At 41.4% G+C, this 144,179-nt stretch overlaps 1 protein-coding gene across 2 annotated transcripts; it reads left to right on the plus strand.

Moving 5' to 3' along the window:
* The first annotated feature begins 1,749 nt into the window (after positions 1-1,749).
* Positions 1,750-101,329, plus strand: dntt (deoxynucleotidyltransferase, terminal). Of its 2 annotated transcripts, none has more exons than XM_085800545.1 (11): positions 1,750-2,036; positions 7,916-8,090; positions 10,752-10,850; positions 23,794-23,964; positions 27,422-27,493; positions 27,697-27,820; positions 32,036-32,168; positions 42,882-42,984; positions 54,976-55,224; positions 55,682-55,762; positions 101,005-101,321. In XM_085800545.1, exons 1-11 carry the CDS (start codon positions 1,843-1,845, stop codon positions 101,089-101,091), a joined length of 1,488 nt encoding a protein of 495 aa, XP_085656671.1. In that variant the 5' UTR covers positions 1,750-1,842; the 3' UTR covers positions 101,092-101,321. The 2 variants fall into 2 exon arrangements, with proteins under 2 accessions (XP_085656671.1, XP_085656670.1); XM_085800544.1 differs by having other exon boundaries at positions 1,756-2,036; positions 55,679-55,762; positions 101,005-101,329.
* The last annotated feature ends 42,850 nt before the right edge of the window (positions 101,330-144,179 follow it).

Raw genomic sequence — 144,179 nt, forward strand, 5'->3', positions numbered from 1 at the left:
GTGCTATCTAGCGTTCAGATTCTAGATCGCAGCGCTGGATTTTACGTTCGGGCTGCTGTAGCCTACAAACATGGCGGCGCAAGATGGTGACACTCTGCAAGACCCTTGCTATATGTGTATATGAAAGAATAATTATAAGGCTACGAAAACCAAACAAATTTTTTTATAGCGATTATACACAAATACATTCATGGGTAGTATATTCAGATTTTGCCAATAAACCTTGCCAATTTTTACACACTGGACCTTTAACTGTTAACAGAAATTTTCACCAGGGGTGCCCACATTTTTGCATGCCACTGTCGTTTTTGCCACTGTACTTTACATATGAACATAGAGTTGACAAATTACAACCATTGGACAACTAAAGCATGATTTTCTACACATTTCTTCACCTGTCATATTAAATATCTCCACTGGAATTTCCAGGAAGATAAAGTCCAGTGGTTCTGACCGAGAACAAAGTTCGGCTCACAGTCTCCCTGACTATCACATTATCCTTTCTCATCAATCTGAATAATATCATAATCATAATTATGAGGCAATTTTATCCTGCACCCATAGAGCCACTGTATAGATGAGAGATTGGGATGTTGCTCTCGCAGTGATTCCTGCTGGCAGTGTAGGAGCCATTTGTCTCAGTTGATGTTGGGATTTCATCGCTCTCTGTCTGGATGGGGGCCAGCCTCCTCATATACAGCTGAGTGATCGGGGGGCTAAACCCTCAAACAATTAGTGGCGCCTGCCCTGTGACACCCGTTAACCCCCGGAACTCCGTGCTAATGAGAAGCGTGTAATAATTTTTGTGAAGCAGACAGAAGCAAGGTGCGCTTATTAAAGCGGAGAAATGAACAGAGAGGTAATTAGATGTAGAATCAAGGCCTGTAATGATGTTTTTTTCCCCCTTCATCTAAATCAACAAATCTTTCTATTTGGTCTAGTGAAGCAGATGCATCATGTTGTAATTACCTCTTTGGAAACAAAAGGAATAGATGAGTTCAACAGATTAAATCCGTTTTCTGTCTGCGTTCCTGACCACTGCATATTCCCTGGATAAATGTTCCTGATTATCAGTGGTTTGCATATACAGTACCTGTGCGTGTGTGTGTGTGTGTGCAAAGGCAGTGCATGAGCTTTTGGGATCTCACGGGAATTGCCCACAAAGGCTCTCATTTTTAGGCAGGCAGCTAATTAAAACGGCAGAGCAGATGGCGCAGACTTGGTCCGGACATAATGAGACAGTGAGTGGCGAGACGAACTGGACACGGCAGGACAGCTGTGAGAGGTTTGCGAGGTGACCAGGATGCAGGCATCTCCCAGGAGTGAGACTTCACTCCAGCCAAGAGAGTAGAGTTGCAACTGCAGGAAGAAGAAAAAAAAAAACACAACAACAAAAAAAGTTGAGTTGCTTTTTAAGAAGAGACTGAATGAGGCAGTCAGTGTTTACTTTCCTCCAAACGAATGTGTTTGCAGAACAACTTTGACTGGAAGTGAATAATGCCATGCCAACGGGGTGTTTTTATCTTTTTTCTCACATCCTCTATCATTCGATCTTGGCAGGTGGTTTTTGGTAAACACCAAATCCTCAACACCTGTTGCCAGACGCTTTTTCCTGTCTACCAACTTTCACCAACCCTGCTCCAACTGACACTGTCCCACTATATCAGGCGAGAGAAAAAAAAAAAAGGAAAGCTACAACTGTCAAATAAACAACCCGTGGCCTTATCAAAGTGGGTGTTTTTCCTAGGTGGAAGTTAAGTGGCATGTAACGCCAACAAAAGCTCACTTGGGCAGAAATTCCTAGAGGCTGAGAAATACTTTGGACAGCTCATCTGAACAGAGATGTTCCACACTCCCATCCCGCCTCGCGTGAGGAAAAGGTCGCGACCGGTGGAAGCCGGCGTCCCCGGGCGTGAAGCGGTGAAGTTTGAGGATGTCAGGCTGTACCTGGTGGAGAGGAAAATGGGCTGCAGCAGGAGAAGCTTTCTGACCCAACTGGCCAGGTCAAAGGGCTTTATTGTGGAAGACATCCTCAGGTTGTAAAAAGCTTGCTATTTTGTTGTTCACTGACTGAGCAGGGGTTGGCGCTTAAAAGCTTTTCTGATTGTGGAGCTCAGGAGAATGCATTACTCTACAGCTTAGAGAGAGGCAGGAAGCAGGTTTGACTGTTTTTTGTGCTTGTGTGTGTGTGTGTGTGTGTGTTTTATTTGCTCAGGTAGCAGGCAGAACAGTTTGACCTGGGCTTTCAGGGCCTTTATTTTAACCCTAGTGAAACGGCAGGTCACGATAACCACTTAGAGGCCTGTCTGAGTGCGGCTGTGCCTTTTGCTTCCAGGCTGGTAGATGCAAAATCAATTCACTGCTTAAATAAACGTTCATTTCTGGGCTGCAGAAGCAGAAATGATGCGAGTAATGTAATATCTATCTGTACACAGCCATCGCCGCTAAACCTGCAGCCCGGATATTCATAGAAACGACAGATCAGGCTGTTAGAGTGTTCCTCGAAGAAAACGAAAAAGTCAGGGCATAATTAAAGAGACCGGTCCTCCACTGAGATATTCATTATTACTTTGTGGCATTTTCTTTACAACTTCTCTCTTTTTTTTTTTAAAGAAGTTAAGGTTCAATTAGCTGGTTAGTGAGCCACTATTGACTCATGAATACTTAATTAAAGAAAGGCCAGGGCATCCATCCTGCCTCTTCTACACCTTAGTGGATTTTCCCCCTCTGAGCCATAACTCAGCTACTACATAAATACGTTTAGGAAGGGAAGAGAAGGTCTAATGCAGCCGCAGCCTGTTGGCAGTGAGAGGACTTTAAAAGAAAACACCGGAGGAAAAGGTATCGGTGCCCACACAAACTTTATTTTAATGAGTTTGGTGAAAGTTTTCTGTTAAGTTGCACTTGAGGAGGGATTCTCGGTGAGCTCGCTCCCAGTGATGATGGATCCTCCATTGTGAAGTAATTATGGAAGCAGCGGGCCTTCTCTGTTTCCCCTCCATCTCCAGTTGAAAGGATCTTTTCAGTCCCACACTGTGAACACAGCAGAGGTCCTCGGCTTGACGTCCACAACAGAGGTTTCTTTCAGACTTGTCATACAGTTGATGCCACCTCCCATTTTTATAAGTTGACATTTTGTTATTGTGGGACTTTAAACTCAGGCGCTGATGAGCAGGTGTGTGTGTGTGTGTGTGTGTGTGTGTGTTTGTATGTTTGTGTGTGTTCCTCTGTTTCATTTTTAAGAACTAATATGACTTTAAGACGTTCACAGCGAGGGCTGTTTTCTCCAAATTAAAGTTACCTTAAGGATGAAATTAGCATATGATTTATATGTAGTCAAGGAAGTGTCCTCATGAGTTTAGTATAACCAGCAGGTGTGTGTTTGTGTGTTTGTGTGAGTGTTTAAATGCATGTCTAAGTGTGCCTGCCAGCCGTGCGCCAGCTTGGCCATGGCAGCATTCCCAGAAACACAGCTTGAGCGCTCCTACGGTTACACTTGGCTTGATACAATTGTTTGAAACCAACGACAGGAAGTGGAGCGTGCCTGCTTCAAACTGACATGAATTCTGCAAGTCGACAAAACTGATATCAGCTGCAGTTTGATAGCAACACCTCCCGTTATCTACACTTACACAAGTTATAGGCACGCTGCCTCCGGCATATGGTCTGATACACTGTGTGCATTCCTCTGCCCATGAATACATGTGCTGTCTCTCTCTCTCTCTCTCTCTCACACACACACACACACACACACACACACACACACACACACACACACACACACTGTCCTAATTTCAAGTCTGATGCACTTGAACTTGGATCCAAATATCGACAAGTTTGTCCTGGCAGATTGATGAGCTGCAATAAATGCTCTTTCATGAACGGCAACACACACACACACACACACACACACACACACACACACATATAACCATCACTCTAAACTTTAAGCTCTGCTGTAGTTTCTGCTGTCAAGTGTTTGGTACAGTATGAATGTTAGTGTGATCAAGGACATATGCACCACTCTAAATTTTTCAAAACAAAGTTGCCAAAGAAGACAAAGATTTCAGGCAGTGAAAGACAAAGGCAGACTTCTCATTTCTAGGTAGCGACACTTTATTTTGTTCAATGGCAATACAGCTGTTGCTAGCAGATTTAGCAGCTGTAGCTAGCTGCCTTCAACTAACTTTTTAAGGAGGAACTATGCTAGATTTTTACCTTGACTAAGCTACATTTTTACCATAATCAGTAATTGCAATGGTTAAATAAATTACTTGTAACTTGTTTTGAGGGAGATTAAGGCTTTCTGCGTTCAACCTCCCTATAGTCTTTCTGGTGTTGGACCAAACTAATAGTGGTGCCGCTCTCTCACAGTTGTGCAGTGATTGTTTAAATTATTGTTATGTTAAAGAGGAACTATGCAAGATTTTTACCTTTATTAAATTAAAATTATTAATTTATTAAACAGCTTCAGAGTAATTGTGATGGTTAAATGACTTGTTATGGGGAGGATGGACGAAAACCAATCTTGCTGGTGTCCCAGCTCTCAATCTCAGCGGCGCGGCGACACAAACCTGCCCCGTAACACGTAATCTCTTGTTTATGACAGATAAGACTGCACAAATATACACATCGTAACACGTATATGATAAATAACTTTATCCACTGCTCCATGGATTGTTTTGTTGTGGGTTTCGTTGTAAACAAATGCACATGACCGGGAGGAGGGTTAGCAAAACAGCGTAAAAGTGATCAGACTTGCATAGTTCCCCGAGAACACTGAAAAGGGTCTAAACTATCACATGGTGCCTATGCACATGCCGTTCTAAGCAAACGGGTCAGAAAGGACATCAAATTAAAGAAAGGGGAGTGTTATAAGTATGATAAAATCAGGTTACTCCGTTGTAACCTTGTTTTACATATTACACACTGAAAGCACTGGCTTGATGTCATTAAATTTACATTATTATTGATTTAGTTTATCTACCGTCCTCCATCTGAGTGAAGATGGCTCACAGGAGCAGCTGTGAAAGGCAAACAGATAAAACTCACTCTCGTGTATAAATCTTGTGTGGACACACTCGATCTCAGATCTTCCTGTTGTTTTTCACTTTCTGAAGGGATGGGAGGGTGGCCGCCGCCGCCGAACAGGACAGAGAGACGACTCCAGAGAGTTCTCCATATCAAAGCCCATTGACTTTAGCTCGTCCTTGTGTCTGGGCTCAGAGTCCCACTGATTCGGGGAAGCACAATCTGCTTCTGGGCTTGCATTTTAGCTCATTTGCATGCCAATCTGCCGTTTTACATTCCGCACAGCTACGTGTTAAGATAAGGATCCAAATTCAGCGGCTGGATTATATCTTGGTAAACATGGCAAAAGGATTGAGTGTGTTTTTTTTTCTTTATGATCCTCAATTTTGTTCCAACATAGCAACTCAACCTCGGAGGGAAATCAACCTGAGAGCCAAAACTCTATTACTGTGGTTAGACAAGTGTTCACAGCGAGGGAGTTTAAGCCTTTTTGCCCCTTAGATATCTCAAATGTGTATGTGTTGGAGGCTCTTTGTCCATGTCTTTGCACAGGGAAGGATTTTTATTTTTTAAACATGGACCATCAGCGTCTGGACTGGTATGCCAAACGGCTAGAGGATTAGTTTCGCCAGTGATTTGGTCAATTAGGCCTGAGCCTGAGCTCTGCTGGGACCTCCCTTAAGGAGTCTTTCCAGCAATTTACCCACGTCAGAAGAGAGGAAGAGGAGGAGTGTGGCGAGGGTAATTATGCACGGCTGGGTGCTCTGATTGGGTATGGTAGTTAGACTCTGTTGCAGCAAGCAGAGGGGAGGAGACCATGATAAAAAGTCTGCTGAAAGTCTCGGCGGAGCTGTAGAAGGCACTGGTTGAATGAGTTCAGCGATCAAACAGTGGAGGGAGGCACTGAGGGTCTGTGCTGATTGTTGTTCACCCAGTGTTGATCCCCAAACAGCACGGATAAGACCATGATGCCGAGATCTGAGCTGCATTTCAAAAGCAGCACTTGAACTGTTTTGCTTTCTGAAGGCTATTGAGACCAAGACAGGAAAGTTTTATTTTGTTAAATCCAACAGTACAGAGGAAGTCTTCTTGTTCCTGTGAAACATACTAATTAGTAGATGTGGAGTTCATCCTTTTTTTTCTTCTTCTTAGATTTTGCAGAAAGAGAAACATAATTACTTAAATCAGTGACTATAAATTACTATTAGCAATTTATTTGAACTCACTTTTTTATATTAGAGATTTCTGTATTTGTCCTTTCTTATCTGAACTCAGTGGTTTGGTTTAGGGCGGGCCCTTTGGTAAATTAGTCATGTTTCTGTACCATAATCAGAATTTAGCAACTTTTTTTTTTTCCAAAATCAGTGGTTGAGCTACTGTGAGTCAAACCTGATAAAACCAGTTACACATTTGTCAGTGTTAAGTTTGAATCATTTGTCATAATGGATGATTAAATAGTCCTGCAGGGATGACTTCTTTTTCTAGGCCAACCTGAAAGTTTAGTTTGATGATATATAAGTCATAAGCTGATGTTTGGCCATGACATAGACATGAAAAAGATTCCTGCCCCTTCTTCAAAAGCCCTGTATCACACAAACTTAGTAATAGTTTGCACAAGTGTGAAGTTTACATAACTAAGAGGGTTAGGGTTAACTTTTCAGATTTAGTGATGACATTTAAAGGAGAACTCCGGTCATTTTCTAAGAAATGCTCTACAGCTCTAGGTTCCTGAGTGCGATCATAGGAAAAAATCAGAGAAGAATATGTGCAGACCGGACCTAGCTCTCCTCCTGCTAGCTGCGCTACACTGCAGTGAAGTGGGGGCAGTTCTTCCAGTGTTTTCCTCTAGGATTAACTTTAACTTAAAACATATAATGCTCAAAATATCACTACAAATGCTTTGCAACATCCACCAGTTCCTTACCACACAACACTGACTGTGCATAACTCCGTTAATATGAGAGAGCAGTGTTAACTGTGTGTTTTATCACGTAGCTCTGTTCATGCTGGCTTCCTTGGTAGATCTTACTAATCGATTGTCGATTGACCACTGGCAGTGTTGTCTGGTAAGGAACTGGTGGATGTTGCAAAGCATTTGTAGTGATATTTTGAGCATTATATACAGGCCAAAGTCGCGGTTAAAAAAACTGAAGTAATCACTGTTTAACTGCAGTGTAGTGCAGCTAGCAGGAGGAGAGCTAGGTCGGGGCTGCACATATTTTTCTCAGATTTTTTCCTATGGTCGCACTCGGGGACCTAGAGCTGTAGAGCGTTACTTAGAAAACGACCGGAATTCTCCTTTAATGACCCTGACAACCTGTGCTGCCTCTGTCCTTTTTGGAACCCATGTAACAGAAAGATACGGAGAGCTTAAGAAAATCCCAACGGTGGTATTTAATGTTATATTTTATATTGTAGAATAAAATGTGAAAATGTCCTGAGCTTGTGTTAACCACAGACCGGTGTGTCATCTAACTAGGGCACCAGAAACTCATTTTAAGGTTTTCAAACTTATTACTGCAGAACTCAAGTTTTAGTGTTGTTCTTCTTTTGTTTTGTTTTTTGGACCCTCTAAAAACTCACTGTACACTATCTGCCTAGCTTTGAGTGTCAGAGAGTTAGAGATTAGCTGGTTAACACTTACATATTTAGAAGCTAAAGATCTACAGTAGATGTGGCTGTCAGATGTTGGTGAAAACCAAAACACAGCTCAATTTGCAAGATGCCCTGAACCCTGTCTCCAGAAAATTGCAAATTTGTGTGAATAGGCAACAGTTTGCTATTAAGTCAGACATATGAACTTAAAAATCAATTTTATATCCGTCTAATGTTCACATTATTTAATGTATATATATTAAAAAAATCTTCTCTTCCCCTGTTACAGCGATGTGGTCACTCACATTGTGTCAGAGAACAGCCAGGCTGCATCGCTGTGGACGTGGCTTAAAGGTCTGGAGCTGAAGAATCTACCCAGCGTGCACGTGTTGGACATCAGCTGGTTCACTGACAGCATGAGAGAGGGGAGACCTGTTGCTGTGGAGACCGGACATCTCATTCAGGTTCGTGTGTGTGTCGGCAGCTAACAGAGGAAATACACAGGCAGATGTAGAGGAAGCACTAGGTGGCACTAGGAGCCAAACAGGAAGTTGTTTATGTAGCACGCCAGGGAAGGCACTCAGTGCTTGATGCTTTGGGGAAACACAATATTTTATTACTTTTTATGCAGGAAATGAACATTGTGGTATTTCTATATATATTCCACATCTACATACATATATGTAATAAACTTCCTCTCTTCTCCCTCCACATCTCTGAAGTCTGCCTCCTGACAGCGAGTACAAATCTCACTTCCCTCTGTCTCTGCTCGCAGTTCCATATTTCACCTCACTTATAGCAACAGAAACCTCTCACATATTGCACAATAAACCCATCAGCTGGATGTCAGGGCTCTGAGGAACGCCTCTATGGGAAACGCATACACACACACACACACACACACACACACACACACACACACACACACACACACACATTCACACACGTGTTGTTCCCTTATGGATGGAACTCTGCGGGCTTGGCGACATATGGATCCAAAATAAAGAAACATGTGGTCTCTATTTCCCCCCACAGTGGAGAGAAGAGAAAAAAAAGAGTCAACTTGCGGAGTTTGCCAGGTTCCATCTATGTTTCCTCCTAACAGCCTGTGACGGCGTTAATGGTCACACTGACATTCTCTGTGCCCCCTCCTTTCCTCTGGCTCCAGCGTTGTCTCCACGTAGCCACGTCAGTGCGGCACATCAGCGGCGGCATGCTTTTAGTGGGCTGCATCATTAAGTGACAAGGCTAATGATGCCATGCTGGCATTTATTGACCCATCTCCCCAGGTAACCACGAGCCAACCTCTCTGCTTGCATTTCGCGGTTCCTCTCTCCACTTTTCGAAGCCAACGAGGTAATGCGCGGAGGCATTTATCTGCGTGGCGCTGGGAGATTGTTTTTTATGAGAGATAAATCCATTTAAGGGGTCTACCAGGAGATAGAATATTCCCCAAACAGGCTACTTCTCAGGCACATTTGCCTGCAGCTTGTCGGGAAACGCTATGTGTTCCACAATCATAAATATTCTAAAGCAAGTTGCGGAAGAATTTCAAGCATTAAACCCATTGAAATGTAACGTTTTCCATTACTTCTTGCTTCGCAGAGAGGCTGCTCGGCCTGTTTAAGTGGAGAGGTGGTGAGATGTAAGAGTATGCTGCTTAAAAGGAAGAAAAATGGAAATGATTGCCAGGGGTTTAAGGGTTTCATCTGGCTCGTCGTGAGCATGTGTCTGCCTTCACTCTGTGGTTAGCAGACAGGTGGGCTGGGCGTCTGAGGAGGCTGTGTGTGGGTAAGTGCGTGGGTGGCGAAGCCAAGCAGACTCCCTTAAGAGGTGGACCCTCTGTGACCTTTGACCCACGCTCATCAGCCTGAGAGAATTTCATTTACCCACCTGAGCGCTCCTCCTCAACCTGGTGTGACAAGGCAATCGCCAAGGAGGGAAAGAAAGAAGCCTGAGGTGTAGAGGAGGGTGCGGGAGCGGTCCCACAACCTTTTCATCTCAGCAGATGGTACGTGGAGAAACGAAGCTGCGGAGTGTAGGCTGCACACGTTGGTTTAGTTACATCTAAGCTAAACAGCAAAAGGTGGAGGGGGACACAGGAGAGAAGGCCATGTGGGGATAACGCTGCCGCTGAGATCAGTCTGAGAGCTTTAGCTGCCACAGAGTTATAGGCCTGTAAAATATCCACGCCCAGATGGGGAGAACCTGCCTCTGCATGCTGATGCACAGGCATTCGTCTCCATGGACCCACAATACCATATTGGATTAAACAAACTGCAGCTGAGGTGGAAAAGTGAAGGAGAACCTCCTGTTGTATTTAGAAGGAGCTCAGTAAGGGAGTTTTTAAGGTAGCTTTACTTTTGATTGGCAGAAAAATTGTGCTGTGAAATATATTCAAAGTTATTCTTTTTTTTTTTTTCCGGGAGAACAGGAAGGCTCCTGGCAGAGAATAAATGATGAACATTTTTTGAATCCCATACTGATTGATTCAGCCCAGCAGTGTGAGAGGAACCAGGTCTTTTCATTATCTTTCTGAAACATCCCTGTTCCCTCTGCAGCATCGATCCCATTCAACACGGTGCAGCGACAGTGTCTCCATCTTCCTCTTTCTCCTCTTCCTCCCCACCCTACTCTGTATCATTCTCCTACCCATTCCATGGGTAATTTTATGGACACAATGTTCCCTTTTGTGATGTCTAATTGTCTGCAAGAATATTAATATTACATTGGTAATCCTTTTGACACATATATTACAAATGGGGGAACCATTTCTTCATAGAATGAAAAGGCAATTTACAGGAGGCAAATTGGATGATGGCAAGCAGATTTGTAATGCCACGGGATAGGTAGTGTAATGGATTTGGATGCCACCAGACTGTGAGATGAGTGTCATTAGCCTGTTGCCCTGGAGACACACAGTCATAAAAATAACTTCTCCTAGGCAAATGGCTACATTTTTATGTAATTCAATTTGAACGCTTGGCTCCGCGCTAGTCAGGAATAACCTAACACTCATTTACACATTTAGCCTGTCAACAGTTTGCAAAGGCTCCGAAATTTGAGATGATATATGACATGGCACGTGTGTGTTTGTGAGTCTCTGCTTGTTTCGTTCTACACAGGACGCCCCGCCAACATCTCCAGGAGGGTCTACACCCCGGGTGTCTCAGTACTCCTGCCAGAGGAGGACAACCACAGAAAACAATAACAAGATTTTCACAGTAAGAAAGTGTTTTCTCACCTCGCTCTGCACACAACTGCACTTTCTCATTTTGGCCCACCAGAGGTTGTACAATGCAAAAAAAAAAAAGCTCCCTAATCTGTTCTGCTCCACCTGGATGGATGACTCGCTTGGCTCACCGGCGCTCTGACACAGCTCTCCACAAAATACATTAACCTGCAAATGAGCAGCATCTGCAGCTGCGGCACGTCTGAGGTGCAACAGCTGACATGCCCACGATCCCTGGCACGGAGGGGTGGGGGAGGATAGGTGGGGGCTGGCAACGGACACGCCCCGAGGCGCCATGCGCTACGCCAAGATGGCCGATGGACGTGACACTCCTCACAAGTAATCGTGGATCTGTCCCTCTGCCATCTGGTCGGGCAGGAGCGGGTGAGGGAGGGGCGGCGGAGGAAGGGACACTCCAGCTCCTGCACACTGTGGGGAAGCAGCTAATTGGCTGATTGGTGGAGGTGTTGATGAGCGTGAAAATAAGAGGGAAACAATGTCACACCCGGATACTGGCCACATGAACAAGTGAACGGTGAGAAACCAGGAATTGAGAACAAGCCGCAAATGTGTCAACCGAACAAACAATAAGACAGAAGTGTGAAGATTGGGTGAGACCTGCATTTTTGATAAGTGATTTATCAATACGAGCATTTATTAGACAACAGTGCCACACAGTTTCCAGCTTCATCAATATGAAGCTTTGCTGCTTTTTTTGTGTCATAGTCAATGGCCTGACTGGGCTTTTGGAGCAGTTTGACGTCCCTTTGGGAAATCCTGACAGACGTGATATTTTCTGAATTTTTTTTTATAGCCTGAACAATTAATCTAGAAAATGATTAGTCATGAAATAATTGAAAGATTAAGCTATAATTAAAACGGTAATCACTTGTAAGTTTAACAGCACGGCTGAGACCTCTCGCAGCATTCACTGTCTCTGAAAGAAGAAAAAAAGAGAACATACTGAGAAATGCATCGAAATTGGTTTTCTCTTTGCAATTCATTCATTTCCATTTTGCTTGTTTTGATGCTATTTTTGGCTCGGAATATGAAACCGAGGGTCTGACATGTGCAATTCCACTGAGAAGTGACTGGCAAACCTATGTGTGTGTGTGTGTGTGTGTGTGTGTGTGTGGGAGTGTGGAGACCTGCTGATGAGCTTCTGTAAGACCTATTAAGCACAGCTTACTGAGGGCTTGTTTGGCATCTGTTCCATAATGACTTTCTACTTCCCACTGACGTTAAACATACATAATAGATGCACATGCATTTACAGATATTCACCCACGTGTCTTCGCACACATGTGTTGAAACTCTCACACGCTCACGCACACATGCACAGCCATGTTTGTTCATGTGGGCATGGAGATACTGTATGTGCGCACCCACACTGGTCTCACCTGGGGGAGGGCTGCTGTTCAATGTCTTATCTTCTCTTTCTTTCCACATTAACTTCATAATTAGCAATCCCCCCTCAATTTCCCTTCTCCATGATCAAGTAATTATCTCCACGTAAAGCCACATCAAAGACGACGCTCTGATGAGAAACAAAGCTCGCACTACAGTAGATGTGGTCTTGAGGAAGGCAAAGGGAACACACTCACACGGTAGACAAAATCAATTACTAGTAGCATCTAACTTGAACTGAAACAGAACATGTAGTTGCCTTCTACTCAGATCATATGACGTAGTTTACTGTGGCAGCGATAATGAGCGGTGAGCAACGGCTCCACAGCAGTGATCAACAATGTTGTAATCACCGTGAATACATGTCTGATGAAAAAAACCTCTGAAGTCGCACAGGTACTTTAAATGCCTGTAAATGTGTGAATGTCTCTATTGATTGCATGCGTGTACTGTCTGTAGGACAAATCATTACTCATATGAACAAATGATGTCATTCTTTAACAAAGAGCTTGTTAGTTCTTGTTCTTCTTCAGGTTCAGAGAATGAAAATATTAGAGAGAGAGAGAGGTGTGTCCGAATGTTCACTGGTACTGTGCAACAACTACGTGGGTGGGAATACACATGCACAAACAAGTGAGGTCACAGTTAGGATACTTGTGACCGTTACCAGTAAACACAATTCTTTCACTTTTTGATATATTATCATAATAAGAACTTTGATTATTGCTTATTGGCTAAAATACCAGAATCCCTAATAGAAAGTGCTCCCATAAATATTAATCTAATTATAGATAGATAGATGGATGGATGGATGGATGGATGGATGGATGGATAGATAGATGGATGGATAGATGGATAGATAGATAGATAGATAGATAGATAGATAGATAGATAGATAGATAGATAGATAGATAGATAGATGGATGGATGGATAGATGGATAGATAGATAAGTCTTTATTGTCATTTCATAATAATACCAAGTACAACAATACAACGAAATTAGACCACAGTCCCCCCTCTATGCAGAACAATGCCAACAATTGTATCATAAACCCCCAGATCAAGTTGAAAGAGAAGTCTGAGCTACAGAAGCTTGTAGAACAAACAGAAGTTGGTCCCGGGACTTTGGCTCTGTTGTAACTTTAAACAAACACATCTGCAGCATTTTGGGAAACACACTTGTTCACTTTCTTGGCAAGAATTACATGAAAAAAAGATCCTGCTCTCGTATCTGCACTTTAATTATGAAGCCTAAGCTAAACAACAACAATTTCAAATTGAACCATGGCTTGTTTTGGTCGTCTTACCCAAGGACAAACAATAAACCTGTACAATTTTCGCCACTATCAAAAACCAATTTATTTAATCAACCAGACCAATTTATTTTTTTTACAAAGATACAACGTTATTAAGGCAAATACATAAAACCCAGGGGCTTGTAATGATGTGCGTGCGGTCATGTACTGTGTATGTGATCGTGCACTGCCGTGTCTGTGTATGCCGTTTGTGCTTACCACTGTACGTGTGGAGTGATTCATTAGACAGTCGGAGGAGGAAGTAACCTGCAATGATTTTTTTAGGATGGAGGGATGTGGGGGGAGAGAGATCCGGGGGCCAGCGGGGGATGCAGGGGGAGGAGGAAGTAGGTGTTGCGGAGAGGTGTCAGGATCAGGAAGAGAGGATGAGCATCATCTCAGCAACAGCACCCCAGTGAGGTGTCAATCACACACTGGCAGCAAGAAGCCCTTCATTCCACAGCCGTGCACTATTGATTTATTCATCCCTGCTCCCTCTTTATCCCTCACCATCTCCGCCTGGCGCTCTCTCTCTCCCCCCTGTACCACTTCTTCCTTGCCTTTTGTTTGTGTCTAACACCACTCCGTCATCCCCCGTACCCCATTCTCTCTCACTCTGGTTACCTCTTGCTGTCTTACTCTCTCCATGACTGGGAAAAAACCACAACTCTTTATGCAAGTGAACACAAACAAGTCAAACTGACACCTTCCCTTGTCGTCATTCTGCTTCCCTCCTCTCTAGTCCTCTGGCGTCTAATGGTGCTCGATGACACAGAAATTGACATTTGTGTCTTGGTTGATTGACATGCAGCAGTGAATGTCTTTTCTCTAATGGCGAACGCATACTCCCGTAGAAACACAGACACTATGACAGATTAAATGAAGAGAGGCAAAGGAAAAGTTTATTGGGAAAGAAGTACAGAAAGAAAAGGCTAAACATGGGGGAATGTGTTTCCCTGCAGCACAAGGCCTCCAATGCACTGATAGCAGACATGCCACGGATGAGGAGCTGGGCGGACGGGGGTATGGGTGCACTGAACCTTAAACACATCAAATTGATTCCTTCCATCCCCCAGCGGAGTTAGCATTCACAACTTAAAGAGCCAACAAACAAAAAGCTATAAGGATCAGAAATGGGTCACGCGCCGCTGCTTCGTCAGTACTTGTTTGGTTTGTTTTGGAAAGATGTATGGAGGTTTGCTTTTGCCTCGACTAAATCTTGTTAAAATTCACATTAAAACGCCTTGAACTTTCCTTTGAAGGTCTTCATAGAAAACAATTTAGATACCCACGCTTTTCATCATTTGAGGTAAATCTTAAAATTATATGGGAAAAAATCCAGAATTATGCCGTATACTCATTCATTAGATATGAGATAGATTAAAATCCATCTCCGAGCTGTTAATCGTGTTAAAACTCTTCTCAGTGGGTAATTCTGACCTCCTTTCATGGTTTCTCTTTGCTCATGCAGGGAGATGGGCTGCTGTGCGAACATGACTCGCAGGCATGTCCGTGATATCCGATGGCGGGGGGTAAATCGGCGTGCTATATCAACGTCCCTGCGCACCAAGTCCCCCCCACCAGCTTTAACTCCTGATTAATTAGATAAATGCATATGCAGGGTGGGCTTTTCAGGCCTGCAGTGCTGATTTCATGCAGTTGCTACAACAACATGACAGTTGACAGATTTGCTTGCTGCTTGTGCACCAGTTCTTAAAATCCTGTTTTTCTATGGTTGAGAGAATTAGGTGGAATAACACCTTTTAACCAATGTGTTTCAGTCATTTCATCCACTTAATTGCAACATAGATGAACAAAACGCAACATCAAGTCACACCCGTTATCACAAGTTTGCTTCCATGACATTAAACCTGAAATATAAAATATAATATATATTTTTTGGGCCACTTGGGGGCAGCACAACAAACTGTAAGCGCAACACTGAGATAGTTCACATTGTAGGTTGATTGTGTTAGCAACATTTTTCCTATTTGCACAATCAAGTGGCACAAACAAGATTGTTTGGAATACAAACATCAGTTTCTTTAGCTGCTAAGTGTCCACTCACTCACTAACTGCTTCCCTTCTGGGCCTTTGTTTTGGTTTGGCTTTGAGCAGGTACAGTAGGCCCTACTGGACTGAACTGTAGAGATTTATATTTCTCTGTTGGTTTCTCTCAAGGCTGCCAGTGTTTAATATGAAGAAACACACTACTGTGAATTGATTTCTGTACAAATATTACCTCAGGATCATTTGTAGCCTATTGTAAGCTTGGCTAAACGCTATCTTTAGCTTAGCTTAGTTTTGCTATATTAGCAAGACTAGAAAACAGTCACACATTTGTTAGAGTGAATAATGTATTTCACCTATATTTAATAGGTGTTTGTTGAGATTAATAATAATAATACCTCTGTTATTTTAATTCCTCTTTTATCAGGGAGGAAACAAGGAAATGGATGCTAATCTGACTGTCAGCATTATGGTTTATTGCTCCTCAGAGAAACTTGTGTTCATGTTATTATGTATTTCTACAGAGTGTCTGTTTTTGATGATGCACAGTTTACCCTGTGGTCATTATCAGTCAGTAGAAAGAAAACCCAAACCAGACATTTCCAGACCATCTTCCTGTTACACACCCTGCACACTAAACACTGCTACAACAGAAGCGTGCCCTATCACCTATCCAATTATGAGCCGGCTTCTCCTATTTGTCGCCTGCTGTGAGAAGAACCCAACTGTGCGTGTGTGCCTGTATGCTGTTCTATGTGTGTACTGGGATGTAAAGGGTCGTTTGCTTTCCATGTGCTGCAGTAAACGGGTCATTGCGTCTCCTGGGTGAGCTGGACTAGAGTCTGCTGCTCACTGACCTGAGGCTGCGCGTCTGCACAGAACTGCTGCTGGCGCACTGACCTCAGACTGGAGGAGAGGAGACAACGGCATGAATATGGCCGAGTTTGTCCCGAGGTTTGGTCACACATGGGCTGCATACCGGTCCTGGTCCTGGATCTAGAAATCCTCAGTGTGTAGTGGTGCTCAGTGTTTGTCCTTCAGGCTTTGTGTCATATCAGCTGGTTTATCATCTGTATGGTATTTCACTCATGAATTTCTGGTGTCATTATTCTTACTTTTAAACATAACTAATTCATGCATTACATAAAGGGCAGAGCAGTATGCTGTTGACCCAAATGTCATAAGTGATTACAGACTCATTTCTAAGCTCCTTGTGCTATTTAAGGCTTTGGAGAAGATGCTTCAAGAACACACAACAATGATTTTATCCTTGAGTGAAATGAGTCTGTTGATTTGTTGTCTGTCCTTAGAGCTATAGATAGATAGATAGATAGATAGATAGATAGATAGATAGATAGATAGATAGATAGATATAACTTTATTCATCCCGATGGAATTTTTCTGCCAGGATGCTCCAAACGTATTAAACAAATTTGTGATAAACTCGTAGCATGATTCTCGCAGGAATCATACATAGTCTCATTTGCACAGCGAATCAGCAACACCTGAAATCCTCTATCACTTTCTATTTCCTAAGGTCAGGGTTAATACCACACTGTTGTGACTTACAGGGACACTTGAACAGAACCGGGCAGCTGTCAGTGTTATTAGTACCGTAGTAGCACCTGTGGATTTCACTCTATGACAAGTTAAAATGTTAGCAGTGAGAACCGACTACAGTACAATGGCTGCCAAGCCTGAAAAGGTGGTCAGAGTAGGTAAAAGGCTCTAAGTGAATCAAGCGTTGAAGGACAGTTTTACATAGGCGCATGGTTGGATGTCCAGATGGCCGGGCATTAAAACATTTCCAGGTGACTACTCTCCAACTGTTTCAAGTCATGTCACCATCACTTTCTTATAACCTTCTAACCTTATGACGACAACCTTTTACTGCATTAAGGATTTTAGTCACTGGACGTCTGGCTCTTAAGTTCCTCTCCCAGCCTTTCCCTGATGTCCTGTGTTCACCTTAGAGCATCAGAGAATGAGTGATCAGAGATTTTTAATATCAAACTGCTTTATTTAGAGTTTTTCCCAGTTTTTACGACCTGGTCTGTTATTTTGGAGAGGAGGAGACTTGTGTAGATAATTTGGCTCCTGGTAATAATTTCATGAACAATGAACACAGAGGAACCCTAACCTCAAAATAAAATAGCAGCGAGTTGTTTAACAATGAACACAACTCCCATGATCCCATGCTAATTCAAGACATCATCACTCTCATGTCTTTTGTTATTGTTTCAATGGAGAGATCCCAGTAGAAAAGTGCATTGCCCTTGCTGTTCATTACCATCTCCTTTAAATAAATTAAAACCTCATCTTCAAAGCATGATACACAACTGTAGCTCACGTGGACGGGCAGCAGCGGCCGCCTCCACCCGAGGCCCCTGGGGACTATGTTCACCCAGCAGGACATTATTAGTGCAAAACCCTCTTAGAGTTTTAATTTTTCAGGAGTTGGTTAAACAAAATCACTCAAATAGCAAGCTGAACTAGTGCAGCACTGGTTGAAGTTACGAGAGGTGTAGCGGTGTGGGTGTAATTAACAACATTATTAAGTACGACACTGTTAATGCTAAACTGCTGGACTATTCTTTTATAGTTCTCCACCAGAAGTTCTTGTTGAACAGTCTGAGACCTCCTCTCCTCACACCTTTTCAACATTGTCAGATTCACCCCTCCCTCATTTACAGTTTTAATTAGTTCTGACACCAAACATTCACACATTTCTGTACAGAAACACTACAAATGCCCTCTAGTATAGACTGAAGGTGTGATCTCCATATTTATCTATTTATTGGATATTCTCATTCATCCACATCATTGTTCTTTTCTGGGCAAATTGAATCGTAGGCAACTGGACTTGTATTTGTCTGGGAAGACGTTTCGCCTCTTATCCAAGGGGCTTCATCAGTTCATCAAGTCTCAGTAGTCCGCACTAGCTAGACAAAGACAGTGGACCCAGGTATTTAACCTCTGTGGGAGTAGTCACCAGAGATATTATTTACTGTTAATTATTACATGATACCTACGTCTATGATAGGAAATTTGATTTTATCTATTTGGAAACACTTCTAACGCGGACGGACGACACATGATACTTCCTAGTTGTATTCAAGCCTAACCTGGCCGTAGAGTCTGTAGGATATTCATTAAAAAACAAAATATAGACTTATACAAAAGAAATCCCGCTTAATAATCACCTATGGGCTTCTACTCATGTAGAACAACGTTTCTGGACAGGGAGTCAGTGTGTTTGTACCAATGACAGAGTGCAGGTGAAGTTGGGAGTGTGGTGCCGTGGGCTTGTATAACAACTACCACCAACAGAGCGACAGAACACCTTCAGGCTGAGAGAAATGGTGGATACACACTTAACAAAGGAAAGGAATTACAGTCTGGGTGAGGCGCTGGAGCATCGGGCCCATACCAGGCCATCGCTGGCAACGGAAACCTTGAAGGCTGCGCTGCGACAAGTACAGTAGGAGGGCTGCTGCCATGAGCACCGAAGTCTACAGTAGGTTGCGGCCGAGCCCTGGGCGCCCTAGCTCTCCACCCAGGTTGAGCTGCTGAGCCACCTGGACAGAGCAACCAACAACAGCCAGCCAGCAACAGCCGAGTATGGTCCCACTGCTCCAGCACTTCACTCAGGCTGTATTTCTTTTTCTTCGCTGCAAAGTGTGTATTGGCAATTTCTCCCGGCTTGACGGCATCCAGTCGCTATCTTGGTAGTAGTAGCAAATATTTAAAAGAGAACACTGAAGGACGAAGTGGCGAAGGATTCAATGTGAACAGCAGTAGAACATGGTTCAGTCCTGACAACAGGAGGAGGAGCCCAAATTGGATGTTGTGTTTACAAACTGCCATGAACAAACCGACAGACTCTACCTTTAAATTTAAATTCACGGAATACTGGAAAATTAGACTTCTCTTTCTTGTGTTTTAATTTACTACAGTACTATATGCAGCAGTAGCAAGTTCCTTCATTTCTCTACTTATTTTCAGCAACATACATTGAAATTCCAGTAATTATGACGTGTTCACAGCCGGACAGTTTTTTTTAGTGCATGTATTAATAATTTGCAAAAACATTAGCTGCACTCAGCTGTATGGTCGGTATAAGGTTACTTTGAACTTACAGTATTTAAGTAAGCATATAGTTGAACTCAAAATAACATCACTAACATCATTGCCGTTTTGTCAGAAGTCTCTTTCATGCAGGTTTGACTCTTTTAAAGTGCACCACTTCATTCAGCTCTTTGGGTTTGACCCTTTGTAGTGAGAACAGGTGGCTTTGCTTATGAGCTTTCTTTGTTGCACAAAAACTTCATTTTATCTAAAAAGCAGCTTTGCACAGGTTCAGAGCTCCTTCATCATTATTGTTGATGCATGGAAATGGACTGATTTTAGATACAGAATTTGAATTTAAATAATGATGGAAGTAGTTTTTTTTTTCTTGTTCTTTTTTTAAACCATGCTGGGTTTGTATTAATAATACAAATGGCAAGAAGGGAGCTTCTGCTTTAAGGTTAATAATAACGCTTGTGGGTTGGGCCAATTTTTTTTGTAGGAGGCGTGCAGAGTACCAAATTAAAAGGACATAGTGAGATGGCACATCAACTCGAAATTCAATTATCACATTTCTCTCATTTAGAGAAGCACATAACACTAAATGCTTAGGGGTGTTGGCAAGAATACGTTTTCATGCAGTGACACATTAGCATTTGGAGTTATGTGCGTTTATGAGTGAAATGTGATAATTGTACAAAGTCACTTTTGAAATTGTAGATGTACTGTAGGTTCTTTTTTTCTTTTTAATCAGGTTGAGTAAATATTCACACACTGTTCTGTTGTCATATTATTTGCTATTTGTTGTAATACATCAGCTTGGTAAAACAAACATATCACCTCATAGTAAGATTTTTATTTTCTTGTTCCAATAAGATGCAGCTTGTTTCTTTCAGGAAAGTCCTAGTGGAAATGATGTTTTCATGTTGCAGAGACAAAACAGAAAAACAGACATTCGGACAGAAACCTCATTTAAAACACTTTGTAGTAACCCACATAAACATATTACCTGTTTATCTAATGAGCGGCTACACTGATCATCCAGCTCTTCTGTGGTGACATGTTTTCCCTCCTTTGGTTCTGCAACAGTAGCTCATCACTGAAGCAGCAGCAGCAGCAGCAGCAAACCATGAAGTGGTCCAGCTGAACATGGAGCCACATGTTCAGCTGCCTGCCAATATTAGTATTAGCGTGACAGTGAAGTCGTCTCAAGTGGTGTTTTTCCTTTTTCTGCAGTGACAATCATGTGCTTAAACTTTCAGTGCACAGGATGTAGAATGGCCTTCAACAGACACAGAAACATTATTCTGCTTCTCCAGCTTATACCACATGATCTCTATGCAACCAAACCCCTTATAGAGGAAATACAATAATAACCTGCGTATCAAGTAAAATTGGGATTCATTAAGACTAGCACCAACATATGGTCATTTATTAAGCACTCAGTGAGGTTTTATTAATAACAATTATTTATATATATATATAAATATTATACACTGAACAAAAATATAAACGCCATTTTTCACAAGCTTAACTCAAAGATCTGAAATGTTTTCTATGTACACAAAAGGTCTATGTCTCTCTCATATTGTTCACAAATGTGTCTAAATGTGTGTTAGTGAGCGCTAATCCATCCACCTCACAGGTGTGGCAGATCAAGATGCTGATTAGACAGCATGATTATTGCACAGGTGTGCATTACTGTAGGCTGGCCACAATAAAAGGCCTCTAAAAATGTGCAGTTTTATCACACAGCACAATACCACAGATGTCAAAAGTTTTGAGGGAGCGTGCAATTTGCAGGAATGTCCACCAGAGCTGTTGCCTGTGAACTGAATGTTCATTTCTCTACCATGAGCTGTCTCCAAAGTAGGGATGTCACGATTATAAATTTTCTTGGATTATTGTCAGAGAAATAATCATGGCATTAAAGCAGAAGTAAGCGATCCGGTGGTTTTGGCTAATGCTGCGTTCCAGGTAGGCTTTTGAAACCGTAAATTACAGCTTCAAGTCACAACTTACGACTTTGTAGCGTTCCAGGCAACCCACTCGTGTTTTTCCGACCTGTTTTACCGGTGAAAGTCACTATAACGGCCACTCGTAACTTCTGACCCGTGAACTCGTACCAGATTGAACTGGTACCACTTCACAGGTCGGAAAAATACGAGTTTCCTTGAACGCACCATAACAGTCCTCGTCCCTACGTCACCACATTCACGGCGTCCCTTGGCTGCACACACAGCCCTGCATGCCGTTCTCTCTCCTCATTGGATAAAAACTGTAGGATACGATAAATGTTTTCTCCTCGGCTCAGAGCAGAGCAGAGTGACTGACAGACCCGTGTTTCAGACCAAACACTCTATGTAAGTGATTGCTGTCGGAAGATATAACTATTTAAGACTTATATTAACACAAATATATCACTTACTTCTGCTTTAAGATTATCATGATTATTATGCATTAATTGATTCCACCACACTATGAATGTGTAAAATCAAATATAGTCAAAATATAATTACATTACTCATTGTTTACACAAAATATTTTAAGTATCTATTAATGTATGACCAATTTTTAATCCCCCAGGGGGGAAATGTTTTAAATAGTCACGTCATAAATTGTCATCTATACCAAATGTTTATGTTTATGTTAATCGTTTTCTCTTTTGTTTTGTTTTTATTAATGACATGCTAACATTTAAATTCAATTCAACGTTACGTTATTAAATGGACTAGTATCTGCATATACTGTACCTTTATTTTGGCGCACATCTGCCAATATGGTTCCAACATCACCGTTTTTGGAAAGTAATGGTATATAGGAATCTTTATGATTAATTAATTGTGGTGTTCAATACCATGATTAATTGTGAAAACAAGTAATCATGACATCCCTACTCCAAAGGCGTCTCAGAGAATTTGGCAGTACATCCAACCGGCCTCACAACCACAGACCACGTGTAACCACACCAGCCCAGGAAGGACCTCCACATCCAGCGTGTTCACCTCCATGATCGTCTGAGACCAGCCACCCCTGCTGCAACAGAAAAACCAGTCAGTATCTGGTGTGATCATCATTTGCCTCACACAGTGCAACACATCTCCTTCGCATAGAGTTGATCAGGTTGTTGATTGAGGCCTGTGGAGTGTTGGTCCACTCCTCTTCAATGGCTGTGCGAAGTTGCTGGATATTGGCAGGAACTGGAACACGCAGAGCATCCCAAACATGCTCAATGGGTGACGTGTCCGGCCATGCAAATCTGGGATGTTTTCAGCTTCCAGGAATTGTGTACAGATCCTTGCAGTATGGGGCCGTGCATTATCATACTGCAACATGAGGTGATGGTTGTGGATGAATGGCACAACAATGGGCCTCAGGATCTTGTGAAAGGCATCTCTGTGCATTCAAAATTCCATCAATAAAATGCACCTGTGTTCATTGTATGCCTGCCCAAACCAAAACCCCCCCACCACCACCATGGGCCACTCGATCCACAACGTTGAGCTCACCCACATGACGCTGTCAGCCATCTGCCCTGAACAGTGAAAACCAAGAGAACACCTCTCCAAAGTGTGTCTATAACTGCACTTTCACATACGTACTGTCCATACATACATTGATCCATTGTTATATAAACATTGAGCACAGCTTCTTTAAAAAAAAAAAGATTTTGTGGCCTCAACAGAGTTGTGTGCTGTTCTGTACAGTGGATTCATTCATTCAGTATTGGAGTATTTGTAGAATGAAAGTCAGAGACTGTCCCTCTGGGCAGCCTGTTGTGAGCAAGTGGAAAATGACAGATTCCAATCTGCTGTTCACCAGCCTCTAATGTCTCTGTCCGGTCATCCAGAAGAAACCAACATGCAGCCGGTCCTGCTGTACAGTGACAGCAACAGGGACAGTGAGTGCTGACAGAGGAGGGAGTTCACTGCTCTGTCTGGTTTCCTGTCCAGTTCAGTGCGTCTCACATTTGAATGCAAACCTGACACATTTTCAATTGGTCTCTTATTCCCTTGATTTTCTCTTTCTTTGTGTAAATACAGTAATCCCGCATTATATTCCTTTAGTGGAAATGTTTATTTTGCCATCTTAGTTATACTGCTACATCACTGTTCTACCTCCTCTCACCTCTCCTTGCCTCCCTCTCGCCACAGGATGCTTTTGAAGTTCTGGCAGAGAGCTATGAATTCAACGAGATCGAGGGTCCTTGCCTGGCCTTCAGGAGAGTCGCATCTGTCCTGAAGAGTCTGCCCTTTGTGGTGCAGCGTCTGAGGGATGCTGAGGATCTGCCCTGCCTGGGGGAACACACAAAGGCAGTCATAGAGGTAAAGCCTAGAGTGCAGCTGACAGCTAGTCCATCTGTATTATGTTGAAATGTTGCTGTGAAACAGTACTGTTCAGTTTGTGTGGGCGTACCAAATGGACGGCTAACATTTGTCTTTTGGGTTTAATTCTCCAACAGAGGCTTGTCATTAAAGATTTCAGATCCAGTTCCTGCTTGCAAACAATAAGTTATGCGATGTTTAATGTGATGGATTACCTCCATCGTTGCAGGACTTTCAGCCCTCTTAAACATGGATTTCCATGCTGCTGTGAAATGATCTAAAATCAGTGCCTGCCCAGAGGGCCTCAAGCCAGTCTAAACATTTTGGAAATTGTATTGTAGAATTGCCTGGAGCAAAGCTAAATACAGGAGATGTGACTGATGAACTGAAACTGTGAAGATTAATGCTGCAGTAAAACATGACCTTTATGGATTTTTATTACTGATTTCTATGAAGTGCAGCAACAATGAGAGAAGTTACTAAGTCTGTGGTAAATTACCATATACAAACATTTAATATTTGGAACTTGGCTTCCTCAGATCAACACTCTTCACTAGGTAGTGAGGTTATAGTACTGGTGGTGGCTTGTGTTGCCACCTTTTACAGAGTGTAGGGCTCATTCCTGCTGCTCATGTTTGATATCACCATGTACTGTACAGTTGAGAATAAGATAAACAGAATAATCCCATAACTCACCTTTGATCCACAGTACTGGTCAAAAGGTTGGACACATTCCCACTCTTTTTCTTAGTTTGACTATTGATTGAAGACATCTATGGGAAACACACACAAAAGTGTAAAAAAAAAGTTGACAAAAGTCGACGCTTCCCTTGATGCCAGCTGTCTTGACCAAGCTTTATATGGCAGTCACCTGGAATGCCTTCAATCAACAGGTGTGTCTTATCAAAAGTTGGTGGAGTTTGGTGGAATTTGACCAACACATTCAGAGGCAAACCAAGAAATGAACTACTTTGTTCTTGAACTTCACTGTCAGGGGAACCAGAGCAGAGTTATGTGCTGGGAATGGACATTGTCACAAAATATGTCTGCAATTTTAATAAAGTAAAGTTGTAACCAAATCAAACAGGTCTGCAGCACTCCGATTTGCCTATCGCGGCAAACTAATGTGACGATTACCACACTCTAAAACACATGCAGGATGGTAAGGCTAATACTCAAGATTCTCTAAATAAGGCAGATAAAAACAAACAGAAAGAATAAGAAATGGCCCATAAATTAATTAATATAAAAGCAGTAGGCCTAAACCTGCAATGAAAACCACTTTATTTCTTATATTACATTATCACAGAAGTACTTTTTTGGTTGTTCAAATTTACTTTTTAAAGTAATCTCTTTAAATAAAACATCCAACAAAAGCCAGCCTCCCTCCCTCTCTCAGGTGAGCCTCCCACCCCCTTTTATAAACTCTGCCCCTCTTTCTGTCAGATTTGCTGTTTTTCTTTTTCCCACATATTGTGTCAAGAGCTGCTGAAGTAAGTAAAGAGAAACGACAGTTCATCATTACTTTAAGGCATGAAGGTCAGTCAATCTGGAAAATTGAAAGAGCTTTGAATGCATCTTCAAAAAACCGTCAAACCCTGTGATATTGAGTTTTGATTCTTTTTTTTGACACATTTCTTCTCCAGACAGAGAGAGCGGCTCGAGCCTGCATGGCTTTAAAACACACATACATACACACACACACACACACAAAGGTATGTGGCGGAGAATTCTTGCAAATTTCCCTCTGATTGTTTTGCTGCGCTGTCAAGGAGAATGGAGCTGAATCTTTCTTCTTCTAACATTAACAATCCGAGCAAATATGCTTCGTGGACACTGAAGTGGAACTTCATCTTGCAGAACACATTTACTGTGAGGTATTGAGGTTTTTGGAAAAAAAAAAATTCAATCTTTCAACAAGATATCAAAAATGGTTTTTGAAGCCTGGAATCCTAGAGAAAACTTGCCACATAGATGCTCACACATGAGTGCACACGCTGACAGGCATCACACAAATTTACCTTGTCTTTTAAGAAAAAAGACAGAAAGAAAGAAAGAAAGAAAAAGTCTTATTGGATCACTTGGCAATCATCCCATCACCTACAGTCGTGCTCGGGGCAGGAATCGTGGCAGGTTGTCAACGGATGTGTCGAAAAATGTTTGCTTGGAGAGAACGCTGAATCCCTGTAGGTGAGCTCTGCAGTCCAACCCACTGACACGTTAAACCTTACGTACACACAGCCACTTTCAAGACCTGTCAAAGCGCTAAGCACCGACTGTGATTCATTAAACTAAATAACATAAAGTGTTCCACAGAGGCCGCATTAGCCCGCCTGCGTCTGACCTCTCCCTGTTGTTATTCTTACATGATTCAGACGTGCGCCCAGCGGTGGGTTTCTTCTGTTTTTTTCCACTAGGTTGTCTCTTGGAAACAGATCGCGGCTCAAAACAAGAAAATGACATGACACGAAAAACAAAGTGAAACCAAACAGAGTAAAAACAAAACACTTGATGTGCCTTTGAACATCGGAGTGACACTCTGTCAGCAGCGACTGAACCGCTCGCTGCTGGCTGAACATCCAAAGTGGGGGAAAAGATATAAACCTACTGACATGAAAGTCTGGGAGCACTGAGGCAGGGTCGGGGATGAATAGTCAGTATGTGTTTTCTGTGTGTGTGTGTGTGTGTGTGTGTGAGAGAGAGAGAGAGAGAGAGGCGCTATGCATGTGCCGAAGTGTGTCTTCCCCCGAGCAGGGAGTGTGTTGAAGCATTATCCTTGTGTTTGAGGTTGGACTTAGCTGGGGGGTTGAAAAGCAGAGGTGGACGGGTGGATGCATCATTGAGCAGTGAAGGCTGCTTTAAACTGCACTGTACTCACATTCTGGATCAGGTTCACTGGCTCATTGAAGCTGGATGTCATCCCGTCATGCACAGGTTTAAAAAAAAAAAAAAAAAAAGCACACGGATACTGCTTGTAAAAACACCAACACACAGGGGCTCATTTTCAACACTAACAACTTTTACAATTTCCCTCTGGAAGATTGTCGATAATAACCGGATAACTGCTATCTGATTTTACATCCTCGCATAATGAAGAAGACTGTTAAAATGTGACCAGCAAATTACTGTTGCTCTGCTGAGAACAGGCAAGACAATTAAATGCAGAGCAAAGTTGTTTCAGAGCAAACAATGGAAGTGGGGGGAAAATATTACCCTGGGCCTTTTATGGATGCCATAAAATCGATGGTAATCCCAGGTTTCACAACAACAAAGTCATTATTTCTTGAAAAGAAATTAAATGAGGACACCTGATTTAAGTGGAAACTGTTTGCAAATATGCAGCAATTTGTGGCCATTTGTTAATAGCTGATGGAACATAAACTGCATGGAAAAACACGCCTCTGCTGACACCAGTGGTGTTTTCCCCGATAATAGCATCTACTTTTATGTCTTGCAGGAGATCCTTCAACATGGCCGCTCGTTTGATGTCGAGAAAATACTCTCCGATGAAAGGTATCAAACACTAAAGGTCAGTAGGATTAAAAAAAAGGAAAACAACTCCCCCGTCGTTTGTGTGCTGCTGCGAGATAGCTGTGAAAACGATTTTGCATTCCGCCGTCTCTTAAGGACGTGTCGCTCTTGAAAGCCCTGTGAATGCTAACCCCTTCTGAGAAGAGCCTGTCATTTCAGAGCATGTCTTCTTGATTACGTCCTTACCTCGTTTCCTGCCAGCTGTTCACAAGTGTGTTTGGGGTTGGACCTAAGACGGCGGAGAAGTGGTACCGCGGAGGGCTGCGCTCATTCAGCGACGTCCTCACCGAGCCCGCCATTCAGCTTAACCGGATGCAACAAACTGGTACATCAACATCTCATCGTCTCCACTCTGCCATTCAAATTATCGACTGAAAAATACAACTCGAGCTTGCTTCCAAAAAAAAAAAAAAACCACTCAAAGGCCTAATCGTTAAATTTCTCCAGAGGGGGCCCGCATATCATTTGAGGCTTTCTTTTTGGTCCTTTTTTTTGTTCCGCAGGAGGTTTCCTTATAGCTGTAATGTGTTTTCTCTAAAGCGAGATGAGATGTGACCAGCAGGGAGTTTACAGTGAAAACACAATGCAAAAGGCAGCGGGGGTATTTTTAATAAAAATCAATGAGTAGTCACTGTGAAGGGGAATGCTTGCTGTGGAACAAGCGCTCATCAATCAGCTGGTCAGAGAGGGCTGTGAATTCAAAGACCATGCCAGGCTGCTGTGCTGACACACACACAGGAAAAGTTAGGATTTATTTGGCATGTTGGTGGGATTTTTTAAGGAAAAACAAGTCAAACATCATTCATTTTACCTTTGTGTCATTATTTAGTTGTAGCTGCGGACTGAGTTTGGCTGTTTGGATGAAGGTTTCAGAGCTGCTGTCATCTGCAGCAGCTGCAGCGCTCAACTACAGAGAGAGAGAGAGAAAAAAAGAACTGTTATACTGTACAGGTAGAAACTGAGATCTCAAACTTGTCTTTGATATTTTGCAGTTTTTGATCTTTTGGTTGCAATAAATACAACAACTGTCCAGAGGGTAGTGTTAGAATCAAAGCCTCTGGTAATCGTATAACTGAGGGGTCAAGTGTTGTACACGGCGTTATTATGGAGTGTATGTGATGATGTGTATAGAAAGGTCATCATGTCAGTCACAGAGGTTCAGTGAGATGATTTCTAGATCTGCATGAGCACAAGGAGCTATGGGGGTGTGAGAAATACACAGGGTTCCTACGCAAGTATGGGAAATTACAGAATTTGATTTGGAAAATGGAAACTATGGTATGGAAATATATTTATCGTAATACTTATCTGGGTTTGGTCTTATCTTAAGTTATTCGCGTTAATTATTTTGTATGCACGGGGCGTCGCGTTTATTTTGTATGCACTATTGTACCTAGCTAATATTTGATGACATAATGACATACAAATTCAGAATAATGAAAATTAATAAATAAAATTAAAATTACATTTACATGAAACACATTTAATTACTCAAATGTCACAAATGCCGAGAAGTCTGGAAATTAGGGTCTGGAAAAAGTATGGAATTTTGAAATTTCAAATGTGTAGGACCCCTGAATACAGCACCATCTCTATTTTCTTTATTCTGACCCTTGGGATGCTGATGTCAGGCCTTCAGTTGACAACTTTGTCCCATTCTGAAATATCTCAACAACTTAGTGAATGGATTGCAGTGACATTTTGTGCAGACATTTATGGATCCCCAGAGGATGGAGCTCATTGACTTTGATCGTCCCCTGACTTTCCCTGCTGCCCCACTGGAAGGTCAAAATTGTTTTTTTCCCAGATAAATATCTAAGCTAGGGCTGCACGATTATGGCCAAAATGATAATCACGATTATTTTTGTCGATATTGAAATCACGATTATTAATCACGATTATACATTATGTTAGATAAAACATGTTTTTATTGCACTTTCTATTTGAAACAAACAATAGGCTATGTGAACAAGGCTTTCAGTTCAAAATAAAACGTAAAATAAAAATAAATAATAGCCTAAAATAAAATTTACCCAAGACAAAGGGCTAGCGAAAAATAAATGCCATTGCAGAGTGCAGAGGTGTCATTCTGTACAGTAGCATACAGATACTTGTGTAAAAAACAAAAAATAAAAAATAAATCTGGTAGAAGTAGCTGCTGATTCAACTCCTTTACTCAAATAAAAGTAAGAAAGTACAGGCTCTGAAATGTAATTTCAAAGTAGGCTATAGGTAAAACTTAATTTTTGCCATCAATGATACACAGAGATGTGTGGGCAAGAGTCTGTCTAGCATGGACCAAAGCACAGCACGGGTGGTTCAGCAGCAATTTGGAACGAATTAAAAACATTTAATGAACAGACCAAGTGTTTTCACACAGGCAGCGTCCAGCAGGTCGGCCTGGCTCAACTGTGCTGCCACCAAAACGGCCATAGATCGCCGTTACCGGCCGTTATGATCACGGTCGGAACGTTTTATTTACACGACGTATGTAATTAACACCAAAACGGCCGCGTGGGGTGACGGGGTCTCGGTCCAGCTTCGAGACCACCCCACAGCCCGACCTCGATCCGATCCAGAGCGAGACGGCGACAGTAGACAGCCTGAGGTGCTGACTGACCAGACACAGACACACGTCATGTCTGTACTGTCACCGTCTGCTGCCGACATCGTCTCACTCTCACTGCAGAGTGAGATCCATACAGTCTATGAGTGAGACGTAACACCGGGCGCAGAAGGTGACAGCTACAGCAGCATCTGAAGGTGCAGACTGACCGGCCGGGACATACACTCTGGACTGTAAACAACATGTAAAGGGAGGATGCGCTCGCTTGTTAGTTAGGCAGCTTCATGGAGCCCTGACCTCTCGTTCGCCCCCTGGTGGTTGGCGGACTATTGGTTGAGAAAGCGCTTGATTTGATATGCAGCACAGCCCGTTTTTTTACATGTTAATAATCGTGACGATCATCTTAATTTAATCGTGGCAGCCAAAATCGTGATCGTGATTAAAATTCGATTAATTGTGCAGCCCTAATCTAAGCATCTTTTAGGTTTACTCACAAAAACCAGTACAGACATTCATGATCCTTGCCGACTGTCATGACCTCTAGCCACACCCTGAGGTTGACCATCATTTTTGGTGAAATGTTTTCCACTAAAACTATTTGATGTTTTGCCATGCACTTTGTTGCACACCTACAGTTTACGTCACCCTGGGGGATGACTTGTAATGGATTTGTAGATCCCTTAACTTTTAATCTATCACTGTCATTAAGTCGGAATTTCATTTTTGTCCAATCATTTGGTGTATGACTAAATACCTGAAAAGCTAATGACATTCCCCCTGGTCTCAGCTTTCAGTCTCAGTGCTTTGTTCTTTCTCTAATTAGCAAATGTTAGCATTTAGCTCAAAGCACTGCTGTGTTGTGAAGTGCAGCCTCGCTGAGCTGCTATCATGTCTGTGAACTGGTTTACTTAAACATACAATTATGACATTTAAGTGATTTCTGAACCGTTTAGTGTTTTCATCATTGTTTGCCGATGTTACCATCCATTTTCCACTGTGAATGTCTGCGACAGACTGCATCAGTCCACAGGAGATCTTATTTTTCTCTCTGAACGGAAAAACAGGAGAAGGAGCAAAACAAGAAGTTCTAGTTCATAACATATTTTCAGTGATTTTACTCTGTGCTGATGCAACGCTCGAATCTGAAAGGAACAGCTGAGTGAACAAAAAATACAGGAGTGCAGGAGAAGCCTGACATGCAGATAACATCAGCATCAGCAGCTGCCAGTGACAAGAAATCCCACCGAGCGTTTGGTTAAATGTCTCGGAGGGAAACAATGAGATTCAGCTTTTCATTTGTCTTCGTCGCTTATCTGCTTCCTCTTCTGCTCGAGATGTTACTGGGTGCACACACACTGTAGGCTGTGGCGCTGCGTAAGGTGGTAATTCAAAACATGATATTACACCAGTTACAGTGTCCCATCCGGTCGAAACTCCATCTGATAATGTATTACTCTGACAGACATCTTCATCAAACTGGTCATAATCCATCACTGGGAACACTGCGGCCTCCGCTCCGTGTGGAGAAATAGTGTGAGGCTTTTGACACAGAAAATGTGTCTGAACCCTGATCTCGCCACCGTGTTCTGTAAATCTTGAAATGGCAGAAACATGAACTATCTAATTTACTTTACTGCAATACAGACAGAAATATCATTAAGGAATTTGTCATTAATTGATGATCTCACACTGTCTGTCTGTTCTGAGGCAAAGACAAGAGAAATCAGCATTTTTCTCATGTTCTCATGAAAAAAAGAGAAAAAACGTAGTGAGCTTCATGAAATCAAGAAGATACCCATCAATCAATCAGTCATAATATATCACCGTGGCTGTGACGCTCTTGTGTTTGCAGAAGCCAGCACATCACATTTTACCTTACATTTAATTCACCCTGACTCCCCACTTCCCCGGAGCAAATGGCTATGATTGATGGCTGACTGCCATACTAATAACCACATGGTCTTTTCCCTGCAGGTTTTCTGCATTATGAAGACATCTCCCGGGCTGTCACTAAAGCGGAGGCCCGGGCCCTGGAGAACATTATTGACGAAGCTGTCCGTGCCATCACCCCGGACGCCACAATAGCTCTGACGGGTGGCTTTCGCAGGTACAAGGCTTGTCATCTTCTCTCAGTGTTGATGTGGTGGTTGAAACAGAAGACTTCCTTCTTGTTAGACTCATTTTGGGCATCTATGGAAAACGTGAAGGCATGAATCCCATGTGGCTATCGCTTATTGTCACAGCATAGACATTTGTGTGTGTGTTTGATTAGCTGCTGGTACCTAAATGCATCCCTGTGTTAATAATTAGTAGATAAAATTGATTTCTTTGACATTTAACTCTGATTATCATCACAATCTCTTTGTTCTCAGTCATAAAAGATAGAACCTTCAGTGCACAGCACAGGTCATACATGTTTTACATTTACATTAAGCCACTGAAATACATTGTCACTCTCAGAGTGCACGGTTAATGCTGTTGTTAAGCTCACCTACTGTGCACGACTATTTGTTCACAGCAGGTGACTTTGTTGCTTTTGCACTGCTCCATTTTTATTCATATACATAGGCTGTTTTGTGCCTGAGTAAGTGTGGAGGACTCTGCTTTGTGGTGTTATAAAAGTCCAGCCATCACCAGTGGCATGTGCAGTAAATAATTCAAATGTAGTCTGGCAGTAAGGACAGGCGTTTGCCTCTTAGCAGGGGTGGTCGAGCTAATAGCAGCTGCTACAAGTATTACATGTTGCCATGGAGATCTCTCTCTTTTTTTATAAACCTATAAAGAGTTACTTTCCTGTGTTTGCTCCAGTTAATCAAAAGATCACACACAACTATCGTAGACAGACTTTTAATGTAACTTGTGCTTCATCATGAGCACAAGAGGTTTGTTTTATACTAAAAGGAAATGATACAGTAGTTGTGAAACAAACTACAGTTTACTGTTAATTAAATGTAATAATTGTTCCAGTTTTACTTTTCCAGGTTTTTGACTTGGCTCAGGTCCATCACATGGCACACGTCCTGTTTTTAATATGTAGAAAATCATGAACTGTTCATAAAGGTGGATATTTCCTTGATGATTTCACCCATAGGCTTTGTATGTGGATCTGAGACTTTGGTCCATGTTTGTTTAATAACCTGTCACACTCAATTATGCAGAACTCTAGGCCTTGATGAAAGTTTAATGAATGAGTTATGTAAAATTTCAGAGTATGTAAAAGGGGAGAGCAGTTTTGGAGACCAAATAGTTTTTGTACCAGGCTATATATACATGGTCATTTCTGCTGTTAGGTTGGGCATTTTAACATGGAAGCCTGTGGATTGACTCATTTTTGGAGCTGGACTCCAGTGGTCATTTAAGGAACTGCGGTTTTTAGCCCTTTTAGATTGGGGTTTCAGCCCTGAAGAGTTGCTGCTTGGTGGAAGTATACAAAACAATACACTGTCATTTCAGTCTATGTTTCCCCACACCAACGTTGCATCTCTCACATAAATCAGTCATTGATTTCAGAAAGTAGACGCTCACCAGACCCTCCTCCAGAAAAGAAGGGCTGGTCGGCCTATGATTCTGCGGCTGGACAAATAAACGCCCTGGCCGTTTGGATTTCTTTCAACCAGTCACAATGTGGCCGGTGCCATAACAACGGTGCGCTTGCAAAATATTGCTGGTGGGGTAGATGTTAGCCTCGCGAGCTCACTAAAGATGATGGGGTAAGCTTGATGGATAGAACTTTTGCCGTGGCCAGTCGGCAAACAAGCCAAAATGTCCTTCTTGGATAGCAAATGGCGTAAACATACGCTTAGGATATCTTTACAGTCGTATCAAAATATCCATGGTTCCTGTTGTTGTTTCCTCTCTCTGAGGGTACTGTGAAAACTGCAACAGGAAGGCGGGACTTCCGCCGGGTGCCTCGTTCCAGCCAATCACAGGCTAATCGCAGAAACACACTCCCGTTAGGTCAGAATAGTAGGTAATGTTAGCAAGCCTGGAGGAACACTGAAAAATTAATATGATAAGCGTGGTGGTGGGTCACATCTCAGCCTTCCTTCACCTGGTCGTACCAGACCACGTAATAATGGTTAGTAAAAACCACTGAGTGTATCGAAGTGAGGAAAGTTGGATTTTACTGCTTATGAATTTCTTCAAGAGGGAGATTTTGTTATTTCTCCTCTCGACGGTCGAGAGTCTCACTTTAGTGCCTGGATCATGGTGTATATTTAATTAGTCTCTGTGGTTATAGGTCCATAACTTTTCTAAGTAAAGATGGTTTAAAAAAAAAAATCCAATATCTGTAATCTTCAAAAGAATAAATGACAGCAGGAATGATATCTGATTATGTAAATGTAAATATCTGCACCTTGGGGGGAAAATGTGGTAAAAGAGATGAAGAAAGTGATTAGAGCATCATGGATAGTTAACATCAAGAACGGAGGGGAGGAACAGTGGAAGATTTATGGGCCAGGAGTCTGCTGCAGAGCGTAAAGGGCCTGTGAGAGCGCTTTTATGGCAAAGTCAGGGAGATGAAGCTCACATTTACCTCGTCTCATATTTGGTGTAGGCTTGGGGAATATTACGTGAGGCCTAATTGGAATCATGCAGCGCTCTAATTGAAGAATGATGACTTGTACATTAGAAGTCAGCGAGTAAGTAATTTACCTTTATCTTGTTGAAAAGCTGATTCTCCAGACATGGTTTAAACACAGCAGGAAGCGCTCCAAGACCTATTACACCCAAAATAGTGCATATGCTTCTCCAAGATGCCAGCAGCACCACTAATAACCCACTAATTCTCTTCACTGTGACATATTTGAAAATGTTCTCTTCTAAAGTCCTGTCAAAGCTCGATTTAATTACCTATAATTTCCAGCGTGATGTAGAAGCCCTTATTAGCTTTATCTTTCCAGCCGATAGCCCTTGTCAAGTACGGAGATACACATATACTATAATATATTCTTTAAATAGACGTTCTCTGCTCTGGCAAACCTTTCATCTCTGGATAACATACACAAAGAAATATCTCAGCCCCCGAAAGTTTCACGAAATAAGCGGCATGCTCCAGTAAACTGGAGCTGTCACCCACTTCAGAGGTAAACAACATGGCGAGGATTTGTTGATGCCACTGACATTAGCCTTATTGAAAGGACAGCTGTGGAAGGCGGGTGACAAGTCTTAAAGCGGTTTTGTTGGGTGGGGGATTAAAAATAGATTAGGCTTGAAAATACAGCATCTATCACCAGTGTGTGTGTGTGTGTGTGTGTGTGTGAAAGGCTCACGTGGTGTCAGCGGAGCACTGTATTTATTTCAGTGTGAAGCCGACAAATCCCAGCTGTGGATCTTATTCGACATCAGATTGTCTGGAGTGAGACTCAAAGTGACACTGATGAGGGGGCCGATGGTGTCTGCTTTCAGATCCTCCAACAAGGACCCATCGCATTGTTTCCCTGGAACAACAACCGGGATAAGTAATCCTTGTCACTTCAGTTTAGAGTGTTGTGATTTTTTAGGCTCACTCTATTATCAGCTTCCAAGGGAGAAACAAGTCGTCTGATAATGACATACAGCCCCACGTAAAGTGTGCACTTAAGAGACAGAAGGTGAAATGCACGGTGGCTTCCACACATCCGGCCCCCTTTAAACTCCCACATCAACGCGTTCTGTGAAACTTCCAGTCGCAGCAACACTTCCCACATCTGTATTATTCATACATGTTGCACTGTCCTCCGTGCTCAAAATTTGTAAATAACCATTTATATTTTATGCGCAGAAAGATTGAATAATTTAGCGTTTTCTCTCACGCAATAATAAACGTGTAGAGTGGCTATATTCACACCAGGTGTTTATAGATCCACTGCTCCGCTCCGCACTGCACTTAATGGCGAGACACTACAGGCAAAAACACTGTTTTTTCATGCACCGATCAGTTTTGAGATTTTGAGCTATTTTTCTTCCTTTACATGTATACTTTCATAAAAGTCGAAAGAAATGGTAGGAAATCCACATTAAGGTGGTTATTTTACTTCATTTTGTCTTCTATTGTCAGTAGATTTCTTCCAAATTTACCAAAAGTTAGCAGCTTCTACGACATGCTGTGCTGTGCCTGTTGTCTGACCCATGTCATGTCATGTCAGGTATCATTGTAAAGCTCATTTCCTCCGTATCCACAACCAATCGTAAAAGTACAATTTACATTAACAATCTATGGATTGGTGGATTTTACAGTACAAGTCTTCAAAGGCCGTTTCCTCAACTTCAGCAGCACTTACAGACACTAAACCTTCCAGTTTTAATCCTGTCTATATTCCGAAGGTTTTTACAGAGGGGATTGTTGATATATCATTCAAAACCTGATTTAAACAACATTTTATTCCTAAAACAGGGCAAAATTTGATTTTTTAGGGCTGGTGACAGTATTTTCTAATTTACAGAGTTATAAAAAGAGATAACCAGAATCCCCTCTGTAAAACTTCTGACTCTTATTATGTCAACAAAATTAAACAATAATTTTGAAAGGGGCTTTATCCATTGTTCAGATTTCAGTTCTGGAAATGTATGCAAATGAACATATTTGATTATTATTTGATTGGCAATTATTACATATTGCCTCATTTACATATTTAAACATTGAATTTGACAAAACTTGTAATACAAAAATATTTGTCTTAATGTAAGTGATAAACTTGGGAAGTTTCATGGTGGTCTGTTAGTTAAAATTTTTACCCTATTCACCTGAAGTGTCTCCCCTTAAAGACGCTTTCTGTTCTCGCTCCATCAAAGCTAATATTTTCAGCTAAGTCTTTCAGAGCCATGTCGCCCCACTGACCAGGAAGGGATGCAAGTAATGATAAATAAAAGCAGTGCTCCACCAGAGGCAGAAAGGAAACAGGAGGAGAAAAACACCCTCCTCACTGGAGAGAATGTGCCTGACATGGTGTTGTCTAATATCCGCTGACTGGGGTTGAGTTAGAGGAGCTGTCTGCACCGACTCGACACATCGCATCGCTCTGATGCAATCAAGACGGAGCTGTCTTCGCCTCAAACCACCACCGATTCCCATGTTAGCCTCTCACACGCAAATGCACTTCGATAACATCAGGTTGTTCCTTTTAACGCTGATTGGCGGTAAACTGAATTTATGCTGATCATCCTTCTGTCTCCCCATCGCTCTCTGTTTTTTTTTGCTATTCATGGCACACATTTATGCAGTGCACTCAAGTGAGTTTTGCCAGCGCAGCAGAGGCTAGCAGTGAGATTCACTCAACAACTCGAGTGCAATGCACAAGCGGGAAGCGTAGTGGAGTCTCAGCTTTGCCCGTTAAGAGTTTTTGGAAGAAAGCTGCTCGTTCAGCAGATGGAAATCTGTGATGCATTCTCAAATAGCTGTGTACTAGCGGTTAACTCATTAAAGAAGTGTAAACTCCTAACAAAAACTCCCACATGAATTCCACCGAGCGGCAACACAAATGTAAAAGTGAGTACTCCCACATTGTGTATTATTTCACAGAGGGAATAAATTATATCCAGTCACAGTGTAAATGGCTGTGACTAAGGCAGCATCTGCTGAGTGAACCTGTGAGCCAGCCACTCAGTCCGTTAATGCCACAGGGGTACATGCTCTCTGCCACTAATGCTAACCATTAACATTATCGTGCCTTGTGGAGCTCTAATAGCTGTTTTTTAATACTTCCTTGCTCCTTGAATTAGCCATAGTGACCTTTGAAGCTTCCCCACAAGTCGTTCATGCCTCTCTCTCCATCCCTTTAATGTTCCCCTCTCTTGCTGCCGTCATTCACTTCTGGTAGAGGCGGCGAGAGGAGATCAAACACGGAGCCTCGCTGCTGCCGAGGCGTCTTTGGAGCAGCATCACCTCCTTGTCATTTTGCTTTGTTATTAGCTGTGACATTTGCGCCGTGTGATTCTGACTTTCGTTTATCATGTAACTTTTTCTGTGTGTGTGTGTAAGGTAATGATCAGTGTGAAACGATGCTCACATGTTTGGCAGGTGTAGGTGCGGCCTGGTAAGAGACTGCTGCATCATTTGATGGACACACACACAAAGCTCTCACCTTCATGACTGATGGAAAACCTGTCAGAGGAGGCCGTTTCAGCGCGTTCCTATAATCGCTCTTGTTATTCAGCGATTCATGTGACGGCTGCTTGAGTCATCTTGGAGCCACCTTCAACAGGTGGCCAGTCCATCAACACACACATACACACACACATCTGCTGTTACATTTACATTTTGGAACAGTTTTACCTGGGAATCATGTATTTGTCACAATTTTTCTTCACATCAAATCAGCCAGTCTGCTCCTACTGTACGTCTTTGATCATTTGAATTGTTGAGAATTGAGAGTTGAACTACTGAGATTTACAAGCATTAATACAGTATTTTTTATGAATGGGGGTGTAAGCAGAAAAGCACACACGATCATTCCTGCACCGTGTAGACACACGTGGGTGTGGCCAACTGCTTTTGTAATTATATGGACTAGAGGTGAGCATGTGTGAGCCTGGCACGGCGCGGACCAATCTGTAGAACTGGATGGAGCATGATGAGTATGTAGCTGGTAGGAGGAATACATTACAAGCAGGTGGAGATGGAGTGGGCCTCACTTAGAACCAATCAAATCGGCTCCTCTCGTGTTCTTCGCAGCACAAATGTACCAACACTGAATTGCTTCCAAGGTCAGGTGACGGCTGCTGGTGTTTGCTAAATTTACGATTCGAGAAGCTTCAAGAACGTTCTGTCACCAAGTGTTTTGAAGTTAATGGTGTTTTTGTTACAAAGAGTTTTTAGCAAAATGAAGGGTACAATCTTCACAGCTGGAGAGTCTGGCATCAAAGGTACAACGACCTTTATGAGTAATTTTTCATTATGGGTGAATGAAAAATTATTCATCAGCATCAGTGAACTCTACCACACTCCATCAAGATCAGCATCAAGTTAACTCTTTGTCCCACAGGCCACTAAGGACATAGAAGTGGGCAATATACCGTAATATTATATCACAGCTTGTTTTATGTCTGTTGTAGTAAATGTCTACAGTACAGTACAAGGGTCGATGACATGATGCACCCTAATGTCAAGTGGTGTAACCAATATTTTTTCATAAAAATGGGAAAATAAATCTGCACTCAATTCTCAAATAGATGTAATTCACTTTTGCAATGCAACACTATGTTTCTTGACAAATTTTAGATGATATGTCACACTTTATTTGTTAAAAAAGCAGTATTTTTTAGGATATGTCTTTCATTTTTTTTCAGAAGAAAGTATACTTTTTATAAGTACACTTAAATCCACGGTAGGTGGATAAAATAATTAATATTTATTCGTGGTTACACCATTTGACATAAGGGGCATTCAGTCTTACTACTGTAATGTTGAAGAATGGTTCAAATGTCATTTCAAATGACTTAAAACGTATATTTTAACAAATCTGATACGTGCTTTTATACCATTTATTTTTTTTATTTGTCACTGACCCATTATCATATAACTGTACAAATTATCACCTAAATGTTTCAATCTACTAGCATGAAATTATCTTTGCCATTTCACATCTCTGGCTGTGTCCTGTCATAGACAACACACTCTCCCGGCCGTGTGTGTGTGTGTGTGTGTGTGTGTGTGTGTTAGGTAGGTGAGGCGTGTGTTTGTATCTGGAGCAGAGGAAACTGGAGAAAACGAAAGGAGTTAAGTGCCAAAGCATGTTTTTATGTGTTGAGGGGTGGTAATTGGAAGCGGATGAATCAGTTGAGAAAAGAAACACCACTGGGTTTAAATGTCTGTGTAATGTTAATTTTCAGGGATTTCTGCTGCTTTGAGCTCCGTTCTTGTTAAAGGTCAAATTTAGCTTGGTTGTGATTTCCTCATTTAAAAATGCAAATTTAAATTTGTTCCAATACAAACAACCAAACAAAAAATCTTTTAATGCAGACATATGTTACTGGGACGAGAATCATCCTGCTGGTTGATTTATACTGCAAAGACTCAAATTATGCACATCAAGTCTTTTCATAATGTTATGTTTTGTGATAAAAGTATTGACCAAAATTATTGCCATACCATTTACAGGCCATATTGTGCTGCCCTTCATCCAGCATTTTCTGTCAGTGGCCATTTGCAGAGGAGGATTACCAAGCGTTGAAGTTCATAGGTCTCGCAGTAGACAGACATCGGGCCAAACATCCCTAAAGCCATCTGAACTGAAGAACTCTACTTCATGCAAGATGAGAACAGCGGTCCAAACTATTGTTTCTCCAATAACCACTGATGTTAATTCTATTTTTATCAACGCTTTTTAAAATTCGATACAGTGTTCAGATTTCCTCTCTTTTCAGCCAACATAGCTTTGATTTCACCTCTGAAGGTCAAACACAAAGGCAGAGAACTGTCCAGTCACTGAAAATCACTGGTAAGAGATCTTGGAGTGCATTGTTTGCACATCTGCAGCTCATTCACGTCTGACAGCTCCTCCTGAAAAGCCACAGAGCGTACCTGTCAGCTGCAGGGCTGTCAGCTCTGCCTTGGGTACATTTTTGGACTTGGTCTATGACAGCTGTGTTCAGAGACTTGAAGGCTGCAATGCATTCACATCTGCATCATCCTTGGGCTTGACAGACCAACATTTCGGCTTCATGTGCACTCCTGTGGTTTCCTGGGAGACGTCGGCTCGTTCGGCGCGATCGCTGAGAGTTCTCTTACCGTCATGGGTTCCGCGTGAAAAGTTTTGTTCGTCATGTAGCATCTTTTAATCATCCGCTGTTCTCAGACCAGGCTGAAAGGACCGTTCCGTCCACTTTAAATCAGTCAAAACGGGTCATAATGGTTGATGCGGTTGCACCACTAAGGCCTGATTTGTTGCAATCTCCAAATATCTCTCAGGTTATTGCTAAAACCATCGAAGCAGGTGTTGCGGTGCTCGCTCTGCCTCGTGGAACATCTGCTCAACAAGCTGACGTTGTGCCTGTATTTTGCATGTGCACACAACTTTGGTGCACTGTGGAAACTTGGCATTAGGCGGTTTTATGACAGTTGGAGATGATAAAATATGCAGCGCACACAGGTAATACCGATGCTGTTTCCGCAGGTTTCATGTTTGTGTATATCAGCGCTAAAGAAGCCAGGTTTTCCCCGTCTTCTCTGTGTATCTCAGACATCCAGGTTGCTGTTGGTGTATTTTTTTTCACTGGATCTTGAAGCTGTTTTCACAAAAAGATCCAGTCAGGCTCTCCACAGTTTTAAATGCATCCCTCAGATGTTTGTGCTCATGAATGTGCACAAAGAGCTGGTCATGAATGAGCACAAACATCCAGGAATAACACCAACACTGTGGGTGGTGTAGAAGGGAAGAAAATGAAAAAAACAAAAACAAGAACACAATAACACTGTCATCCATCCCATACGTCTCTCTGGAAGATCTTCAGCAAGCACCACATCCCCTGTGTTTTTCAAAAACCAGCAACACACTGAAACAAATCCTGGTTCTGCAAATCCTGGAAAGTGCTCGAGTGTATTCACAGTCCAATGCAGTGACAAATGCACAGACCTACTGTACTGTATATAGAGCTGAAAGCAAACAAGCCCTAAACAAACACACGGCTCAAACACAGCAGGGCCGACTCCTCCGGTCAAGACTCGGCAGCTCGCCCACACCTGAAGGATGATGACTAAATAAAACCAAAGTTTAACTAAATAAAATGCAGAGGCAAGCGGAAAAGTTGGAAACTCTCATGAAACTATTTTACCAAACCTGCTGACGACCCCAAATTGATGAATAAAATAACACACTCTCTTTGGTCAGTCTCTGTTGACTTGAATTAATGTATTTATTCTGGACCCAGGAAACATCCTTTGTACGTGAGAAACACTGAAGAATCGGTTTCACTGCTCCTTCCCTCGGCAGCCCATTGTACCAAGCTGCAATTAGGACAAGGTTGTAGTTGGTCTCCTCTCTCTGAATAACAAAGTCCAGTAGGAGCGGTTTATAATAAGGATATTTCAGACACTGGGCAGTCACAGCAGGTCACAAAGACTGACTCTATATATTACAATAAACAATGATACCACACATATCATACTGTAGCTCATCCCACCCTGTTATTATGAACATGTTTTATCCATATATCATATTTATAACCCACAATGTGTGAAAGGATTGCTGAAATAAATATCTGAATCTGAATCTAATTCTACCTACAGTGGTCATGGGTTTGAATCCAACCAGTCCTTTGCTGTCATCTCCGTTATATCTCGCTCTTGTCTTTCTATCTCTCTCTTTTCAATAAAAGCAAAAAAAAAACCAACAACAACAGAAAAATATATTTTAAAAAAGCCCATTAATACAACTTCAGCAGTCATTGTCCTGAATAACGGGAGGATTTGAAAACTGTGTTGCCGCTGATTCCAGACAGAGGTCTGGCTCAGCTTTTTGTTGTATCTGTTCCTGCCTGATAATCACTTACAGTAGTGAAACACCCCCTTCACTGCAGCTCTACTGACAGAGAGAGAGAGCGTTGTGCGAGCCCTGTCAGGCTCCATATGGGTCTGCTTTATGACACTGATCCAAGTAGAAAATGATGATTCTCATAAAAGTTAAGCTGTGACAGCTGCGGCAACAAAGAGGGAGCATTTACACTTAACAACTCAGTACAAAGAAAAAAGAAAAAAAAAAACGCTGTCATTAGTTTGGCCCGTGCTTTTAATAGCTCCGTCTGCCACTTTCCCCCTTCATCAGTTGAAGATTATGACTGAAACATAATTGTCTTCATTTGCCCCAGACACAGTGAGTGTGTAACATTCTGTTTGTATCTCCAGGGGGAAGGAGTTCGGTCATGATGTAGATTTCATCGTCACCACGCCAGAGCTGGGGAGGGAGAAGAGTCTGCTGCCTGACATCATCGACAAACTCACACAAAAGGTACGTCCTTTGATTTGTTGTACTCCAGATAGATAACATGGAGGATGGTCGGCAAGTTCACATTATGTGTTGATATAATGTAATGTAAACACTAAATGATCAAATAACACCACTACGTTTTACATAATTAGGCAACTCTTCCAACACACTTTTATGTTTACAAAGGATTTACAGTCAAACATAAATTTGAATTTCAATTTGAATTTGTTTTATATCTTCTGACTTTGTACTAACTGAACTTAATTGGAAACCAAAGACAAATTTCACCACTGTCTTCCAAATTTTTATGATTCTTTTTTTAGACAAAACTTTTTCATTTGGGCTTTTGGCCTTTATTTGGAGCTATAGAGGAGGTGTTGACTTTTCCTGGCTCGATCAACAGGTCGTTTTCCTGTTACATGTAAAAAAAAAATAAAATAAAAAATAGGTGAGGGCCATGGAGGCAATGTGCTCGCTATAAACCCAGGGCCGTTGCTAGGAATTCTGGGCCCCCTGAAAGAATACTAAAGTGGGCCCCATACCCCCTGACTTTTCCACTTTTTTTTCTTACACTACGTATGTATTATCATTTTTTATTTAGCCTACTTTGTTTTGATGCTAATGCAGCATTACTGTGAGTATTAGTCAGGGTCTTATGCAGAATAAATCAGTGATACAAAGATTAGACTACTGGGGTTTTTTGTGGGCCCTACGGGCGCTGGGCCCCTAGAATTATCATCACCTTTCTCCCCTACAACGGCCTTGCATAAACCATTTACAAAATGAAAACCAAGACATTCACAGCGGTCACACACACACCCACACACACACACACACACACACACACACACACACACACACCTTAAGGACACTGTACTGTATCTCTTACTGCAGTGCATGCTGTATATTTTACTAATAAGGCTTTTAATGGAGTTTGTCACTTTCCCATCATTCAGAACTGTGTCCTTGGAAACTTCCAGCAGCCTTTTCATAAAGCTCAGACAGATAGGTCGTCTGGGTTCTGCTTATTTAACCACCTTTAATGGAAAGAGATTTGGTAAAGTGAGTGAATTAGGTAAAAGAGAAATAGCACAATCCAACAGCTTACTTAAAGAAACTTTAGCAGGACTTTCAAGGACCATGGGCGCTGGAGACCCCCTGAATAAAATTAAAAAATTAAAAAAAGATCCTTTAGTGGAAAATGGCCAAAAAAAGGGAGAAAGAGTAAGAAAGAGAGGAGGGTGAGAGGAGAGAAATGGGAGAAGATAAATGTCGGAAAGACAGATAACGGCTGATTGAGGCAGAGAGAAAGTAGAAGGTGGAACAGTGAGGAAATGTGTGAGCAAGAGATAAAACACAGAAACAGACCACGTTAACGGCAGGCTATGTTTACACACACTCAGTGGTTTAATTATTGCCTGCACTCAAATGATGACAATTATTTTCTGCTAATATCATATTAATGGGACAAATATCAGTGTGCTGCAGAAGTGTCCAATTAAAATGCAGAAACATTTATCTAATTACGTTAAAATAAGCTTTGAATCACAAATGTACAAACACAGCGTGTTCAGATTTATACAATACTGCTTTTATCTTGTCTTTACACTCAATTATAACAGGATGGACATTTCAACTAAATAGTCTTTGCGTTTAATCAAAAAGGAAAATCAGAGTATAAAACATTTGCTGTGTGTACAGACTCAGGTCCTGGGAGGATCTCAGCTGTACAGCCTTATTATACGCAGTCAGATAACCATCAAACATGAATCAGAGGTAAAATGATTATTTTGTAATAAAAACAAAAAAGGACTTGATTATTTTTCATCCATGAATAATGACCTTGCCACTTGTGACCCTTGACAATCTGCAAACTGTTTCCCTCACGCCCCCAAACATTGTAAACTCCCGTTCAACACATCTGTTTATTACCTTTTGATTTTACCCAGAACTGTTTGTTTTTAAGGAAGTGGATTTGATTAAAATATCATTAACAAGAACATGAACTCCGTGTTTCCACTGTCCTCATTAGTTTCTGTTGTGCAAGTGTAAAATGCAAATAGAAATTTTCCTGCCACAGTTTTCATAAAACAAAAGACGAGAGGCTCTTCTTCACCCCGAGTGAACTCTTTTCTTCCCTGTTAAAAACATGTTTGTTTTGCTCTTAACTTCACAAGCATCAATCTGACTTTTTGTTTTGTAACATTGAGAACCAGTGGAAATAACAACATAAGCAAAGGCTCCAGTCAGAAATGGTTCAAAAGCAAGAAATAATTGTGGGATCGGCTCCACCTGTGTTTAATAAATGAAAATGTCTGCTCTGTCTGTTCACGTCTTTTCACAGTACATTAGAATGGGCTAAAACACTTTAGGGACAAAATCCACCGCACTTAATATAATGAAAATGCATCGTAAAGTTCACCCGAAGTTAAAGTGAGGCTTCAGCAGACTGGAGAAGCCAAATCAGGCGTCTCTCTTAAAAACGACTGCCCTTTTTAAAACAATATTGTTTCTTTAGGCAACTGTTCTCCTGCTCAGCTGTGTAGGAGGGATGTCCAGACACAGACAGTCAGAGGTCAGTTTGTTGCAGGTTAAGGGCTGCGGTGTCAAGACACTCTTAAAGAAAACTATGTGAATTTAGATGAGCTGACACAGTGATTTTCCTCCATAAATCTTAATCTGTGTCTGTTCCTTAAATTTACAGCTGATGTATCATTATTTATTCATCTGGAAAGAGCTCAGTCTCAGTGCATTTTTGGATTTTCTGGCACCCAGACTCAAATATGTTTCCATTAGAAAATGTTAGACTGAGGTACAAGTGGTGATGCACAAGTTGTAAATTACAGATACAGATTTACAGACACGAATCACTGTGCATAGAGTTTTTTGAGTTAAAAACTCAACATTTATTCCTGAATATTTTCGCTGGCTGTTTTACACAAGAGACATCGGCTACATTACCAATCAGTTTGGCTAAGTCAGACTGCTCAGGCTTTGTACTGTCTTTGACTGGGGAGAGAAACAGTGGATCGAGGCTGTCTTGTGTACTGTGGCTGCACCAGAGAGGTTGGAGCTACATGGTTAATAATTAGTGTCCCACAACTCAGTTTTGCTGCGTGCAGCAGTGTCATGTGAAAACTGTGTATCTCCAAAAACCTTCCATTTATTATGGCGCTTCCATTAACATGCATCTAAGGATGTCACTTCAAATCTGTCATTAAGATGCGCGTCCACATGTGTCTCGAGTGACCACTTAATAGGATCTCGCTTCTCTGCTGTTTATGCAAATAAACATGCAGGTATAAATCAATTCAGTCTGCAAAGAGCAAATGTTTGCCAATAAATATTTTCTGCATCCATGAGTATGTGAGGGTCGGTTATGTTCCCCATGATGTAAATTATTTCATCTTACCTCTATCTCTCTCTTTCTCTCCCTTGCTATCTCAAAGAAAAAAGTGATTAACCTGCTGTGACTTCTTATTCAGTTCTTTTAACCTCAGAGCTTACTAACGGGAATAAAAAAACAAGCGCTATGTGTTGTCAAATGTTGTCTTCTTAAGTTGCAGTACAATGAGCTCTCAGGGCCACCGTACGTTATGAAGTGGCGGCAGGACTAATTAGACTGTGGCAGAGGACATCAGTTGAGTAGGCCGACCTTCACTGTGACCCAGGAAACATTTTCATTCACGCAATCTGTCACAGTCTTGTCCCACTCCCCACGATAAACTCAGAGTATTTCACTATTTCATACGCGTAAGATTGTATTTCATTGTAGAGCGGTGTGCAGTGCATTGATTCGTTCTTCTCCCTCATTCCCCGCTCTCCTCCTCCTCTCTGTCTCTCCATCTCTCTCTTTCTCACCCCCACACACACACACACACACACACACACTGTGACAATGGATCTGTCGGTAATAACAACACATTTGGTCTTTGCAAACATAAATGATTTACAGTGAGGTCCAAACGCCTCAGCCCACTCACCCATTCAGGTTTACATTTTTATTTGCATACAGAGCGGGGTAGAGAGATCTGATCACAAGCGGCCACTTGAGACTAATGTAGAGATGAATGTTAACACCAGGTGTGAACCGCCGTATACTTAGAGCTGTCCAATTGTGATCAGAATGCACCTCTCCACCGTCTATTGTTGGGGATAGTTCAACATTTTGGCAAATTGGACCATTGCCATAATCCCTATAGTCATAGTAATACAGTAGGTTTGTTACCTTTATTTAGCTATGTTTAGAACGGTGCAGCCGAACCACGAGCTGCTCAGAGCTACGCTACGGAGGCTCATGGGACTTGTTGGTTTCCCTCATCTAACTCATTAAATACACAATCCAACAACTCCAAAATGCTCTGGTGGACAAGTTGTGACCTGCACATTCAGCACGCTATGAGATAATAACAGAATGTTACGTTGTTTTCGAGGTAAATTCATGCAAAACCTCTGATGCGCGTTCCTGTCGAGGGCAGTTTTTCAGCAAGCAGTCTCTGCATTTGCGTGGTGAATGTGCAGGTCACAACTTGTCCTTGAGAGCGTTTTGGAGTTGTTGGATTGTGTATTTGATGAGTTTGATGAGGGAAACCAAGAAATCCCATTAGCCTCCGTAGCGTAGCTCTGAGCAGCTCGCGGCTCTGCTCCGCCGTTCTAAAAATAGCTTGCACCGACAATTAAAGGTAACAAACCTACTGCTATGACTGTAGGGATTATGGCAATGGGCCAATTTGCCAAAATGTTGAACTATCCCTTTAATATAATGCAGACAGCTCATTTTCCAGGGAACTTGATGACACAGCGTTTTGCATCTCCAAAACCAAATGAAAACACATAATGGACCGTATCACTTACAGGAAATGTACAACACCTGATATTTAGTGGGGAAAAAAAATACAACAACAATGAAGTGGGAGGAAGTGGAAGAGAAGTTTTCTTAGTCGACACGGTCTCCCTCTGATAAATGCCTAGTTTGGAGGTGGTCATGAAAAGAGACAAGTGTTTGATGAAGAGTAGGACCACGCTGTCTCGTCGAGCTGCTGGCTTCTTTTTTGTCATCACTGGGTTTAAAAATAAATCCCTCTGTCATCCACCACTCCTCCATCTACACCTCCACATAGCTCCCCACTCCTTCAGAGGTCCATCCAGATGATAATTACCTCCTACTCACTGTATGTTATCGCACCTTTTTGCAGCCACTTAGATCCGCCATAAGTGGAGGGAAACGAGGTGAAGGTGCGAGAGCGTGTGTGTGCGAACATGTGCGGATAAGGAGGCAGGATGGATGTGAGACAGTGAATTAGGCGGGTAGGGGCAGGTGTTAAAAAGGCTTTAGGAGCCTAAAGAAGGGACGGGCGCGATACAAGAGGAAGCTTTCTTCCGAGCAGGCGGGATGGAGTGGGGATGGGCCTGCAGGGACCGAGGCACAAGAGACAGTGATTAAGTGGAGGTAGCAGGGGTTGACTCTAAGTCGTGTAACCTTGTCATCTGCAATCAAGCCTCCAGGGGCCCCACGTGTCTTCACTCAGGCCTAATATCACGGGCAGCATCACCCCTCCCTCCCTCCCTGCACCCTTTCAGCACCCCCTCTATCCCCCATCAGCCTACAGGGAGTTAAAAATACATCTATCTAAAAATGTCCTTGTAAAAACGGGTTCATCATTTTTTTTCTCTCCTCTCTCCCTCCTCCTCCTGCTGATATTCTGAAAGCATAACTTGGGGGCAGAGCCAAGGTCAGCCACCAGCTTCTGTGGCAGACAGATGAGATTCAGCTTGGCCCCGGTAATAGCAACGCAGAGAGAGAGAGAGGGAGAGGCCGTGTTTCGTCTTCCATCCATCTGTCATCTCTGTCTCTAAACACCGTATAAGTGCTGCTTTATGAAGGCCGAGGCGCATATGCATCGCCGCCGCTCCAATGGTATTCAGCTCAGGCTTTATTGTTCTGCATTCGATGCGAGGCGATGGAGTCCGGAGAGTTCTCCCTTTTGGCTGAATAAGTAATTCAAGCGGAGCTGCCCATATAGCAGAGGTTATTTCGCAGTCATATGGAGTTAGTCACTGTGGGATCTTAATAAAATCTGAACAGTAAAAGGCTACTTTGACTGACATTGAGAGGACACACAAACAGACAGACACACAAACCGCTGCACTTTAATTTCAGCAATCAGTCTCTTTCATTCCAGCGAAGCTACAAATCAAAGTCAAAGCGCAGTTCAAACGGTCCTGGCTAACACGCGCTAATCTGCGACTTGAAGGCAGGTTTTGAAGTCTCTTTCTGCGAGTCAAAGAGAATGCGCGATGAGATCTGAGCGCCTTATGCTCGTCCTCTGGATGCAGGTGGCTGCGTTGGCCACAGCGGCCACTCTTCACACTCTGAAGAAAAGACCCTGAGTAAATAATCAAATAAAGAAAAAGCTCAGCTTTTAGATCACAATTTCAAAAGTCATGTTCACTTGACTCTTTTTTTTTTCTTTCAGTGCTCAGAGGCAAAGCTTTGGGGGAAAGATTATCTTCCCGCTGTCCTCCTCTGTAATTCCCTCTGTAAACAGTTTTGGTGGAATAAGCTTACTCTCAGATGCTCGCTGACATTACCTGCTGTGTGGGAGATGATTACAGAGCGCTACTGGGCTAAACAGCCCCCGGCGATGCTGAGACGGGGAACTTCATGACATCCTGTTTTTATGGTGGATTTGCGAGTGTATGTGTGTCACACACGAGGAGAAGAGAGACTAAAGAAAGCGGCGCAGCTGTACTGTGCGTGCGTGGGCGGTGCGGATCGAAAAACGCATTGAATGATGGGCATCCATATTCAGGTACTTAATGGTCTGTGCAACCGTCGCCATAATACATTAATACTTCTCTCGGAAGGCATCAATAAGTTTCAAAGCTGAGAGAAATGGAGCTACCGCCAGGAGGGACCGAAATATCTGCCGGAATACAGGAATATGAAGTGACCTACATTTGCGGCCCGATGCATGAGATGGGTTGCAGACCTTCTCCCACAACTTGTCTGAAGTGTGGCTCCAGGGGACTTTAATTTCAGATTAGTCAGTATTTAAGTGTTTTATGGCATCGTTCTGGCCTCATTATCTAAGTGAGGAGCTGCCGCTGCCTTTAGCTAAGCTGTTACAGAATGTAAAGGGAAATTTAGGAATCCCTCTGCCTGCCTATTATTGGAAGGTGAATGGTTATCTGTAATAGCTAAGGGAGCAGAAGACGGGTGGCATCAAGAACTCTTTTTTTTTTGCCTGAAATTGCATGACAAAGGCGTCCACCCCTGAGGATGATTGGAGGAGGGAGCTGGCCATTTCTTTAAAACCTGCTCCCTCTGTGTGTCACTCAAGGTTTTCTCCATCGCCACCTTGGATTTCTCACGACCTCCGTTCCTCAGTGCCATCTACAAAAACGCTGTCCTCGTCTGATAACCCGTGCAGTTCGACAGTCGGGCAGGGACTGTTCAGTAGCGGCTATGCTGACATGGTATTTAATGTTTTGCGATTAACCTAAGTCACAGGCTGGACAGACAGAGTGGCTGCTCACTGCAGTCCCTTCCCCAATTATTGCTCTTTAAGGGGAATGTGGCAGATTTATGGCCAGTGGGAAGAGAGTAGTAACCCAATGATTACACCGGGCTCTGGAATTAAATTGACAATTTGTAATCTTAATCACCTTAACACTCCTGCATCCAGGGAGAAGCATCATCAGCCAGGGCAAGGCCTGGAAGAAATCAATTCTCAGACTCTGTCGTTTTCCTCATTCTCCTTTTCTGCCTTTCCCACTATCTACTCATCCACCGATCTCTTACTTTCTCTTACAGGTTGAACGCTTTATTCTCTAACTCTCTTGCACTCACTCCTTTTCACTTTTCTCTACACTCACACTTTGTTTCTCATCAGTGACCCTCTCTCCTTCAACACACTGATGACTTACTTGGCAGAGATTTCCATTATCTAAGGAGTGGAACCATTTACCAGGGAATGGTCTTCAGGCTGCTACTATGGCTGACTGGAGGCTCATCTCTCTATTGGATCTTATACTCAACAGTCCCCCTTTTTTCACCACTCCAGGCTCAAATCAGTCTGGATACAAGCCTCAGCAGATGTCCACACAGTAGTCACAGAGTCCTTTCACTGGCAACCTTGGATTGCTGGTCATGACAAAAGTCACATTTTTAAAACACTGAATTTATCCATTCAAGTTGATTTGCCCCTGATTTGATGTCAAGCAGATTTCACACACAAATTATTTTACGATGTATTTGCTGCAGCATCTAAAAGATGGCTCTCTGGTTTTTAAAATGTGAAAATACATAGTTTTACAGGTCTCACATAGAAGCAGCCTATGTAATATATGTTGTCAGTGTTGATTTTTCTAAGCACAATACATCACATGTATGAAACAGATGACTTGTGGATTTTGAAGACAGTAAGCAGTCACTTAAAGCAGAAAGTGTTTCTTTTAACTTGGCCAAAAATACTGAAAAATATTCTTTTAGTTGCATTAAGACACTTGAAATGTAATTACTGTAATAGGTTAATCACACAGTGACTTATTTAAGTTAATGTTCTTCCATTGGTGCCACCTGTTTATGTTAGAATTAGATGCATACAATTTCATGTTCTTCATCAAAAATGATCAATTAATCAAACTATGAAAGGGACACGTTATAGTTTGAGGAGGTTAATGTTGTGGGGCCAATATAGGCTGAGTTTTGTCCTGCTGGTAGCACTGTCATGTTGTGCTCAGGGAAACATTGTTTTAGGTTAGGTAATGTCAGCATGCTTACTGTACATGCATGGTGATGTTTAGCAGATGTAATGTTTACCATCTTCAGTGTTGGGAAAGTTTGCTTTCTACATGAACTAGTTCAAAGTTGAGTAGACCATGTTCAGTTCATAGTTCATAATTCAAAATTTTGAACTAAGTTCACGATTCTAAAAATGAACAGTTTTTTTTTTCAATAAGTTGCTGCAAGCTATTCTTTTTCAAAATGATTGCCACAGCCCATATAGAACCACAGACAGCAATATTTTATCAGTTTTTACACTGAAACGAGGCTGTGTGTCAGATTTCATCTTCGTATCCAATTTTAAATCCTTATCCAGCCAGGGTTTACATGAGCTTTGAGGGAACAGCTCTCAGAATACTGGCATTTCCACAATGTTGCTTTAACACATGCAGCACATGCCACATGTGGTGGCTTGTGTCTGTTTACAGTGTGTTTTAGCTGGTTTTCGCCTGGAAGACTCTATGAAAATCTGGCACACACTGAACAATACTGTGAGAGAGCGCCGTTCACAAACACCAGAATGAACGCGTTCACAATAACGTTCATTAAGCGGAAATACAATACGTTCTGTTTACGCTTGCCAAAAAATATGAACAAGTTCATGAACGGTGCATTGAACGCGTTCAGGCATGACACTGACCATCTTTGCCATGTTAAGCTATTGGGATAACGTATGGCCTACTACAGAATTTAGAACAAAGGTAGATTCTAACATCAGCATGCTAACATGCTGATATGCTGATGTAATGGTGTATTTTTTTTTTTTTTTACCATTTCCACCATGTATTGTCTTATACAGTACAAGAAGTAATGATCGAAACAGCTATAATCAATTTATCTTGAGTAGCATCTATCTCTCAAAACCACAAATTTGAATTTTGTGTTGGCATGGTGTGATAAAAATGTTGATGTTCGTCAAGAACTTCATTGTGCCTTAACCGTGAATACATGTACAAAACCTCATGGCAAAGCAGAAATATTTCGGTCAAAGTATTATATAGTTCACACAGACAGATAACCTCTTAGAGCCAGACTGTGAGGATGCTTGAGAGTCATGCATTCACATGACAAAAAAGGCCCCTGAGTCATACCATCCACTTGTCCACCAGACATTTTTCTCCTCGAAATTCACTTCATTCCACCACTCACTGTTTTAAGTTCACAAATATTCAACCTCATTTAAAGAAACATAACCTTGACTCAACCATTTTCAATAGCTCCAGGCCTGTATCTAAGCTGCCTTTTATCGCTACCATCAAGAAGCGTCTGAATTTAAAGAAGGCCACAGTGCTCATGGAAAGCAATAACATTTTGTAAAAATTGCAGGCAGGCTCCTGGCAGCAGCACCACAGCACTGAAACTGTGTGTTGGGATTTTGAATGATCTTATAATGAATCAATAAACAGCGCTAGACGTGTGATAGGGCTGTTGTGGTTAAAGTACAGCATTCAGCTCCAGGTGATCCACTAGTTTTTGTTATATTTCAAATTAAGGGCTATTTAGTATATGGCTGTACATGAATTGCTGTACCTAAAGGCGTGACTGTAGGTCAGCAGTAATCTCTACCAGAAGGACAAGCATTACTGTACTGACAGCATATGCATACGGCGCATGAACAGGCCCTTATTGCATGAAGGGAGGTTTCCACTTTTTTTTCATTATAAAGCAGACTAGGTTCTATAGGTTCTATAGTTATAGCTGTGAAAGTTTTAGTCCACAGACAAGTGCACACAGCATACAATTTATCCAGAAACTGGGTCTTCAAAGCAGCTGTCAGGACTTCTGTAACTTTGTGATGTCACAAAATATTCATCAAGCAACCTGGACCAGGATTTGATTTCTTTGACTGTTTACCTGAAATATGCTGTATTTTTATTTAGTTACTCAAAAACAGATTGAGTTTTTTGACAGGTCGGTGAACCATATGATTGTTACTGGAGCTGGAGAAGATGTACAACTATACAGAGATGGTTTTTGGTTTTTCATGTTTGTTCTTATGGATCAACACGACCTCACATTAAACACTGGAAAGGTGTTTGTTTCATTTTCGGACAGCTGTGTGGGACTGAATGTGACCAGACTTCAGCTAATCTGTGACTAAAGAGAAAGTGTTTTGTTTGCCTGGAAAAAGGCAAATCTGTTGGTGCTTTAACAAATTACATCAAGTCACCTAGTTATTTTTTCGTTCACTATAATTGTGCTTTTTGATCCAAGTGTAAACCTTCCAGTAATTGAGTTTTTTGATTTCAAATTAAAAACTAAATTGTTCCTGCCACTCAGTGATGAACACCATCATGCACGCCATTATATCCTCCTCTTGTCTAAATTACTGTGATGCCGACAAAACATAACTTGGGCCTGATGAAAATCCTCACTGCTTTCGACCACATGGCTGAGGTACGGCATCAGTACCTACTTTTCTAATTGATGAAAGACTGTTGATCAGTTTAAATTCTGATCAACACTTCAAATTTCACTTGCAACTTGCTCTGATCTCAGACTGGGCTTTTTTTGGCTGCTCTGACGTCTGGGATGAAGATAACTGGGTTTTTGAGTTGTTGTCCTCCTTAAAGTCTTACTCCAGGACATGTGGGGCTTTTCATAATTTTAGTTGTATCACTTTGAGTTTGATTTTTTATCTTCATTATCTACGTTTTCCAAACATTATTTTATTTTTGGAGAATGTCTCATGGGCAATATACTGTATATATATATATACTAGAATCAAGCGTTCTATATATATATTTTTTTAATTTATTTATTTAAGGAGGACAATGCACATTAATGAACATAATAAAATGTAAAGGTGCCAGTGTTAGCCAACGGCTAGTTTCCAACTGTAGTCCTCCTGGCAAGGTGTTAAAAGCCATTAAAATGAACACAAAGGACATAACAACATAATTCATAAAACAGGAAAAAACACATACAACAAACACAACAGAAACAGAAAGACAATTAACATGACACTATTATAAAACAAAAACAGAAACAAGAAGTGTAGTGCAATTTAATAGATTTAGGTGAGATGGACTATTTATGATGGATAAAATGGATGAAGATGCAACAATGCAAGACCAAAACAGGGTTTCTTAATGGAGTTGTGCTAGGATGGGTTGAGAACACAACGAAACCAAATATAGTACAGTGTAATAAAGTGCTACATATATATGCTGTAAAAAACCCACACAATTAATAAAAAAGTTTTATTTCTGTCTCTTTACCAGGGTCTTTTGCTCTACTGTGACTACCAGGCCGCCACCTTTGATATGTCCAAGCTTCCCAGCCACAGATTTGAGGCCATGGATCACTTTGCGAAGTGTTTCCTGATCCTGCGGCTGGTGGGAAGCAAAGTGGAGGGAGGTCTTAACAGTGCCAAGGAAGACAGCAGGGGCTGGAGGGCGGTGCGCGTGGACTTGGTGTCACCACCTATGGATCGTTACGCCTATGCCCTTCTGGGCTGGACCGGCTCCAGGGTATGACGGATTACAGAGTTTAAATGAAATGAGTGAGGTTGCTGCAGGTGGAATTTATGAGCAGAAAAAAATGTACAAGATATGTGTGCTTACTGTGATTAATAATTTATTGTGTGTCAACATCATTTAATGAAAGACTTTCTATGAAAGACTTTATTTTTCCAAAGGGAGCTTCAATTTGCACTCTGTTTCTAAAGAGACATAAATATCTTTATGCATCTGAACCACCGTGAAAGATATTGAAAATATACAAAGTCATGCAGGTGAACTGTATACCATTATAAAAATACCATATCTGTAATGTCTGATATCCAAAAAGCCTCTTGCTAATGGCATACGTAGCTAAGAGTCCTCCAGGAAGACAAAAGGCATTCACTATTTCCTTTCAATGCCATAGAAACAGACAAATGAAACAGGTATTTGATTTCAGACTATTGATCTTCTTCTCCCACAGCAGTTTGAGAGAGACCTGAGGAGGTTTGCTCGATTAGAGCGGCGGATGCTTCTGGACAACCACGCCCTGTACGACAAAACCAAGGTACTCTGTGCTTTAGGAGATACACAACAAGTAGAGCTGATTTCTTTTAGTTTACTAAGAACATGCCAAAAAATCTGCAAATGTTTTACTGTATGTATGATATCTATGACGGTGGTGTGGGTTGAACATGACACAATATTGCATGTCATTTAAAATACCTACCTTGAATCTTAGACGTAACTATTGTAATACAATGAAGTATCCGATTCCTACAACATTGTTTGGCCGAATCCACTTCTGAACTCGCTGCCCATCCACATGTCAAAAAACCTAAAACAAAACAGAACAATAAGCAGAATTTACACTTTTATTTAAGCAGAAAATGTGTTCAGAGTTGTTTGTTTAAAACATATTTACAAAACTGAAAGTTATTACAGCCACCAGTGCCAGCAGAAGAGATTATGGCGAAAATGCCAAATACCAAATTTATTCAAAAGGAATGAGAAGGGCAAAGATTTATTTGCTGAGGTACTGAACATTATATTTTTCTTTCCTTTATTACAGTACACACAAACACTCTGCTCAGGTCATTTGTAGTATTAGGCTGGATGTCTAGGGGCTTTGTACTGTATCTAAAGTTTGTTTGCTCTGGTTTGATTCAGTTGTGAATTTGTCGCATTTTCTGCTTGGTTTGGTTTTGCTTTCACTCAGAGAAAAAATCCAAGTGAATCTAAAAACATCATTATAGACAGGGGTGCACATAAGTAACTCACTGAAATAGTTATGTGCACCCCTGATTATAGACCAGGCCAGACTGTCTGGCTGGAGGCAGGAAGGTAAACACTGGAAAAAAGATTGGGGGAACTTTTAAGGTCAAACTTGTGAGTTTTCCTGTCAGCAGGTCAGATCAGGGCACAAAGTATGAGGGAATCAGGAGGCGGTTGTCTCCCTTTGACAAGACATGAGCTCCCTCCATAAGAAGTGAGCTGAGGACCATGGCAGTTGTTGTCCCATGATTGATTTACCTATATTTGTCACTAGTTGCCTGTTATTCTGAATTATTACAGGGCTCTATTGGATGCTGCTCTCTGATTGGTCCATCGCTGTGTTCTACAGCTCTCCTCTCGTCTCGGTGGCACCGCGACTCCGCGACACAAACAAACCCTGCACCCCCCGTAACCCGTAATCTCTTGTTTATGACAGATACGACTACACAAAATACACACATTGTAACATGTGTATGGTAATCCATCGATCCACTGATTGATTATCAAAGGCTTCAAATGCATGACGGGAGACTCAGCAAAACAGCGGACGTGACCGCACATGCAGATTCGCTAAATGATGCAATTAAATAGTCGTATTTTGATCAACATTATGCTTTGAAATTAATAATTTTACTCGTAAACCGTGTAATAAGCGGGATAATGTATAGTTGGTCGGTTGTTATGGAGAAATAAACCCCGACAGGAAGTATGCAACTCCGATGCAAAGAAAAAACCGCAAGAGGGTGCGTTCAGGTGGTTTCAGTTGGTTTGACAAATCGTGTAGTCTGTGATCCCTCATCTGGCGCAGTCATTAAGTGTGTGATCCCCAGTCGTCATAACAATCTGCTGAAGCCAGTCGGTTAGTGTGTACTCTTTTTAAGTCTTTTCTAAATTGGCAACGACTGTGAAAATGGCATAGTGTGCCCCCAGCTTAAGTGTTCTTGAAATGCCCTGATGCAGAAATGGCTCTGCTGTAAATGTGTGTTTGTCTGCCCATTGGAAGGCAGGCACTGTCATTAAATTGGCCAATTACATGCAAAAGAAAACGCCATCTAAATCTTTGTCAAAGCTTACTGTTGCACCGTGTTGGTAGCTAACTCAAATGTTGTCGTTTCCAAAGGAAAGAAAAAGCAGAGAGGAGAAAGCTGTATGAGAAACACAGCCTGTAACAGGATTATACCTGCAGCCTACATCCAGTTCGCCAGACTAAAGGTGAACCACAGTATCAGTTCTGAGAGAGATGAAGTTATATGACTTCCAGCTTGACAACCTTTTCAAAAACATGAACTTCAGGCCTTGCGGAAATAGGAGACAAACAGCAACACTTCTGATCCTGAATGTCTCTATGATTCACATGGTAGGAGATCAAAATCTAAGCCCAGAGATTTGAGTTAAATGCGTGTTTTATCATTAGCAGGGACACAGTAGAAAGCTGTATATCTACAAATAAGATCCGTAGATATACGATCTGTAAATAAGATCCAGCTGACAGGAACTACTTCTCTTTCTGCCTGTTTTAGTCATACAGTATACAGTACAACCTATACAGCTCTATAAAAGCATAACCCGCTGAACGCCGTTGACACTGATGATAACTGACCGTAAATGTCGGGTGTGGAACTTTTTCCGTTCAGGGAGCTGCAGCGCTGCCATGTGTGTGTGGGAGGACCGTGAGGTACTGTGGCAACACCACAAACCTTGTTAAGCATCTGACATTTAATCACAATGCAGAATATGATGAAGGTTATGCAGCAGCGGTCTGAAGAAGAAGAGAGGTGCTGCTAGGGTGAGACACATTTCATTCACAGTGGCAGCTTTATCTAGACACAGAGAGAGTGGACCTGTTGATAACATACCACTGTCACTGACTGTGGGCTTCACTTTATGTTCCAACATATGGAGATTCTTTTTATTCAGATAAATTAATAAATATTCATACTAATTAAATAAATATGGTAATGGAATGAGAAATTAAATATATAAATTAATGCTACAAAAAAAGAAAAAAAATATGTGTGTGTGTGTGTGTGTGTATATATTAAGATTAGCGCCTTGCATCACACAACTGTCACATCAACCCAATAAAATATTTATCAGTTTTTATTTTCAAAGCCCAGGATGCTGCAAAAGCTGTTTTAATGCCAGTGCTCTGTATGTTTTAATGACACTCACATATTCATTTTAAATGACCTGCTGCTGAGGCAACAAACCTCATTTTACTCTCTAGGCATATGAGCAGCCAATATGTTAACTGACCCACTCTCATTTGTTTTGACTGATGGTTGACAGATTTTTCAAAATATGAATTTCTGTAATGCAGTATTCAATGTAACACAGAAAGCAAATGTGACCAGTTCATTCAAGTATTGATTTCATATTGGCATCAACAATATAATCCTAGGCTTTACTCAGAAAAAGAAAATCAGCGATATCACTAGTGATCTGAGACATTTGGACATAAAAATATGGAGAAACAAAAAAATATGGAGGCCAGGCAGATTAAACATACCTGCCAGGTTGATGTTTCCTCCTCCTGCCATGGCGGATAGACCAAGTGCTGGCAGCCAAGCTTCAACTGCCTGCTAATATTTTTGTGATTCAGCCACTTTGTTGTTTAGTTTGTTGGAACTGATGATTAATGTTTGTGCGGACGTGCGTGCAGGAAAAAAAGATTGTACAGTGTATCAATGTTCAGCTTTAGGGGTGCTCATTAACAATATTTACGCTGACTCGTTAACTGACCTTAGACCACAGAGAATCACAGCTTCTCTCTGCCAACGTGCAGGGAAAAGTTTTTTGTCATCACCCAATGACTTTGGGTGTTTGTTTCACATGGTTTTACATTGTACTACAGTTCTATTTCAACACTTCACTGCATAATCTACGAATATTCTCACCATCCTTTTGACTGAAACAGTTCCACACAGCTTTTTTTTTGCTCGCTTCATTTCCATTTTCCTTGTGCGATTGGTTGCAGACGTTCCCTTGTGTTGATCGATATGTGGTTTATAAAGAGTTAGTTTTTTCCGCCATGCAACAGACTCTTTGAAATTATTTAAAATCTGTAAACATAACAGATTACTGTATCTATCCTCCCTGTCATTGTGTAGCTGTAGCTTTAAGTTTCCTGCCTATACCAACCTCACAAAATACATCCAGTTTGAATCACAGAACAAACTGGTGTCAAATTGTGGAAAATGTACCATAAAATATACAACCATCTATAAATACAAAGAGATGAACATATAGAACTAGGCTGTAAATCAAAATCCACCAGCAGTGAAGGGCCATAGGTCAGTGCTTTCTACACAGTTCCTACGATCTGCTGAGACTTTCCACATCTCCTCTGGGTACGTGTTTATGAATCTGCAGAGTGAGTTACTGCCAAAGCATCAGCCCTCAAAGGTTATCGCAGGGATAAGGATCTGAATGAAAGGCATCAGCCTGAGAAAACTTGGACAAATCATCTATTCTGCACAATACAGTATATATATATATATGTGTGTGTCAGCTCTAAGTGAGCAGAAAGTTGATATTGGCATGAGAACGTTTTAATTAGAGCACTGTGCTTAGTGGGAGGTGGACAGGGTGTAGCGGACCAGATGCAGTGCAATGCTCCATCTAACACTCACATTCACACACACAGGCAATGCTGAGTGTATATGACCACATCAGAGCATGTTAAGTGAACAAAGTGCATCTTAACGTTTCTGTACAGTATGTCAAAACACAAGCTTGTTAATGTAAAACTAATTGGATCGGGGAGTTAATTTACACATTTCAAAATTAAATAAACCACATCTCACCTGCACACGGTGAAGGAAACTAGATGTATTTACATTACAGTGGCAATTTACTGCAATTTAAGTATTTAACTGTTTGCTAGCCTACAACGCTGGAGCTAATTAGATTTGCTTTAAAAAAAACTCCCTCTCTGTTGGAATCAGCTTCAGGGGTGATAAAACAGGGCGTAGCTTTGTTTTCCTCCAGAACTTAAAAGTCTGATGCAGACGTGATAATAGGTGTCACAGGCTGTTAACCTATGAGTCAGGCCTCCGGTCGTGGCACATGAGATATATTTATCAGTGTAACTAAGTTATTTTCCACATGTGAAAATCGACACAGATGGCAGTTCACAGTTTTCACAGAGAGAGCAGAAAGTAAGAACATTTAAATAGTATGTGAAGTAAATGGGCTCTACTGTATACAGGCGTTGCACTTGGTATACAGCCAAAGTTAGCATGAACAGCTGTTTACTCACCAGTCATGCCAAGAACCTTGGTCATCCTTGTGTTTGCAAAATAAGAGGCTATACTTAAGCAGAGGGAAGAACTGACACAACTTGTTATCGGAAACTGATGAGATGAGTGACTGGTTAGCATGATAAACAGGAAATGGAAGGAAGGAAAAGTAACAAAACAAAAGGGAATGGAAGTTTAAGTTTAAAACTGAGTTAGCAATGTTTTTTTTTTCTAGACTTGTTACTGGACAGTTTAACTTTGGCTATGATTCAACAGCTAAATTTATGAATAGCTCCTTTAAAATCTTGCCAACTGAAGATGTTTTTTTTTTATCAGTGAGGCCATGAGAAGTCTTTGTATATAAAGTCACTTTATCAGCTGGAGTGACACACTCTCCACTGTCTTTTATTCCCACAACAGAAATACACGCTTTTAGACCAAATAAACCATAAACTCAGAAACTAAATCAAGACTTTTTTTTTTTTTTTTTGCTGTTTGTGTTTGCTCCACATCAGAAGAACTGAGAAAATGAGGCAAATTAGATCGATAAAACATTAAAAAGTAGCGGCTTTGTTTGAGAGGCAATATTTACACAGTCACTTTGTTGTTTATTTGTCTTTCAGTGATGTTCAGTTTTGGTTTAGAGATGTTCTGTTGGTTTTGGTTATTTTCTTTTCACTATGGTTTGAGCTTATTTTTCTATTAGTCTGTTGACAGAACATTAGGAGCTGAAATCATTTTCAATTAATCAATCATTTATTCAACAAAGATCCACTTTCATACTGTACTTGTGACGCTTTGTTTCATATCTTTTGTAAACCTTTTGTGATTTTTTTTCTGCCGTTGTATAGACATAATGATTAATATGTATTTTTAGTCATGCAGTGAAGTAATTTTCTTATCATCAGTTGTGACACCAGGTGTGATTAGCTCAGAGAAAAGTTGACAGCTGGCAGGGATTTTAACGGTTTCCATGGTGAGAGGAACAAGTCAGAAGGCTGACGAATAAGGAAAATAATTAAGATATAACTAAATACAGACCTAACAAACTCAAGTTTGTTTGACATGTTTTGATCACTTGAGCCGTGTGCAGCTATTGTGTTAAATCTGCACATGAGTCATTTGTATGTTGTACATCAGTCGGAATCAGCTTTCTTTTATCCTCACGGCTCTGACAGCGAGGAGTGAGATACAGCCCTGAAAGTGCCTGAGTGTAAACTTAAAAAAGATTGACACGACTCCTCAGCTGAAGAACTCATTAATTCAGCAGGGAAAAGTTTATAGCACTGGCAAGACGACAACGGAAATTCCAGGGAACCATCAATCTTTGTGACAGGCATCTCCAAAGATTGTGTTTATCCCATCCTTGTGACTATTCATTGCATCCTGTAAGGCGGCCCCGTCTAATTTCCAATGCATAGGGGCAGAGCAGCAAGCCGTTTGAGTTGCGAGCGGAGCGGTACAAGGGTGTAAGGCATATCATTGCATGGATCGACAGGGGAGACACCCTGTCACGCTGATGTCCCGTCAGTGGCTCCCAGGGGACAGAGGTCAGAGTCCCCGGGATCACTGGGTGGCAGCATCCTGACAGATATTATACACAAGCAGCCAACTCAGATGGTGTTTATTCAAATGCAAGGACAGAGCCAGGCTTGCTGACAGAGCAGCCATCCGTGCACTGGAGTGGGCAGGAGGATATCACACACACACACACGCACACACACAATGCAGTCTTTTTTTTTTTTTTTTAGAACTTTTTATTTAAACATTTTAAACATTTTACAAAACATTTCCTGACATATGACTTTGAAAATGTGCGATAGACTGTACAGTAGAATGAGTTACTATGAGAATAAGTAAATAAATAATAAAATGAACAGATAAATTAAAAGGGGAGAGAAGGAGGAGGGAATTAAAATAAGAATTAAATAATAAGAGTAGAAATGGATAAAATAAATAAATAAATAAAATGATTAAAGCAGAAGTAAGTGGTCCGGTCGTTTTGGCTAATGCTGCGTTCCAGGCAGGCTTTTGAAACCGTAAATTACAGCTTCAAGTCACAACTTACGACTTTGTAGCGTTCCAGGCAACCCACTAGTGTTTTTCCGACCTGTTTTACCGGTGAAAGTCACTATAACGGCCACTCGTATCTTCCGACCCGTGAAGTCGTACCAGATCGAACTGGTACGACTTCACAGGTCGGAGAAATACGAGTTACGGGCTGCCCTGAACGCACCATAACAGTCCTCGTCCCTACGTCACCACATTCACACGCATGCCTTGGCTGCACACACAGCCCTGCATGCCTCTCTCCTCATTGGATAAAAACTGTAGGATACGATAAATGTTTTCTCTTCGGCTCAGAGCAGAGCAGAGGGACTGACAGACCCGTGTTTCGGTCCAAACACTCTATGTAAGTGATTGCTGTCGGAAGATATAACTATTTAAGACTTATATTAACACAAAAATATCGCTTACTTCTGCTTTAACTAGATAAAAAAAAAAAAAAGACACACATACATCTATACATCATCCTACACATTCATGTATACACATACCTACCCATGTATAATTAGATTAAGGTAAAGAAGTATATTAAAAATAATATATTAAAACAGGATAAGGGGCGTCGCGTGGCGTAGTGGTTAGAGCGGGCGCCCCATGTATAGAGGCACAGTCCTCGCTGCGGTCGGCCCCGGTTCGAGTCCCCCGTCGGGCGCCATTTGCTGCGTGTCATCCCCCCTCTCTCTGCCTCCCCATTTCCTGTCTGTCTCAACTGTACTATCTATAAAGGCATAAAAGCCCAAAAAATATACTTTAAAAAAAAAACAAAAAAAAAACAGGATAAGTAAATATAACGCAGACTAGCAGACACAAATTTACATAATTTTGATATTAACACACAATGCAACGTTGCATGTGCTTTTAGGAGTTTGATGAAGTAAGGAAGTATATTCAGCTGTGGATTCTATTGAGAGTAGAGGAATTAGGAGGAAATGTGAGAACAACAAGAGATTACAGCAGATAACTATACTGTAAGCTTGTAAGAAGTGAAGATTTTAAAAGTGCAGTAAAAAAAAAAAAGCCCAAAGTATTTATGCACACACACACACTTGCTCACTTAAGCTGTGCCATCAATTCCCGGGCTAGTTTCAAGGTCAGCAGACAGCTTAACGTGGTACATTCAGAGAGAGCGGCTCTACAGTGTGACCCGTTCTTCATTCCTCGCTCCACATCACAGCCGTAATTAACGTAATGAAGATCAATTAACTGTCCTGGTGTGTGTGTGTCCTGTCGCCGCCTTCACACAAAGCTGAGCGTTCGCCTCGGACAGGAGAGGAGGGGTGTCTCCTCCTTTTTGTCCGCTCTCATCGACCGTTAATGGGTTGGATTCGTGGGACGAGGATGAAGGCGAGGCGACGGTGCTTTCATCTTTTCCCGTGTTCCCCTCTAATTGGCCGGCGGTTTTGGAGAGAGGCTGGTGTGACTGGTGTCAGAGAAGCAGGGCAGCGATGAGGACTGATGTCTGCTTTAAGTGGAGACATCTCAGCTAAGGACTAAAGGCGGTCATTTAGAGGACTTTAATCTTGTGTGCTTCAGACAGGCTCTCAATGGAAACAAGCTGGTCTCTGTCTTATTATAAAATGCTTAAAAAAAGATTAGAAGTCCGTATCCAAACTAATGATCTCCTCCCAATTAAGAACAGGCTCAGGAGGAATCCTCACATCGCCGTGGGAGTGTGATTGACAACTGCCACACGGAGAAACAATGACCGAAAGTCTGAATTCACTGTGTTGAAAGATTCAGTTTGCTCACGCGAGTTAAAAAATGATGTCACTCGGACACAGGTGCCACCAAGAGGAGCAGTGAAATGGCTGGAGGTGCAGGTTGTGGTCCGAAGCAGTAACAAATAATACAAACCAATTACAGGGAATGACCCCACAACACAAGGCTTTATGGGTATCAGGAGATGGGGTGGTATCAGTGGACTGCCTTGTGTATACGTTCAGCCTTGTACAACAGAATGAACAAACTTTGACCGGTGCACAGACTGCAGGCTGAGGAGCCGCGTTCCCAGCTCTCTGACAGTAAACACACTCACATATTGTGTGTTGTAAGTTTATTCTGCTTTTCCTCCTGCTGCCAAACCCTGGCAACTTAGACACGGCAAGTTAGATGTTAGATGTTTGCAGACCAACACTGAGCACCACAAAGGAACCAAATCAGTGACTTCAAGTCCATTTTGTGTTTAAGCTTCATCCGTCAGAAAAACAGTTTCACACACAAAACACTGACAACCAAGTTTGCTATGATTTTATGGCTTGTGGTTATTTATATCTGCTTTGGAATACTTCCACCCAGTGATGGAACATTTTAATCTATTGGGTGGATTGGCAAATATGACAAATTATATGCTGTATCTTTGCCATACTTATCTGGTTTTACATTGTAGCTCAGACAGTACACAATTTAAAGTACTTGTGTTCTTTTTGTAATTATGTTGGAAAGCTTTTTTTTTTTTTAATTTTCATGTATTTTATAATCTCAAATCATCTAAAACTGGAAAGGTAATTGTGAAATGAGCAGATAATTTAATTCTCCAATAACAGGTGTCACATTAAGCTGTGGGAACATGACAGTTAACACAGCAAACCTTTTGCCAACAGTTGCTTAATTTTATGGAACCACATTGGTATTTATTTATTTATTGTCACAAATAATGAATCATTTATTCTATTCAATCTATTATTTCATCATTCTGTGACATCTATTTGCGTGTTCTCGGCAGCTAAAAATGTAATCTTTCCTCTTCCTCTCTATTCTCTTTCAGCAGTTTTTTGTTTGTGAGAAAAACATGAACTATGTTGAACAGCGAGTTGACTGTGTGAGTGGATTTTTAGAGTTTGTTAATAAGTAGAGGGGAGCTGCAGATTCAGGTGATAATTATGTAATGTCAGTGTGATTGCTTTTTTTCACATTGACATTTGTTTGATTGTAGATGCCTGAATTATAATCTTCCATTTCATAATGAAAATAGCTAATAGTTGCAGCCAGATTTCCATCCCATCATGCTGGCAGCTTGCCCACGGTTTTAATGAATGCATTATGCAAGTCAACAAATAGAAATGTTTTACCATGGACATTTTAAGACATTTAAAGACCTTTGAGGAGAAAGTACTAATGGCATTAATGATGTGTTGTTTTCAAGATTCCCAGTAAGTCCTGACAGTGAGTTACATAAACAACATCAGGATCCTGAAACCACAGAAGATAAATGGAATTCAGCCATCTTTAATGCCATCACACACTTTACTTTTTCTTCTGTGTCAAAATGTCCTCTTTTCTCCACCCTCATATTTCCTCTATAATGAAAAATTTCATGGCCAAGAAACCACATTAAATGTCCTTGTCCCTCTGGCTCGGTTTTCTAATAGAGACGCTTCATCTGGTTTTCTTCTAACTGTAAAACAGAAACACAAAAATACAACTCTGGCAGATCCACAGTCAGATTTGGGTTGGGACACCCTGCCAGCTGAAAGTGACCTCTGGGTGTCCTCTGAAAACACTTGGCTGACCAGCATCAGTATCTGACCACCACCGCTGAGCTGTAACTGAAGTGTAGGTGTGAGGGAGTGGCGTCGGCCGGGGGGGAGCTGGCCATGGGACAGAGGGAGGTGGGAGGGTCTGCGTGTGTCTGTGTGTCCTCTGCTGTAAGTCTGAAGGTTTGTGATAATTAATATGTGTAGTGGACTTGATGAATGAGGACAGGTGGAGGATTTCATCATGCCTAGACAGACTGACTCCCTCCCCGGGCAGGAGGGATCCATGACCTGCCCAACACCTCGAAAAAAAACACACCCCACTATGTGTGGCAGGATCTACCCTTGAAACCTACTGTATACCGGTGTGTGTGTGTGGGGGTGAATACTCAGTGGTGCGGCTCAGGAGTCCCCAAACTGCAAACCAAAGTACACCTGTTAAGAATACGCTTCATTGTCGTTTTTTTTTTTTTTTGTCTGCCTATTTATGCAAACTTCTACGTGGCATGTGCATAAAGTGAGTTATATACTGCATGTGTGTGCGTGAGTATCAGCATGTGTCTTTTTCCGAGGGTAATTATTCTATGTCATGTGTAGGAGTGTGATTAATGAGGTTCTGGTCAAAAGGCTGTGAGCATAGATGTCCTGGCTTTAGTCCTGAGGCACAGTTACTGATATGAGCAGACCTTTCATACTCTCCTTCCACCTGACTAATCTCCACACCAGACTTCAGCAACCCAGTGTTAACCAAAATATACAGTAGCACTGCCTGTAAATCCAGTTGTGAACAATAGGAAGAGGAATAGAGGATTATGACATTTTACAGTTATTAAATCCATTTATGACTTTTATAGAATAAAAATGTATAAGCATGTTCAATTTGCTATCCATTGCACTTAAAGCTACTGTATGTAGATTTTTGGGATTACAGATATACAATATTTTGATGAGTTGTGTTCCTCTTCTCCAGAAATTTTGTTTTTTTTGTGTGTTCTCAAATTTGTCCTTATAAATCCCCAAAAACTTTTAGTGAAGTGCTGTTCTGCAAAAAGCACACTAGACGGTTTTCTAAACAGTTAATTAAAATCCTTAATACCTCCAGTGGCAATAATAATGAAAATTAATAATAATCTCATATGTTTATTAAATATAAATATGGATGAAATGATAGGGAATTAGCTGAAATGAAATGAGAACAGTAGCAGGGAAATTATTCTGCATTGAGTAGATAATCCACATTAGAATAAACATATTATATATGTATATATCACATCTGTTGTAATGCATCAGAGCTGTTGATTAATAGATTTTATTCTTACAGCTGTGTCAGTGTAAAATTGAAGGATTTTTATTCACCACTCAGCCAGATATCACTGTGTAGTTTTGACCAAATGAATGCAATATTTATTAGAATTGTAGATATTTTAATCAATATTGTTGTCATCTAACCTCAGAATGTTATTTATTACAAATACTTAATTGTAAAACTGCAATGATTTTCTCATCATAAGTAGATGTCTGCATGTATTAAGGAATTTAATTACATTTGAAGCAGTCAAAGCCCCAGGCTCTTAGCAGACTATTTGGGCTGAAAGCAGCACATGAACTATGTTGTTTATTTATTTTTTTACAGAAAAGAAGGAAAAAAACTCCCACTGTGCAGCGATGTAGATGCAAATGAACTATCTGTGACCTCTAGGAAGGCCTTCGCTTTAAAAAGAGACCTCATGGAAACATTTGGAATTCAAATATAGACCTGGGCAGTACGGCTATTAATATGTTAAAAAAGAGTTTGGTCTGTCAGAGCTTTTTTTTTTTACACAAGTTTACACAAGCACAAACAATAAAACAAAGGTCCAAAATAAATTCCCTTTAAATTTTGAAGAGAACTAAACGAACATCATTTTGTGGATTGCTCCACTCATTCTCCCTGGAGAGCAGAAAATGTTTCATTTAAAAGTGCTTACAAAGTAAAGACAGTTCTGTTCCACTACCTCGTCTCTCCATCTGGCCACCGGGGTAACACCACGCTCTCTGTCAAATTACAACATCTTGGATGTAGAGTGCTCACAGCTCTTTCGACCCCCCACCCCCGCACCCCCCCACACACACCCTCCTTCAGCCTCTGAGCAGTGGATGAGTGGACAATAACAGGGCAATTGCACTGGGCTTTGGGGAGCGGCGGTTTCCGTATAGCGGCCTTGGACGGCGTGCACACAGGCAGTGTTTGCGCTGGAGATGGGAGCCACCTGGAAGGAGGAGGCCCCTCTCAGCCAGCACAGGAAAAGGGGAGGAGAAGTTTAATTTAGCGGATGGTGGCACACGGACCCTCAGGGTGTCACACGCTGTAACGCACACACTCGCACACACCTGAGCAGACGCTGTGATAGACAAGCGAGCCGAGGAAGGCGCGGTCTCTGTCCTCGAAACATCCTGGTGGCGGGCTGGGAGAGCTGGGAAACTCAGCTTTTATAAGTAGAGTGATGTGTGGTGGAGTAAAAGTGGAGAGTGTGTGTGTGTGTGTGTGTGTGTGTGGGGGGGGTATTGTTCACAAAACATTCACATATGCAAAGGTTTCATCTCGACCTTGGTGGCACGTCTGTTCTCGTGGATTTTTAATTAACAGACGTGGCTAAATAGCCCTGGCGTAGCCGTGGCAGCACTGAGACACTGGGATGTTTCTCTTTTTCAAGGTCAGAAGTGGATCCCGTTCATTCAGAGCTCAGTGCACAGCTATTAACCTTTAACCCAGGTTTATCGAATTGTATTTGATGCATATGTTTTCACAGGAGACGATACAATGACTGGTACACATATAGAAAAAGAGGAAAAAAGAAAAGGAATGCAGCTACTGAGCCACACACAGACTAAATTAGCCTGTAGAAGGACATACGGCAGAGGCATTATTCTCCATGATAGATGAGAATTATAAATTCAGACTAAAGGTGGCATCACAACAACCAGCCTCTCTCTGTGATTATCAAAGAACAAATATGATCCCATAGCAATTAAGAGCATGGGGCCATTTCATGCTACTTTATCATCATTTCTGTTTCCTTTATAGACCTTTAGTTGACGGTTTTAATCCAATGCTGCTTATTATAAGCAATAAAAAAAGCCTTCAATTTTTCCCGTTCATTGCCCACAGTCTAAGCAACCAATAGGAGAGAGAGCAAGAACCACATTGCTAAAATAAGACATCTACCCAAAGCTGCTCTGTGTCCTCGTGATATTAATGTGAAATATAAGAGAGGAGGGCTGAGTGCGGTTAAGGAGGTGGAAGCTCGAGGGAATTTCATTTTTTCCCCCCTTTGTCCTACACAGATACACACAATATGTGGAATTTCATTAAACACACTAAGTGGATTACAAGTTGTACCATTGTCACTATTTATTATTGAGAAAGTAGAGTATTCCAGGAACATTACATTGGTAATTGTTACACTGGGTATTCTATTTTCAGGAGCAGAAATTGATTTAAAGTTTTTCTTGTTTTGTTTTTTCTCTCTTTCCTTCCTCGAGGCTTCGTGCTTGTTTGTGGATGGTCGGTTTTATTATAGACGCGGTGTGGTTTGTTAGTGGTTGATTTTGCAGTCAATATTGGATTTTCTCCATCTTTGTTTTTAACCCTTTTTCAGCCTCATAAATTGGGCCAAAAAAACATATGGGCATGGTGGAGAATAGCAAAGCATGAATCTGTCTGTTTCACCCGATGGATTTTTGTTGTTTAGGACTTTGATTGCAGGATTGCATTGCACTGTATTGCAATCACCAGTCTCTACAGCAGTTATGTGTTTGGCAGCAGTGTCCTGAAATTGTGTGGCTATTCAAACAGGGTTTAATTTCTTTTGCATCCAGTTCATACAGTTGTCTAAATTAATGTTATATCCCATCATGTCCACTACGGAGAGACTATAGCAAAGGCACAGTGCTAGCACTAGCTAAAACATGTACTTGCATCTATCTTGCAGGGATGAGGAGCAGGTTATAGGGGTATGGAAAGTTTTGCTACGGCCCCTACGTGTTTATTTTTCATATTTAGATTTAAAGTCTTGAGCTCCACCTGATGCTGACTGAAGAAGGACGTTCATTAGATTTAAACCAGCTCCCTCTGGAGCTACGATGGGGCTTACACATCTTTGTCACATGCAGTAGACCTGACACCTGTAAACTTTGATGTGTAAAATAATTGAGAGAGGTCCTTGTTTGAGATTTTCTTTTATTTTCAATTTTAGGTAGTTGAAACAACCACAGTGCTAAAGTTTTATTATTATTTTACTTCTCATACATCAAAGTTTGACCATTTTTAAGACCATTTATTAAAAGTTGTATGCAGACCAACCCTGTTCTTGGCCAGAAACAAGTAAGCATTTCATATATACTAAGTCACAATCCATCACTTTAAAGTTACACAGTGGTAATAGAAATATAATCATGATGCTTCATTGTCACAGGAGCTTAATGTAGGTATGTTGTCATTGTTACTGGAAACATCCTCACCGTGGGCAGAGTAGTTATCACTGTGGGCACAAATATCATCACTGCAGATAGAAATGTCATCACCGTGGGTATCAATGTCATCACTGCAGGTAGAAACGTCATCGCGTCATCTCAGGTAATAACATACTCACTTTGCCCCCTACCTCTGGTCACAGATGGGCGATTATCGTCCCTGGAGCCAACAACAAACTCACAAAAAAACATCACCATGTGATGTGACAGCACTGTCCAAGAAAAACTGGGCAGTTATAAAAATAAACCAATATAGTGCATGAAGACATCTTGGAGCTGAGGAGAGCTGGATGAGGAGTAGCTGCTTAAGATGGGATAAGACGGCAGGATTTAAAGAATCTCAACATATCTCACATTTACAGACTGTGCGCTCTAGGTTCCTCTCATAAAACCTTGTCTTATGTTCCAAGAGAAGCTCCCACCTAGCTGTGAGATAAGGACAGGAAAATTATAGGTTACAAGATTCATTTGGATTTGTAAATAGGATTTGTAAAATTGGCCCATCTCGAATGTTGCAAACATGTGCATTCTTGGAACGCACAGTGACAAACCCAAAACAAGCATGGAGCTACGCCAGCAGTAAAATCCTGCAGCCGTCATAATTCGAAAGGGAAGGAAAGGGAAGTGAGGAACATGTGGATGACAGAAGGAGGTGCAGCGGTGGAAACCAGGAGCTTTGGTTTTGCGGCAGGAGCTGGAGGCAGTCTCAGTGTTTGCTGATGAAACAGTCAGCTTTTCCTCTAAAGCTGCTGCTCACTCCTGCTGCTGCTGCTGGTGTGACATTTTGATTCAGATTTGTTATTGTTTTGTAAGATTGTGATGCTTTTACTTTTGTTGAAGCCAGTGTCTGTTGGAAGTGAAGAGTAGGTCAACCATGTGCTGTATAAGGGCAGGAGTGTTCATATCCGTTCCAAATGGCCTCACTTCACAGTGGGGTCAAATCTGCCATCACAGGGGTAAGATGCTATGAAATGTGAGAGTTTACACAGTGTTGTATCCTTACAGGTATTAAAGGTGTTAAACTCAGCTTTACAGAAAAGTAGTGACTGTCTTACTTAACTTAGGGTGTGCAAGCTGTGATTTTTAAGAAGATCATTTCTTCTTCTGTTCATCTGGGTGAAAAATCTAATCTTCTCTGAGCCTTATCTCTCTCAGTCAAATCTTATCTCACAAATGAATGAAACCGACGTTGATAGAATTAAGCCGGACCATAGACTGTAAGCTATATTAAGATGGACAGAAAGATAATGCAAATATGGGAGTTGCCATCTTGCTTTTGTTATACGATTTGCAACCATCGTGAGACTGTGAGTGTGGTGGCTGAGGATGTGTTATCACAGGCTGCATCTCTGCTGCATTGCTGCATTTTCTAATTCTACCTCTCTACTGTATATAGAGATAGCTATCTTCTGTAAAAGACAGTCAGGAGTAACAACAACAAGTAGGAGACACCCTTTTTTTGAGCATCTGCTCTGTTTGGTGAGTGGTGGAGAGGCGGAGCACTGCCCTGCAACCTGCTGGCAGTCGTAGCCTAAATGATGTCACTATTATCTCACCGGCTTTTAAATCAAATTAAGATAAAATTTTGAATTATTTTTTTAAATATGCATTCACTTTTTTTATGTGTGTCATACTCAGGTTCAGAAAGGATAGACAACTACAGGTCTTCTCGCTGTCTATATTTGCTGGGAGATGTGTCATCCATAAATATTTGGCAAGAGGCTGATTTTCTAGATCACGATCATGTATACCAAGAGTTTGGCAACCATGACGCACACGCTACATGCAGTGTGTTCTTGGCCTCAGACTTAACATTTGCTAACACCTGTTTCTCAATTGAGCAAGATTTCCTGTTTCTTTGTCTTTCATAATGAGGGACTGTTTGTTGTTTAAAATCAACACAACACATGATGCATGATGGATTACAGTTCCTAATCCTGGTAAAAATCATGGAAAAAAATAAACAAATTATTTCATGTTGAATATCGTTTGTGGTACTGTCTGGCCAAATAAAATCCCATAACATGTGCTAAAACAACTAGCACTAACAAGCTATGCCGCTAATGCTAATGTTGTGGGTTTTACACCAGGCTAAAGTTAGCTTTCTAGCAAATGAGTTAGCAGGCAAAATGACTCACTGCTTTCAGAGAGGAAGGTACAGCATCATCATGTCAGAGATACACTTTAAAGTACACATAGGTAGCAGTTGTATAGAATTTTGGCTATAGCCTAATCATTACGGGCTTACAGTAAGAGGGATAGCTCCCCATGTGATCTGGACAGGATTAAAATTACTGATACTGTTAAAATCATCCCACATCTCCTAGAGAAATAAATACAGTCTGAATGGATCTGAAGTTTTTGATGCATGCTAGTAACCAGAAAAATAAAGTCTATTCAGTCTGTTCAGAAATGTGATCCCACCTTCACCTTTTGTAGCCTAAATGTGATGCAACACTGACAGATTCATGTGACAAATGTGTGCGATTTCCACGCACGACTGAAGAGAGGACTACTGTGACTAGCTTTAAAGCCTGATCTGTCAGATAGTGTGTCAGAGGGGTGAGTCTGAGTATCACAACACTGTAGAGCTGCTTGGCTTTTGGAGAGTGGCAATCTCAAAATGTTGGTTATAAGAGTGGCTGCCACTGGGAGATGAACATGATAGGTGTTGGTGGTTCAGGTCATCAGAAGTGAGATAAGATCACAATACAGTTGTGGGATAGAACAACCACTTTGCCCTGGCCACCGCAATCTCCTGATGTCAGTACCTTAAGACAGCACACCCAGGGATGAACTTGAATGAAGCTGTGGAGGAAGTAGCAAGGATTGCCACCCTCTATTTAAGAAGACATTTAGAGATTTAGCTATTCAGTACAAAAATAGAGCTCAATGCCTCCTAAGTCTGAAAAAAACACTTATGGTTATGAATTACACATTGTTCATTCTCGTTATTCATATTTTTTTTTTTACATTGTGCATTGCCATCATACTATATACGTATATATTTTTTAGTCTATCAGTCCGATTCATGAATTATAAAATAAATACCTGTGCCTCAGTTCCAAATCTTTATGAATATTTGCTATACTAGTGTAGTGTTTTGCATGTAGGCCTATGCCACAGCCAGCGAGAAGATATGTTTTATATTTAAAAGAAAGAAAAAAAAGGTACACGCCGGTCTCCTATACTGGCCAGGTCTAGGGTCAGGTTTGAGCAAATAAAAGCTGGTCTCAATTAGAAGTCCTGTCTATTTCTATTTTTTGTAAGTTCTTGTGAATGTACAAAACCTCTCAAAGCCCACAATCGCCCGTTTCAGTGGTTTCTAAGCTGTTTAATTCATGCTGGAGTTCTCACCTGGACCTGATGTGGCCAGTCTCAGAAGCATTCTTGGCCCAAACGCAGCCCAAAATAAAAAGCAAGTCCATAGCCCGACCCGAGTCAGTTATTTGTAGGCCTAAATGTTTTCAACCCGAACCCAGCATGTCTGGTCATGTTTTTCGCCCCGGCCCGAGCAGTTGAGGAACTCCAACTGACCCAACCTCAGGAGCTGAAATTTTTGGCCAGGAAAAAACTCAATGGTCCTATACTCATTTTTCAAGTGGTAAAGGGGACTGGTTAAGGTCAAATCTTCTACAGTAAATATAACTCTGTGAGTGACATTTTGAGGCAGAAAACCCCTTTCACTGCAACACCAGGAACTGGAATCAATATTTGGCAAGTGTAAGACTGCAATATATGCGTTGCAGTGGCCCTTTACTCACTTTTCAGGTGGTAAAACGTACTGGTTAAGGTCAAATCTTCTAAATAAAACTCTGCTGAGTGACATAAAGACATTTTGAGGCAGAAAACCCCTTTCTGTGCCAAATGTCTTTATTACACACGCAAATAACAGTCTATCTGACAACGATATTGGACACACCAAACACAGAGACATAAAAAATAACATTGTTGACAATGATTGTACTAATATAATGCTTGATTACATCATAAACAGCCAATGCGTATGTGGTTGCATAATGAAAGCAGCTGTATAGTGCCATGTACTACGCTGTTCAGCTTTAACACGACACTGAACCTGGTGGTGTATAATCCAGTTTAATGATTCTTTTCTTTCCTAGTTACTGTGTAAAACCTACAGTTGTATACAATGTCAAGGTTCTAAGACAATGACTGATTCCAGTTTGTGTAGTCTGCTCTCTACCTGCTCAGACGCAGGCAGCACCTGCAGCGCATTGTTTCACATCACACATTCCTCCATGGGTGACTGACACAGCAGTACGTGTCGTAAGGTGCTGTGCGTCTCATTCAGCCCTTTTTCTCCACAGCCTTGTAAATTTCACTTGCAGAGGCAGTAACGGTAAAGGTTGTCAGTCTACTGCTCACTATTGAATTTTCCCAATAAACTCTTGTAGACTATAATTGCTTTGATTTTACATTACATTTGGCACCATTCACAGCACTTTGAGGACATTATAATAAAAATAGTTTATACATGAAAAGACATGCAGAAATATTTTTGGGTAAATTAGATTTTTAATATGGCGCCGCGTGATCACATATTATACAAGCAACCAGTGTTAACTGGTCTGCATGATGCATTAAAGAAATAGAACCCCCTCTTTCTGAGTCACAGCCATGATGTGCAGCCATGTACTGTATGTCTGGAACGATGGTGGTCATACAGTAGGTGGAATTAAACAAGGCTTTCCTTTTTTCTAGCCACATTTTCAGCTGACGTTCCACACGTGTCAAAGACTAGATTTCCTATCTGTTCACTACATTCACAGTGATACAGCAAAAATCACAGAAGACCTTGTAAGTAAAGTTTTTTTTTTTGTTTGTTAAAAGTCTTTTTACATGCTTTACAGACAATATAAAGTACATAACTGAAGAGAACACAGATAACAGCAAATACCATCAGCTTGTTTATTGTCTAGAGACTGTGGGTCCATATTATGTTTTCAGGGGTGTATAGGTAATTTTATGTTCTCCAAGAAAAAAGTTCCTTTAGAGCATTGTGCTGTAAGTGCTTTGATTCAAGGCACAGTAGTTGTAAAAGAGGTGAGATAACTCTTTTACTTCTGCTTTCACACATGCCCAAGCAATCCTTAAACAGATTGGAAGACTCAATTATCACAACACTTTCTGCTGCATATCATCTGAGATTTGCTTTCAGTCTGTAGTCTGTACAGGTGTTATTATCACGATCTCCTCTCCTCAGTTCTCTGTTGTGGGCACACAACCGGTCTAAGTGTCCTTTTGCATTTATTCTGATTAAAAACCATGTTCACCTCTGAGGGACCTGCCACTCCACATGACAAAGTGAAGAGTTTGCTGGTTCACCATAAAAAAAATTGATAAGAAAAACGGCACATATTTCCTGTTTTTCTTTTCTGCCACTCAAAAGAAGGGTTCAAGGAATTTTCAATTTCAGGAATTGGCTTTGATCATGGCAGTTTGGATGTCTTCTGTGTCCCTGAGTTGGTCTTGAAAGGCTCTGACTGTAAAATGGAAGCCAAATGGAATGATTGCAGAAAGATAAATTGTCGGGGATGCATGATGTACTATAGCGACAGCATTCAGTGAGTGAACTGTGAAGGTGACATCCCAAACAACCTCTGAGGTTTTGAGAAAACAACACATTAAAATTATTACTACAGTAGATGTGGACAGCTGGCTTTATTTTATTAGAAATAAGTATAACATAATTGTAACATTTCCTGAATTACTTTTTTTTTTATCTTAAAGGAACTTGAGGCAGGATTTGTGAAGAAATACATGCGTTTTAAGTTTTCTTAATGGATGATGAAGCGTTCAAAACCAAAAAGAATGAGCCTACTCGCATATCTCTCCGTTGCCTTGAACAGGCTGTGTGCTGTATAATGCGCTGCAACTCTGGGTCCAAATTTCCCTGCGCTGTCCTCCGGATGTGACGTCAAATGACGCTACAAGCGTGTCCTCGACGGCTTTGGCTTGTGACCGCTTGCGACCAGCATAGGCGGCCTTACCTATGTTTCAACCGTTTCAATTGAAACGGGCCCCAGCCACCAGGGGGGCCCCCAGCTGCCAGCCACCAAGTAAAAGACAGAACAATAATTCATAGGTTTCATCTTATCATACACACACACACAGGCCTACATCCACCACACACACAAACAGCTCTGTCCACCGTGCGGTCACACACTCGACCCATGCGCATATCATGCCACACCGCGACGGTAGCCTACTAATCGCTCCTAATTAATAATACGGCAGGAAATATCAATAACAACGTAGGCTTACCTTTGAAAACGCCCGCAAACTATCAATAGACCCTCGTTTTCCTTCTCCCAGTATTTTCTAATGTCCTTTTGTTTTTCCTGCTTTCCTCCTGCCGTGCGCCCAGTTGCGTAACCTGATGATTGACATCTGTCAATCACTTTCCTCCTCTTTTCTTTTTTTCCTCGGGTTAAAATGCCTCCAAACAGGCGATCTATGAGTACGTCCTAACTTAACAGAGAAATAAAACACAGCGAGAGCACAACTAAAATGTGATATTATTGGCAGCTTATTTACAGATTTTAATAATGGAGGAGACAGCTGTCTCTCTGCTGCTCCAGCACCGCAGCACCGACAGGATCAGCGCCTGTAGACGGCTGTCTGTCCGCATGTCTCGTCCTTTCCTTGTCCGTGGTCGTGGTGCTGAAATTACGCGGAGCACTTTGCTCTCATTACTTTTGTTGCCAATTTAAATTTAGAATATTGTTAAAGCCTACAGTTTTTGATTGTGTTAAGATTCCTGTTCATGTCTGAAAATGTACATAATGATTTTGCTTTTTGATGAAAACCAACTTCAGTCCTCGTTTTTTCTGCTAAGTCCTGGTTTCTTGCCCTGATAGTGATTTTAACACTTAATGTGTTGTGCGTAGCTGGGATGCATGGATAGTGCGTTTACTGCGTCCTTTCAGGTTTTAAAGCATCAGCAACACATGGGCACATAGCTGGCAAATAATTTTATGTTTAGGGTAGGGCCTCATATGAAATATTGAAACGGGCCCCCAGATGTCTAAGGCCGCCACTGGTCAGTGGATGTCTTGTCCTGTCTTGCAGCCTAAACAGTTTTTTTTTCATTTTACACTCTCAAAGATTTATTGTATAAGGGTCAAATCAGTTACCAATGCATCATTAAGCCTGAGACCACTTGCTTGAAAACCACTACTCTAAAGTAATACGAATGGTTAATTTGTTAATAAACGCCTAACAATCCATACCATGCACTCTAAAACCATAAAATATTTATAATTATTTTCTTTTGAAGGCACTCCTTTGAGAATTGCCAGGTGTATGTTCATGTGTGAAAGAATGTATTCTCAGACTAATAGGTCTGTCCACACTGTGTAGAAGTGTAACATACGGATACCGAGAATGGCCACGTCCATAATATTTTTTTTTTATTACCGTTTTCTCGTGATAACGACCTATTATTTTGTTATCTCGAGATAACAAAGTCCGTTTTCTCGTGATAACGAATTAATTTATTTCGTTATCTCGCTATAACAAAGATTGTTTTCTCGTCCCTAATTTATGGTAGGGGCGCCGGGTCGATTGATACACGGGACGATTGATACACAGCGATTTCCTCGAAAACCACACAAGCTTGAGCCGTCAGATTTCATCACTACGTTCAGCACGCAACACCTACCAATCCCGGGAAAGCTCGTGAAATGACGTCACGCCATTCAAAAGTTATTTGCGCAAACCGGTTTTCGACTACGGAAAGTAAAATCTTACGTGCGGTAGTTTTTTTGTGATCAAAAGTCGTATTGTGTGTTTCATGCAATAATAATGTGACCCAACAACAGATGAATTCGTACATAAACAGGTCCTAATGCATACAATGTCATAGTTTTTAAGTTTAGAGGCAAAACAGGTTTAAGTGTCTGTAGTCGCTGGAGGGACGATTGATATACCTGTTTCAAATGTCCCTCACGCCACCATGCGTAATTGTGGTCACATTGCACGATCAATATCTGTATAAATCACCGAATTAATAACTGTTTTGCAATGAACAACAACTGATTTGAATGAACAACATATATTTTTAATGAACACCACATATTTTTACTGAACAAAACGTGTTTATGACATGAATCAACAGATATTCAGCAAGTGAGGGAAAAATGCCGAGGGTAAAATGACAATATGTTCAACTGTGTATCCATAAACATGACTTGGGACAGGGAAATAATGAAATGAAAATGCAGTCGTCCAACAACTCGTACAAAAGAAGAAAGGTGAGTTTAATCGAAATGCGGATCTTGACAATTACGCACGGGACAGAAATATTTGTTTGACCTATTTATATTGTGAGAAATTATGTGAAATTTTGGCAATGACGAGTACACTAGTATGGGTCCATGGCACTGGTCCGACCTCCCATTGGTTCGACCTCCCATTGGTTCGAACTCCCATTGGTCCGACAATCGGAGTAATGAGAGTTCGAACTAATGGGAGGTCCTCATTAGTTCGAACTGGACTAGTTATTAGCATTAGTCCAACTCTCCATTCCTACCGTTCACTATGCATTTATATAATTATTCATATAGGCTCCACCTGTCAATAAGACACACGTGGAAGAAGAGGTGCAGTTTATTGTGTTTCACCAACGAGGAGCTGTCATTACGCACGACTTTTACGCACTGCTGCGCGCTCATTAGTGTCCATAATTAAACCTTGACACTCGTATCAAATCAAACTTACATTACAGACAGATATACAGACAGGTGGATTGGCTTCTCTCTCTCTCTCCCACTCCGAACAGACAGACGGACGCAATCAGAAAGGAAACGGAGGCTGCGCATTGATCCTTTTTTCCTTTCTGGGATCAAACGGATCATGTGCATAATTAACTGCAAAACAAGCACTTCAAGCGTGATCTGACATATCAGATAGTGAGTATATAGCCTATACTAAGCATCTCTCATCACAGGAAAAAAAAGAGAGACAGACAGAGAGCGAGCGTCCTTTACGCTGAGATGCTCCTGGTTTCATCCCTATTACGCATGGTGTTTGTTTATGTTGTGATCAGTGTACACCTCTCATCTTTCTTACACAGGGTTTAAATACTAAATGTGAGTTTCTTTATTAGTTTATTCGTTTTTTACACTGGGCAGCGGTTCTCAGTGTATCAGATCAAACCTGATTAAGGATATTAGTAATTATTCGGCCACTCTGAGCTCGGACCTCCTGGACCAATGCCTGGTTTCCTCCTGGGAGAGGTCTGGCCTCTGGCGTCGCTATCTCCTCCGTACATGTCGAAGTATAAAATGACAAACTTGCAGTACAACGCCCGCGGCGCAGTTAAAGGTGAGGAGAGGAGCTCATTTGATTGGTGAAGATCTGAATCGGCTGTGTTAATCCCATTTCACGCCTTTCTCTCCTCCTCCTTTCCCACTCCCGCCTTGTCTCCTCCCTCTTTGCCATTTGCGCCGGTAGGAGGGACGAGGGGAGTGCCTACGCTGGCCTGCACCGGACAGCACTGTGCACCAATCTTGCAAAATGCGCCTGGACACACCCCGTTGGCGCGGCGCAGCTGCGTTTCGCCTAGACTGCGCTAGGTCTAGGAAACTAGGGCCCTGAATCTTCACTGCTTACAGTGAGCAATCCTACATCTACTCCCGGCGAGGCCTCTTTGCTGTGACCTTCCAAGGCAGTGTTGAAGAAAGTACTGGTGTCATCTCCTAGCAGAATAGGGAGGCCTCGCAGAACAAGTGTACGCCGTGCCGTCACATCTGAGCTCTCATCAAATTGCTCCACAATCCCAGACAATTTCTGTCCAATGGCACCTTTCTTGGACTTGAAGATTGTAGCGATCCAGAGCCTCAAAGAAGGCTGTCTCTAGGTGTGTGGTGGTGAGCCTGTTAAACTCAGCATTAACTTGTGTCTCTCTAAAAAGAGCTGGCCAACGCTTCTTCATCTCTGCCACTGGAGGTTCGTCGACCACAATCTCCCTTCTCCGCAGGGCAAAAGTCTGGTCCATCATTACTCCAATGACACTTGCACTCGGGTTCCGTTTTTTCGTTTCTTCCACTAGGTGCTTTCTCTCTTCCTCTAGCATGGCTTCATCATTCCCGTGGGGGAGATTCGGTAAGTAATTTGCCTCATTCCTTTTTGGTCTTTTGAGGCCTCTTAATGGCATGGCACCTCTTCTCCCTCCATTTACAGCAACCAAGACCAAATTATTTTTCCATCCAGAGCAGCCATCTCCAGAGCCTCGTTCTGTCAGGCAGGGATGCTTGCGTATGAGCGCTAAAGCCACAGCATACATTTGTGGTTCTTTTGGATACGCCTCATATTTGAAGATCTCTTCAGCAAGCATCTGATAAATTAAATGCTTCATATGTCTTGGTGGATTCAGGCCTCTTTGGTCCTGTAGATATGCAGCATTAGCCTGTCTCAGTTCGTGTTCCACCTCAACTGGGAAGTTAGGAATGTCAAAAGGATCTGGAAACTGTTCTTTTCTTATTGTTGCTGAAGATGAAGGGTGAAGGGTGGTGGATGGACTCTCAATGGATGGAATCTTGAAATTTCCTGAGGCACCAGTTTGAGTGTCAAAGATGGGGAACATGTCGAGTGTCAACAATGGAATGACCTTCATAGTGGCTCTTTCATCAGATAGGTCTTCTATGTCATCAAGGTTGGTGAAGGGGGAATTATGGAATTTAGTGTCTTCGTACTGAAGTTTGAAGTCATCTTGCAGCTGGCATTTTTCTTTTACTTTCATCCTCAGCTCTTCAAGTGTTTCTAGTTTGTTATTCAGTGACAGTTTCCTTATGTCATCTTCACTTAAGATTATTCTCAATTTATAGGTGTCCATGATCCTTTCAATAGTTGCACTCTGGAGGAATGCCTCAAATGTTCACAACACCTGGGGCCTCATTTATCAAAGAGGGTGTAAAACTGCTACAAAATTTTTGCGTACGGCAAAAAGACGAAAATGGCGTACACCCAAAATATTTACACCTTTTTCAGATCAATCAAACTGTGCGTACGCACAACTCTCCGCAATTTCCCTTTGATACATCACACCGGACCCAAGAATGGTGCACACGTGAACGCACCTATTACTCCACCCCCAGAACGCCATATATGGTCAGCACGTGCATATTAATTAGTCATGTGCACTCTGTGGAGCGGCTACAAAGTGACAACACAGTGACAATGGAGACAATGGGCGGAGGGCGGGGGAAAGAAGCGGAACTACATGCACGCCAATATCGGGCAATAAATCAGTCAGAAAAATGATCTTGCATTTTAATAAGCTACAATAAAAACAAAAACCTCCCAAATCTCAACAAACGGGAGCAGAAAGAAGAATAATCTTATGTAATCTGCCCCTTTATCCCAGAAAATCTTTTTTTTTTTTTTTTACACCTCTAGATGTTAAAACAATGAAGGCTAAAGCAGGATTTCCATGATAGTTACCATTACTTTGCACGCCTTTCTACTACATAGTTACAGCTCTACTGGACTTGGTTTAGGTCGTTTTCCATTACAGCTGAGTCCTTCACTGTTCCTCCTCAGGACCGCGTTGTCTCGCTCTTTATTCTCTCCTCTCGTCAGCTCCAAACTCACGTGCACCTCGTTAACTCAGGTGACAGAATAATAACAGTCTCAGTAGCTGTAGATCAGTGTGCGCTGCTGCCGGTGTGTTTTTAAACTTGGCGGGTTTGATCTAGCCTGGCTCTCGCCAGACCCTTGTAGTTCCGCAAAGCTACGCCAGAGGCGCTACGCTCAGCTTCGCACAAGGGTCTGGACTCGAGGCCAATGCAAACTTCTTCCCCGGAGCAAAAAATAATGAACCAATCAGGATCGCCGGGCGGGACTTTCTGAGGTGTGACGCAGAGCGATAGATATAACAGAGTGGCGACACTCCCATAGGACTCCGTTGTAAAAAAATGGCGGGCCGACTTCCGGGTTATGGAGCCCTCAATAGTTCCAAACATTCCTCCCGCGGCGCTGGACCACGTCTGTTTCTATGGCTGCACAGCAAGAAACTACTGAGCTACGTTGACGAAATACCGACCAATTTTAAGTTATAAAGTGGTAATAATCTTTCCCAAGTACAGTAACCATGTTGACTTAACAAAATAAAAATTATTAGACTGATCGGTTCATTGAAAAACATTTATTTATTTGCGTAACTCTGGTGATTTCAGTCCGTAGCCCAGAAGCAGCCCTGCTCACTTTTCATTCAAACAAACTAATGCCACTGCCACAGTTGTTAAATTTCATCAATGAGACCAACATAAATCTCTTCAAAATAATTTAACAAGCCAGCGGTAAACCTCTAAAAGCATGCGGATACGTTACTTGGCTCGTTTTCTCCGACGGGAGGACGGACGGTCGGCCCCGGCAGATCAGCTCAGTAGAGCGGCTGCTGCTGCTGTGACAGCCGCTGCCCCTGGTCCCCGGTCTGGGCTCACACAGACTCTGCACTTCTCCCAGAACAAACATCGGTGCAAGTTCCTAACAAACGTTATGAACTGACCACAGACTCCGGATTAAACGGTGACTTTCTTGCATGAACAAAATATTAAAACTGTGACGTGTTGACAGCGCTAAAGTCAGGTTTTGGCAGCTTTACTGCTGTGGCTCGGTTTCTGTTAGCCCGTCTATGAGGTTTTGCATTATACGTTAGCATTAAGCTAGCGGGCTTTATATTTAGTTGTGGTACTGGCTGTGTGTGTTTTGAACGTTGTTTCAAACTGTGTGGGTTTGATTGAACATCTTTTATGCTTAAATATATATATTCCCGCTTAATATATTGCTTTACTCCTCTTCTTATGCCATTTTTACTGTAGGGCAGGCTAATCTTCACTTTAGAGTGACAAATAAAACCTTGAAGCAACAAGATTTTGCCTTTTGTTTGAAAACTGACATTGATGTACATACAGTAATTCAGTAACAGTTGTAAATATACCTTTGTACGGTTTATTTTTTAATATTTACCGTCCAAAAGCAAGCTCAGTGCTGTCTGTCCCATAGCAGAACATGACAGCGGCAGCCTCGTTTGGAACTATTGGGAGCTACATGAACCGCGTGACCGCGCTGGCGGCGACATCAAAGGCTGTCGCCACTCTGTTATATCTATCGCTCTGGTGTGACGTAGCGCTGAAGCGACTGTTTGAGTTAAACAACAATGGCGGCTCGCAGTGAGTGGCTGAAGTAGCACGTCATTCAAGATAACGGACAAGTGGTTTATCCAATCACATACAAGATTTCTTTTACAAGGCCCCGCCTTCTGAAATGAATCGCCTATGGAGCAGTCCCAGACCCTTGTGCGGAGCTCAGCGTAGCTTAGCGGAACTACAAGGGTCTGGCGAGAGTCAGGCTAGGTTTGATCCTTGTCAGACGTCACACTATAGTGTGTAAAAGCAAAAAAGCAAAATCCTCAATCCGCTCTGTTTATCAATTAACATAGAGCCTAGTGTTATTATAGAGCGGGTTGGATTGCCAGCAGCAATGGTCCACCACTACCACAGTTAAAAATCCTACTGTGCTCTTCTAAATGTACTCCGCGCTCCTCTCTCCCTCTCACACTGCAGTTCTCTGACTCAGCAACGGTGTCGCCAATTCCTCCTGTTCCTCAAAAAAGGTGTAAATCACGGTACGCCAGGGTGAAAATGGGTGTAAATGTCCGCACTTTTTCCCGTCAGGTTTTGGTTTGATAAATCCCAAATTTGGCGGAGAAAAGTGCGTACGCACAAAACGAGGGAAAAAGGCTGTAAAATAGGTGTATCCACAATGATAAATGAGGCCCCTGGACAGATATGTAGATCATTGGGCCAGTTGAAGGACTGGGACCCCAATTTCCACCGGGCAGCGCTACGGCACGTCTCGGTTCCACCGCGTGTTTTCCTAGTGACCTTACTTTCTTAAGTTTTAATATTTTTTCATGCAAGAAAGTGACAGTTTAGATTCCCAATCTGTGGTCAGTTTATCCAAATAACGGCTGTAAGTAGATTTGCTCCGATGTGTTTGGAGAAATGTAGAGCCACTGTGGGAGCAGCCGCGCGGCACCAGCCGTCACACAGGCAGCATGCGGGGAGCTGAGCTCATCAGCCGGTCAACCTCCATCCTCGTCCCGGGGAAGAAAACGAGCCGAGCAACTTACCCACAGGTTTTTAGAGGTTTACCGCCGACTGGTTAAATTATTTTTAGAAGATAAATGTCTTGTTGATCAAATCTAACAATTGTGGCCGTCACATTAGTTTATTTGAATGAAAAGTGAAGCTTCAGGTGTGTGTTGGACAGAAGAGCAGCACTACCTCGGGGCTCTATACGTACAAAAATCAACACATTTACTTCAATAAATAAATAAATGGTGGCAGGTGGAGGGGCTGACTGACAGAGATGAGAGATGGTGAAACCCTGTTTTTTTTTCTGTGAGAGACTGTGGCGGCTAATTAATGGGAAACACTGGTATAGTATGCCATTTCCAATACAGCCACAGTGTCACAGCATCAGCTGCACTGCTGTGGAGAGTTTATGCGCGCTCCCGCAACAGCTTGGCTGATGGCGGGGTATTCCTTGATCCTGCCTCAAGTTCCTTTAAATGATAATTGTTAGTTTGTACTTGAGATATCACAAGAGGATAATTTCATAAAAATGTTATTAAATTGTCAGTCATCAAATTATTTAATGAAAATATAGCAGATTTGAGGTGAATACTCAGAAACAAAACCATGCAAAGCTGGATAATGGTTCCAGGTCGGCGGGGCTTGGTCAAGGGGGCAGTTGTCGGTCTGAGAAGTGAAGCTCACTTCCGCGTTCAAAAAACTGCAATCCCCTCGGCTTCCTCTGGGGGCTGGCTCCAGAAGGGAGCAACTCCAATTGAGCCCCATGTTAAAATAGCCGACTTTACAGCTTACATAAACATATTTACAGCCTGGTACATTTTATTTTTTTGGTCTCAACCGATAGTTTCTACCCCCGCACACACTCAGAGGGGGGTGAATTTTTTAAAAACTCTACCGTTTTACTGTTATTAGGTTTAAAATTCTGGCCAATTAGGGCGCGGAAACGTTGAGTGACAGGTCCGGAGACCGTTGCTATGAGGCCAGTGGGCGGGTTCTCGGCTAACTGCTGCACCTCTCCAAATATGGCAAGTAAAATCCAACATGGCGCAGTTCAAACCCCCGTAGTAGCGGCACAAAACAGACTCCCCCAAACCAATGGGTGACGTCACAGGTGCTACGTCCATTCTTTTTACAGTCTATGGGCTTGGTGACTGCTTTGTTGTGACATCACAAAGTCATAAAAGTCTTGATGGATGGTTTTAGGTACAGTTTCTGATTACCTTCTGTGTGCTTTTCACTGTGGACTGAGGCTTATACTTTTACAGTATAAATATATATATAATCTAGACTTGCTTTATAATCAAATAAGTCATTGAAATAGCACTTTAAATAATATAAGACCTTTAAAATCAGTTTTCCATGTCTTTCCACGTGATGCTGCAGCCATTGGAAAGATAATTATGAGCACAAATGTGTGAGAACCCTGCTTCTGCCCTCTGCTTCTGCCCTGCCTATCCCTGTTCCCACCCTGCAAGTAACGACGCCCCCATGACAACTGAACATGCAAATATGGACATTCATTTCAGGATACAGTTGCCATGTGACTGGGTCATTCCAAGTAGAGGTCAGAGAAACAATTAACAATTATAGGAATCGCTGGGGAGTGTGGAGTGGGAGGGCTGCTGCAATAATAGTGCTGCATAGTGCTGAAGGAAACCTGGTGTCACAGAGCCAGTTAATAAATGCTTTGGTTTTATTCTAATTCATTTGTAAAATGATAGTCAGATACTCCATCTTTCTTTCTCTGAGTTTCCCATGTCTTTTGTTGCATTTTTATTACAGGAGTAAAATGGTGTTTGATTGGAGTAAATTGTGGCGCTCCATCACTCATGCTGTTCACAACCACAAAGAGTGTGCAGCCGTGCTAGCAGCTCTGTGAGCCTGCTGTACTTTGGCACAGCAGTGCTTCGAGCTAAACACCACTGTCAGGATGCTACTGTACATGCTGGTTTCAGAAGCATTAGTGAACTGCTAACATGTGATGCTACATGACACAGTGCCATGTACTGTAGGTGTAGAATGTTTTTTGTTCCTGCCTTTGTTCATGGGGAAACTAGGGGCTAAATACAGTATCACAGGGAGGAGGGGATCTAAAAAAAAACCTCTTGTAATTGAATTGTAATTGAAGTTGACAGGAGAACTATATTTTTCCATGCAATAGGTGCCTAGTGAAGCTTTCAGAGGCTGGCATGTGATGCTTGATGTGGGAACGTGCTAAGGGAAGACAAACAGTCGTGACAATAAAACAAGGGGGAGTGACTGACTGATAGAGACACATGAAGAGAGGGAAAGAGACAGGGTGGCTCTGCTGCCTTTCCCACAGACTGTTATCCCTGACGAGGCTGTGTCAGCAGGATGGTCATCTAATCAGCCTTCACAGTGGGACAACTACATCAGTTAGCGTCAATGATAAATCATATTGACAGCTATTGCCTGGCAGAAGGGGGGTAATGATAGAGGAGGGGATGTGGAGCTGTTGAAAAATAGACTGAAATTAAGGGGAATTAAGGGGGAAAGAAGAGTGATGGATGTGGAAAATGTCTAAAAGAGGTACATTCAGGATAATTGCATGAATATTACCTGCACTCACTGTACTTGAATTCTACCGCCCCCTCTTTCCTCGATGTCACCCGATTCACCGCTGCCACCTCACCCACTGCACCTCTGCCTCCACTTCTCCAGCTTCCCATCCACCCACACAGTGCCTGTTACGAGCGCTTAATGGGTGGAAAAAAAAGATGGGAAGTATTTATAGATTCTATTGAGCCTGTGTTTTGCATGACTAAAAAAATGGAATTCAATAGCAAGCTATTATCCCCCCCCCTCCCACTGAATCCTGCAAACTGCTGTCTATTTATCTGGAATTAGAGTGTGCGGGAAAGAAAATGAGTTGACTCTGTGAACCTGGGAGAGTCCTAGGTATATGAAGAAATATAATGAGAGAGAAGAGGGCTGAACAAGGGTGTCGGCTCACTCAGGAGACAAATCCTGCTCCATTATTGATGAAGGTGAATGGCAGAAGGTTTCAGGAAGGCCCGGTTTTGGGCCATGTCGGCCTGTCGTGTAACATGAATTGACACGGTCGTTGCTGTTGCTGTCCGAGACTCTGGTTTCAGTTTGCCCCATGATTTATTTACAGGGACACTTGAATGAACAGTCATGTGGCGGATTCAGGCTTAACTTGTGGTCTCTGTGCTGTCATCTCCTCTATACTGTAAGGCAAGCCATGGGTAGAATTAGGGAAAATAAAGTAAATGATAAGTAATGTTGTAGTTAGAGATGTTTAATATAAATCTAAAACACTGAATCTCTAATCAGGGCTGACTACACATACTGCATTTAGTTGAAAGCTGATCAACCTCACTGAAACACCCAACAAGTCTATGAAACTAGCAAAACACAATGTGCATTAACACGCAAAGTGCTATTAACAGTGGTGCTGACCTGTCAGTTCACCCCAACACCTACTTACCTGAACTTTGTTGCTCCCTAAAATCATCTGACTTCCTCCTTTGCTCCCATCCTGACTACTGCTGCCACCATTCTGTACATTGTTTCAGGGAACATGCTAGGACAAATGATTTTGTTTTCCTTGGGATAAAGAATGCCATAAAGTGAGAGTAGCTATGTACTTCTCTTTATCGGAGGTAGATACTATAAAGGTAGCCAGGCGTGTATTTTGTCAAAACAAGTTAATCTCCACCCACTGTTATCCATCCTTCCTAAGGCTTTATACTTCCTGATGATGCTGTTATGACTGTTATGAGAATTGAAAATTGCAAGTAATCAGATGTGTTTTAAAACTTTTATGTTGAGGTTTTACAAGAGAAAAAAAGTTGAAGAAAGAAAAGAAAAAGAAAAAGTTTTGCTTTACAGATGCACATCCGGTTAGGTTTTGCTCTGGTTAAGAACTTTATTCACCCATTTTTCTTTAAGATTGGTCAAACCAAGCAATCAGAGCCTGACTTAAAGTGGAACAGATTTTACACATCAAAGTATATTTACAGGTGTTTGGGCTGAATACTACAAAAACATTTGTATAAACTGTAATAAACTGAGCTCAACAGATGTCTGTATCTGTAGCTGCTCAGTAGTTTAGCAGCTCCAGGCTTCTTTAACCCTGCTAGAGCAGAACAAACCTGATCCCTGAATGCACGTGGGCTGCTGAGTTGAACCCTTCTGAAATTGTCCATGTTACAGTTGAGCTGCTTTAGAGACCATAACTGTTTTCTCTACCACATGAAGGGCTGCCAGTATTTTTAATATAGAAATATCTAAATGTCTGATGTAAAAACATTGATGTCAGTAGATGAAGGTGATTCAGCCTGTGCCCAGTTCATGACAGGTTGTACATGAGTTATTCTAAACACTGTTCACAAATGAGAGCCGTCCTGGGCAGAGGTACAGTACTGTATTGCATTTTCTCTTCACAAAACCAACAACTCTGGTTTGTCTGGATGAAATATGAGAGGGCAAAGAAAAGATTAGAAGCCACAGTTCATGTCAGGCTCTATTTTTGCTATGGTACAGTCCAGAGGATGTGGCAAATGATTTTTTTTTTGTCAGCTTGTGTCTACAGTGACAGTGTGTTAGAACCAGGGTGTGATTAGGAGGAATACATTCATCAGCCAGTGTAGGCTCTGACATGACATGAGTCATGACAAATCAGATCTCTTCTGTTCATTTCCTTTTAAAGCAGACTGCTCTAAGCAACCACACTCTGGCTGCTTTGTGATAGAGAGAAAAGTTCAGAAGTTTTAGGATCTCTTGATGTGTGTTCGTGAAAGAAAATAAAAATAACACACAAACTGACTGACTGTTCACCCTGATAGTGTATTATACCTCTTGCACATTTTAAGTGTTCAAATCTACTCTTTTGAATCAGCATTATCATTATTAATATTATTGGAATTTTAGTCATGTTTAAGAGATATTTGTCTTTTGACTATTTGATGGTGTATTAAATTTGATATATTTTCACGAATTTGTTAAATGAAGGCTAGTACATAGTCCTCTGGGTCTCCGTCCTCTCAGAGACCCTTAATCTTCAAACTTCATTCAATGAAATATGGAACCTTTCAATTTTCAACTCATTTTTACTTGGTTGCCATGACAACAGTGTGACATTAAACTGTTGGTGAACCTTCAAAGTTGTAACAGTGGTGAGCAGCTGGTTGTTTTAATCAGTAGTTGCCCTACCACCGTCGACAGAAGCCACAACGGTAAAATAAAGAAACTGAAGGAGAGAAGAAGTGTGGACGCTCAGCCAAAGAACTGGATGGCACCATGACAGACGCCAAATCAGGAAGGACATCTCTGAGCTCACACTGCAGCTGAAGAGGGCTCATGAGGATCTGGAGATCCACACCGCCAAACTACAGACCATGAATCACCCAGAGGATACAGGCTATGTAAAAAGGCTTTAAGGTTCTCAGTCAAACTGCAGAGGGAGCAGGCCACTCTGATGAAAAAAGGTAATCAAGCTTCTTCCCTGCAACGCAGAGGTCCAGTCCCACTCTGCATAGGCTCGGGAGGTGGAGAAGCTCAACTTCCCTCTACAGAAACTCTAGACTCAGAAGCTGCAGCAGGCCCAGAGTCTGAGGACTTCTGCCAAGGATAAAAGCCCCATCAGTACCAGTGAAGAAAAACCCACAGGGACCAGGAACAGCAGACGGGCCAGCAAGAACAAGCTATCAGAGAAGAGGCCGCAAAAGGCCTGAAGACAGCTGGAACAGTGAGGTCTTCTCTCCAGGAATCAGCCCAGAAGCTCCAGGACATCCATGGGCCACAACAACATGGTCACCACGGTGAATGCTGTAAAGAGCTGCATCCAGGAGATGGTGGACACGAGGGCCAGGAAGAAGAACCGCTGGCTTGAACAGGCTCTTTGGACACACTGGGTCCAGATGAAGCCTCGACTCTACTCTACCTTTCCCCTCCCCTCTCTCTCTTCCTTGACCCACTCACAGGCTGTCGTTGTCCAGTGTTTGCTCATGGTGGGAACTGTTTGGTCTTAATGCTTCTCTTCCTAGTAATTTCCCTCAATAAACATTTAATTGAATTGAACCTCTGTGCTGTTTCTCTCTCTGCTGCAATGAGATAATGTTTGAGTGATGATAAAGGAAAGTGTACAGATGCCTGTTCATGTAAAGATAAGAAAAGCCTACAGTTGTTTAATTTGTCAACAGAGAGCTGGAGATGATGCCTCATGAACAAATTATTATGGTATGTCTATATCCAGAGGTATAGATTTTTACATTCCTTTTCCTCCTACTGAGTACTACTGTATTTCCAAAACAGGACTCTTATACATACAGTATAAACAACAGTACAGATCAAGCAGGAGAGAAGAACCCAAGTTAAAGTTGAACTAAAATGACCTCCTCACAGTTCTCTGCTTTTACCATTCAGGCTAGTTTCCGATAACATCCTTGTTTATCTGGTGATATTTTCACCAAAATCTAACAATTTCACCACTGAGTTGAAGTAAAAGGTTAAAGTCCCATCAAAGAGTTATTGAGATGTAATGTCCATGATGCTGAGGCATAAAATGTGATCTCAGAGAAAGGTGAAGGTGACAAAGCAAAGTTATAAACAGCATTCAAAGTGACTAGAGCTGTTGACTGACAGTGTAGGAGTTGTCCTTCATTGGTTTTTCTCCTGTGATGAATAGTTTACAGTCTGATTTTCAAAATAACACAAAATATATCCCACTGACTAAAATCTCTGCCCAAAAGGGAGAACTACTTAATAGAAAAGTTGTCAAGTATAAAGTATAATAATTTTCTTTTAAGTGTATTGGAGCATTACAGCCTTGGACTGCACCAAAATTAGGAGACACACATGTAGGCTACACTAAACTAAAAATATATATCAATAAGGTTATCAAAATATGCAGAGAAGTAGATTATTACAATTTTATTTTCATTTGATTATTATCACATTATTAAACTGTACTGATAAATTATTGGATTAGCAACATTTTAATGTTTAGCTCTAGACTTATTAATATTATTGATCCCAAAGGAAATTCAGGTGTACTGAATATCAGCGTGTTCCCCTTCTTTTAATGTTTGATCCGCCACTGTGCATATTTGTATTTAAATGTAAATACAGATGATAGAAAACCATTCAGTTGACAGCATTAAAAAGTCCTGTGAGTTTTGGAGGAGCTGTTGTGTCCCCACAAATGTTCTTTTATAGTATGATTGAATAATTGTAGCTTCTAATCTTCAGGTGTTAACATATTCTTTCCACATCCAAAGACTTGCCGCTTCTCCCGTGGTGTGGCTTAACAAATGACTCAGGTTCATATCAATGAGAAAATTCCCAAACAAAGCTCATATTTTGCGAATGTGCTCTTTTAATTGAACCCAATGAAAGAAGTGCTGAGGTGGCAGCATCCGATCACACCGTCTGGAGCAGGAAACAAATTGGTCATGCAAAACCAGCTCCTCTTTAACAAACCAATTAATTATTTATGGGCTTCAGTGGAGCAGAGAAAGTTAATTTATTGTTATCATCAGAATAGTGTTCTGTTTGGGTCCATATGAGGGCGAGTCAAGCTACAATTACAGGCTCTGCAGATCAGAGAGAACTTCATACGACTGTGGCAAACAGCCAATCTGACGCGTCACTAGAGTTCACTAGATGTCTGCGGACTCCTGAGATGAACTCCACAAAGTGATGGCCTAATGAAATGCCAACAAATAAACAAACCAAAAAGATAGATTTTTGAGCAGAATAATCTTTTATAATTAATACTGAAAACAACATTTCCAAACTAGTTAATTCTGATGAGCTTTAAAGCAAAACCGCTGCTAACAAGCTGACTCTCATTTACATTGCAATAAGTATATCTTACCTTATATTACAGGGATAGTTAAACATTTTGGCAAATTGGCCCATTGCCCTATAGTTTTAGGAGAGGGTTCGTTACCTGTAATTGTCGGTGCAAGCTATTTTTAGAATGGCGGAGCAGAGCCGCGAGCTGCTCAGAGCTATGCTACGGAGGCTTTCATGGTTTCCCTCATCAAATACACAATCCAACAACTCCAAAACGCTCTCATGGACAAGATGTGACCTGCACATTCACCACACTATGAGATAATAACGGAACATTACGAGACAGAGTTGTTTTCGAGGTAAATTCAAGCAAAACCGTTGATGCGCGTTCCTGTCGGGGGCAGTTTTTTGGCAAGCAGTCTCTGCATTTACCTCTAAAACAACTACGTCTCGTAACATTCCGTTATTATCTCATATCTCAAAATGTTGAACTCTCCCTTTAACCATAATAAGTTACTGGACATACGAGACAACACTACACAAAAACACAGTGTATGACTGTGTAGGTCGATTGGTGAAACTGAGGATGTAATTGAAAGCTGTTGTGCTGTAAACAACAGTCATCAGGCTGTAGCGTTTTCTCTGTCTGCTCCTGTCTGCTCACATACACTCACCGTCTACTCAGTGCTGGTAAAATCGTTCTCATTTACATGTTTCTACTGAAAGTCAGCTGACCAAGTGACAAACAGTGGCCCATTGAGACTGCATGCTAACTTCTCAGCCATTTCAAAGAGATTTTTCTAAATAGCTATGAGTAACAGCTGATGGGGAAGCTCTGACTCATAATGTCGCATTTGACTGATAATTGTGAAACTGCTATAATTTAACACCAGTCATACTGTTATGAACATTTGTGATTAGCTATTGAGCTGGCCCTTCAAGTTCCATATACTAAATCCATCTACATTATGGAGTATGGTGCCAACAACAGTCTTGTGTAGTTAAACGGATTTTTGCTGCACAGGTCTGCTTAACAATGCCGAAGTGATCCAACTTAATTATCTTAGTAAATATCACATCTGTGTTGACCTTACCCATTGATCGAATGACATTTTCTGCATAGAGAGGAGGCTGGAGCGCATGTATGAGTCATGAGTCTATCGTTGGACTTTAAATGCGCGAGTCCACTGTTGGTTCTCTCTCTAACGCTCGCATGCACGGCCTGCATTATTGTGTGCATGGTGGTCACTGACCTGCTGTGTTGCTGCTGCGGCTTCATCTCTCTACGCTGGATATTGCTATGAATACCCAAGTGTTTGATTTCCTTTCATTATAAACCTTATTAACCACATTTGCCCTTGTTCAGAGCCAGACACACAGACACAGAGCTCACTGATGAAATGTTGCCCCTCACCTCTTTAATTATTGACATCATATCATTTTGGCCTGCTCTGGATTTCTGCCATGACCTATACATGTACATGAAACCTTCACTGTCTCCACATACAGTTATAGAAGAAGTTATGCTGTTAGGTTGTTGATATCACCATCAGATGTTTTCCTTGTCTACCTTTGCTGGGAACATGCGTTTCAAATATCGAAAAATTCAAGGCATCGAATCTCTCTGGAGACGCAGCCACGAGGTGTGAGACACACATGGCTGCTCTCATCTGTAAACATGTTACACACACACACACAGTTTCAAGGCCTAACTGATTGTCAGCGTTATTGCTTTTAACCATGCCCACAGTTCCTCTGTAGCCTCAGCTGAGGGTTTTTACCAGAGTACTTACTTTGACTGAAAAGATAATCATCACTCCCTGGACTTTAAGCTGTTGTTTAGTTCTGAAAAGTCTCTAAGCCTCTGCACAACACTGTCACATCATAAAAGAGTTATTTTAAAAGTGCAATTTTTAAAGTTCTCTATTTTTCAACAGCTTATCGGTGATAGATATTTCCTGCTGTCGTAGGGTTGCTAATTCAGAAAACTCTCCCTATGGGCTCTATCGGATATTATATGGTTTATTTAAATGCTTGTGCGGTTGTTAAGTTTGGACGACTTGCTGAGAAAAAGCCCTGTTATTAAAACAGTAAAACAACTTCAGTGTTTAAAATATATCAAATAGCAACTTTAAAAAGTGTGAACTTTTAATTTGCCAACAAATGATAGCTTCTTGACATTCACGCTGAGCAGGAAACAACTGTGCCACAACAGAACAAAGTGGTAATTTCTCTAGGTGTCAAAGTTCTGCTTTGACAACAATATAAGGACCCTGGAAAAACACCAAACTTTTATTACACTCTCTGACTCTGCGCTGTCTCTGTTCATTACCTTTGGGCAGCCTAATCAACTGAATAACTTTGATTTGCAAATGTTTACCCCTCCACAGGAGCAGAGAGCCATAACACCAGGGATGTCAAGTGAGGATCCCATTCTTTCTGATTAGGAATTCATTATTTGCTACCCTTCTGCCTCTCTGCCCAGTGCACGGGCTGATTAGCAAGCCGAGGAAGGATAGGTAATGACGATAACACTAAACTCAATAGCTGTTTTATAGGCTGCGGTGCTTTATGATGCTTGCACTAATTGCTGGTGTGATTAGCGAGGTGTCTGTGCCCTCTCTGGTTGCTCAAGCTGTCCTGTGAACTGAGCTCTCGCAGGCTGGAGCACAGGGGGAAGCGTGGGCGTACGGCGGATCGTTACAGGAGGAAGACACAGGGGCATAATTGACTTCCCACTTTTTCTGCCCCTGTCAGCCCTTTCCTGTGTGCCGCAATAAAGACAAATTAACTTAGAGGCAATCAAAAGATTTTTTTTCTTGATCTCCTGACAATAAAGTAATCTGTTTCTAACTGTCAATGAGAGGAAGAGAGTCCAAATGAAAAAAATAAAGGGAAGCAGAACATTAGCTGATTTGATAACCTGAAATTTGTGTGGAGAAAAAAAAAACATAGGTGTACCCGGGGCTCCTCAGGTAAAGGCTGCTGTCTCCGACACAAAGTGCTTCAGCTAAGAATATGTTCCTCCCACCATTAGACCTGTGAAAATAAAGTAGATTTAAATGGACGCCTTTGAAAGCTTTATGTGCGTCTGCCATTTAGTTTGACCTCAGCACTTGTGCTCTTGATACGGGGTCGTTGCTTATGTAGCCGAGCAGACAGTGATATAAGAGCCATTTTACTGAGGTTTTTTCTTGTCCAGGTACATTTTCCTACCAGTGAGTTTGTCTGAGTAGATTTGCATGGATTTCAGGTTGTGTTTGCATACTGCTCTGTGTGACCTTTCACTTGGTTCCCTGAACAGACTTCTGTGTTCTTTTTGTCTCTCTGCGTCTCTAAACATATTTCTCTCTGTCTGATACGTAGGCTTTCTGTGTTAAGATAATTCATCTCACATTATTTCATTATTTCTAACTTTGAAGTACATGCATTAGCTTGTGGACATGCAGTAACAGTCTACAACAAATCTGTGTAAACACCAAGATCAGAGTTAAACCTCCATCTGTGTTTGTCCATGGGCGTTGTGTTTGTTCATTATAATCTGCTCTGTAAAATATTTTAAGCATCTGTCGTAACAGATTTTTTACTATTTGATTCAGCAAGCTTTGGATAATTCATGTTTTCATCCTCGAATGTAGTTGCTGTGAAAGTTGGGCAGACACAAAGCTGCATTATAACTTTGGAGTCATGACTCTGGGCTACGATGGATTTCCTTCGGGATTAATAAAGTATTTATCTATCTATCTCTATCTACCTGGTGATCATGAATCCTACATTTAGTGACAAATGTGAAAGTGCATGTACAGTACTGTAAACTTTTTCAAAAAGGCCTCCAGAAATCTGACTTTATTTCTGAGCGTTCAAGGAAAACAAAGCCTTTTCACAACAACGACATCAGCCCGGCGAGGGCGGGTCCCACTTCGGTGCAGAGGACAACCTGTCATCTGTAACATTCTCCGTGATCACGCACTTTAAACTCCATATAGCCCATCATACAGCACAGCTGCTGTCATTAATGTGCTGGGTTCTCTCTCCTGCTCTGTGCCAGCTGTTTGTTGTTTACCAACTGAAAAGAGGGTGAAGAAGAAGAAGAAGCGGTGTTTGTGAAGGTCTCTGCAAATGTGAACATGAATTGTTTTCACATCAACATTGTGTTTCAAAATTTGGAGTTGATTTTGGCCAGACTTTTCAAAATTCAAACAACCTATGACTCTTCCTGAACGCATCCTGTGTTGGTTTTCTAAATGCAGCTCAAGCCCCTTTTAACTCCACCTTCCTGGGAGTTAAAGGGATAGTTCAATATTTTGGCAAATTGGCCCATAATCCCTATAGTTTTAGGAGTAGGTTTGTTACCTTTAATTGTCGGTGCAAGCTATATTTAGGACGGTGGAGCAGAGCCGCGAGCTGCTCAGAGCTACGCTATAGAGGCTAATGGGATTTCTTGGTTTCCCTCATCAAACTCATCAAATACACAATCCAACAACTCCAAAACGCTCTGTTGGACAAGTTGTGACCTGCACATTCACCACGCTATGAGATAATAACGGAAAGTTATGAGACGGAGTCTTGCTTTAAACATTTGACACTTTAGCTGTTGTGTTCATTAACTAGTTTGGTAACTTTGTCTTGTGTTTGGTGCTGGATATGTAGCATAGTTGCTCTCTCAGAAGCTGCCTGCTGTGGTTTGATTGATCTGAGATGAGGCCAGACTACAATTAAAAACAAGCTGAAGAAGTCTACAGCATCTGGGTCGGGTTGGTAGGGCCTGAGACTTTTGTTGTGATTGGCCGTTGAGCGTGGGGTTAGGGTAACTTGCTCTCATGTGCTCCCTGAAAGACTTCCAGAGACGCAGCAACTCGCCAGCCAGGCTGATCTGACAGTTCTGATTCATACAGTAAACACTGGTCTCTTCTGCTCATCAGCTGCAGCACAAAGGCTCATGGGTATCACAGTATTGACAGTCATCTTGGGCCAGCCTTGGGGAAATAAACACAATTTCTAAAGAACACCGTGAACTCTATCTGCCCACTGACATGACCCCTCATCGAGGTCAGTCTGGCTTTCATTAAAATCAATGTCTTGACTTTCACTGCAAAATCTTCACCATTTGACTTTTCTTACAAATACAGAAGAAAGAAACTGCTGTGTGTTAAGTTTCAATGTGCATGATGCAGTGTATCTGATTACCTTGTTTTCTTTTTTATAAACTCAGCAGGACATTAACTCAACTCAAAATGAATTAAAAGATCATATTATCCATTCTTAAATGAGACGATGACTTTGAGTTGGCAGATTGAAACATATAAAGTCTAGATGATGCCTGTGTTTATGAGAGTTTCATCTCCCCAGTGTTGAAAAATGCTGATTTGATATTGAGATTCCTTCATGCTTCCGTCCTTCAACCGTTTTGCTGGCAGGCTGGATGGTCGGGCAGAGCAGCTTTCCAGGTCGTCCCTCCGCCTCTTTGTCTCTCTGCCTCCCTCTCTCTCTTTGATGTGTCGTTTGAGGCGGGCTGGAGTCGGGCAGGCGGCCATGTCCATCAGCTCCATCCATCAAGCGTTGGGCCGGGTGGCAGAGAGAGGATGACGGGCAGCAGAGAAGGGGCAGATGTTTTGCAGGAACTGATATGTGTTCACGTCCATGAGGGATGTCATTACGCGGCGGACAGAGAAACATGTAGCTGATTAGCGGCTAATTAAGTCAAGGACACTGGCTCGCAGTAACACACACCTCTCCCATTCTGGCTTGTGGAGCTGATGGCCTGCCAGTCACTGAGAACCTGAGTGTCTCACACTGATAACCTGCCTTTCTAATTAACCGCTGCTCTGTTCCCAAACTCTAAGCTCCTTTTGATAAACCACAAAGCTCCGGAATAAAAGTCGCTTCTGCCATTTGAACTGTAGTTCCTCTGTGAATGGCTAAAGGGCAGAACTCGGAGGTACATAAGGTTTGTGGATTTATCTCTCAGTGAGCCCACACTGAGTTGTGCTAAGTAAATAAAGCAGCATCTCCCTGGGGGCATGTAAGGATTGCAGGAATTGAGGAAAGTGGACAGTGCAGCGGAGAGAGGGCTTTAGCCCTGATCCAGGACAATGGCTAAATTGGTAATGTTGAGAATCGCAGCTGTGCCCTGTGTTTTCCTCTTCAGTTGTGTTTTCCTGAGTTTCCACTGAGCAATAAGCCCGGCCATGTGCTGCTGTAGGAGACAAGAGAAATGTGGCTACACTACAAATCACATCAGCCTCGTCCAGCGCTCTCCTTTCACTCCTGTTTTTCTTCAATTCCTCCTCCACCTTCTACCTCTTCTTTTTTTATCACTTTATCTTATATTTCATATTAATGTTTAATAGGGTAAAGCTTACAGCGCCATAAATTGTGGCGCTGTGTGTCTGCATTTCATGTGTTTGGAGTGGTTAGAGCAGTAAATGGGCTCAGGTTATGAGAACAGTGAAAGAATACAGGCGGCAGTGGACCACTTAATGAGCCTTGGGATTGTTTCACTCAAATATGAATACTGTTCACCAACAATACGCAGTTGTTTGTGAAAGAGAGATAATGAAAACACTTAAGTGTGATTGTGTGCATAAAATAAAAAGAGACAAGAGGATGAGTGATGGAAACAGATGTAACCTTACATTTCCTCAGCTTATCAGAAGGGGCATTTTGCTGTATTACATCGATGGTTTTCATTTTTGAATTTAGAGACATCATTTTTTATCAGGCCTGAGGTAAGGACTGTACAACAGGAGGGCAAGATAAGCAGCCAGATGAGGGTTCAGTCCTCAAATCTCAATAAACAATACATGTTTTTCTTTTGTCTAAGAACCATATTTTATATTTTTTCTTTGGAATCGATCAGTAATAGTTGCCCATCATTACAACCAAGGTGTAAAGCATGTTTATGCTCACAAATAAACTATCTAGCAGTATGGATGGTCACACAATGTACTGAAAAAAAGGGTTGCATAAACTCTAGTAATTTGTAATGTGTAAATCCATAAACCCATGCACCAGTTGCCTCGGTTTTATTTTGAAAGTATCCCTCTTATTTTAAGCGTATCACAGATAGAAGCGACTGTTTCCAGACCTTTCTCCTGCTGTGTATTTCTCAGAGAAGGACAGGATACAAGGACACATGAATTGACCATACAATATCAAACATGAAGTAGTGGGAAACCAACTTATTTCGACCTCTGCAGGCTTTTTGTTTGTTTGTGTTTCAGTTGCACTACATACAAGGACACATTCCTAACATCATCCCACTCGCTCTGCTCTTTGGCCCTGCAGTCTACAGTTAACCAAGTTTCTAATCGTCTTTTTAGAAGTGTGCATAAGTCTACCTGGGGAAACCAGATTCCTCTAATCTACTTACCCCAAATCCACAGTTCACAGAGGAAACACCTTTCCTTTTTACAAACCTTTTGAATTTGCTCATTTTCAATTATTATTCCAAGATAAAGTGATGAAGATGTTTTGACAAAGCCCTATTTTTTTCGGCTACATTTTCAGATCTAACATTTTGTCCAATGTCTCCATAAATTTGACAATTTATTGCCAAATCTAACTAACTGAGATCCACTAACCAGAATTAGACTTCAAAGCAGTGAACGGAGACTCATGCAGCGTGCACACAGACCTCTCCGCCGCATGGCTAACCTGTCATTTGCATTATAAAAAACAAGCCCGTACACAGGGAGACGTGTCTTGTAGTGTTTTTCCCCTCTCCTGGCTGCCTGCTAGTTGCTCTCGGTTCTCTCTGCCGTCGGCTGGCAGTGGGAGCTGACGTGCTCTTGGTTTTTCTGCCATCTCTTAGCAACGTGTCAGGTCCAGTTTAGCACTTGAAGGCAGGATGTGTCAGAATCACAGACCTCTCTCTCTCCAGGCTGTCTCACTCCCAAGGTGAGTCAGGCCTCGTCACCACTCCTATAGAGACATAACCCATCGCGTGGCGTTGGTCGAGGGCCAGCAGTTAATAGCCCTGTCAAGATTTGTCAGGGAAAATACTCATCTGCTGAAGAGTGCGATCACTTAGAGCAAGGTTAGAGTGTTTATGGGTTTGGAAGGGAGGTGGGCCAGCAAATGTAAATCAGCACAGTCACGGCATGTTTGGGCCTTGGCACAAAGTGGGCAAATAAAAATCCTAAATTGATATTGACAGCTTGCAGTGGAGACAGAAGTCCAAACATGAGGCTGTGATTACAAGACCTGAGCATTGTCAGGAACAGCTCAAGCTCAAAGTTTAGGATCTGTGGATCTGCTCTGGCGTCACTGAGACAAATTCCTGCACATTTCTGCACAAGTCAATGACTTTCTGTTTGTTTGTCCTCTCTCTAGAAAGAGTTCCTGGCAGCTATGACTGAAAAGGACATCTTTGCCCATCTGGGTCTCGAGTACATCGAGCCTTGGCAGAGAAATGCGTAGGCCTCGGCTCCTCCCCGGCTGGATGATACCCTCCGCGTACATCAGTGTTTATCCCATCTGCTTGCTGTTCTGCAGCTCTCCTGTGATTCACTTTCAAACAGCTTTTGATTTCTATACACTTTTTGTGTTGTTGTTGCCGTTATTGTTGTTGTTGTCTGGATTACATGCCGCTGTATGATTCATAATTCTTCTTATTCTCTATTGTTTTGTTAGCGAGTAAACACCCTCCTTTACCATTCATGTCTTGCCTGTCTGTAAGTGTTGTAATCATCGGCAGGACACAAAGACAAATCAGTCAGAGTACGCATCGCCTGGGGTGAGGTACATGAGGGGGGAGGAGGGAGGGAGGGGGGGAGCGCAGAGGGAAGGGGTGACCACAGAGGGAGAGAGAGGGAGGGTGGTGATGAAGAAGACAGGAAATGGAGGGAGAAGCGAGGGGGAGGGCAGCTTTTGTTGAGCAAAATGTTCTAATCACCCTCCTCCTGGCAGGAAAGTGCGCAGCGTGAAGCTGAGCCAGGTCTCCGGGGAATTGAGAGGCGGGTAATGAGCTTCAGATAGAGGAGCGTTCGGCGTCGCCATTTAGCCTCCATTTAAACTTACGTCCACTGGAGATCATTTAGCTGGCATTCCGCTATCCAAAGACCCATAGCCTCCGCTCTTGTTCCACAATGAATCCCCCTTCCCCAGATGCTCGGCTGAAATTAGAGGCAATCAGCTGCACCGGGAAATCATGAAGAATTCAGATGGAAGGTAAATGAGTCCACTAACCACATGGATGGATCTTGGCATTCACAGTGACTCTGGCTCCAGTGCATAAAACATCCATTATCTCAATGCTTTGACTTTGCCTTATGTTTTATGTATGACGGTTGTTTATCAAGATTTGTGTCCTTTTTTTTTTTTTTTTTCCAGATGTACCGTCGCCCTGTAGGACAACGATCCACCAATGAACACGCTTTATTGATCCCTGCGGGCACTTTTGGGAAGAGCTGACTTGTTCCTCCCGGTGATGACACAACCTGCCCTGCTGTCTGCACCCCAGCCCACTTTCCCATGATGCTCAGCCTCTGGTTTATCCCGTGGTGCCTCAATGAGAGCAGAGACAGATGAGAGCGAGGCATTCTAGTGAATCACCCTATTTAAAGATCTTTAAGTAGAACAGTCCGGCACTTTGAGGACTTGACCCGGGCCCTCCTCCCTCCGCCCCGTCTTCTTCACCCCTTTTGGTCTATGTTTTTTCTCTCTCTCTCTCTCCCACTGTGCTGCTCTCTCAACCTGGCTGACACAAAACAAACTTTAAAGGCTCTGAGTTGCCGTGTTAACCAGGCACCCTGCTCTCCTGGGTTATCTGATGCTTCTGCTTCAAAAAAAAAAAAACGGGGATGAAGTTTTTTTTTTTCTCACCAAAAAATAGGAGATCTCTCCAGAGTAAAATAAAATCAAGCTGACCTCAATAAATTTACATTTGTCCTGCTCTCTTTTTCCTAATTGTTTTTCAAGTGCGAGTGGGATTTCTTTCTTCTTTCACATTAAATATTCACCAGTGTAAAGGGATTTAGAGGCTGTAGCACTCAATTTATGAATTCACACATTGTTGTTTTGGTGTTAGGCAGCCTTAAACTGTTTGTAAAGCTGAAAAGCAAAGAATTAAGTGCAATGTTGCAAAACTGTCTGCTCCACGGTTTTCCATTGGACTCCCCATGGAGCTATATATTTAGTGTATCACAGACTGTTAGGTGAAACAATCTTTTCTTTTAGTCACTTCATCTGAGGACGCTGCAGGAGACTTAAATGTTCTGAATATCTAACAGTTAAACTATAGTGGAGTACATCTACACTAAACCTCAGTGAATTACTATTTTAACAGAAAATAATAATAGCCGCTTCTATTGATCTTGTGATTGCAACTCCTTTTGATGTTAGTGAATGTTAAGGTCGCTGGGATTGTGTGTTCACTGCAGACACTGAGCTGTTTTGACTGAGAAAAGAGCATATAGGGGAAGTTTGACCAGGTGATGACACCACACATGTTCGGCAGCTGCAGCACTGTCAGTAGCATCTGTGAGATGATGAATGGCAGTGGTGGAAGAAGTATTCAGACGCTACTACTGAAAAGTCTTACACTCAAAAATGTTACTGAAACCCAACTGCAGAAGAAAGTGTTATATGTAAAAGTCTGATTACATAGGAAAATGACCCCCGTGTCTTTATATTATCAGACTTCTCCAATGTTGAGATAATAGAGTTGAGTAATTAAATCAATACAATGAATAATATTTAATGAGAAAAAAGTTGTTATGATTCTATGCAGCAATCTGATACCACATAGTGTGTTGATAAACTTAATAGTTTCACACCCGCATAAACCACTTTGTCTGGGGATAAGTTCTTCTCTGCTGCTTTGAAACTTACACAGGAAGTTGTGCTGTGCAAATATTGTTACAGATCTGCAAAGAAGAAATAATTGCTGGTGAATAATGAGGATCAGATCCAGACCCAGATTCTGTCCTTTTCTATAAATTATTAAGAATTATTATATTTTGGTAATGTGTCTGTTTTAACTAGTGCATCTTTTCCAGCCAGTGCGGTCAGATGAGACAAGGAACCGTGTGAGAGCCTCAGCATATGACAGCTCACAGAAGTAGCCTAGAGCAGTGTTAAATTATCCTTCCATATGTTGTCAAGTATGAAAAGACCAAAACAAACACTGTAAACAGACGACTTGTTTATTATAAGCAAATGATTTAAGCAGCATTTCATGGGATGCATTATGGGAATGATTTGGTCCCAGGCTTTGTGATCCATATAAGCAATTCCCACTGATTTAACTGTGAAAAGAGAGGTTTTGTTGCATTCATACATTTGTTGTTGTTTAACCTGAGCCTTGCAACTGAACGACGAGAGCGATCATATCACATCCAGAGGGCTACAGCTGATACATCTCTAATTATGTTTTGCTCTGTGATGTGTTTGCTTGTGATCAATGGCCGTTATTTTATCAGGTAGGTCCTCCCAGCAGCAGCAGCATTAGTCTAAACACAGACTCTGATATCACAGCGACCTCGCCGGCCACGAGTTCATGAGATAATTAAAAATATATCCAAGTGAAGAGGGTGAAGAATCTCTTCATTAGTTGCAGAAATCTCAGGTTGGGTTTGCAGATGGTTTACAGCAAACAGCCAGGCTTTCTAAGTAAAAATGAGAAAAGGAAATAGAAGTACACATATACACAACGGTGTGTATTGAAGGTCTGATTAAAAAAAGTCTCTGTACAAAAGATAAAAACAAAAATGTTCTCTTGTAACAGTCTTCTCAAGTCTCGTAGGGGGGCCAATGTGTCCAGTATTAATCCCTGTAATTTTTTTCTTGTTAATTTTTGTAAACTGTTGATTCTGGGGGTTCTTAGAAAGAAAAATACAGAGGTCTCCTTTTTTTGTTGGATTTAGTGGCATTGTGGGTCAAATTCCAATGTGTATCGGCCTCAAATCCTCCCTTTCCTCACAAACATCTAGGGTATGATGTTGAAAAACCAATTGAAATACTACAAATGCACAAAATGGTTTCAACTACACTGTACATGAAATAATATTATGAAAGCTTCTGGCCTTATGAATTGTACTGTTAGGGAACTAGTAATAAGAATTGTACATCTATACTCTTCCCACACGGGAGAGATGCCAGGGTGGCAAACCACCAACTACCATCTGAAAAACAACACACCAGTTGGAAAAGTGTCCAAAACCCTAACCCTCTCAAGGAACAGTACCAAAGATGAGCTTACTGTCAACCTTGCAGAGAAAGCTCCCCGAATTCAATGGTGTAAATTAGGTTCAAAATATCAAATTTGAGAGAGAAGTATAAAAAATCAATAATCAATTCAATCATACCAGAAGACAGTCCAACCACTCTCCAAAAATTAAAAATTGCCAAATTACGGAAATACATTGGTCCCCCTACAAGTGAAACAGCCATGACTTTGATTGAAACATATTTAAAACTCAGAGCTACAAACAAAAGCTCACAAGTCCTCCATCCTCATGATATTTAGTGGATCAAATGATTTCACTGATGTTATTAACTCATTATTTTCCAAATTCCAGTTACACGCAGAGACACAGTCTTAAACTTCAAACCCTCAGATCAAGCTCATTTGTTTATCCATGACTTTTAGCCAATCACATGTGGCCATTTTCAATGCAAATCATTTCCTTCGGCTCCTCACAGTCTGGCAAACACTCCCTTTTTTTTGCATATTTGATGTCTGAGGTCTGACTGAGATGACAGATGTGTGAATATATGAAAAATTGCTTGCATGAATTTGCATAAAAGTGCTCGACTTGCTGTCAAAAAATGTATTTTGGCATCCAATCAGTTTTCATTTCTACCTATGCAATCATTTCCAATCCCCAGTTTTCTCTCAGTGGCCTTCAATCATCACAGTCTGACACCCATTCTTTTAACTCAACCAGATCCATCATGACACATGAGCTCTGTATTGACACCTTGATGGTGTGTGCCTCTCAGCATCGCAGCCTCACTCCCGACCTTTTAACGAACGTGTGCTGGGATGCATTTCTGGATGGATTACTGAATAGCACCGCTGGACAGTGGCTCGGGCCCCGCCTGACCCCCCCTCCCCTCAGGGCCTGTACCCAGCAGACTTAGTCAGTGATCCATGCATGAATGTTTTAAGTGTCTGTTGCTATTTTTCATTGGACAGTCAACAAATTGGCTGCAAAGAGATACAAAATGGCAACACTGAGATACAAAATTACAATAAAGAGACACAAAATGACCACAAAGAGATGCAAAATTACAACGAAGAGACACAAAAATGACAACAGAGATACAACATTATAAGGAGATGCAAAATTATAACAAAGACATACAAAATGGCCACAAAAAGACGCAAAATGACAATAGACACAAAATGATGACAAAGAGATGCAAAATTCTAACAAAGATGACAACAAAGAAATGCAAAATGACAACAAAGAGATACAAATGATGACAAACAAATGCAAAAATATTAATAAGAGACACAAAATGACCACAAAGAGATGCAAAATGGCAACAAAGAGATATGACAAAGAGACACAAAATGACAACAGAGAGATATGACAAAGAGACACAAAATGACAATGACAAGACACAAAATGATGATAAAGAGACAAAAAATAACGCCATAGAGACACGAAATGACCATAAAGATAGAAAATGGCCTCAAAAAGTTGAAAAGAAAGCCACTCAACAAGACACAAAGTGATGCACCTGCCTTTGAATCCACTTTACATCTTTTCCTGTCTGGATGTCTTGCTCCCATGAACAGGAAGGTGGGGGGGCTTTTTCATCTTTACTCAGGAGCATGCTGTCTCACGACTCGTCCATGGATACACTGCACTGTAAGGTCATTGTGCAGCTATGACAATTTGTCACTGCAGATAATATGAGGTTGATTGAGAGAGCTGATAATATGGGGACGGTTTGCATTGATAGGGCTTGTTCAAAGATTAATGGGTGGCTCTTTGAGGAGGACACAGGTACCTGGGGGAACATGCATCAGCCATAAAGCTTCCCTGGAGACAGTCTGCAGATAGAATAGGAAGTGTCACTTTCTTCTCAAAGTTATGTGACAAAAGGTCATGATGAACGATGAGTGAGTAAGTGTGTAATGAGAATAATTGTGTGGACACATTGCTCAGAGGTGAGAGCAGGCGTCTGTGAATGAAATGTCCAAAAAGAACCACAGCAGGCACACAAAACTAGATCAGTCTGATTATTATCCGAACCATCAATGCGGCAGAGAACAGTTTTCATCACAGTTTGAGCCACTGGCGTATCTATCCTTTCATGTCAGACACGCGGCGACTGAAAAGGAGAGGACTAAAATAGATTGGGACCAAACGCTGAAACTGTCTGTGCCGAGCTCCTTGAGCAAACTTTTTCCTGTATTGTATCAGAAGACAGTGATTTATTGGCTGCGCTGTAGGGGCTTGAATGCATGTGTTGGGGCCAGTCAAAGCCAATGGGGGAAGGTGACAGAATAAGGACACTGTGTATCCTTGCCTCTCAAGGCCTGTCACGACGTCAACTCAGCCAGAGAGGAGTGGAGCCGACGCACGGCTGTGGCCGGCTCTGAACCACAGGAACAGAGAGGAGGTGGGGGGGAGGGGGGGGTGTAGCTCTGAGGGGCCGACATTAAATACAAATAAAGGCACTCTCATCATGACCCTGTCACCAACTATGAGTCCCGCACAGATTTACTTTTGCTCAAAACATATGAAGTCTTACTTAATATGCATGCTTTGCTATACTCAGTGCAGTTATAAGGGAATATAAGATATGCCTTAATGTGTACCCCAATGGAAAAATTCACAGTACATGTCAACACCAACCTGTCTCCAACCTGAACAACTATACAGATCTATTTTTTTCAAATGTCTAATATGGCCCATAATACAATATAATATTTAAAAAGACATTGTCCTAAAACCTGTATACATTTAAGTCAATTTTGAGGACAAATATCTGAGACTGATTCATTACGTAAAAACATGAAATTACACATTTGGCTATTTAATCTTAGATTTTTCACATACTGTATGGCTTGTAAATTTTGAATCTGTTATCTAAAGATGGACGGAAGTGAGAAGGGGAAAGTATAGTTTCTCAGTGTGACCTTCAGGATTCACACACTCTTTTTGGTGTTACTTCTTCTTTCTCTTACCAAGTCAGTTTTATTACAAAATGTGGATTTGAATAGTTTTTTTTCCCAGTTTGCCTGGTGTTCATTTGTTGTCCATTTGACCTATGGTCTGATTGTACATCTCTCTGATGTGCTAAAAGCTGGTCTGCCAGTGAGAGGACGGATGTTTGGTCTCTATTTCCCATCAATGTGATATTTTGATGGTTTGAAGAGTGTCTGTTTTGGGTCCATAATTCTGCATTTCCCTTTTACGAACTTGTTGATGGCTTTTAACTGATGTCAAAACAGTTGTCATGGTTACACTAGTAAACACTAGTGCTGTACCTACCTTGGTTGGCATGGTAACTCCAATACTGGTGATGGCTTGGTTAATTTTAGGCACAATGATTACTTCGTTAAGTTTTAGAAAAGATGGTGATTTGCATTACAGTATAATAAGTACTTTCTCAACATCTAAAGTTCTTTGTTGTGTTGTGTTTGATATAGGCCTACAGTAATTATTTTTGTTGAACTGACATATAGGGTAGAGTAGAAGACCTTATCCTGCTTTAGCCTACATGTAGTCACTATTCAATTTCTAAAAGACACAAACCTTTTTAATTTGACTGACAAAAAACTAAAACTGTTGCTCCCCAACACAAACAAAACCACCGGTGTCACAGTGACCTTCAGACTTTGAGAAGGACAAGTTCAGAGTGCATAAAGGGAAAAAAAAAAACCTCACTTCCACAGAACAAACTACAATTTGAGGTGACCTCCTCCATTCACAGATAAATGGCCTGCATGCTTGATGTCAGGGAGGACGGACGGGTTTAGAGAGCCTGTGTCCTCCTCCACAGGTGGCAGGAGGACTGAGAGGAAGAGCAGGAGGAGGAGGAGGAGAAGGAGATGAGCCATCTGCTGCAACATGTCACCACACTGCTCTCCTCCCTCTGCCTGTGCTTTGTGGCTGACAGACAGGGGGGAGAAAATCTCCACAGACAAATCTGTTTGTCTCTGTGTGAATGTGCATGTGTCACTCTCAGAACATGTGTCCTACTTGTGCATGTGTGTCCCCAAATCTACAGTGAATTGTGCACAGAGGGATTACCTTTGTCAATAATTGTATTTCACTCTCAGGTGGTATAATGGGCACAATGTGGCACAGTGGAGTTGCTGCCTGTGACCAGCTGTAGTACAACCTGTGATTGGCCTGCTATAATGGCTGCTTGAACCTGGTTTCTTGTGGGGAGTGGGGAGTGGTTGATCCATTGTACGGTAGATCCAGCCATTACAAGACACAGGACTATAGTAGCTACACCTTCTGAGCAGATTGGAAGACTGTAAGAGACCAGATGGGCCGGGGATAGCTGGTTACCATGCTAACCTCAGATGGATGTAAGAGTCGTTTCTTTCTTTCTCTTTCTTTCTTTCTTTCTTAGCTGAGTTGGCTATGTAGCATTAGCAAAACGTATGAACACCTCCATTAACTCTCACATGGCTGCTGTGGTCTATTGGTATTTCTACTTGAGAGTGAGATGAGATGCAAATAAACAACATATGTTGATTTATATCTTATCTCAGCTTGGGCTTTAAAACTAGAACTTTTTCCTCTGAAAACTTGCAGTAGCTACAACCTCAAGGCATTGGATGTTTACCATGCTGGAATGATGAATCTGATGAAAAGAAGCTTTTGGCAGCATTATCATTCATGAAGGATCCAGGTTTGTTCAGAGCCTGAACCAGATGGAGTTGAAGTCTTTAGCCCAATCCCAGTGTCCACCCTCACAGATCCACAGACTTTGGGGCATGTTCCTGCTGCAGGGCTTGAAGGTTTGGAGCTGTCCCACTCTGAAACCATCAGGAGCACGAGCACTCTCCAGAAGACATCTTTGGCCCTTTTGTGCTTCCTGTTTATATCTCCTTTTTCTGGCATTTCTGCAGACTTTGCCTGAGGGATTTATCCACAGGTAAATCGAGGTAGCCATTACCAGGTAGCACCCTAATGCATTACAAAAAAACAGTGTAACACAGAGCAACAGCATGGAAGTAACAAACTCAAATGTTAACTTTAAAATGACTACATGATGATAAATCCAAATCTGGTTCCATTTTATCCAACCAACAGGAGGTGAAGGCAGAAAGTGAAATGTAAAATTAAAAGCTTCAAATTCACATGTTTTGTCCTTGGCAGGATAATGTAGATGTGATGCTCCTTCCCTCTGTTTACTATTCTGAGTCCATGGAGTCTCAAACACTCAGTCACTTACCAGGCGACATCAGCGAAGTCCATGAGGGATCAGGGCTCAGTCTGAGTAGTAGTTCCTCTTATTCAAGCAAAGTATATCCAATGCAAACATGAGCAAGAATTGTTGGAGAAAGAATTGTATCATATTTACCGTAGCATCCTCTAGGGGTTTAAAATTTATAGTACAAATATAAATATTGAACCTGGCTATCGCTCAAACCATCACCCTGAGAAAAGAAGAAACACACTTTGTCTTTTTTCACAACAGAACCCAGTTGCTAAAGTTACATTTTGGATTGTACTTACATGAAGTTATAAATAAAGAATTTTGGACTTAAACTATTACCACTGAGATCTGAATCACTCTCTTTGTTGAATTAGTAAAATCGTTTCCAAGGTCTAAGTCTACATACATAATCTTTTAAGTTGCTTCAGGGAGTTTATAGTCACACAGATATATTACTGCAATGAGTAAAATAGACAATTAAATAAATCAATTTGAGAGACATAAAATGAGGTAGATTGTGTATGGATATGAGTGTGTGCTTGTGATTGAATAAACTGTAGGCCTATGTATGTTTGTTTGTTTGTGTCTCCATGCTGTGAGTAGCTTGTTGTGTATGTTTTATCTGTGAGTTTGACATTGTGACTTACACAGTTTCAGGGAGCTTCTCTCTCTGTGTGTGTGTGTCCTGTGGTCACTCTGCTCATCTCTCAGCTCTTTCTGACCCCCCTCCTCCGCCTGTGCTCAGTCCCAGTCTCTCCAGTTGCTCTGCCTGATATTCCAGATGGACCTGCTTCCATATCAAGCTGCTAATGAGGCGGCACTGTTCATTCTGTGGCTCTTTGAATGCGGGGCCAACCATTTAACCCTGCCCAACGCCCCACTCGACCCCCATGTATTTTTAGGCATCACCTCATTTCATGCTGAGTAAACACCTACGTCTGGCCACTCTCGAGAGCCAAGCCACTCGTCACCCCAATGGATTTAGTGAAAAATGAAAACAAAGTGCTCGGCAACACCAAGTCGTATGTGCAGCTTGACGGTATTCCAATATAGTATTACCTCTACCTTTACCCTCTTTGGATAAGCACTCTCCTGACTCAGAGGCAAAGCTGTCTAGAGTGGTTTATTCGACTGTTTTCTTGGTTTGTTTCACTTCTTACATTTCTTGCCTGTTAACGGTGTTGTTGTGGAGTTTTATCAGTAAATCATCATTTTTAGGGTAATTACTGTAAACTGAGATTATTGTCAGGATGACTGGCAGCCTCTCTGCAGTTAATTTCACATTTGTAGGTGTGAAATCTGCTGGGTTACGCAGTGCACAAAACGGCAACAGCTTTGATTTTCTGATTAATGTGAAACTCTGTTTCATTTACACGCTTATCATTGCATCATCGCCACTTTACATGAGCTTAAAATTGCTTGTTGAACACTGGGGAAGAGCAGCTGCAAACTCCTCTCTGGCATTCGTAACAAATAAAAAAGGCTGAGACCACCAGAAATGTGCAGCACTTGTATAACACATAAAACAGACTATATTTAGCTTTGCTGGAAATTGAGGGTGTATTCTTGACCTTTAAAACAGGAGTTTGACAAAGAGTTCTTAACTCGAGGTCTGCTTACCGCTGTAGGGAAGATTACAAGTGAAACAGCAAGGATGCTGGACAAAAGACTAAATGAAAACTGAAAACACACATCATAAGCTGCTTGTGAGCACAATACAAAAGAAAAACAGCTACACTATACTGTAGCATCAGTGTTTCAGCCATCTACCAGCTGACAGTGAGAATAAATCAAAGAGGTCGTTCACATCTGATACTGAGATACCATACCAGAGACAGAGGATACACGGCCTTTTTGTCAAAAGTATTGTTACATTTTTCCTCTGGCAAGTCAAGTCTGTTCTTTATGAAATGCAAAGGTGAAAAACCAGAGAGGATGTTTTAATGCAAATTTCAAACCAGGTATTGTTGCCTCCAAAACAACACATGAAAGTGTTCTTTGATGTGCTGCACTAATATCTGGAAAACATTTTTCACTACTTTACAAAAATGCACGTTATCATAACCAGATGAGTCATATGGTTTATGTTTGTTGCAGTTCTGGCCACTAAGACACTTTTTTCTTGTAAAATCATTGTATTTGTCCTGATTGACTGAGGTGCAATGAACAAGTCAGGTGCTTACCTGTAAAGTATCTTGAAATAATGCATATTACCATTGATGATCCAATACATCAATAATTTTACATGTTTGAAACCAGCCCCTCGCACTAGCAAGCAGGCAGGTACTGTAGCAGGCCCCATTAGGGAGATTGCCAACGTGTTTTTGCGATGTCTAAGGCGGTTTCAAGTTGTGTCATTGATATGAACCAAATGTCAGCCATCTCTGGAGGCCCACCTTCCAGCTTGGGCCCCTGGGCAATTGCCCGGGTTGCCTGCCCTGTTGCAACGCCTCTGCTTTTGGCACAATGCAAATATAATAGAATTGGATTGAATTAACCATCTATAATCCACAGCTGACTGAAACCATCAAAATGACGTCAGCTTTACACATCGAAGGCAAGAGTGATACGGTGGTCTTTGATGTTTGTATAGGGAAACAAAGACAAACAGAAACACTTCAGCGCTTGGTTTCATGCTTAGAGATAGATGCAGTAAGCCGTTACAGTCCCTCACATAACGCTGGAAAATCCCAGCTCATAATATATGCTATTGTTTTTGAAAGAAATGAAATAAAGCATGGTAAGCCCCTCTAACACAGGGAAATGGAAAAATATACAATCGCCATTCACTCTAAGTAGACACGGGTATTTATCGGCTCCAGCTCTGATCAGGAGTAATGTAAACACAACACTTTTTTATCCCATTGCTCTACTCTCACATCTTTCATACTGTACAGTAGCATGAACGCTGTAAACAGACCTGTCATGAGAAACACAGCGGCGGCACCCTGCTTGGGGGATGAAATAATGAGCTGCAGCCTCGAAATCGGTTTCAAAAACACGCAATCACTGATTGAAGAGCTTCACGCAGAGTCTTTAACATTTAAAGAAGCACCAAAGCCTCAGCATTGTGTGTACGTGTTGGGTAACTGCACGTGATAACACTGGTCCCTGCAGTTGTGTGCTCTGTCTGAACAGAACGACTAACTAAGCAGCGATAAAGTTACTCGCTCTTCATTTTGCAGGTTTATCCACATTTAAAAATCCACACTTTTTTTTTTTTTTTTTTTTTTACTTACAGTCTTGATGCCAAGATAAACTATAACGGAATGCTGGGTGCAGCCTTATATTGACTGCACAGACTCCTCATCTCACTCAACAGCAGAGAGATTAAATGTGTTCTCAAAAATGTGGTACCACCACTCATTCCTTTAAAGGAGTCAAAGGGAGGGGAAGGAGTGAAAACTACTAGATAACTGGACATTGTTCAGGTTGTTACCCAACTGTCAAGCAGACACGTCATGTGATCTCCTTTTTTCAAAAGTACTCATTGTGTCAATCTGGATGATTGCTCCTGCCTAATGGATTTAAAAGAGGAAATGGATTTTATCACTGGGCGAATCCCAAGGCATCTTTAATTGTCAGTCTGACAAAATGAGTCCCTGTCCTAATTTGTTTGACTTAATTTATCAACAGGCTGCCTTTTCATTCGCATGACAGCTCACTGCAGTAAGAGTGGCTGTGTTGGTCTTTGCCTACACACCACTTTTAAAGCTAATGCTTCCTGAGGTTTGACAAGACGGCTCTACCTGCTGAATTTCCTACATTTAAATACAGATCACAGGGTAAGCCATTATATTGTCCATCGGCTACAAAAAAGCAGGTTGTCAAAGCTGCAATCAAACAGGGGGACCGATAGGGATCAGACAGCCGGCTGCAATCAGTCTCCTCACATTTCATTCATTCCTCTCATTCGCTCCGTCTCATTTTCCTTCTTCTTGTCAGAGTCTCTTCTCTTGTCACTGCTGTTGCTGATTAGCATAGCAGCCAGACCAGATGATATTTTTGTTTGATGGCGAGGCCTAATGTTATCTTTGAGGAATTGCTAAATCCTTGGCCTTATACTTTTTCTAATGACAGTCTTTATTACCATCTCTCTCACCAAACAAAGTGCACCCTGGAAACAGCAAGAGAAGTGACAAGGGACGGGATTAAGTGGATAAATGACATGTTGGAAAAGACTAAATGTTTCCTCTTACATTGCCTTTTGGAGTTCAGACTTTACATCCCCTCACAGCCTCCTTGTTAACCCCACACCCAGGATGATGATGATTAGTTAAAGCAAATGGAATGAAAATCAGCATACTTGTCAGAAATAGAAATAAATAGGTATTTGCTAGATAGCATGAGAGGTAGATGACATTCAATTATAGGCACAATTGCACTTACAAGCCCACAATGCCAAGACAAAGCAATTTGATGTGCAGAATATAAGATAGTAATTATATGTAAACCCATCGTGCTTCATACAAATGTAACAACCAGAAAAAAAAAAAAACCCAACAACAGACGTCCCCCTCACAGAGACTCAGGTCATTGTCATCAATCATTTGTTCCACAGTGCAGAAATGAAATAACTCAGAGGAGCCTGATCTGGATCTCCAGACACAGTTAAAAATAAAACAATAAACTGTCCTGAGATCTCTGAAAATCTCTGTGCATCCTGACCTGTCTTTATTATCTTTTTACTGTCACTGTCATTACTTTTCTGAAAGGAATGTTTGATTTCTCTGTAAAAGGCTACAATAAGTTCCCACACGAGTACAGATTTTCACACTCTCGATTTGGACGATTAGCACAGAACAGAAAGAAGAGATTGAGCGCTCTATCTATCAACATAATGCAGCTAATGTCTACGCCATTAACTGTCAGGAGCATGAGCCATTAGAGACTGTTCACTAACAAAAAGGAGATTTGTAACATGGACACTTATTTCATCAGCAAGTTTAGTTTTAAGAAAAAAGTTCAGTTTGTTGAACTTAAGCTACTGTGCTGTTTTGCTGCTATTCAGACTCAAAAGTTCCAGATCATGGCATTTGAGCTGTTTGAAGGATTTTAATGTGAAGCATATGTGTTATTATTTTTTACCCAGGGCAGAGTGGTGACCATAACATGACCATCGGACTCATCTGAGTCATGTTGGGATATACAGTACAAGTTCTGAACAGATGTGTACACATAGGCCTAAATTTTTCTTTTAAGAAATACAATCTTTAATTGTTATTTAGAAGAATTTAGCACAAATAATACACTTTACTGTATTCAATGGAATTCTTTACATGGAGGATTTAGATTTAAGTTCAACACTCAGGTATGATGTGATGATCCTCTTCAATAACATTTCATCATGTTCTACAGGTCATCCTGAGGCCTGGTTCTGTGTGCAACTGGACAGAGGACAGGGACACAAGGAGCTGAAAGAAGGGATCGTCTCAATGTCTGCAAATGGCCAAGGAAGAGTTTCAGGTTAGCTTCCTCCTCTCTCATCATGAATCTGAGCCTGCAGCTATTTTATACCAGTTCATACCACAAAATCATACAATGCTGATGGGGACATTTTTTTTACTCATGACTTTTTTTTCCCTTTTCATTAAAAGTAGATTTAACAAAGTAAGTCAAAGTAATTACAATTAATGAAAAGTCATATTTTATTTGATCTTTAATCATGTTTAAAATATCATATTGAGTTTAAACTTATTGTTATTAATATGGAGCTTTGAACTGGAGCCACAAACCACCAGGAAACACAAGCTGCACTTGGTAATCACTTGTCTATTTCCCAAAATGATGTGAGCAGAATGACGCCATTGATCACCATCAGTCTAAAAGAAAAGAAACAAATGGCAATATTTTGCCCAAGCAAATTATAAATCCTGCTTTAAATTATGTGACATATTAGATTGCAATTAATATTTCAAATAAAGACACGCTGAAGACATTTTCAATCAAAGCCAATTAAACCAAATGTTCCTCATTAAATGTGATATATCGATACTTAAATACACCATAATCCAAATGAAAATAGATTAGATTCTAATTCTAAAGGAAAATGAGAAAGAACTCATTCATATCTCTATTTATAAAGTGGGAGGAACTGTCACTATACCTTGGTCTCCTTGTAGACATGAGGGGGAGCAAACCTGCTGTTTCTAACACATATGGATGAGTATAAATGTCAGTGGAAAGCAAGCTGGACTAACAAAATCAAGTATAAGCCATCCTCACCTCTGGTACAATAGGAGTAAAGATATTTTTGTGATATAATAACAGATGGTGATGATGCTTAGTATGGAGCCAGTCTTTGACAGATTACAGTATAGACTAGAGTCTTTTAGCACATGAGTAGGTGGATTTGGTCATATACTTTCAATGTCAAGATGTTTGCACACTGCAGACAGTAACAATAGAAGCTTTTATAGTTTTTTCTCAGTGGGAGAAACTTTTTACTCCCATAAGTGCTCCCTTTACAAAGGCCCAATGTGCTTTTTCTTGACTTCTATCTGTCATTATAGGCGTCAACAATGTTTCGAACATTACAGGCCCTTGACTCTGGGCCTGCAGGCTACAAGGTGACAGCTGGAGGTAATTTACTTTGCTTCATTTTGCTCACTGTTAGCGGTTCATGGGATGATAACAGCAAGGCAAAAGCTTTAATCATATTCCACTGCCTTCAAGAGAGATATTGCTTTTTCTTCCCAGTTTATTGAGTGGGTAGGGGAGGGGTGTGTGTGTATGTGACAGGGTAAAACGGTAAGGAACGTAGGGTGGACGGATTTGTGTGTGTGTGTGTGTGGCTGATAGGTGTCATGGGTGGCCGGAGGACATGTATCATCGATCTGCTACTCGGGGCTTCCTGTACATGAGGTGGCATTAAAATGATCCATGGCCTCTTTCCCGGGCTAATACCAGCGATATTGAGATATCAGACCGCTGTTACTGGCAGCGGGGGGGCACACGCCCACACCAGTGTAGCTCTCACACACACACACACACACACACACACACACACACACACACACACACACACACACACACACACACACACACACGCACACACACACACACACTTCTTCCACATGGGGCTGAGGTGATAATCTAATAGGGACATTTGTTTTTGTTTCCCGCTCATTCCTCGCCTCCTCTCTCCTCTTCAAGCTCTGACAAAAAATAAAACTTTCGTCTTGGGGGCCTGCTGCTGCTACTGCTGCCTCTGTGGCGTATAAATAACAGTCGCACGACAGCAAAACAAGTGTAACACACACCATCTGGCCCTCCACCGTTGTCTGCCTCAGTCACAGAGATAGAGGAAGGAGCGGGGTAGAGAAGCAGAGAAGGAGGGGATTAGATGATCAAAATGGCATCTCCCCCTCACCTCCAGACTGACGCCACATGGAAGCCAGAAAAGATCCTCTTTGTTTTTTTTCTTTAACTTAAAATAACAATTTAATAATAAACAGCAATTTCTTGTTTTAATGTGACAAATATATCCCTCATTTACCTTAATTCAATGTGTAGTAGAGGGTTTATTTGAGGGTAGTGCGAGCGTTATCTTCCATATGTATAATGACTTCTGGCTACAAATCAAATGAGTCAAGCAGGATGTGGGCAGGAAGCACACTACCCACATACAGTAGATTTTCGCGCATTAAGCTCAACAGAGAGTTTGGTTGTGTAGAATCGCTGAAGGTTTGGCAGAACACCCAACAGTTAATGCATGTTTATTTTTATCTGTCGTATTATCTATGTTTCTGCTCCGTGAAGTTAAGATGTCTACAAGAAAAAAAAGGAGCTCATTGCTAACCTCCCCCCGGTGATTGTACTCTAATTAATTTCTCTCATATCACCCAGATACTCTTCCATCACTTCCAGAATCCTCGATCGATCCTCATATAGCAAAGCATGTACCCTTACCAAGAATTACTCACCCATCGATAGGCAGGGGTGAGAAGGGATATTAATCAATATAATCTTTGTAACTAACAACCTTGTTATTCTTTCAAAGACAAACAAACCAAAGAATTTGGCTTTGTGTGAGGCTCGTTATTAAGAGAGGTGGAGAGCAGGCATTATGCATTGCTATTGATCATGTGTGAAGACAGGCCAACACAGTCAATACCCACAGCCATTGAAAAATGGTCTTTTTTTATGGCCGCATCCTGCAGAGAAACACTGTCTTTCTTTTCTTTGTAGTCTGCCTTCTTTGGGAGAGCTGCAGCTCCAGTTTATCACAGGGGTACAGACCTGGGAACGTTCGGTTAAAGGGTGGAGAATAACAAATAATACAAATAATACAAATAATACAATTATTGTTATTTACCCCAATACAGTTTGAGCTGCTTTTTTTTTACTTTTCTTCTTATCTCATTAATGCATCTGATGCTCCTGAATGAACCTCATTAAAAGCACTTTTACGCAAAGAACTTTACAATCTTTCTACTTACAAGTGTGACAGCCATCAAGGTGCTGGCATCACCATCCGTACTACACAAGGACACTTCAACATGGTGACAGGAGGGAATCAAACCACCAAGGCTATAATCAGAGCACAACCTGTTCTACCTCCTCAAACACAGCTGCCCCACTTCTCATCACATAACATAAAATTATGACACAGTCCCCTGACATCACTGAGGATTGTTTTTCTCTGCTTAAAGGTCCTATATATAGTGAATTGTCAGTGTGTTTTGTGATTATAAATCAGGTCCAGGTTTTTTATTTTAATACTGAGAAAGTATCAAAGCCTCAGTCTACAGAGAAATACACACAGAGACTGAGCCTTAAAAATCTAACAGTCTTTCATCTGTTACAGAAGTTACAGGACTTTGTGATGTCACAGCAAAGCAGCCACCACCCTCACCAATCAGCTAAGCTCTATAGCTTTCCTGAAAGCTGGTTGGCATGCTAACTTCAGTAGGAGAAGAGATATGATAACACTGTTTCTTTCCACCTTTGGAGACATGTTGGTGAGTAAAGGGATGACGTTTGATGCTAAACTCATAATGCTTCTTCTAAACTGTTCAGTAAACAGCTATCGAAGCTATAGCTCCCTAAACAACAGTGAAATCAGCCATTTGAAGAGCGGAATAAGCTTCTGAGGTCTTTACAGTCCCTCTGTGGAATTTTTTCATAGCTTTGACAGCTGGAATGACATCATTCAGCTGAGTCATTACAGGTGTGGATATGGCTCCCTCAGTTGAAGTCGCAGCGACTGAAGCTTCATCATCATCGGATGAATCGGTGGCAGCAACCGTGGCTTGATAATAAGCTTTCAGCACGGAGCTACTGGAGATGAATCTCCCTGCCTTGGCCCAGCATCATTTGTTACAGCTGCAGTTGGAGACTTCAGTGTGAATAAGTTCATCATCTGAGCAACTGGCAGCTGAATCTTCATTACTTCACTCAGTAGCGAGAGGGGAAACATCACAAAGGCTGAAGCTCCGTCAGCTGAAGCCTGAGCAGCTACGAAAACACTGCTGCTAAGATAAAGCAGGTACTTCTGCCATAGGTTTGGTTGACATCTGTGCAGAGAATTCATACAATCACATCAAATATTTGCTTGTGTTAGAACATGCAGCTCTTCAGTTAAACCCAAGTATATTAGATGATATACCAGGCAACACTGGCACCTCTGAGGAGATGGCAGACTGAAGAGGCACACCGTTGCCAAAACACCACCCGTCGACAACATATCCACGACATCTGAGACGGCAAACTAAACTAACAGATAATGAGACGTTTCTGGCAGTAGTAGCTACTCAAGCAGAGTAAAAATAAAACCTAGTCGTTGAGCTTTACATTGGCACCGATATTATGTGCTAAGATGTGAATCTGAAACATTGAATGTGTGTGAGATATTCACCTACAAATTAAATAATTAAATTGAATTTATGTCGGGTTTCTACTCCACAGTAGCTCAATGGTCACTTTGGTCTGGGCCCGCCCCACACTCTGTCCTTTGAATAACCTTTTAATCACTGAAAATTAATACATTTTCACAGAGCTCTTCTATTTTTACTTGCACAACTTTAGAAATCGGTAGAGAAAGTGGGATTCAAGGGAGGGAAAGAGAGAGTTCTATTCTGCTCTTATTACTTAATAAAAAAACATATTTTTCTTGAAATGAGGACAGAATATTTTATTATTTTATTATTTATTGTGCCCTCAAGAATTTGCTAAGGCTAGCAAAGACTGAACCAAAACAGTGGCAGAAGTTTTGGGTGAAAAAAAAAATCTAAGCAATTAGCTAGAACTGCATGAATTCCTGTGTAATTCTTTTTGAGCTATTAAATGCCATTCATTAAGCTTGTATGAAGCCTAGTAATAAGATACATAGACAGAGATATATAGATATATATTATAGAATGAGAGGAGATAATTGGTACCTTACAAGCCAAAAGAGTGACATTCAAAAGCTCATAAAGAAGCTACTGTTCATAGGAGGTTTGACTCTTTTAAAGGTCATCCCGCTCAGTGGCTGGGTTTGCAAATCTTATGAAACAAATGATGTTAATGACCTATAAGTAGGGTCACAGGTTAATGGGTGGCGAGGGCACGTTCACAAAATGCCCATAAAATTAAAATGATGCAAGAAATGCCTCAGTAATTAGGAGTTACTATTTTTACATTTCACCCCTGCTGAGTCTTTTTTTTAATTGAGTTGTCAAATATTCAGGCATGAATGTGACCTCTGACCTCTCTGGGCCACTTAGTTGAATTGTGGCAGCTTGAGACTGATACTTTACTTTGCACTAAGCCTGCAAATAAGAATAAAGCAGAAATAATAGCTTGAAAGTTGATGAAATCAATGTGACATTTCTTAAACAAACAAAAACATTAGCAGTGAGAACTGAATTTAATATTTTCACATTCAAACAAAATTATTTTTTGGTTATCCCTTTTTTTTTTTAGTTAAAGCAGAAGTAAGCAATATTTTTGTGTTAATATAAGTCTTAAATAGTTATATCTTCCGACAGCAATCACTTACATAGAGTGTTTGGACCGAAACACGGGTCTGTCAGTCACTCTGCTCTGCTCTGAGCCGAGGAGAAAACTTTTCTTGTATCCTACAGGTTTTATCCAATGAGGAGAGAGAACGGCATGAAGGGCTGTATGGTGCAGCCAAGGGATGCGCGTGAATGTGGTGACGTAGGGACGAGGACCAATAGATCCATGACGAGGGCGGGGGCTGCTAACTCCGTCGGCTGACAAGAAGTTATGGTGCGTTCAGGGCAACTCGTAACTCGTGTTTTTCCGACCTGTGAAGTCATACCGGTTCGATCTGGTGCGCGTTCACGGGTCGGAAGTTACGAGTGGCCGTTATAGTGACTTTCACCGGTAAAACAGGTCGGAGAAACGCGAGTTGCGGGTTGCCTGGAACGCTACAAAGTCGTAAGTTGTGACTTGAAGCTGTAACTTACGGTTTCAAAAGCCTGCCTGGAACGCAGCATTAGCCAAAACGACTGGATCGCTTCTGCTTTAACTATCGATTCATGAAATAGAAACACTCTCGAAATCAGAGCTGAAACATCACATCATGTCACTTCAGCATCATTTTGGCTTTGAGCAGTCGTTAACAGATGATACTGGCAGCATGAGTGATAATAGTGATAATCATGTCAATAATATACTGGGAAATTTAAGTGACGCAGATGAAACATGCTTAAGATTTATTTTCAACCGTGTGAAAATTAAATCAGTTTCTGCTGCCTGATTCCTTTGGGATTGCATGTATCCAATTAATACTGCTCTAGTGTCTGTGCTAATGAATGACAAATTTCTGCTTCTCAAGTGTTAATCAAACCACTCCTACATCGCCGTCCTATCCACACACACACACACTCACACCTAATGCCGACACGCACTTTAAAAACACACCAAGTCCTACAGAGTGAATATGACATGTCAGGAAAGCAGAGGTGTGTTTACACGGCCGTGTTTATGCAGGACGAGGGCCCACTGACAGGCAGAGTGATGGGGCAGCATGAGAAATGATGGATGGCAAATCAGGAGAGTGGAGGAAGACAGGACCTTGTGCATGAAGTGCTTGGTATACCAAACTCATAATCGTCAACAGTGCAAACATAGAAAGCCAAATATTTATTCCTAACACCCTCACACCTCTGCTCCTCCCAGTGCGCTCACTGCTGTGGATAAATAAGCTTCTATATTACCAGAGAGAACCGCAGGAAAACTTTAATAACATGAAGGTCAATTCATAACTGGATCTAATAATAATCTACCACCACTAAAACACAGGATGGAATCACACTGTGGAATAACCTTTTTTTAACCCAGTATCTCTGGATGACTATTATGACCAGAGATGTGTAGCTGAGTGCTCTGACTTTGCCTCCTCTTGTCCTGTGTGATGAGCATCTCGGTGGCCACCTGTCAGGTCTCATCCTGTGACCACAGGCTGTGAATAAAGGTGGACGTAGCCGCGGTGATATCATCTATAGTTTTCTGAAGAGTGAGCTGCTACCAGACTCTGCCTGATTCCTGAATTTTAATCCATAAAATGGGCAGAGGTGGAGTGTGTCCGTTTGTGGAAAGCTAACTCTCACCCACCTGTCACTCAAAATAGCCATGCCTCAGTTTAATTCACCCTCACACCACAACCCCAGTTTACAGAAAAAAGAACACCAACTGTTTCAGATGACTCATTTCAAGTGGCCATGTTGTTACTTGAGTGTTGACTTTATTTAGCTGGAATGTATAATGGGATGGATTTCATAGAAGGCCTGTGGAACAGTTGTATGATGACTGGCACATGTTGGGCAATGTATAGTGGTGCTGCAAATCACTGTCTTGCATTGATATGGTTTCTCCTTATTTTGACAAATACATTTTGAGAGAAATATAACTCTAACCTGGATTTCATTCACAGTAGTAGCAACTTTCTTAGAAGAGACACAGAGCTGCATAAGTTGAACACCATGCACCATGTAGTAGTAACACAGGACACCAGGATTCAGTTCCACAAGAAAAAAACCCACAATTCAGGTTAAATACTGAAAAATATACGCATTCTGATTCATGCTTCAAGTCACATTTGTGCAATTTTCAATGTGTAATCAAAACCAAAACAAGAACTCCACTGCTCGCTGTCCTTAACTGCTCCCTTTTGTCCATGGGATGGTTTTTTTTCAGTCTTTGCAGAAAATGATAAACAGTGAGCAGGATTTCTCTAACCACCACTTCCACCGCAAAACAGGAAAAGAAACAACATATTTTTTCTCACTGGCTTCTGCTGTTTGGACTAAAAGCTTTGTAAGTTAAGAGTGTCATAGTGTAAGAATATAAAGTGTGGGTTGGTATTGTCAGATTTGTTTATTTGAATTGTATTTCCATGCTCAATGCAAAACAAAACATTACATTGTCCACACAGATAATTAGAACCCCGCAATAAACATCCCCACATTTTGTGGCTTTTTAAATGCATTTGTAATAAACTTGACCTCTGAATCAGCCATATTGTACGGGCTGAAATCAGACGAGTGACTTCTGCCGACAGGAGGCCTCCCAGCAGAGATACTGATAAACAACACTCACCTCCTCTGCACTGTCCCACTGTATTTATCTGATCTCACTGCATGACAAGAGGGCCTCTGCTGTAGTCTATTATGACTTTAATTCAACAGCAATATGCTATTTAAGTGGAATAATTACATCTCTGGCTCTCAGTATGACAGGCATTAAGCAGTCTGCAACCATTTGTTGGGCCTCTTCTGGGCCATTCAATGACAGGTCAAATTAAGGCGAGAAGATGGCAAGTAATGGCATTTTTAATAACAGGCATTTCTGTTTACTGAACACTCAGTACACTGTGTAGAGAGCATTACAAGATTAAATAGCTTCAAACCTCATAAACATCCACAGCTTGCTTTGAATTAATCTTGATCAAATTGCTGTCTAGAGTCATTAACGGACCAAAAGTAATTCTGCTTCTTCTGAGAGTCAACTTCCGAGTAAAACGTGGGGAAAATAGGCGTGTGAAGAGCACAAATTGAAAAAAAAAAAATAGGCCTCAGGAATATTAGATTCTACTTTGATGTAGTTAATTAAATGAACACAGCATTGTGCTTCTCAGATGCAGTTAGGACAAAAGGACAATAGACAATAGACCATTGGCCATATCCCTCTAATGTTACACTCTGGGTTGGAAGCTCAAATTCTATCAAGAAAATGTTAAACTGTTGAGTATCTGGATGTGACTACATATTGCAAATCTGACAAATCAATGTCATTTAACAGCTTCCCTATCAATCAGCAACTGAAAAGACAATACATCCCCTTGATACAGCTTGTCTATGCTTTTGCCCTGACAGCAGTGACACTGCTATCCTCGACTTTGACTGAAATCGAAACAAAAATTCTGTCACTGACCTTGCGTTGTAAAAGGAAAGAATATAGCGGAGCTCATTCTTTTCACAGCACAAACAATGAGAGGATAAGTCAGCAGTGATGCACCTGCTCTACTGTCATGCCACTGTATTATTGATGCAGGTCGATCATTGAAACTGTATGATGATAGATAATGTTTAACATTTGCACAAGCCAGTGAACCGATTTGTCACCATGTCACTTTACATTTGCTCATGTAACTTATCTTCACCATCCTGGAGATTCAATCCAATGCTTTAAAAATCCTTTTAGAGCTCCTCCTATATTCATCTGCCCATTTATAAATTTGGTCAAATGAAAGGAGAGGTAAATAATTTATAATTTCAAACCATTTTGCCGTTCTCACACTGGATTTATTTAGAGATGAATGTGCTATAGCTGTTGTTAATCCAGGACATCAAATGTCCAATTTGCAGACAAAAAGCATCAAGTTGCCACCAGACCCATGGTTGAAACTGTGGTTCAGCTTTGACATCTGCTGCCAATAGCAATTTGAGCAGATGGTGCACTACCATTCAGAAGGAGTGTTATTTGGCCACAATCTCAGAGATGTCAGTTTGAACTGGACTTATATTTTCACAGGTTATTTTCACTGCACATCATAAAGAAGGAAGAAGGGGACAGTAGTTTTACTGGCGAGGGTATGAACTGACCATAAAAATTGCTGCCATCGGAGATTCAGACAGGGTGGAAATTGCAGACATGCTCTGGCAAAGATTACATCACCCAGCCTCTGAGGGGCGCCACAGGGGATTGTTTTTGGCCCCTTGAGAAGATATCCCATTGGGCCCCGCCACCACAGTCCACGCCAACCCTGATAATACAACGCTGCACAGACATGATGCAGACAGTGGAATTCACTGTTTGGTGCAAGACTCACTCCTCTATGAGAAATGTGCTTAAGGCCATTAATGTGAGTTTAATGCTAAAACAGAATGACAATATTGTCTCAACATTATAAGCATCAATAGCTAAATTGTTGTTGACTAAAATTAACTATTTAAAAGTAGTCAAAATAATAAAATACCTAAATGTCCATCTATGTACATTTTGTCATATTGAAATCTATGTGAATATACAATAAAATGTCTGATATTTTATATTTATATCATATATTCAAATCTCTTAGTATTTCAAATGAGATTTCAATGTAACTTTCTGATTAAATAAATTAAAGCTAACAATGACTGCATTCACCACAGCAAACATTAAAACAGCTCTGAACATCGCAGAACACTGAATAACCTGCAGTTGTGTTTCACCAAATGACCATTTCTCAGTCTGCATCAAAGCCACAGACACTCTCAGGTATTACAGCATTTTAACATCAGCTGTCCCTTCAACTGACTGAGTCACGCAGTGCTTCAAACGGCCGTTGTACAGACTGTTGGCTGTTTTTGTTTCATATACTAATAATTTTGTGGGAAAAATAAATGCAGTGTTTGAATTCCTATCATTAAAGAAGCATTTCATCATTTCCCTTTTTTCTCCACAGACCCCCTGCGATTATGCCAACTGTCAATTCAACTCAGTGGTGCTCACCTCCCCCTCAGCTTGGGGTATGGGTGGTTCACTGCTGGGACTCTGGACATGGGAAGTGAGCACTGCTGAGCCTAAAAGCTGTATTTGTCGGACCTGGCACCAGGCAGAGGCAGGTAGGCCTACAACTGCTTCAGTATGAAAAGCTGCTAAAACTAACTCTGCATTGATTAAAAGAATGAAACACAACATTTTGTGTCAAGATAGTAAGTAATGCTGTTGGGGTGAATATAGCCTGTTTCACTCTGGACTAAGCTAACAGGTTAACACACACCACTCACGGACTACACCCACCTGTCTTTGAGAAAAATTGGATGACACGCTGTCGCCCCCAGTTTTCTTATTTCTTCTTTTTCCTTCCGTCTTGAGAAGCCAGATTTTTCTTTAGGAGGCTGAGACATGCACACACAATTCACTGCGATCACAGTGCATTTGCACCACAGAATGTATATGGTATATACACTCATCTATAGGTTTCTGAGGAGGAGGGTGCTGAAACTGTTGCCATCCTGCCAGTGCCAATCTCAACCAAACTCCCTACTATATATGGGTATAAGTGGAAGGAGTGCATGAACTCTCTCATACTCTCACCCACCTGTCACTCGATGCTGCCACACCCTTAATTATGCAGAATCTTAAACCTTAATTACATTTAAACAAGACATACAACATTCAGCCTATATGCACATTTGTCAGGTAGGGGAAGTAGCTATCAAGACTTTAATGGCTTCTTGCACCAGACTAAATATTTTCATTTCTGCTGTGATGAAGGACAGATTAACACTGGAGTCTATGGGGATTGATTAATTTCTGCAGCTGCCCACATGTAGCCTTAACTTTGGTACTCGACCTGTTAGATTCACTTTTCAGTCCTAGAGGTTGCCACTTGGTTTGCAGCTGTTAGGACCAAACCATGTCATGATGCAACTTGGTGCAGAGCTCTCTTGATGTTCACTTTCTGCCCAAAACATGACAAGGAGAAGACTATATTCTATTCATTAAAAGTTAATAATTCATTACCAAAAATGACTTACCTGGCTGTCAGTCATGAGCATGTTACCTCACTGTCCCCTGTATGACACCTCTGCAGTCTACACTTCTAAACTAACCCTGTCTGAGAAGTGAAGTCTTTTGGGGAATGACAAGGTTTTTAGTTATAGTTGGTTATACAACTACAAATTCAAAACCCTCTTAATTTACATTAGCAATAACAGATGGCATGTAATGATGCAATTATTAGGTATTAAACTTAACATTGCACACGGTGAATAAAGATAAGTGCGTGTGTGGATCTCATTAGTTTCCATTACATTCAATCAACGCTTAAGATGAGTTTAATCTGTCAATTTCAAAGTCTGTTTATAGAACTGATTCCATTAATCAGGCAGTAATTTTGGTTTTGGTTCTCATCAGCTCCATCTCGATGTGGCCTGTCCTTCTGCTGAAGACAGAACAGCTGTGAACAGTGAGAGAATAACACATAGCTACAGAGGAAATGTGCTTCGCACATGAGCATACAAACACAACAGCATCAGATGTTCACAGGGTACTGGTAAATAATGCTGTCACTCTGCTGTTGTAGTGCCACAACATAATTACTTAGTACCTCTGGGCTGAATAATAATAATAATAAGGGTTCATTTCTAGGTTGCTCTCTTTAACTGCAGGGCATGCGTGTACTGCAGGTGTCCATCATCTTTCTTTTTTTGTATTCCTGGAATCAATTATATTTAAAGGCTGAATTTATGATGAATTGTGACTGTGCTCGCATCCATCCATCCATCCATCCATCCATCCATCCATTTAGCGGAGCCCATAAGAAGAAAAAGATCTTGTTTTTCAGTGTAGGTGTATATACATCTGTGTGAAAAGGTGTGCTGCTTTGTTCAAATACAAAACACATGTGCTGAAACCTCACTGACATCAACATAAAGCTGTTGTGGCTGCATACTTACGTCCAACCTTGAAATGATTTCATTATGGTTATTAGGGAAATAACTGGATCAACTTTTCAGCAATAGCAGGTTCTCTTTGTATGCATATTTGTCAGCTAATGTTTTTTTCCAAGTGTGCACGTAAAATCTAAAATTGGCAGTTTTTTTTTTGTTTTTTTTTGTTTTTTTACAACATAGTGAAATCTGTGATTCAAATTGCAATAACAAAATCAACGCAGCAGAAGCTGACTTGATTTTCCTTGTCTAAAACTGTATTATCTCATAGTGCACTGGATACCCTGAACCTACAATACCACTTTTCTTTGAGTCCTAGCGTAGTTAACCCTGATGACATCATCACCGTTATTTTCCTTCACAGACCCGTGGGAGAGAGAGAGAGAGCTGCTGGCTGCCATGCGGGCTGGTAAAATGGATCTGTCACATCTAAGCTCCAAGTAAGTCCTCCTGTAAAGTGATATAGCCTCAGTGTGAGACGCTTCAGTCGGTGTTGGTGTGTTTTTGAAACTTATTTTGGAGCAGCATTTGCTTTTCTTTTTTTTTTTTTAACCAGGAGTGCAGTGTAGCTGCTGTGGTTTAACAGCACCATGCTGGGCTGGTTGACAGGTGTGTTCACAGTGTTTGTGCTTGTACTTGGAAAAGCACTGGAACACAGAGAAGCGGGTGGCATTTAGAGGGTTCACCCGGTATCATTTGACCCAAGAGTGAATGGTGACTGTAAACTTTTCCACTGCAGACAAAAGCCTGATGCTGGCAGGTCTGAGAGGGTTTTTTGATCTGTGTAAAATGAGCTAAAAGATGATGTGTGATTTAAAGAATGGGAGTAAGCATGCAAACCTAACAACAGAGCATAAGAATGAGCTCAGTTTACTGTTAATTATTTTGTAAGAGTCCAGTGTCATGGTGCTTTCACTGGTTAGTGGCCGGGAGTCAAAGTGTTTGACTCCTGTGGCAGGGTGTTAGTGAAGAAGAGCCCTGCCTGCTCAGCAAACTCTCCCTTAAGGTAATAAAGAAAATTTCTCAAGGGTAATGGTTGAAATTAGCTCATCATTGTAGGAAAAGAAGGGGCTCTCATTAATAGGTCTATCTCCATTTTCTGCCTAATGTAGTGTGGAAAAGGCTCATACAAATGCAGTGTAAATCCAGTAATAGCTACGGTGGTGTCATCCCTTGTACTGCTTCCTTATTGCTGCCTGTTTACACAGAGAACAAGCATTTAAAGCACATTCTGCTCTTGCAGAGATTGCATGCTTTTTAAACACCAGGTGAGGAAAATTACCTAATATCCCAAACACTTGGACGTGGTTTACTTTCATGATTTACCTTGTACCATCCTTACTAAGCTTTTCAGGGACAAACACAAGTTTAACCTGTAGGAAATTAGTCTCAGCGAGGAATTATTGATGCCACTTTGATGTAAACACTCTTCTCTGAGGGTGTTAAAGATTGTTTTCAGGATTTACCGAGAGCTATTTCCTCAGTGCATCAACTGAAATTGGGTGTAATTATTCCTGAGGTTTTCTCCATCATACAGACTTTTGCACTTCTAACAGGAGGCAAGATAAACAACGTCGGAATTAAAGATGCATTTTGCTTGCGGCCTTCGCCCTGTGATCTTAGGACCACTCCCTAGTGCAACACACGCACACACATCCATCAAAATGCTGGTATCCTCAGCCTGCCAGTCTTGTTTAGCATTCAGTTCCTGACTCAGAAAGGACTTGGGATCTTGACTAACTAGGGACACACTATCCACAATGATGCACACATCATTAAATCTACACACTGTAAATTATTCAATGCTACAAAATACATCAGCAGCATGACATTGTCATTTTTATGTATGTGTGTGCGTGTTTGTGAGCACATGTGTTCCTAGTAGATAGAGCACTTAATGCATTCACAGTAATAGATGCTGTTTCAGAGGGCAGTAATGGAGGGATGAACATACGTATTTTTGTTTTTACTCTGTATCATAGAAACCATTTACATTTGAATGCATGATGTGGAGACTGTTATGCTGAGAGTGTCCACCAAAAAGCACACTAGATAGCATTGCATATTCACTGCAGCGATCAGCCACCAAGGTTAAAGTTTAGGAAAAAAAGAAACTTATTTAAGTATTCTCCTTGGGTCTGTGGGTATTATTTATTAAGATTTTGAGATTTGATTTAATCAAATCCTATATGCACTGGCCTGGTAACATACACTCCATCCACAACAACCAATTTCATGATGATGTGGCTTCAGATTTTTTCTTGTGGCTATGCTGACTGCTTTCCCTCAGAGGCAAAAGATGTAAGAAGACTATAGCACCATAAAACATCATATAGATGAAGTAAGGTATCTGCATTTTAACAAGTCTGTGTTAAAGATGTGAAATCTGAGAAACATCAACGTCACACTGGGGGCTGAGGTTAGAGTTGCAGTAAGGCAAAATAAAGCTGTATTACAGTATCTGCATCTAGATGTATGTAAGGTCAGAATACTATGTTATTTATAACTAATATAAATGGCAATGGACCAAAAATAGACATCTGTGGTGCTCTGCTGGTAGCAAGATGGTTAGATCCAGCACCATCAATCATAACAGCCTCATAGATATCTGTAGTATTGAGCATTAAGACATTGTGAGTAGAGTGTACTGCTTTTGAGAGATCAATATAGATCACCTAGTTTTTGCTGCCTAAACTTTACCTACAAGAACCATAGGGATAGAAGTTTAGAAAATGCAGTGAATTGTAACAGTCGTATGAGTCATTTTTTCTCTGATTCATGTCATCTTTTGGAGGAAAAACAACAACAGTCTTTTCAGTTAGTGCCCCAAAACAACATATGTTTACATTCAACTTGATGAAGCCCTCCAGCAGATTTAGTCATTATGACGGGAGCAGTGGAGGAAATTAGACAATGATATTAATATCAGGGACAATGGCTGGATCAACTAAGCACTGCACATTAAAATGGGATCTACTGTTGACTATCTATATTCAGGAGACTTGAGATTTTGACCATGACCCTCATCAAATAACAAGTGTTAACAAGTGTTTTTATTGTTGCCATAAAGATCAAGGTCCCCAATTATGATCTTTCCACAAATCCAACCAAGCACATTCTTCTTCTTAACTATATTGTCCATATTTTTTGAAACATGAAACAGAGTTTATTCTGAAGAAATCTAAAACAGTTCTAAAAGCCAATTAACGTCAACCTGCTGACACATGTTTTACATCACATTGTGATTGCATCATACGGTATTTTGCTTTTATTTTGAGAACTCAACAACAACAAAAAAACACTGGCCTACTGAATATCTCAGCAGGTACAGTACCTTTTACTTGTGCTGTGTTTCACACTAATGGTCTTTGTTCACCCGAAAAAAGACCAACCACAGCAGAAAAAAAGTAAGCTCCTGATTAAAATCTGCTTGGAGCAAGTTGGTTGTTATTTTTCAACCCCTCCTGCCCATCGAAAAACATTAATATTGCACTGTTTTGGCCCTGTGATGTTCTCAAGGTGACACATTGCCAAACTACTCTGAGCCCGCTGAAACATTGCACAAATAGAACTCACTAGAATGAGGTTTTGGTTATTCTCACTTCCCTCTTGTATCAGACTTAAAACCGTGTTGTTTTATTTGTCTCCAAGCACAAAGCAGAATTAATCAGCGCATGATGCTGTGACAATTCCCACTCTGATCTGCTGGTTTGTCACTGACAATACAAAGGTGAGCAATTGTTACACATCTTAAACTGCAGTTTGTCATCTCAGCCACAGTGTAGCTACGTGTTTTAAACCCTTAACCACTGATGGATTGCTCGGCTCCTTTCCACATTTGCCTGAAATAGAAACAAAGGGAGAGGTGTGGATATTTAACTTGGACCCATTATGGTCTCACTCTGCCCATCTCCATCTGGGAGACGATCCCAATCCCAGTCGTCTTTGCACTGAATAAGAGCACCGTTCATTTTTAATGGAGGACAGACAAAAAAACACCCTTTCAGCCTCTACTTCTCCTGCCTTTTCAATGTCAGGCCATGGAGAAATAGGAAGATATGAATAAATTAGCTGCTGGATTTGATTTGCTCAGGGTTGAGCACTGAGAAAAGTGTTTGTGCTGAGCTGTATGCACTCAGCCCCTTTTGTTTATTGGAACAGGACGGCGACAGTGATACGCAGATATATGTAATATTGTAATAAAGGTTATTTTCACTGCACTTTCATATTCATTACTTTCACTGCGCAGTGATTGTAGTGGCTTTGCTTTGACACACAGGCATTCAGTATATGACCAATGAATCTTGCCTTCTGAGGTACTTATCTATCATTACCTCTGTCTAATTTGTACTTTTCAAGGTTGCAGGATTCTGGAGCATTATAAAGTGTTTGTGCAGAAGTCAGGGATGCAGCCCAAGATTTCTTTCACCAGCTAGCACACATAAATAGTTGCTTTCCAGACCCTTTCACACCAAGTAACATTTCCATAACCCAATACACAGAACATGAATCTAATTAAATACACCTTGTTCTTCTTATGTCATAAATTCACAGCTCACATTCACAGCTCACAGTGTACTATCGGTCTGAAAAGGGCATCGGATTCACTGATAGATGAAGGAATTTAAGCTGAGTCAATAAGATGGATAAAAAGTTGCAAAATGAAAAGCATATTCACACCTCTACTTGTAAGCAAAACAGTATAAAGCTGTCCGTCACAGATTACGTCTTCCCTAAAATTCAAACATCTGATGCACTACATCCCATAATAAACCAAATTATTCCGTGGTTATATCTCTCTCACATGCTGTATGATAGTAAACTTTCACAATTCAAAAACACAAAGCAAACACTTGATTGCAGATGAAATGACAGAGGCTTCTTGTGTCACAGGAGCTGTCACACCCTTGACTCCTGCTGCCAAATGGCTGGAAAAAAACCTGATCTACCTTTGGCTACTCTTGCTTTTGCAGGAAAAAAATATACATGTATACATGCTTTTAGAGAGTGTGCTGTCATTTAGACCTTCCTGAGCATGAATAATTCAAGGATTTACTCTGATAACTAAAAAATTATTTCCTGTACTCAGCATTGCAAAATGCATTAGTCTAAAATGTCGACATCCCCAAAGGCAAAGGGTTGTGAGTCCCTTTGCAGCAGCCAGAGTCTCAGTGGGCAAAAATATGTTCTCATGCAAGATACACCTCATATGTACACATATTCATAACTAAAATGATTAGGATACAGTGTATATAAACCAAAAGATGACAGAAATAAATGCATTTACATTAGAGTCTGAGGAGCATGGAGCACGTGTACATAATGTGATAAAGCACAGTCTGTAGGTGTAGGTGCATCATGTATGAGAGTCCAGTGCATCTGTAACTTTCCTGGAGGTCATACACACTGTTAGGTGTAGTAAACAGGGGCATGAGATGCCTGTTCACTAAATAAAAGATGAGCAACGTCTTTTTTCACTTTTGCCCAAATGCATTCATGGTGAATGATGACTGCAGTGTTCAGAGCAATTAAACTGTTGTTCAAGCTTCAGTTACAGCTGAGTGTTCGTGCCAAGGGGGGGATGAGCTGGACCAGGCGAGGTTACCTTAGATCACATGAGATTGGGTGGAACTAAACTCTGCTTTAGCTCATAAATAAATATTTCACTTCTGGAAGTAGTGAAAAACGAATGCTGGTGGATACAACACTACTAGAAATCTTTTGGGAAAGCTCAAGAATAAATGTAAATAAATAAATAAAAGGTTCTTCATAATTTCAAAAAGCATCATAAATGTCAAAAAAAAATGGAAAAACCATATGGAAGCAATAAAGTGGGAAAGTATAGACTGCTGGGCCCAGTGTAGTTCCAGCTAAGCAGAAGTGTTTATTCCAAAATGATTTATGTTAATATTGGGCTAAATGGGCTGTGACTCCAACGTTTCCCCCTAAGCTTTGGCTCATTGGAAGATCTATATGTGAGTCTGCTTCAGCCTGCAGATGGCCCACGCAGGCTGCTCAGGGTTCCAGGCAGGTGGGGGAGCCGCTCCTCTAATTGATGTCCCCATTGTTCCAACTTGGTCAAGCATGCATCAGTTATCTCGGTGGAGAAACGACCCGGCAAATAATGTATTGCGAATCACAAAGAATCAAAGCAGCAGCACTTTACGTCTCTGTGATGTACCCTTAGCGGAGATGAACTGATTGTGATTACAATTAGATCTCACCGGACACCTAAAGCTTTTGATAACTGTTCATCTTATGCATCAGCGATCCCTCTCTTTTGATTTGTTTTTGTCTGTAGCTCCCTGCCGCCATTGCTCTGTTATTGCAATAACATAAATAATTCAGAATCATTTATTGGCTGAGCACTTTATATGTACAGGAATTTGTCTCTGTGGCACTGGTGCTGAGCACAAACTCAAATGACTGCTGAGAAAAGGAGCGCTTGTCGTGACAAACCCACTGAGAATTATTACTTTTCTCTGTGGTTCCCTGAGCCCTGTTGGTCTGTCTTTGCTTTGTTTTTAAGACCCACAGCTTTTACGGCTCTGGTTCACCTCACGGCTCTCATCACCCTAATTTCCGGCTGTTTTCATTGGAAAAGCTCTGATAATCCCATTGTACCCTTCCTGGCCAGCACCAAGCAGCAGCATACTGAAAAGGTACTACATCCACACTAACACCATTTAGTTTCATCCCTTAAAACAGAGGCTTTTGGAGATGCAGCTTGACCTGTTTTAGCCTGGGTTCATTAATTACTTCTACAAGTGTTGCCGGCCTTGTTGTTGTCCAGTTAAACTCTACATTTTAATATTGCAGCTGGCTTTGCTGCTGCTCCTTCAAAGTATTTTCTGTAATTACCAAAATGCTGAGCAAACTATCTGATTCTTGTTCACACCAGTACACACATGCTCAGCCCAGTTAATGGTGATGTAATATTTGTTTTCAGGTGTGTTTGCATGGATGGAGATTATTTCTGCTATGGAGCTAAAAGGCTTGTCTGGACAAAGATAATTTAAAACACTGTCAACACGTTGTTTTAAAATGAAAACATGCTGGTCTGGATGGAGCTTTAGTTAGTGACCAATTAACATAGTAACATCGAACAGCTAAAGAGCCAGAAACCAAAAACAAAGCAAATTAACAACAATAATAATAATGTAAAATTGAAGGGGAAAAAAATCTGTTATATTTCGGGTACCGCTGAACAACATATGAAAAGATCAGAATGTGATTATACACTTTAAACCTTTATTTTAAACATTCCAGCAATTTTGATATTGCATTGGATGGAAACAGATGAAAATTAGCCACTGTGGCTAACTCTGGCACATTTACATTGATGGTAAAACTGATGATAATGTTAATTAATGTGCACTGTCCCTGTTCAAGAAATAAATGAAATGAAATGAAATGATGTCATTTTGGGAATTAAAACAACTCTGAGTAGGACTTTGGTGGTGCAGACTTTGCTTCTGGCTTAGTGACGCCGCTAAAATGAAAACTGAACTACATAAAACTTGAGTTACTTCTCAAATATTTGACCTTTGAATGAGGACCATCAAACCACTGTCTAGATGATTTTTCCTGTTAGACCACAGCCTGTTCCTCATCCTGTGTCTAATGTATTACATGCATTAGTGCAAGCGTTGAGATATTGGATTTATAACCACAATATGGTTTTGTGTGCTGTTTATAGTAACATGTTTTCTTCACACCGATCAAAAGGATATTGTTCACAAAGAGCCAGAGCAGAGTTTATAATAGATAACACTCTCCAGATTGATTGTCAGTGGCAGTGTGAGGACGTGTTGTGTGCTGGCAGGTGTCCATGATACCTGCAATATTCAGAACAACTGCCATTTAAATATGTAGAGTGTGTGTCATTCTGTGTGGATATGTCAGTCAAACTGAGCGCTTTGGGAAACATCCATTGAGAGGCACATACATATTTGAGAAATGTGTTATGCAACCCCCACTTTGTGACCTTGTTTTTCCTTCATAGAGGAAAAGAAACCCTGTATGCACGAGGTGTGGACCAGTAGAGATTGCAGAGCAGAGTGCATCTCTGAAGGAGACCATTTAACCCGGTTCAGCTGGCAGCCCACAAATTATTCAGGGATGGATGCTGAGGTGCATTCACAGGGTGGTGTCACAGAGAGTTCACGGCCTAGCTGCTCCACTCAGGTGGACGTGGAAGCCCCCGCAGATAGCCTGAAGTGATATTGGCACCTGTTAATTTGAATGTGACTGCGTGGGTGTTTACATGCGGCGCATTAATTTGTTTTTGGTGAGTGTGCACAGGCTTTTGAGTGGGTATTGTGTGGAGAAGTGTTTTAAGCGTGAGCATATCAAACATTCAGTTATGTTTGTCTCTATTACTTTTCTTTCAGAAAGTAAATGCATTTAATATGTTATTAAAATTTTGTCATAACTTGAGATCGCTTGGCAGCGGCACAGTCCACCATAAGGGAATAAATAACAATTTCATGTCTTTGATGCTACTTTTAAGTGGTGAAATTATTGTGAAGCAGCAGGCTCACAGAGTGTTGGAGCCTAAAAGCAGTTTATTGACTAATATTGGAATGATGAATTTAATTTACATATGCAATAATAAGTATTTGCAGTTGCAGGAGCTGCACTGATGGAGCCAGAGATTTTACCTTTGTTTCACCAGGTATTAATAACTTGGACAAATAGACTTTGCTCTGTACCATTTGTTTTTCTATGTTGAGGTAAACAGCTCAGCTCCAATGTTGGACTGATTCATTGGGACTCATTATAATGTCAAGCTAAGGCTTCCTTCATTGGAAACACAGTGGATATTACTGACTTACTGATCATTCGGAGAAAGTTTTTTCGCCTTTTCCAGGTGATAGGCTGCTGCTGCTGCGTGAAGCTGTGTGAAGCATGAAATCAGATCACCGATGCTTATCATGCCATGATGGAAGAGGTTAATTACTGACTTCTTTATTACAGTAGCCAGGTCCTTATACACCTGTGGCTTCTCTGGTTTATTTCGGATGGACAAAGAACCTGTTTGCAGTGTGTTGTCAGTAATTCGCTCAGGGGTCACCACATCACAAGAATTATGACATTAATCAATCCATTCAATGTCTTTCATTCATTTAAGTGTTTTATTAAGTGCTTAACAGTGGTAGCAAGAAGAAGAAGAAGAAGAGTATTCAGTGCCCCTGTGCAGAAACTAGAAACTCTATGTGGGTGAAGCTCAGCAGACCCTGAGAACATGCACTGTTGGACATTAAAGCAGCATTAATACAGACTCTTCTTCCCCCCTTGTGAACCACTTCCTAGAACACGGACCTGTGGACACAGTATTAAAATTCTGCTCTGTACATTGATTGAACTCCCCACCAGCAGTGGAGCCTGCAACCAGGTTCTGCTTCAGGCAGAAGCCAAATGGATTTTTGATCTGGGCCCAAAACAGCAGACGGACTGAATGAGGAACTCTCTGTGCCTCTTCTTTTTCATCGCTCTTGAAACCTTTTGTTTTCGCAACTAGTCGGACCTTTTGCTACATTGGTAACCTTTTATTTTAAATAATGCAGACAGAAATATATATTGCAGTATTTTACATGCTTTTATGTACTTTCATGCCTTTTTCTTATATAACTCCATCTCTTTTTTCTTTTTCACACTGTACCCTTTCAGTGCCTCTGATGTCTGAACAAAGCCATGAGTTACTATCTGTGAGTAACATCCTCTTTTTTGAGCTTTTCTGTGGCTGTACTACCTGGTCCTATTGCACTATATAAATGTACAAATGTGTTGCACTAAACTAAAAATTGGTTTAATCACCCAGTCTATCCTTTGCTCGACAAATGACAACCCACATAGTGTTTTAATCAAAGAATTCTTATATCTGAATGCATGAAGGCTTAAACAGGCACTAATTATTTCTCTAACTTTATTACTGCTCCTCTATGGCAAGTTCTCCATTAATTAATAAGTTGATAAGCTCATGGAAATTTCATTTAGCACATTTTTTTTTGCAACTGATCAAGTTTCATCAAGATTCGGTGACTGAACTAATTACAATGGAGCATTTAATGGATTTTTGAAAATATGGAATAAAAGCGGACAAACTGCTGCATGTTATGGATGAGGACTGGATTACAGGCTCCATCAGTTAACTGATGAAGCTTTTGTTTAAGATCAAATTTAAGTAACGACCACTAGGTTGATTTAAGTTTAGACAAAAGCACTTAGTTATACAGGAGTGTGCCACTTCAGATTGTTCCGATTTATTCCATAGTTGAGGGAACAATGACTCTCTGATCAAGTGGATTATACTGTAATCTGTGGGAGTTGCTTTGATGGGAAATGAGATCTACAGGACAATCAGCTGCTCAACAGGCACAAATCACACACACAAGTCTTGACACCCCATTGACTTGATTTATCACAGCCTACGCATTTCTAGTCAAGTCAATGAAGTAAGGGTTATTTATGTAGCACTATAACAGAGCAGGGTTATCTCAGAATGCTTCTTCTGCAGAGCAGGTCCACATTCTTTGCAGTGTCATTCACATATTCACATTCACCATGAACAAGCAGAAAGACGAAATACTTTTTATATACATTCTTGTACATAGTAAGTCCTTTATATTTTATTCCTTTTTTCTTTACACATCCTGTACTCTTTGCCACTGTTACAAGAGAATTTCATGTGGGATCCATAAAGAGTCTTATGTCTTATGACTGCCTTTAAAGAGGCAGAAACCTCCAGCAGAACCAGACTGAGGGTGAACGGCCATCCGCCTCCAGTCTACTCATATCAACTACAGCTTTAGGAAGTGTCTACCCCGATTTTTTGTTGTTGCATATCTTGAAAATTAACAATGTAAATGACATCCACGAAGCACCACTTGTTGTTTCAAAGTTTCCCATGGTTCTACACTGTTTAAACTGAACTTGAACTGAGACCCCCTGACCTGCAGCATTTAGCTTCTCATGAGAGAACTGGTGGCTGCCATTTCACTTGGTTGATCTTTTTGTCGCCCACAAATAAAACTTGTTCCAGAGAACCTTTCACCAAACAGACTAAAAACACATGTGATGAGTACAGATCACTGACTGCCTTTTTTAGGAGAGCTTTGTATAAATTCCTCCCATGTGGTCTCAGCCTCTTTGTCCCCTCTCAGTCAGCTTGTCCACAGAGTGAGTGGTCTCTTCCTGTCTTCATGCTTTTCACATAGCTCCATGTGCTTTATGAAATTCATGCTCAGGTTATCAGCTCTCCAAGTACAGGGCTTAGGTGATGTTCAGGTACTGGTCCCTGTGATGGGGTTCAGCGATTCCTCAGCTGTACTCCTAGAGAGCCTTGGCCTCCAGAGCCCTGGGGCATGTTGAACCACCTGGATGCCCCTCAGAGAGCCCACAGCCCGGGCATCAGTGAGCGCTGCCCCTGCTGCATCCACCAGCAGCTTCAGGCAAAGTCTTTGTTCATCACCGTGGACCACTGACCCCTTCAACAACCAGTGCAGAGAGTTTGAGTTTTCACACCCACTTAAAAAAGTGCTCATGATTCCAAAACTCCCTGATAAGACAGAGGCAACAACAGACCTCATTTTAAAAATGTGGAGTCTAAACACCACATGTACTGTATTGTCTGGAGTCTGTGCATCTTTTTCTGCACATCCACTGGACCATGAGAGTAGATCAGCTACCTCAGAGCAGGTTGGTAAGCATTTCATTGTTACTGTCTAAAAATCTACTGTTAAAATCCCCACCATACAATAAAAAATAATATTTTTAACAGAAGTAACAGACCTAATTTTACAAATGCAGTCAGAGTCTAAACAATCTCATAAGAAGTTAACCATTTTTTTGTTTGGGTTTGTGCTAACCCTGAGGCTGACCCCTTGGAACAGTGAATCATTCTCTTCACTGGTGTAGAGAAAGGAGTGAAATTCAACAGTTCGCCTTCTTATCGCGCCAGCTTCTGTTAGTTCTTGCCCTGCATGTCTGAGCAGAGAGTGGATTACTTTATCTCTCCCTGTTTCTTTCTCCAGGCCAAAGAAAAGCAAGAGGGGGCATCCATCTTTGTGATGTTGTGAACTTGGCAGGATCTAGATCAGCCTGTGTTCTGCAGGTTGGCTAAATGTTGTTTTAAGATGAGAATTTCAATGTATCCTCAATTTCCTGTGGACCCTTTTTTTTCTATTTTCACGATATCACTCTCCAGATCTCTTATGGATGTCTTGTGTAACATGAAATGTGCTGCTGACACAGGAGTTTAATTTCAGTCACTGTCTAGACAAGTGACCTCACTCTTATTCTGCCTAAAAGCGGTCAATCTCTAAACCTTCTATCAGAAAATAAAACTTAATTAAAATGTCACGATGCACTTGTCGGTAAAAATATGACATTAAAGCAGGAAATATCTGCAAAGCCACACATTATACACAAATCTTACAAAATGTTCAAATGGTGTTTACACTACATTTTACACATCCCCTGCGGTAAAAATCTTGGTTCCAAGAACCAAAAGTCATCTAAATATATTTTTACATCTCCTTTCTCAAAGAACTACAACAAAGAGAGGTGGCTCTGTGCCTCTCTTCTGATTGACTGACTGTTTTTACAGTGATCCAATAAAACTGTATATTTCAGGTAAAACCAGAGAAATCTTAGTTGGCTGGTCCAGCTGCTTTGTTGTGACATCACAAAGTTACAGAAGTCCTCAGGTTTTAAAACTGTGTGAATTTCTCTGTGGACTGAGGCTTTGCTACTTTGATACTTGATTGAGTTAGATCTGCATTATTATCAAAGACATGAGAATCTGTACATACAATATGGAGCCTTAAATGCAACCCCCCCCCAAAAAAACATCAGGTTGGGCTAGGGAGATCCTATCTTCTCACAGAAGAGACATGGTGTATTGTCTGGAGTCTGTGTGCATCTCTCAACCATGAGAGTAGACTGGCTACCTAAGAGTATGCTGAGAAGCTCTCCATGCTTACCGTCTAAAAACCTGTTCTACAGTTAAAATCCCCACCATAGAATAAAAAAATTATTCAATCTGTTACATTTTTTTTATAGAAACTTCCTCTCTGCACTGTTGATTGGAGCATAGATAGATATTGACAATGATAAAAACGAGCTCTGGCTAAAAGGAACATTCTCTCTCATCCTCCAGAGAGCAGGAAGCCCACTTCTCCACTGAGTGTTTTATTGTGGCTTAATATCACTTCCCCTTCCCATCTTCTGTTCCAGCTGTCTCACTGCTCCAATGACGTTCTTTTTTAGTGTATTTCATCTGTCTCTGTGGCTCTATTTACATTCAGATCTTCCACTCTGAAAGTGTCTGTGCAGAGGGTGAGATATTAAAAACAAAACTAAAAACAACCAATAACTGAGCTAAAAGTTGAGTGCAGTACAAGTTTGTTGAGATCAAAGACTTTTTGATCGATGAGGGCTGATTCCTCTCCATTTCTCATGTGGAATCTGGCTGAGGAGTAAAATATTCAGTTTAAGTATCAAATCATGTTTTTTGTTTCTTGGCTGCCACTCAGCCTAACACGGGACACATCACTGCACCTAATACTGTTCTCACACTCTCTCTGCTTGCTTCAGCAGCATAAACCTGTTTACTACTGTACATATACCACTACTTTCATCTGTCTAACTTACCTGTCTCACACTATTTTCACATGTTTTCCTCTTTTTCACCACTGGCCTAATTTTCACAGTCTCCGCACCACATGCCTCATCACTGTCTGTGTCCCATGTAAATCTTTCATTCCCACTGTCCTGTACACGGTCCCCACCAACGGCGCTGTCTGAGCTGGGCTGCTCTCCAGCACCATCCTGCTGTTCTGCGCTGTAGCACCAGGCTGCGTCACGGAACCAGACCGCTTGGCAGCGGCATGTTGTTCAATGCCAGTTACTCTCTCTGGGCCAGGACAGGCCTTGACTGCATGTCACCGCAACCAAAACATTTCATAACTGACAGAATGTGGAAGCAGAGACTGAGCTCTTCATCCTGGGTGTTTAAGATAATGTGTAAACATGTCTTTCCCTTTTGCATGTTGTGAGTAAAGAAGATTTGCAGTCAGCGAGAACCTTAAGGAAACAACTTTCCACTGTAAGGATAACTCAACACAACCATGTCATTGATGGGAGCACCTGTGTCCATCAGCAGTTTCACCTTCTCCACTTGGTCCAGAAAAAGACAGCAGCATCTTCCTACCAACAGCTTTCATACTGAAGCAGCCAACTTGAAGCCCACTGTGCTGCTGGGGAGCAGCACCAACTTTGATGCCGTTCCCCAGGTCAGCCAGGAGAATTACGGCAACCAGCCAAGACAGCCCCAATGCAAGAGAGATATGTGGTATAGGCTTTTAACAGCATAGCTAGTTTTACATCAAATCTTAAATGTGGTAAGGATGTCAGCTTCCTCAACCAAACTAGATGGTTCCACGGGAAAGGAACGACTGAACTTTCTGCCTCTAGTTCTTCTTGTGGAGACTCTAGGATTACAGTCTTATCTTATCTAATGAAAACAAAAAAGTCTTATATTAATGTAAAAACAAACTAGAATGCTGGAAGACTCAGAAGGAGACAATGGTTCAGGGTCATGGTCAACACAGGCTGTGAGAACCGGAGATTTGAATTCTCAGTAGCATGTTAGTTAGCCTCAGGAGACTGGCCACTGCTCTGGGACTGATATGACTTTAGTCATTGTCGTTAAGATTTGAGCTGCTAGATGTCAAACATGTTTGTGTTCATCAGGGTGGGCCATGTGAGTGGTTTGAAGACTGTTGTGACAATTCTTGCAAGACGTTGGCAAATGGACCTACAGCACTCACCGGCATGAGATCCATGAGATGGCAGATTAAATACACTCATGTGAGTAACGCATTACCAATCAAGGTTAGTACACTCTAGCTGTGTTCCAATTCAGCAGCTGCATCCTTCGGAGGTGGCATTTGAAGGCTGATTACGTAACAGCGTCGCGATAAGGTCTGTCCCAATTCAAATGCTCCTCCATATTCAGCCAACAAATCTGGTCTTCCTTTGCCTGTTCTAGGAGAACGCACCACACCAATCCTTCATAGCCTCCCATATCCCAAGATTCTTTGCATGTTATTATTATTAGCCACCTAGCATGCTAATTATCAGAATGTTGAGGCAGCTCTGCACTGTAGCCATGGTAGCCCTGTTCTGTGGCCGGCTTGGAGGCGTGGCCACTGAGCCCAAGGTGAGGAGTAGCCGTTGGAAGTGTAAAATAGCCAGGCGCATGGCGTCTGTCCAACTTCCTATTTCTCCGACTTCCCATTTCCCCGACCATTTTTGCGTCCATTAATCCAACCTCCCATTTCTCCGATTTAAGTAATCCTAACCCTACCCTAAAGATAACCATAACCGTCTAGAATAAGTCGGATTAATGGGTAATCGGAGAAATGGGCGGTCGGAGTGACGTATTCTCCCCAAAATAGCTGCCAATTTCAAATGTTTAACGTTGGAACATTGATTGTGTTTGGACACAGGAAATTCTCCGAAGGCTAGACTTTCTCATTTACCAATGGTTGATGCGGCCTCTGAAGCTGTTGCCTCCGTAGACTGCGTAGGTTGGGCTATCCGATGGCTCCAGCCCCTGAATTGGGACACAGCTTGTGTCTTCGCTGGGACAGACAGCGTCTGATGACATCCTGATATACACTTTAGTTAGGACACTATGATCAAGATTATTTCCTTGGAAATAATGCGTACTTACTTACTTAAGAACTTCTATCACAAGCCTGTATGTAGTTGTGTTATGTGCAGAGCCCTCACCTTATAGGACATAGTCTAACCAACCAGGGTCCTGGACTAGATTTCTCCATTTACCAGGACAGGACAGTGAGTCAGGGTTAAATCAGCCCAAACCTCCTTTAGTCTGAGCCTGGCTGGGAGCACAGTGTTGTTGTGGCGTAATTGGCTGCTGTAAGCTCTTTAAGAAAAGATGGTGCCTGAACATTAAGGTCTTACAGACACCCGGTGCAGAGAAGCTGATATGGGTGAAATATGATCTCTCTTCTTTGTTCTTGTTAGTACACATGAAACTAATCCAGCCTGGGAGTAACGCAATGTATGGACTTCTTTTTTTTTTATTATTCTATGAGGTGGGAGGGGTCTGATTTTTACAATGTGAAATAAGTTAAAAAGGCAGTCACTGATTCACTTATTTGTCTTTTTTTAACAACTTTAAATGGTGAAAATAAGAAAACTACTTATATAAAGGAACTAATT

Source organism: Trachurus japonicus, chromosome 15 (assembly GCF_045865225.1).
Source record: "Trachurus japonicus isolate A0001 chromosome 15, Traja_1.0".
NCBI lineage: Eukaryota > Metazoa > Chordata > Actinopteri > Carangiformes > Carangidae > Trachurus > Trachurus japonicus.

What these genes read in the sequence shown, in the direction of transcription:
- dntt (XM_085800544.1), top strand. Translation starts at nt 1,843, where the DNA reads ATGTTCCACACTCCCATCCCGCCTCGCGTGAGGAAAAGGTCGCGACCG. An exon ending in ATTGTGGAAGACATCCTCAG is followed by an intron (nt 2,037 to 7,915) that starts GTTGTAAAAAGC and finishes CCCCTGTTACAG; the next exon opens with CGATGTGGTCACTCACATTG. An exon ending in CTGACGGGTGGCTTTCGCAG is followed by an intron (nt 32,169 to 42,881) that starts GTACAAGGCTTG and finishes TTGTATCTCCAG; the next exon opens with GGGGAAGGAGTTCGGTCATG.